Source organism: Denticeps clupeoides, chromosome 19 (genome assembly GCF_900700375.1).
Source record: "Denticeps clupeoides chromosome 19, fDenClu1.1, whole genome shotgun sequence".
In the NCBI taxonomy this organism is placed as follows: Eukaryota; Metazoa; Chordata; class Actinopteri; order Clupeiformes; family Denticipitidae; genus Denticeps; species Denticeps clupeoides.
In genome coordinates, this window is record NC_041725.1 from 1,172,189 (window position 1) to 1,291,152 (window position 118,964).

The 118,964-nt window shown below is 43.3% G+C and overlaps 5 protein-coding genes across 11 annotated transcripts in view; 3 read left to right on the forward strand and 2 right to left on the reverse strand.

Moving 5' to 3' along the window:
• The first annotated feature begins 48,006 nt into the window (after positions 1-48,006).
• ecel1 (endothelin converting enzyme-like 1) lies at positions 48,007-89,241 on the forward strand. Of its 6 annotated transcripts, XM_028962414.1 has the most exons (20): positions 48,152-48,286; positions 49,989-50,087; positions 50,165-50,695; positions 52,767-53,033; positions 54,639-54,707; positions 57,719-57,829; positions 57,929-58,021; positions 58,180-58,304; positions 76,796-77,018; positions 78,758-78,856; positions 81,469-81,543; positions 81,965-82,071; positions 82,678-82,736; positions 82,927-82,978; positions 86,055-86,122; positions 86,206-86,330; positions 86,666-86,731; positions 86,823-86,918; positions 87,388-87,464; positions 87,623-89,241. In XM_028962414.1, exons 3-20 carry the CDS (start codon positions 50,213-50,215, stop codon positions 87,720-87,722), a joined length of 2,295 nt encoding a protein of 764 aa, XP_028818247.1. In that variant the 5' UTR covers positions 48,152-48,286; positions 49,989-50,087; positions 50,165-50,212; the 3' UTR covers positions 87,723-89,241. The 6 variants fall into 6 exon arrangements, with proteins under 6 accessions (XP_028818244.1, XP_028818247.1, XP_028818243.1 ...); XM_028962411.1 differs by lacking the exon at positions 48,152-48,286 and adding an exon at positions 48,007-48,122 and having other exon boundaries at positions 49,989-50,695; XM_028962410.1 differs by having other exon boundaries at positions 49,989-50,695.
• A 249-nt stretch (positions 89,242-89,490) lies between these two features.
• On the reverse strand, positions 89,491-92,601 carry rnf228 (ring finger protein 228). The gene is made up of 2 exons (XM_028962342.1): positions 92,535-92,601; positions 89,491-92,455 (listed from the first exon to the last, which is right to left on the reverse strand). Exon 2 carries the CDS (start codon positions 92,446-92,448, stop codon positions 91,624-91,626), a length of 825 nt encoding a protein of 274 aa, XP_028818175.1. The 5' UTR covers positions 92,449-92,455; positions 92,535-92,601; the 3' UTR covers positions 89,491-91,623.
• sgpp2 (sphingosine-1-phosphate phosphatase 2) lies at positions 91,574-99,955 on the forward strand. 2 transcript variants are annotated; one of them, XM_028962341.1, is made up of 6 exons: positions 91,574-94,235; positions 94,955-94,975; positions 95,092-95,113; positions 95,803-95,982; positions 98,787-98,876; positions 99,152-99,955. In XM_028962341.1, the coding sequence occupies exons 1-6, from the start codon at positions 94,162-94,164 to the stop codon at positions 99,695-99,697; spliced, it is 933 nt and encodes a 310-aa protein (XP_028818174.1). In that variant the 5' UTR covers positions 91,574-94,161; the 3' UTR covers positions 99,698-99,955. The 2 variants fall into 2 exon arrangements, with proteins under 2 accessions (XP_028818174.1, XP_028818173.1); XM_028962340.1 differs by having other exon boundaries at positions 92,085-94,235; positions 94,955-95,113.
• A 517-nt stretch (positions 99,956-100,472) lies between these two features.
• farsb (phenylalanyl-tRNA synthetase subunit beta) lies at positions 100,473-109,339 on the reverse strand. Its single transcript, XM_028962339.1, has 17 exons — positions 109,223-109,339; positions 108,241-108,296; positions 107,925-108,079; positions 105,958-106,030; positions 105,753-105,868; positions 105,441-105,591; positions 105,071-105,179; positions 104,369-104,439; positions 104,203-104,264; positions 104,036-104,087; positions 103,893-103,954; positions 103,614-103,821; positions 103,422-103,502; positions 103,216-103,308; positions 102,999-103,116; positions 102,763-102,915; positions 100,473-100,839 (listed from the first exon to the last, which is right to left on the reverse strand). Exons 1-17 carry the CDS (start codon positions 109,278-109,280, stop codon positions 100,688-100,690), a joined length of 1,770 nt encoding a protein of 589 aa, XP_028818172.1. The 5' UTR covers positions 109,281-109,339; the 3' UTR covers positions 100,473-100,687.
• A 4,798-nt stretch (positions 109,340-114,137) lies between these two features.
• Positions 114,138-118,964, forward strand: part of chrd (chordin) — a 7,336-nt gene continuing 2,509 nt past the window's right edge. Inside the window, exons 1-13 of the mRNA XM_028962064.1 lie at positions 114,138-114,434; positions 114,597-114,700; positions 114,789-114,912; positions 115,299-115,436; positions 115,514-115,631; positions 115,717-115,804; positions 116,023-116,164; positions 116,267-116,404; positions 116,490-116,572; positions 117,022-117,169; positions 117,948-118,054; positions 118,227-118,512; positions 118,636-118,877. Coding sequence (XP_028817897.1) covers positions 114,293-114,434; positions 114,597-114,700; positions 114,789-114,912; positions 115,299-115,436; positions 115,514-115,631; positions 115,717-115,804; positions 116,023-116,164; positions 116,267-116,404; positions 116,490-116,572; positions 117,022-117,169; positions 117,948-118,054; positions 118,227-118,512; positions 118,636-118,877 — 1,860 coding nt within the window. The 5' untranslated portion in view covers positions 114,138-114,292. The remainder of the gene's footprint in view (positions 114,435-114,596; positions 114,701-114,788; positions 114,913-115,298; positions 115,437-115,513; positions 115,632-115,716; positions 115,805-116,022; positions 116,165-116,266; positions 116,405-116,489; positions 116,573-117,021; positions 117,170-117,947; positions 118,055-118,226; positions 118,513-118,635; positions 118,878-118,964) is intronic.

Sequence of the window (118,964 nt, forward strand, 5' to 3'; positions counted from 1 at the left end):
GTATCACTCTCTCACACTCTCATACTGAACACTGAAAGGTCAACAACATGTTCATCATTACAAAGATCTTTGTAAGGATCGGAAATTAAGAATTGTTGCTCTACATAAAGAAGTTTGCTAACACCCTGAGACTGAGCTGCAGCATTGTGTGCCATACAGCGGATTAACAGGACTGGTTCCACTCAGATCCTGTTTTGTTCACTTTGAACTGTGTCACCCTGAAAGTTCACTCAATGAAGTCCTTGGAATAAATGAAAATTAAATGGTATTTAATTCTAAATTGAGTGTTATACATTTCTGATTATAATTGCAGCTTGACTTAGATGGTTTGCTTGACTCACTCAGCAACTTAATATGAAGTCCCTTCTAGCTGGTCTACCACTATGTACCATCCGACCTCTACAACTAATACAAAATGCAGCAGCACGACTAATCTTCAACCTTCCCAAATTCTCCAACACCACCCCTCTGCTACGCTCCCTCCACTGGCTACCAGTAGCTGCACGCATCAGGTTCAAAATACTGATGCTGGCCTACAAAGCCAAACATGGAGTAGCACCATCCTACATCACAGCCCTTATTACACCTCGCACTGCACCTCGTATACTCCGAGCCTCCATCTCTGAAGGTAAAAGGAAGATACTCATCTAGACTCTTCTCCGTCTTGGCCCCTTGGTGGTGGAATGAACTTCCCCTCGAGGTCAGAACAGCTCAGTCACTGAGCACCTTCTAATGACAGTTCAAGACCTTCCTCTTTAAAGAATATTTAGATTAAATTGTAACTTTCTTGTTGTCGAACTTGTGTACAGAATCTACAACAGAGTGAATAAAAAGATGTATTCATAGTTGGGGTCCTAGTGAACCGGAATTGATCTCTTCATCGATGGTAACTTGTAAGCACGTTGTAAGTCGCTCTGGATAAGGGCGTCTGCCAAATGCCGTAAATGTAAATGTAATATTATGTGTAAAGGTGAAATAAACGAAGGGAAAGTGGAAATGAAAGTGAAGTGACTGTCATTGTGAAACACAGCACAGCACACGGTACACACAACGAAATGTGTTGTCTGCTATTAATCCATCACCCTTAGTGAACAGTGGGCAGCCATGAAAGGCGCTCAATGAGCAGTGTGTGGGGACTGCTTTGCTCAGTGGCACGTTGGTGTTTCGGGATTTGACAGGCCCGGACCGAACTCGGTCGGCTGCGCCAAAGACTGGCGACATAAGCACTAGGCTGTGGTGGTTTATGGTTATATTATAGCTTGCATACTTTTTTCTTAGGGGCAGGGGCAATAGAGCCTAGCAGTTAAGGAAGCGGCCCCATAATTAGAAGGTTGCTGGTTTGAATCCCAATACGGCAAGGTTTAAGGTCAACCTTATCCAGAGCGACTTACAATCAGTAGTTACAGGGACAGTCCCCCCCTGGAGCAGCTTGGGGTTAAGTGTCTTGCTTGGGACACAATGGTAGTCAGTGGGATTTGAACCTGGGTCTTCTGGTTCATAGGCGAGTGTGTCACCCACTAGGCTACTAGTACATCCCTACTACCACTGTGGTGTCACTGATCAAAGTACCGTTCCCACACACTGCTCCCCGGGCGCCTGTCATTGCTGCCCACTAAAGGTGATGGTTTAAAAGCAGAGCACACATTTTGTTGTGTGCACCGTGTCTGTGCTGCAGTTTTTCTTAATGACAATCACTTCACTTTCACATCACTTTGACTTATTTTTACTAGACTTATTCTGGTTTATTCTATATTATTTTCCGCTTTATTGTTTTTTTTGTTGTTGTTGTAACTATTACTTTAAATATGCACAGTCAAACAGTGGTTTAGGATGCATTTTCACTGCATGTTGTACTGCTATAGCTATCTATGAATGTGACAAAAAAAATCTTGAGTTCAACTGACAATTTTCTATATATCAAAGTATGACAAAGCACTCCTAAGTAGCAACCTCCACCATATAAAATCAGTAAATAACATCTTAACCCTGGAACAATTCATGGTCACAAATCTCTTACTGCTGAGACACGGGCCTACTAATCTGCAGAAAGAAGAAGCTTGTGCTAGTTGTGCATTCATCAGACAACATCACTCCTCCTCTCTTCTGCCGTCATGTCTCCATCTGGCACTCCTCTTTCACCCAGCCATCTACCCATCCCCCTTTTGCATACAACCTCAAGAATTATCAGTTTTTCAAGTGTAATTTTGTAGTTTGGATAGTGTGAAAATATACAATATGTTTTATCATGACATTAAATTCTGTGAAACTGGTGTCACTGAGCTGGCATGAAAATTACATATAGAGGAAGAAACTCTGTGTGAGAATCAAAACTGTGTGCTTGAACTAAGAGCAAGAGTCTGTTCTACTAATGAGACTGAATCTAATAAATCAAATATACATGTCTGTGTATGTGTTTGTATCTGTAATTTCCATCTGTTTGAGAGGAAACACTAATCACATTCTCTGTTTCTCAGATGCTCTCTCTCACTTCACACACTTTTCTCTGTTTACTTTTTCTTCTACATTTCCACCTTAACCCGCCTCATCTCTCCCTCTCTCTTCCCTTCTTCTACGGTGTAATTACCCTTTCTCCCTCTCTCTCTTTGATAAGATTGTTTTTCTCAGGTGAGCGCACCCTGTTCTCATCACCGTGGGAACAGGCAGCCTCTAAATTATGCTTTGCACTGGGCAGCTTGGACTAGAACTGCAGAAACACCAAAAGGCTTCCGGCTGCATGCAAAGAACCTGTTAATTGTCTCTGTTTATTTGTTCATTAGCAACAGTGAGTAATTAGCACTGCATGCACAAGTGTGAGAATGTTCTATACAATTCAGTGGTGCAGACATTAATACAGTCCTTCAAATGTTTGTATGATTACAGCACACGCATACAAAAGAGTTGACAATGCAGCAGCACATACTCTTAAGCTTGTCTCTTTTTGTGTATAGGGATTGTTTGTACTGATATAGTTTTTTGATAGATTATAAATGGTCATGGCTACAGTGTGTCAACATAGCCACATCAGGACCAAAACCAAACCAAACCTGCTTCTGTGTTCATTTATGTGTTCATTTATTGTGTGTGTGTGTGTGTGTGTGTGTGCTTAACTGTGAGGTGGTGCAGGAGAGATGGATAGCTGCTGACACTTTTATGACTCTGTGTTTGTACTTCTGGCCAAGCAGAAAATGGCACTGTCATATAAAACTCACCCAAGCAGAGAGAACGGAGGGAGGGTAGGAGAAAACAGAAGAAGGAGAGAGAGAGAGACTGAGTTTTAACAAAAGCCTTAATCAAAAATTAGTCCTTAATGCAGCATTAGATCAGTGAAGCTCAGAGGAGCCCACACTTTCACTGCTCTTTCTCTCATTATTTTTGACTCTTAACTCATTTCATTCGCTCTCTCTCACACTCACACAAGTGCACACATATTCACATGTCCAGTTGGATGTGCAGCATAAATCATCACACACACATGCATGTGGATGATAAATATAATTTAAGATAGGCTGGCTGGTGGTTAGTGACTTGGTCTCACACTCCATTGTGTGTGGAGATTTTGCATGCTATTCATGTGCTGGTGAGGGTCACACAATGGTGCAGCAGTTAGAATCAGTAAGATTCCGAACTGCGGAATGAGCAGTTACAGATAGTAAGTGAGTAATCTCCTGTTAACTCATTCATACAATCACAATCAGGTATCAGTCAGCACCACAGTCATCAATATGATGACTGTGATAATGGATGTACGAAAATAAGGAGACAACCAGACTGTACATTAAAGACCCCACAGTGTCATGCCAAGTGCCTGCTGCAGCTCAGACAATGTGTGTGCCTCCATTCGCCTGTTGCATATTTGGTTAGTTCCACCCCAGCCTTCTTTGAGTTTTACATTCTGACTGCACTCAGTTTTAGAAGTAAGGGCAGAAAAGAGAAAAATGAGAAAATGAGAAAAGAGAAATAAAAAGGCAGGAGATGAAAACAAAGCCTGCATCTAGATTGAAATCCGCTGAGGTGTGGCATTGATACAGATTACAGACAGAGAACAGTTTACCTGTGTGTGTGTGTGTGTGTGTGTGTGTGTGTGTGTGTGTGTGAGAGAGAGAGAGCACGAGAGAGAGTCTGATGAAGTGCATGTGTGTATGTGCGTGTGTGTGATCCATAAGAAAACAAGCACTTCATATGTCTCTGTGAGTCAGGATGTAGCGGCTCATTCTGACATATTTATGTTCGACTCACATATGGTAAAGCCATCAAGGAGAACAGCTCCAACCTACACACACATTTAACTGCTCAGGAGCCCAGAAATACTAGAGAGAGACATAGGGAGAAAAGAGTAAGATGCTAATTTTAAGGTGAAGTAGGATTCAGGGATGCATTAGAGCACAGGAAGTTTGTATGAACTTTTACCCAACCCCCACACCCCACCATATTTCCTCATTTTATATTGATGTAGTTTTATATGCAGGACTGATTGTTTACTGGTGGGTAAAGTTCTCAAAATCATTCAGATCACAGTCAAGAATCATCTTCCACTCACCAACACCACCCTGAACACTCTCTGGTGCCGTGATCTACATCTAGATCTATGCTCAAAGTCCTCTGGACACCCGCTGGGTGTACGCATACTTGAACAATATCCTCATCTATTCCAAGACCTTAGAAGAACATGTCTACTGTAAGCTTCCACCAGCGCTCAACCACGTTCCTATGTTTTACCACCTTGTCCAGGGTGTGACCATGGATCCCAAGAAGCTAGAAGAAGTAGCGTTGTGGCCCATACCCATGACTCCCCTTGGATGGCAGAGACCTGCTTAATGGACATCCTTCAATGGGGCCACTCCTCATGACTTACTGGTCATCCAGGCATAATAAGAATGCTGGCCTACATTCATCATTTGGTTGCCCAGCATCATAAAGTGACATGCGGGATTTTGTCCAGGCCTGCATTGTGTGTGTCAGTGCCAAAACTACTAATCTACCACCCTCTGTGGAGCTTCACCTGTTACTTGTGTCCACCCCGGTTGCACTGGACTTTAGGGGTCAAGGACACAAACTGCTTTTCCAAGGGCATTCACTTGGTGCCATTATCTGCATCTGAGCCACCAACAACTGACAATCTGTGAATCCCAACCTCTGTACGAGTTTGCAATTGTTCCCTTTGTTTAGTTTCCTGCACGGGTTGACATTCTTCTGTTGAGAAGCATTCATAGATTAAAAGCGAGATTCACCTCCTTCATTGTGTTTATAATTGGGTTTACCCGTCTTGTGACAAAGGGTCTTGTCTCCTGACACAATCCTAGGAGTCATAACAAGGCTGTGATATCTGGGACCAAGCTATCAGTCCTCAATGTTGCAAGGTTGTGCATCCATGGATCAAACATGGTTTTCCAGCAGGTCCCACAGATGCTTGATAGAGGCCAACAGAGGCTAAATAACAGAAAGAATGAATGGAAGATTCCAAGTATTCCCACCAAAACATTCCTCAAAGTCTCACAGGCTTATCTTATCCCCATAGTGCCCCATGCACCAAGAAAACTTGTTTTAGGAGCAGGTCACTTTCTTCCACTTTCCACTTTTGGTGGTGGAGATGGGTCAGCGTGGGCCCTCAATGGTTTTGACACCAATATTAAGCTTGTTTAACTCAATTTGGGCTGCTTCCAATACAACTTTAAAGACAAAATGTTCACTTGCTTTCATTAGATAATCAATGATATTCAATTATATAATCAATGATGTTCTAGCTGATTGGTATATATGGACACTAATAAACACCAACAGAAATTACACCTAGCACACACACACACACACACACACCTAGAAAGGGCTTTAGACGCTTCAAGAATCTGAGCTTTTGTTTGTACTTACTGTTATTGTGTGGGTGTGTGCGCAGCTTTGCATGTGTGTTAGGGTTGTTCAATGTGGTTTTCCAGATAAGCTCTTGCTTCTCTCACTGGAACTGTGGCTATGTGCCAGTCTCCAAAACAGTAGTTACACACACAGAAACACGAACAAACAGTCCAAACCTCAGACAAACATATCCCCCCAGACTCATACCCTGTTTCGTTCTGTCTCATTTTTGGGTGAGGCGAGAATCTTAATTGTTTAAATTTTTATTCTGGTGTTGTTCATCTTTTGCATGTTCTGTCAGAATGGTTTCACTTGTAATGATGTATTCAAGATTTTCAAAGGTCTTTTAAAACGTATTTTCTCCTATACTGTGGTTGTGGTTAGACTGTGGTTGAATCATTTTAACAAAATGCAAATGAATGTGAAGTGATTGTCATTGTGATACACAGCACATGTTGCACACAATGAAATGTCCTCTTTTAACCCATCACCTTTGGTGAGCAATGGGCAGCCATCTCGAAAAAAAAATCCTATCAAATAATTCATAAATTCTTGATGTGAAGAAATAGATACAAAAATAGTCATATCTTTTCTTTTTTCATGTCCTCTTTGATTGTGGGAAATTTTAATGACTCGCATTTCTTTTTAAAAACGTTTTTCATTTACATTTACATTTAAGGCATTTGGAAGACGCCCTTATCCAGAGAATGTGCATTCATGTTACCATTGATGAAGTGATCAATTCTGGTTCACTAGGACCCCAACTATGAATACAATTTTTTTATTCACTATGTTGTAGTTTCTATACATAAGTCAGACAATAGGAAGGTTACAAGTTAATCTAAACTGGGGGTGGTAGTAGCCTAGTGGGTAACACACTCGCCTATGAACCAGAAGACCCAGGTTCAAATCCCACTTACTACCATTGTGTCCCTGAGCAAGACACTTAACCCTGTCTCCAGGGGGGGACTGTAACTACTGATTGTAAATCGCTCTGGATAAGGGCGTCTGATAAATGAGGTATAAATGAGGCTGTGAGGTAGGATGGTGCTACTCCATGTTTGGCTTTGTAGGCCAGCATCAGTATTTTGAATCTGAAGCATGCAGCTACTGGGAGGGAACGTAGCAGTGGAGGGAACGTAGCAGTATGCAGCCATGTCTGTTTGAAATTCTAAGATGACTGATGACTGTTGCCTCATATTCCAGAGAAATGAATGAGGTAGGCAGCCAGGTACAGCTTTCTCTTTTGTTTTTAACTTCTGTTGTATTTGTGTGTGTTTTGGTCATTTCACCTTTTTCTGTTATTAAAGCATTATCTTTGTGATGTTGGTCATCTGTGTCCTTCAAGATATAGCATGACAGAATGCACAACCACAAAGAGACCACCGCAGAATAAGACCCCTCCCTTGTACCAGTAGTCCGCAAGTGGGAAGAGGTCAACCAGCAAGGAAGCAAGCAGACGTCACCACTGGGACAACCTCCACCAAAACGAGTATGAACTGTTAGAACGACACCTACCATGGGCAAAATATTGGGAGGATGAGCCACAAGAAGGCAACACCAGCAGAGAGAAAGACTGGGGGGCCCTAAAGAAAAGAAGTCCTCTGCTGGGGACGACCACTTCTCAGACCCTCAGGTTCAGGCAATGAGTTTTGTGCTTACCTCAAACCTGATTTTTTTGCTTCACGATTTCTGTTGTATTTGCATGTATTTTGGCCATCACACCTTTTTCATTTCAGTTATTAAAACTCACAAACTGACATGGCATGACACCCAATCAGATTTTTTTCACATTCCCTAGGATAGACAACAATGCACATCCAATTAAAGTAGGGTTAACATCTGGTTTTAGTTAATGTGTGTAATGAGTCTGAGATAATACAATGCCACTCAGATTGCACAACCATTTGAATTGAATCAGTTCAGTTAAATTCAGCCAGGCTTAAAACCCAGGTTATGCTTGTGTGCACACGCTAAATGCTTTCCTTCCACTTTTCCTGCATTCTGAGGTAGCTTAGTTCTCAGTTGAACTCCGCATTTAGACCTTCTTTATGAATAGAAAAGCATAAAGCGAGCAATCAGCACCTAGAGAAAGGGGTCATTTTAGTGGAGGAGGAGGAGATTTGCTTTTCCTTCTGGAGGTTTAGGCCTCTATTGCACATACTTCACATATTTTAAAGACTGCAATACAGACATGCACAGGTCATATTATGAACATCTGGAAGCAATAGGAGTTTTTGCTCTTTCTCTTGGACCTCACATATCAGTCTGATATGTTCCTTTTAACTTGCTTAGGTTGATTCAAATTCTAACTGCAAGTGACACCTGAGCAACTGAAATAATATGTAATTCTAAGTATATTTTGCTCTTTGCATCAGTTTTCTATACGGTTAATTAGAACTATTTTCTCTTAGGTTTCGTTCATCACAGTCAGATTGAAAAAAAATGTGGTAGGAAAAAAAGCTGAGAGGGAGGGAGAATGAGAGGGAGGGAGAACTCTTTAAGATCCATTAGGAAGGTTTTATAGGATGTCTGATGAAGTGAAGGTTGCTGGAAGGGTAACTGTGCTTTTAAACTGTAGTCTCTGGCCCATCACCAAACACACCCAGACACACAGATTTAAACACACATTTTCTCCCACACAGGTAAATTAAATCTGCTTACTCTAACTGACGTGTGCAGAACATGGATGCACTTCATAATAATTTAAATATCTGCTCTTTTGTTCATCTCTTTCTCTCACTCCCCTTTTGCATTTTCTCCGTTTCATGTATGCACACACACACACAAAAACACCATGTTCGAAAATGTTGTCCTTTACATTTTCCTTTTAAATAAACACAATTGGCCATATTTTTGCTATGCAGCTGCAACAGTCTTCCCTCCCACATCTCACCCTTTTGCACATAGCAGGAAGACTAAATAAAGAATACAGCATTATTCAAACATGCCTTGCACTGCACCTAATGCCAAGGCAAAAAACAGAGCCTGAAAAGTGTTTTAAGTTTCTATATTAATTGCCACAAATGTGACTGATTGGTTTGCAGATAAATTTGCATATATTGAATTGATTGCCTGGTGCTTGTTCCTTGCATGAAAACGTGAACTTTTTTTTTTAGGACAGCATACAACACAAAGCAAGGATCTCACAATTCAGTTTGGCATGACAATACTACTTTTAAGTGAATTGGAAGAGCCTCAAATTCATCCCATACATGCCTATGGTGTATGAATTTGGATTTGATTAGCAGTGCCATTGGATTTGTCAGTCACACAATCATTCTTTAATAAAAGGAACATTTTGTTACTCTTGACTCTTAGAATATTGTAAAGATCATCTGTGTTCATCTTTCCTGTGCAAAAGAGTGGATTTCCACAGATTTGCTGTTGTCCCCATTCTCTTGTGGTGGGGTAAGTCACTCGTTTGTGTTCCATGTGGGAGTGCGTGAGAATGTTTATAGAGCTGATGAATAGGACTAGGGGTTCTATTCATTCTTCAGTACTATTTAAGATACTAGATTGTGAAATGTGAGGTAGATCTGCTCATAATTCCTTACGAAAGTTGAGACCAGACTGGAAAACCATTCAGCCTGCTTTTAAATATTTGTGTGTGCGTGCGTGTGCACGTCACAGCAGCAGGTTAATGGTCACCAGGCAACCTGCTAAGAAAAAGAAACTCTCTCTCTCCTGGCCAGACACACACCACAGGGAAATCCATTTTATTCCCATTAACCACAGAGAGAGGGAGGGGGGAGTCTCTTCTCCAGACTAGCGGCTTGGAAAGTAAATATGCTGTGGAGGGAAACAGATACAGAGATGGAGTAAAACGAGAAGACATACTGGAAATGGCACATGAGTGAGCAGAAGTGAGTACATATAGGAGAAGAAACAGTTTCTTACACATGCACACACACACACACACACACACACAGAGAGAGCAGCTGAGAGAAAATGGGCAGAGTTATCTGTGTGAAAGAGGGGTCAGCCATTCATCCTGTCCTATTACTGTGGACACTGTTTCGAAATAGCCCAATAAATCAGTGTCACTCAAGAATACACAATACACTCATAGATACACACACACACATGGGTGTTTTTGTGTCGTTGTGAGTGGATAGGACCATGTAGCTACTGGACTAAAAGCATGTTGTTACTCAGTAAGAAAAATTATATGTCTGTAAATTAAATGTATGCTTCCCAGTAGAACAGACAATTGACACAGGTTAAAGGAACCTAAATTCTGGCATTGATCTTAAATAAAAAGTGTCTGTCAATTATGCTTTCCTTAAAAATCTATCATATTAGTAACAGTGGTGGCCTAGTGGTTAAGGAAGCGGCCCCATAATCAGAAGGTTGCCGGTTCGAATCCCGATCCGCCAAGGTGCCACTGAGGTGCCACTGAGCAAAGCACCGTCCCCACACACTGCTCCCCGGGCGCCTGTCATGGCTGCCCACTGCTCACTCAGGGTGATGGGTTAAATGCAGAGGACAAATTTCACTGTGTGCACCGTGTGCTGTGCTGCTGTGTATCACATGTGACAATCACTTCACTTTCACTTCACTGTATTAAAGGGGGATGGGGCTTATGTGTTTCTGTGTCTGCACTATTTTCAATGCATGACTTGAGTATCATTGTGTATCAGCGGGCTGGCAGCTGTCTGTGCAGTGATTGTGGTGGGGTTTGGTTGGGTTGCTGCTGCTTTCCACACCCTGTGGCAGATGATATGCTTTGAAGTCATGTGGTGCTTGACAAGTTGAGCTGAAGTTAAACCAAGGACTTCTGAGCAGGGGCGGGTCAAGAACTGGGTCAAGAAGATTGAAGAGAGGATGGAAGACTTGGAAGACCCAGAAGACTTGAAGAATTTATTCTTATCTTCAGCATTGGTCACAGCCTCAAGACTGGTTCTGGACCAATGGTGAGAGTTTGCATTTTGGAGCCAGGCCCATGTATTGTGGGAGGAAAAAAATATACATTTGTAAACAGAATACAATACATTTTATGTATACTTAAATAGACATAGGACAGTTGTATTTGTATGTAAGAAGGATGTATTTGTGACAGTCCTGTGTGTAGGAATATTCATTTACATTTAAGGCCTTTGGCAGACACCCTTATCCAGAGTGACTTGACTTACAACGTACTCTCATGTTACCATCATGTTCATGTTACCATCATTGAAGTTACCATCAATGAAGTGATATATTGTGAAGAAACTGAGATGGAGTTGAGGGGACCATCTGGTCACTTTCCTTATTAGTGGATGATGTGGGTCCCTGGGTTCTTTGATTTAGGGAAAGGTCTGAATAATCTTTGGCCATGGCTTCAGGATGGATAGGATGTCATTAAGGGTGGAGGTATTTTTTCGTTATCCTAATCAGCCCACCCTTCTGTGCCCTGTATGTGTCATGTCTTGTCATATTAAATCCCTGTCTGTTTCTTTGGAGTCATGCACTTGCATCATTTCTGCCTAAATCCCGACCCCAATACACTGCTACCTGTGTGCCTTTCATGACTGCCCACTGCTCACCAAGGGTGATGGGTTAAAAGCAGAGGACACATTTCGTTGTGTGCTGTGTCTTACTTCACTTCAATGTTTGTAAAACTAATTTTAAATGTGTGAACATCTGTTACATTGAAGACCGGGCACACTTGACAAAGGTTCCTAGAGTTCTGATTGCAGGCTACTCCCCCTTCATTCCCTGGACCTGCCCTGCCTTAGAATTTAGGCTTGCCTGCACCATTGCTATTGCTCGGTATTAAGTGTATGTGTCATGCCCATTGGGAGGGAGAGGAACGATGGACTCAGAGGGGGTGAAGGGATTTATTTGGAACAAACTTTATTTGGAATGGTAAACATAAAGGTGATCAACAAAGCAAAAGAACCAAGCCATCATGCCAAGTGCTGAAGGGGGTCTTCTTTGTCCATGGGATTGCCTATGTTAAGTAACCAGGCACAACCAATCCATCCTTACAACTGTAAGGATCTCTATTTATGCTGAAGGGCCCAAGGAAGGGAGTGTGATAACATACCAACAACCTGGAAGTGCGAGAGAAGTAACGTCAAGGACACTAGAGGATTTAAGAGGGAACCAGCGGCGACTCGTCAACTCTAGGGCCTGCCAAAGCTCATTGAGATACATTTTGTGAAAATTGTCCAAAAAAAATTGTTTTGGGCTATATAAGAAATAAACATTGTTGTGTTGATGTTGTTGACATGCAGACAGAGCCTAATACCGAGGGGAGTGAGAGCCGGCACAGACGTGACAGTATATAGTAGTCCCGTGTTATGACATTCGGGTGGTGTGATTGTGTGAGACGTGCCTTTCCTGTCCCCGTTTCCACAACCCCTGTCCGAAAGTAGAGCCCTATATGTTTTTTGTCCAGTATTTCCTCCTGCAGCACAGCACATGGTGCACACAACAAAATATGGTCTCTGCATTTAACCCATCACCTTTAGTGATGCCTGTCAGTGCCTGTCAGTGTCCGGGATTCAGACACAGTCTCAGTGTTTAAATCCAATCTCAAAACCTATCTGTTTTCTCTGGCTTTTTGCTAAAGTCCTAGACCCTCATTTCACTTGATTTTGACGCAGTGTCAATTATAAAGTCCAGTTTATCACAGAGTCCCCCTGTTAGACACAGACAAAGTTAAATTCACCAGTTAGGCTGTCCTAGTTAGGGCACCGGGCCACTGTAGCACCAATATACAATTATAACCACAGATTTCAGTATCGGTCGTACAGTGCAACCGTCTGCCGCTGCTTCTGTTTGTTTTTCTCCGAGACACGGAATCAAGCACCCAGACTACTGGCAGACCCCAGTGAAGAGACAAGCAGATACATCCTGGTTCCTGACAACTGCTTTACAAGGACAAAACATAAAACAAACCAGAGGGTCACCACAGCCACCACCACCATTACAACTACAGCTTCAGGGATCTTCAAATGGACCAGTAACATCATTACGGACACGTAATCTAGACCATGACACTGAATACATCCTGGACTTCTCCAACCCTACAACTGTAGGACTCATTATATCATATCCAACCCTGCACTGACACCATTTGCAGGCTCACTCTACCCTGGAAGGGGGTCCCTCTCTGTATCACTCCTTCCCAAGGTTTCTTCCTTTCTTTTTTTCTCTCTCCTAGAGTTTTTTTGTGTGGAGTTTTTCCTTGTGTGCAGAAGGGTCAAGTGTGGGGGGTGTCAACTGTAGGGCCTGTCAAAGCCCATTGAGACATACTGTATGTGATTTTGGGCTATATAAGAAATAAATGTTGTTGTTGTTGTTGTTGTTGTGAGCAGTGGGCAGCCATGAAAGGGGCCTTGGGAGTAGGGGTGGTGCTTTTCCTCTGTGGCACTTCAGTGGGACCTAGGCGGTTTAGTTATTCTGATTACGTGTCTATTTTCTTACCTACTTGGCCACCACTCCCCCTGAGGGCTGAGGTAAAGTAATTTTCTCTGATGAAGTTCCTTTCCAATTGTTTGGGGCATCTAGAAAAATGATTGTCCAGAGATCTTGTGGTAAACTTGTGGTCAATCCTCAAGAGGCGAGTGGACAAATAAAAACCCACAAATTCTGACAAACGCCATGAAGTGATTATGAAGGAATGGGTAGCCATCAGTCAGGATTTGGCCCAGAAGTTAATTGATAGAATGCCAGGGCCAATAGCAAAGGTCTTGAAAAATGTCCAACTCTGCAAATATTGTCTCTTTGCATAAATGTGATTAATTATCAATAAAAACCTTTGAGACTCATAAATAGTTTTTAAATGATTGTAATTATACTTCAATACACCACAAAAACAACTGACAAAAAGATCTAAAAACACTGAAGCCACAAACTTTGTGAAAGCAGTATTTGTCATTATCAAATATTTTGGCCACGACTGTATATACCTATTGTCATAGTAGTCAGTATTGTCGGCAGTCATGACAATATTAAATGCCTCACTGAGATAAATTATACAATTTAATGCAAACACGGATGACTGTATACAGACTTGGACTAAAACTACAGTCATGCCAGCAAGACTTATAGACTTGACAAACGGGACTCACGCACCCACGCAGGCATATACATTGACTGAGAAAGACAGGACCCGACGGACAAATAGATGTGACATGATGGCAGAGACTGGACCCAGCACACTGGAAAAGACCATAGTTTCTTGTTTGTGCAACAGTAGAAAGTGGAGTTTAAACCTGTGACTTTGTGACCTAGTGTCTTACTCACTAGGATACTACCACCCCCAAAACTGCTAATATAGTTTGATATTGTAAAATGCTGTTTAAATTTCTCTTGGACAAATCACAAACCCTTTTTTGTTTTTCCTTGTGTGCAGAAGGGTCAAGTGTGGGGGGTGTCAACTGTCGGGCTTGTCAAAGACCATTGAGACATACTGAATGTGATTATGGGTTGTATAAGAAATAAATGTTGTTGTTGTTGTTGTTCTGATAATTTGTCCACTTAATACCCCAAGAAATGCTCATCAAGACCACATCTCTCATGGCCTTCCAAGTAGTCAGATACTATGACTGCCAGAGGACATCCTGTCCATGCATAAATGGAATGATCGACAGCATGACTGCATGATTGACAACAGACTACAGGCATCCACAAGACTTACACTGCTCTGGGGTTGCTAACTCTGCAATGGATCAATAACTGTTTCAGGGAAGTTTGTATATTACCAGCACTGGTAGATATTTACCACTAGGGTGGTAGTAGCCTAGTGGGTAACACACTCGCCTATGAACCAGAAGACCTGGGTTCGAATCCCGCTTACTACCATTGTGTTCCTGAGCAAGACACTTAACCCTAAGTTGCTCCAGGGAGACTGTCCCTGTTAATACTGATTGTAAGTCGCTCTGGAAAAGGGCGTCTGATAAATGCTGTAAATGTAAATGTAAATGTACAGCATTTATCAGACGCCCTTATCCAGAGCGACTTACAATCAGTAGTTACAGGGACAGTCACCCCTGGAGCAACTTAGGGTTAAGTGTCTTGCTCAGGGACAAAATGGTAGTAAGTAGGGTTTGAACCTGGGTCTTCTGGTTCATAGGCGAGTGTGTTACCCACTAGGCTAGTAACACCCTATATAAGCACCCTATATAAGCAAGCTACAGTCCCATATGAAGCTTTACCTTGTGTAGACCATCATGTAGGTACTGTGTTGAGCCTATTAATACATATAGTTGAGACTTCAAGGCATGGGCTGGACACATATACCATGAAGAACCATTTTTGATTAATGCCCTTTGTGCATTACGTCAGCATTTCATTAACAGGTCTGTTACCTTTGCGAGGATTTACAATCCAGAGAACAGTGACTGCTGATGATGCTGAAGTCACAGATTCTCATTGTCTGCAAAATGTTAATGTCTCTCTCTCTCTGCTGTCATTGCTGTATTGTTTAATTCAGAATTCTTTGTTGCTGTCTCTTGGCATAATGACAGTGAAAACGTTGGCAAAGTAATTATACACTACAAAATAAACTCAAATGTGCCTTGCTTTTTCTATTTCTTTCTAACACTCATTTTCTTTCTCTCTCTTTAAACTTCTCTTGGTATCTTTGTAGCTGAGATATTTACAAAACATGATTATGTACCCAAATCTCAAATGTATTAACATATCTATGTGAATGAATACTGAGTCCATTTTAAGTTCTACAGGTGTTTTTTACAGGCTGGTGGTGGGATACTTCCATGACAGAATCCAACCACCCACCCTCCCCCTTCTTGCCTTTCTGTTCCTGTTTTTATTTTATCCCTCTCTCTGTCTAATTGACAGGTCATTGTGTTTGTGTTTTACTTTAATTGCCCTGTTTATGTGTGTGTGTGTGTGTGTGTGTGTGTGTGTCGGGGGGTGAATGAGTCTGAAAGAAAGCATGAGAGAGAAATCTGACAGCTGTGAGTTATTGTTCTGACTGCTGTCTCCCTCACTCTCTGTGTATGTGGTGATTATTTATGCACACTTTAAGCAGAGAGAAGCAATGCTGTGCAATTCAGTTGAAGTGGATCATTGAAATTGCAAATTTCTGCCTAGACACACATCCATCTATACACTAGCCAGACGCTGTTTGTCTCTCTAGCAGCAAGACACCAACTGGGCATAAGGCCAGCTGTTGTTGGGCGGGTTCTGGAGAGCAGTAAACCCATCACCATCACTCACTTTAGTGCAGCATCCTCTTGTCTGTGAATATTCATACCTAACATACAACAATACTCACTTGTTATGATGTTGTAGTAATAATAGATAAGGTACAAATGGCCACAGAGTAACAGCAATTCATTGACTGGGACAGGACTTTCAAATTACACATGCTCAAGCTTATTATGGTTGTAGACTTGTGTTCACCTGTCTAAGATTGTATAAAGCTCACCTGTTTGTGTCTGTCACTGTGCGAGTTCGGGGACGCATTTGCAGACAGTGGACAAGTTGAGGACACTAGACGAGCTGGGGAGGAGGACCAGCGGTGCTGGGCCGGGGAGAATGAGGCAGTAGGTGAGTTGGAACGGGAGTGTAACCGTGGACACAACGCAGCGTGGCAGGGAGGGAACTCTGGCTCCGTGAGGGGTAGTGGGGAAGGAGACGAGGGTAGGAAGCTGGACTGGAGACCGTCTGGGGTGACAGGAAGGTGGGGGGGAGATCATCTTAGCAAAAGGGGTAAGCAAACTCAAGATCAATGGCAGGTGAAGGTTGTGGTCACAAGGCAAATTTGGTCAGGCGATCGTAGTAACAAAAGGGGCAGGCAAAGATCGTGGTCAGGTAAAGGCAAAGGTCATGGTTACAAGTTAAAATCATTTGGTTGTGGGTAAGGAAGGCTAGCGTCTCTGGGAATAAATTCAACAAAGAGCTCTCAACTCTCACTTCCGTTTACAGGTCGCTGTTTCCCCGGCTGGTCTGGCGCTCTCTGGTGGGCTGGATGGGTATTGGCCGTGACAGTGTCTGTTCAACATCTGGTCATTGTTACTGGATGTCTTTCATGTCCTGTTGATCATGAATTAAACCCCTGTTTCATGACGTTGTGCGTATACGTCCTTCTTCATCATTCGTGCCATCAGCCATGATTCGAAATCAACTGCCTCGCCATGCCAAACCAGCATGACAGTAGATCTGAATAAATGAAATATTTTATTAAATACTTATTAAATACTGTAAAAATGAACAAAAACAATGGAAATGAATCAACCCATGGATGTTTGGATTTGGAGTCACATTCAAAATTAAAGTGGAAAAGCACACTACACGCTGATCCAACTTTGATGTAATGTCCTGAAAACAAGTCAAAATGAGGATCAGAAGTGTGTGTGGCCTGTATGACTGTTCTTCCAAGCCCCCCCTGAGCATGCTCCAGATGAAGTGGTGGTTGATCTCCTGAGGGATCTTGTCCCAGTCCTGGACTAAAGCATCCGCCAACTCCAGGACAGCCTGTTGTGCAACGTGGCATTGGTGGATCGAGTGAGTTGTGACAGTGAAGTGATTGTCATTGTGATACACTGCAGCTCAGCACGTGGTGCACACAACAAAATGTGTACTCTGCTTTTAACCCATCACCCTTGGTGAGCAGTGAGCAGCCATGAAAGGCACCCGGGGAGCAGTGTGTGGGGACAGTGCTTTGTTCAGTGGCACCTCAGCGGATCGAGATTCGAACCGGCAACCTTCCGATTACAGGGCCACCTCCTTAACCACTAGACCACCCCTAAGACATGATGTTACAGATATGCTCAGTTGGATTCAGGTCTGGGGAACGGTCAGGTCAGTCCATAACCTCAATGCCTTGCTGACACACTGCAGCCACATGAGGTCTAGCATTGTCTAGCATTATAAGGAACCCAGGGCCAACCACACCAGCATCATCACCTGTGCCCAATCCTGACAGCACATAAAAGCCGGAGATTTCCGGCCCTTCGGGAGCGACGACATTTTAGTGCACTTGTGTGAATGTGTGTATTTTAAGTTCTGGCAATCGCCACACGCCTGCGGGCTCGTTTATGTTCTTCCCGTGAGTTAAACTGTTTTCGGCCACCGAGCCGCATTATTTGTATTTATTGTTTATTTATAATAAACCCCCCACTTCCCAGCATGTCCCGCCTCTGCGCTTGTCTCCCCCCTCAGCTCGCGGTCGTGACAGAATGTCGTCGCTCTCAACAAAAGCGCAGAGGAAAGAAGCAGAGGAGAAGAAGCACCGCGAGGGACGCAGCCCGGGGCGATGAACTCGGACGCCAGGGAAGAGACGGTGGAGCGTTTTCTTCCCGATGAGCCACGGCGCGTGGTGCCGCGTGATGACGTCACCCTCGGGAGAATTCTCGAAACCCGGAAGAGACAACGTCAGCAGGTGAGTAGGCGGAGAGAAGACGATGGCGTCGACAGCAGCGAGGAAGTCACGTGGGCAGCGAGGATGCGACCCCCACGATCTTCGCCATGTCGAGCCAGGAACTCTGCGCTCTGCTGGCAAGGCTCCCCATGGACTGGGACGACACGGACGACGACGAGAGCACTGGAGATGTGAGTTGGGCTCCGCCCATCGTGCCCGTCCATGATCGGCCCTGATTTTTGTGTGCAAGTACGAGGGTCCGGGACCGCCATGTGGGACCACATCGGGGAGCCAGGCCGGGGGTCTGGGGCCGCCATGCAAGACCATGATGGGGAGCCAGCCCAAGGGTCCGGGGCCGCCACGCCTGACCACGCCGGGGAGCCAGCCTGAGGGACCGGGGCCGCCATGCCTGACCACACCGGGGAGCCAGCCCGAGGGACCGGGGCCGCCATGCCTGACCACGCCAGGGAGCCAGCCCGAGGGTCCGGGGCCGCCACGCCTGACCACGCCCGGGAGCCAGCCCGAGGGACCGCTTGCATTGATATGCCATCCTGGATGAGCTGCACCACCTGAGCCACTCTAGTGGGTTGTTGACTCTGTCTCATGCTACCACTAGAGTAAAAGCACAGCCAGCATTCAAAAGTTACCAAAACATCAGCCATCAACATCACCATCTGCAGAACCACTCCTTTATTGGGGAGGTCTTGCTAATTGCCTATAATTTCCTCTTGTTGTCTATTCCATTTGCACAACAGCATGTGAAATTGATTGTCAATCAGTGTTGCTTCCTAAGTGAACCGTTTGATTTCAAAGAAGTGTGATTGACTTGGAGTTACATTGTACACTGCTCAAAAAACAACACAATGTTCAATGATTAGCAAAAGTTAGTTTATACGCACTTAACAATCACGTAATACTAATGTTTTAGTAAAATAGGATGAAACAGGAATATATGAAATAGGAAAATAAAAATCACTGGTTGAATGTGAATGTCTAATGTTAGAATTAAAAATGCAAAATAAACAATGTTTAAATTATTCACTGCCATTGATATTATGGTCTTATAAAAGCCATAAATGTTGACCTGGGGAAGGGGTGTGACAGTGTGGCAGAAGGTTCTCTCCTTCCTTTACAGAGGTTAGTGTAAAATCACTGTAATAATAAGAAATACTCAGATTGGCTGGCCATAGGACATTGAAAGCATACTGATCACGTTTAATAATTTTTCTGAATCTATACACTGCCATAATGTAATGAACTAATCTCTGTAACCATAGTAACCTTCTGAAGTATTGGTCATGAACAGTGTATCAAGAGAATTTTATTTTCTTGGCAACTGATAAGCTTTTGAATGTGTTTTTTGTCAACAATAACACAAAGTCTCATGCTTTTTGAGATTAAGTTCCCATATGGTAATTTATTTTTAGCATATACATAGTGTTCCATTTAAATTAAATTTTTTTATTTTATTTTACACAATCTAAAATGGCTTTTTGGCATGTGGTTGTGCAGGTTTTACATTTACAGCATTTATCAGCTGTCCTTATCCAGAGCGACTTACAATCAGTAGTTACAGGGACAGTCCCCCCTGGAGACACTCAGGGTAAGTGTCTTGCTCAGGGACACAATGGTAGTAAGTGGGATTTGAACCTGGATATTCTGGTTCATAGGCGAGTGTGTTACCCACTAGGTTACTACCACCCAGGTTGTGCAAGAAGGAATAGTCATGCCAAATGGGCCTGCCAAATGAATATGGTTCAATAAATCAAGAAATAAAATGTAAAATTTCAATAAATAATTAATTAAAGTGCAACAGCAAAATTGACCTCTCATTTAAGGAGATATATCAAACTAATGCTTTCAATTTGCCTTTGCCTACCCCCTACCTCTCTTTATTTTTCACTCTGTCTGCTCTCACTCTCGCTTCTTTTATGTCTCTTTCCTTAATTCTTTCTAATTTCATTGCTTAATCATTTGTTTTTCTTATTTTTAGTTCAGAACATTTACCTTTTTCTTTACCCCATTACACCTCTTCCCCTATACCCCTCTCCCTTTCTCTCTCTCAGGATTGTTTCACAGGTTTAAATGTCAAATGAGATTGGAGTCCAAGAATGACTCCTGCACAAATTGCAGTTATTTGGATGGCATGCAGATTTAAGCTGTTTACTGTAGAGAGAACTAAGGGAGGCATGGCGCTAAAGGAGAAATGGAGAGAAGAAACAAGTAGTGGGGAGGGAGAGGTTAGAATTTGCTCCTGCATTCAAAAATAGAATCAGCAGGTGTGTGTTTTTGGTGTGTTTGAATTCTGTGTTACATTTTTGTCAACATCAGGAGGCCTTTCATCAGGAACACACATAGGGAGCATGGTCTTTATTTTAAAATATTTTCTCTGCCTAATTCTCTCTTTCTCTCACTCTATTGCACGCACATGCATGCACATGCACACACACACAAACACACACACACTGGTTACCATGGTCATTTCCTGGTTGGGGGTATAATGTGAAGCTGCTGGAGACGAGTAGCCAAGGGCCAACATCTCCTCCCAAGCACAGGACACCATGCCTAGGCACGTTGAGGTCAGTGCACACACACAATAACATAAAATATACACAATTTATACTACATATATATGTGCTCTACTATATAATAAATGTGTAACTACATTTAGGTGAAGATGTGTATCAAGAATTTTCTTTGCATAAATAAATATAAATGATACCAATTCAATGTGGGAATGGGTCACTATTAAGAAAGGCTCTGAGCCTCTTTATTTTTAAATATAGGTTTGTTTTTATTTTATAATAAGATCCAAGGAGCAGCTACTTGTCGGGAGGGCGCCGCCAGCCCCCTTTCCCCTGGCCAGTGATGGCTTCATGTTCTGCAAGGTCCCGATGTCCCTGATGGATTTTCTGGACAGTCGAGGACACCTGCCCCACAGTCCCATATCTGGTGGTGTTGAAGGTGAGAAGAGGTCATTCAGCGGGGCGAGCTGGAGACTGACTGGAGTGGAGGGCGCTTGTGGGCGGTGGACAAGGTGCCGGTACCACACGGGCCTGTAGCCATCGGCACAGGACTACTGCCACTCGTTTATCGTCAATGCCGAATCAGTCATCAGTCATTTTTCATTCGTCTCAGCTGTTCATCATCTCATTTAATCTTCCATGCATGTGCAAAAAGATTCAGTGTATGGACTTCCTTCCCCTCCTTTGTGGACTGCTTTGGCTGGCACTCCAGGAATCATGCCTAGGAGAGAGGGAGCTGTCATGATCCGGTCCAGAAGGGGTTACTCCGGGTCCAGGATCTGGACTAGAGTTTCATGTTCCTCCTTTCATGTTTCAAGAGTTGTGAGATGTCAGAATTTTCTGCAACTCCCAATGGGAATCTCCAATGTTCATGGACCATGAGATGTGCAATTTTCTGTTCAAATTTATAAATAGAATGTGTTTATATCTGTAACTTCCCGTTGCTCTTACACCCATCATGATGAAGTGTGGTAGTAGCCTAGTGGGTGGTAGTAGCCTAGTGGGAAACACACTCGCCTATGAACCAGAAGACCCGGGTTCGAATCCCACTTACTACCATTGTGTCCCTGAGCAAGACACTTAACCCTAAGTTGCTCCAGGGAGACTGTCCCTGTAACTCCTGATTGTAAGTCGCTCTGGATAAGGGCGCCTGATAAATGCTGTAAATGTAAATGTAAATGCTTCAAGAGGCTGCTCATGAAACATATGAAAACCCAGCTTTCCTCCACCCTGGACACACTGCTGTCCAAACCGCTCCATGGATGATGCCATCGCATCTGGTGGGTGAACCTCACCCACCTGGACAAATGAGATTATTGTTGACCAGCTCAATAGAGGGACTATTGAGAGCATTCTGACCAGCTGCATCACTTTCTGTTTGGGGAACTGCTCCGTATTGGACCGCAAGACCCTACAGGGATAGTGAGGAGAGCTGAGAGTCTCTTTTCCCTCCATAATGGACTTTTACAAAACATGCATCCGGAAAGCAACAAGCATTGTGAAGGTCTTTTTTATAGACTGAAGGTCTTTTAAATCGTAATATTATCGATCTGTAATGCACTGATTGGACAACAGAATTTGCACTCTTTTACTGTGCACATTTATTATTAATTTCACTAGTTTAGCAATGTCTGTCTCGTTGTTGTCTACATGTTATTTTGTTAAATGTTATTCTTGCACTGTTTGTGGCCCCTGTAACCCCTGTTTGCACTTTATGTAGCCCAGTTTGCCTGTCACACATGCTCTTTGTCAGTATGTAACTTTGAGTAAAGAATTCAGTATGTTAAAAATTCTCAGTTTAAATATTTGTTATGTTATTTGTGCTTTGTTATGAATACAATATTGCTTCATGTGATCTGAGAGTCTTTTAGCATTTTTATTTTTCACATTTAAAAACGTCTTAAGTTTTCCAGAATTCGGGTTCTACTTAAGCATGCTATCACTCTGTCCTACCCCCTTCAAAATAGTTTGCTGTTGTTGACCTCCAAAACCTTCCTAAACAAAACTAAATAGCTCAGAATTTTATCTGAGAAAATGAAGGCAATAGTAACTTCAGTGCAGCAGCCACCAAGCAAAACAATGACCTATGGTGTCACTGCATTGACCAATTCAAATAAAGGTACATTCTGCAGCATAGCAATCACTAAAACAAAAGTTTACTAGTTTACATGATGAAAAACTGGTAGAAGTAACATAATTTAAACAAGATGTAAGTAAATCTGTAGTAAGATGAAGCTTCAAGTAAGGCAAACAAGGTAATTTAGAGCAGCAGTGATTACAGCCGTCCAGCACTCTCTTCAGTAATGACAGACTATTAGCACAAGAGCAATAACAGAGTGCATGATTGTGTGAGTGCTTGGGAAAAAAGGGTGAGAAAAACATAGACAGATAGAGAATAACAAAGGAAGATAGAAAGCTAAAGGGATGGAGAAAGAGTGAGTGTGTGTGTGCACGTGTGTGTGATTGCATGTGTGTGTGTGTGTGATCTAATGCCCTCATTACAAGCTATTACACAGGGATCTCAAACACTGTGAAACCAGTCTCTTTATATTTTGTGGTTTGTAAGCTCTTCTTTTTGCCTTATCTCTTTTTTGAAATGCTCTGACTGACAGGGAACTGGCTGTCAACTTGACATAACTCTTTTTCTAAGACATGTTTTTTTCCCTTTCTTTAAAAAGCTTTGCCTTTTAAAAACAATTATGTGCATTTTATCTTGACCTCTTCAAACTCACACTGCAGCTAGGCTGAACAGGAAAACATCTTAGATGACATTTTCCATCAAAGAAAGTAAAAAAGGTGTTGGTTTTAAATCCATATTTTTCCTATGAAACTATAAAGTAGCCTAGTGGGTAACACATTTGCCTATGAACCAGAAGACTACAGAGTCACAGGTTCAAATCCCACTTACTACCATTGTGTCCCTGAGCAAGACACTTAATCCTAAGTTGCTCCAGGGGGACTGTCCCTGTAATTACTGATTGTAAGTCACTCTGGATAAGAGCATCTGATAAATGCCATAAATGTAAATGTAAATGTAAATATAAAGGATTTGAAGAATATTTGTATGTGTTCCTATTTTACTTTCCTATTCATCAGAGAAATACATAAGCATTATAAACATCTATCTATCTATCTATCTATGTATCTATCTATCTATCTATCTATCTATCTATCTATCTATCTATCTATCTATCTATCTATCTATCTATCTATTTATGTCTATATATCTCTATACTCAAAAACAACCCATCACAGATGTCTATCTTCCTCACTCTTTCTCTGTCATGCACCATTATTCCCCATAAAACTCTCTTTCTCTCTCTCTCTTTCTCTCACAGACACACACACACACACACACACACACACACACAGCTGTGCAGTCAGCAGGGCCACTGGCCCATGGTAATGACAGACTGGCTGATGGGCTGGAGGATGGAGGACCCTGGTGAGAGGAGAGAGGGAGGCAGAAGGCCAACCTAATACATAAACATCAAACAGGGTGTGTGTGTGTGTGTGTGTGTGTGTGTGCATATGCACTCATGATAGTGTCAGTGTGTTTGTGTGTAAATTATTTTGTTTTTATGTTTGTGTATTTTAGTGTCCCTGTTGCGTTCATCCATAAACATTGGCCCAGTACAACACTACACAACAGATCAGATTATTGACAGGTGTCATCAACAGGGGGAAAATACTACTTGAATTCCCTGTAGAGAGAGACACTGTTTGTGACAGAAAGAGTGTGTGTGTGCGACAGTATGAAATCATAGACATGTTGGTTGAATGACTCCACTTACAGGCTATGTGTTTGGTCTCATGCTGAATGTAGTTTTAAAGTTTGATTAGTTTCCATATTAACTTAATGCTCAATTGGGCTGAAAATGTTGAGTAGAAACAATACATTATCTAAATTCCAGGATGAGAGGACAAGACAGTGAAAAATGGATCAAGATCACAGCTATTCATTATGTGGATTCATAAGTAAAAATCAATAAAAAGAGATTTTAATCACTTAGCTTCATGTGGCATTCAATCAAACTCAATCATCCCTATCCACATGTGTGTGTGTGGGGGGGGGGGGGGGGTATTGTTACTGCATTAGTGCGTTCACTATGAATTGTTTCTGTATGTTTCAATTGACTTTATATTTGTCATCCAAAAATGTGTTTGTAAAAACTTATGTTGGAAACAGAGCAAAGACTTACATTGAGGTACAGGGTAAGGTTTGCATTCATATAATATATTTGTTACAGAATTACTACCATGAGCCCTCTTCAAATTGTGTGTGTGTGTGCATGTGTGTGCGCTGAAACAGTTCACTAGGCTTGTGTGGGTGTCATGGAAAATTGAGGTGCCAGTTTAAAATTGAGGCTTAATTAAAATGGGATAATGCAGTGAACCTCCTTACCATCACATACAGCCTTAATGCCATGGTCATTTTGTGTGTGTGCGCACTCCTAATTTTAAACAATGAGTAGCTCATAGCACCATCAATTCCACCCCCAATTCCTTTCAAGAAAATGAACTAACCTGACGGAGCTAACCTGAGCTAAACAATGAGCTAACCTGAGCTAAACAATGAGCTAACCTGACAGAAGGACAAGAGCACAGGTGACTGAAAGGAGATTCAGAAATATATATGATGTATAATTATATATATGTGTGTGCGTGTGTGTGTGTGTGTGTGTGTGTGTGTATATATATATATATATATATTTATGACAATCACTTCACTTTCATATATGTCCATATATTTTCTTCTAAACTGTGATTTCCTTTGTTTACACTGTATGGTCTGCTTGATCAGACTTATTAGCAACAGGAAGACTGGTGGTACGTTGGCCGTGACACAGCCCTCCCTCCTAGGCCTGGCACCTGAATGGCGGTCGATGAGGACTATTATGGTGGTCATACCCCTGGATTGTGGCAGTACGGTGACAAAATCCATGGAGACATGGGACCAGGAGCGATGGGGGCGAGGTTGAAGAAGGAGATGGCCTTGTGTGAGACACAGGTGGACTAAAAATGCGTGGACCGCCCCCTCCAGCCAGTGGCGCCATTCCTCCAGCGCCAATTTTATGGCCAGGAGATCCCTGTTTCCGACATTTTGCTCAGCAGGGTTTAGTCTTTGGGAAAAAAGGCACAGGGGTGTAATTTATTGTCTAGGGGGTTGCGATGAGACAGTACTGCTCCCACGCCTAGACTAGATGCGTCAACTTTGATGACGAAAGGGAGTTGGGGGTCTAAGTGGCGCAAGATGGGAAGAGCTGTTTAAGTCTGAGGAAAGCTTGCTGAGCCTGGGAATTGTTGTAGGTGATGGATGGTGGTTTGACGGGGTCCATGGCATTTCCTTGGGGACTGATGTGGAAGCCCAGGAGGGAAAGTTTGGATGCATGAGAAGTAAACTTTTTCAGTTTGATGAATAGGCAGTTTTGCAGGAGGCGCTGGAGGACCTTTCGGACATGGGAGATGTGTGCGTTGAGAGGTTCGGTGAGTAAATTAATATGTTGTCTCGGTAGACAAACACAAACCAGTCTAACATGTCTCTAAGCACATCATTTACTAGCACCTGGAAGAGCATGACCAAGCACTCTGGACTACCAAGTAGTGTCTGGACGGTGTTATAAAACTGGTTTTCCACTCATCTCCCTCCTGCATACAAACAAGGTGGTACGCATTTTGGAGGTCCGGCTTGGTGAAGACGGTGGCCCCTGGTGTTCAGGAGTGGGAGGGGGGAACCCGGTTCTTCTTGGTCACCGCATTTAGATTCCGGTAATCAATGCATGGATACAGTCCTTCTTCCCCACAGAAAAGAACGGGGCTGCGGCGGGAGAGGTGAAAGGATGGATTATACCACTAACTTGCGACGATGTGATGTACTCATCTATCGCCCTTCGTTCTTCCGCTCTCCCTTACGCTTCTGGGTTGCTGTCTCCCCGGCTGATCTTGCTCTCTCTGTTGGGCTGGAGGTGGTACGTTGGCCGTGACACAAACATTATGCCTACTCTAACTGTTAATCTGCTTGTTTCTAACCCTAAACAACACAACCGATGCACAAATATTGTCTAGGGGGTTGCCAGTGTGTATGGCATGCCATCAGTTGTCAGCTCAGCTCTGTTTCAGAGTATTGTGTAGGGGGTTGCTTATTCATGCCTCTGACTGAAAAAAAAAAAGTACACACCTATGTACACCAGTCAGCAGTAAAATTATGATTACTGACTAAGATATAGTTACTCTTCCGCAATCTGAAATGATCTCAGATCATTTCCTCATCGCTTTTAAAATATGTCTCAGACATATTAATAAACTCAATCCCCCTCGTTATAGAGACAAACGGATAATTACATCAAGTACGGCACAGAGGTTTATTAATACCTTACCAGATTTATCAACGCTGATAAACTCAGTCAGACCCCGCTGAACTTGACCAAGCGACCAAATGTCTAGAATTTACACTGCGTAGTACGTTAGATAAAGTCGCTCTCCTCAAAAGGAAGATAGTAAGAGATAAAAACTTAATTCCTTGGTATAATGATCACACGCGGTCGCTTAAGAAGACCACCCAGAAATTAGAACGTACATGTCATCGAAGTAAATTAAACATATTCAGAATAGCGTGGAAGGAGAGCCTACTTAACTATAAGAAGGCTCTTAGCGCGGCTTGATCAACGTATCTCTCCTCGTTAATAGACAAAAACAAAAAATAATCCCGGATTCCTGTTTAACACTATAGCCAAACTAACCAGGAATAAGACAGAAATGGGTACTACCACTCAATATCATCATAGTAGCGATGATTTAATGAACTTCTTTAATACTAAAATAGTCACAAATAGAGATAAGATTAAAAGCACAACAAATAGCTCCGTCGATATTTCTATGGAAAATAATATTCAAATAGCTGATCACCAATTAGAACGCTTCAACCTTATTAAAGAGCATGAATTAATTAAACTAATCTCGTCGTCAAATCAATGTACTTGCGCTTTGGATCCGATTCCAACAAGGTTCCTTAAGCAAATAGCACCTGATATTATAAATTCTATCCTCAAAATTGTTAACTCGTCGCTTAGCAGTCCTCGTCGTTCAAGGTAGCAGTCATTAGACCCCTGATTAAAAAGCCTGATCTTGATCGCAGTCAGCTTTCAAATTATAGACCGATATCCAACCTTCCGTTTATATCAAAAATCTTAGAAAAAGTTGTAGCCCAGCAGCTGAGCGCATTCCTAGACGGCAACAATATCCACAAAGTATATCAATCGGGATTTAGACCTCATCATAGCACTGAGACAGCGCTGGTTAAAGTGGTTAATGACCTGCTGTTGGCCTCTGATCAAGGACACATCTCGCTGCTCGTCCTGCTTGATCTGAGTGCAGCGTTTGACACTATCGATCATGCTATTCTCCTTGCCAGGTTAGAGAATGTTATTGGGATTAAGAGAACAGCCCTTGAATGGCTCAGATCATATCTGACCAACCAATATCAGTTTGTGGATATCAATGGTGTTTCATAGTAAAGTTTGGTGTTCCACAAGGTTCTGTCCTAGGTCTGTTACATTTTTCCCTATACATGTTACCTTTAGGTGACATAATCTGCAAACACGGTATTAGCTTTCATTGCTACGCTGACGACACAAAACTGTTTCTGTCAGCAATGCCAGATAAAAGCAGCAGCTGAACAAAATAGAGAATTAGACAGTGGATGCTCACCAACTTTCTCCTGTTAAACCCTGACCAGACAGAAGCTCTTGTACTTGGGTCTCAAGCAGCCAGACATAAGATGGCTGACTACACCATAATCCTGGATAGCCTTTCTTTTTCACCAAGTATTGAAGTAAAGGATCTGGGTGTCATCATTGATGAGTATCAGCATGAGTAAACTCCAGTTAGTACAGAATGCTGCAGCCAGAGTTCTAACTAGAACTAGGAAATTTGACCATATCACCCCAGTCTTACAATCACTGCACTGGTTACCCATCAAATTTAGGATTGACTACAAAATCCTACTTTTGACCTATAAAGCTCTAAATGGTCTCGCCCCGCAATACCTGAGTGAACTTTTAGTTCTTTACAACCCACCACGCCCCCTTCGATCAATGGGTGCAGGGTCACTAAAGGTACCAAAAGTACAGAAGGTCACAGCTGGAAGCAGAAGGTCCCAGAGTCCCCCTGTAAGACAAAGTTAAATTCACCCTAGTTAGGCTGTCCTAGTTAGGGTACCGGGCCACTGTAGTACCAATATACTACTATCACCACATATTTCAGTATTGGTCGTACAGTGCCACCGTCTGCCGCTTCTCTTTGTTTTCTCCGAGACACGGAATCAAGCGGCAGACTCCAGTGAAGAGACAAGCAGATAAATGCTGGTTCCTGACAACTGCTAAACGAGGACATAGCATGAAACAAACCAGAGGGCCACCACAGCCACCACCACCATTACAATTAACATCATTATGGACACATAATCTAGACCATGACACTGGACTACATTCTGGACTTCTCCAACCCTACAACTGTAGGACTTATTATTATATGGTACAAATCATCACCAGCCCTGCACTGACACCATTTGCAGGCTCACACTACCCTGGAATCACTCCTTCCCAAGGTTTCTCTGTATCACTCTCTGTATCACTTCTTCCCAAGCTTTCTTTCTTTTTTTTCTCTCTCCTAGAGTTTTTCCTTGTGTGCAGAAGGGTCAAGTGTGGGGGGTGTCAACTGTAGGGCTTGTCAAAGCCCATTGAGACATACTGTATGTGTACTATATAAGAAATATAAGTTGTTGTTACTTGTTACAGTTGCAGGTGGAATATTTAAATTTTTTGTCCTTGAATTTGATGTGCATGAAGTTGATGGATACAGTGAATGTGCTCTGGAATAACATTTGAACAGAAGATTTTAACAAATAATTCAATACTTCAATAAGCAGATATAATTGTTTAATATTTGTGTGTAGGTGTGTGAAGAAATGGGGGCTGCAGCTTTACTGACAAATTAAAATTATGTTTTCATTTCACAGTTCTTTATCCGGCCTGATAATAACATTTGCCACAGTGGTTTAGACAGAGAGAGACGAAATGTCCTTGTAGTAACACTCATCACACACATACTCAAACACTCTGGTAACCATCAGGTCGCTCTCACATATACTGGGAAAGAGAGAGATTTGCCTTTGTTTAATTCTCAGGGACCTTGGTCGAGACATGGCATTGTCTTAACTGATTAATGAGACAAGAACAGGCAACAGATTCAATTACAGCTGTTACATTCCCCTCAAGGGCCAGGAGCATGAACAAATAATGGTGAGATACAGCAGAAAAGTCACAGACAGCACAAAAACTCATATATTTTGTAAGCGCTTAATTTGAAGAAAATAATAAGCAAGCCCAACAATAGGCAGAGGAAAATTAAGCTTCATCTACTGGGGGTTGTCTTGGCTGTGCGACAGCAAACAGGCCCGTCCGCTTAAATTGACTTGTTGGAAAAACTGCAAAAAAAAAGCATGAGGGTTCCCTGGATGATTCCCATGGGAGAGCACCCTTGTTTAGAATTAAGCCATAAATTAATCAGGAAAACAAACCACCACACTGCAGTGTTACTGTTTAACAAAAGTCATAAGAGTAAAAAGTGTTTGTCCATGGCTATGATCTATGAACAGCAATGTCACATGATGACTCCACACCAGGATGTTCTCTTGGAGAGACTTAACATCCACATGGGAGTAGATGGTGAGGGAAAAAGATAAGATAAGGATGTGTTAATATACACTCTAAAAACTGCTGGGTTAAAATCAACCCAATTTGGGTTATTTTGGTAACCCAGCGCTGGGTCAAAAAGGGACCAACCCAACGCTGGGTTATTTTGACCCAACAAGTTGGGTTACACGTTTAACCCAGCATGCTGGGTTGTGATTATTAACCCAACTATTAGTTAAAAATGACTACGCTGCTGGGTTGAATAGAACCCAAAATGGGTCAGAAATTTAATATAGAAACTTGTGATTAAAATTACTAAAATAAAAACAATTATACAGCAATACATATTTCAATAATGGAATTTTATTCATGACAAAACATGTAAAAAATGTGTCCATATGAATTTAAGACTTTTTTTTTCCATCTCCACCTCAACATTAAGACAATTTTTATGAAAATGTATCAAACTGTAGTCACAGTGTTTCTGGAATAAAGTCAGTAACAATGAATCAGATTGAAGCCAAATTAACTTTAGAAAAACACAATTTGACATGTAAATGTAATGAAAAAAAGTTTTCTTATCATGCATAAACTAAGATATAAGACTCATCTGTAAGAAACACACAACAAAGCAGGCATTAAGAACATCTATGCAGTAAGGATCAGATTGTCAAAACAAAATGAACAACTGCAAGCCTATTTGCTCTAATCACTGCAAAGTAATTGTACAACAATCAGGCATGAAGAGCTGTGCTATAAGCATAATTGTGTCTTACCCTGCTAGCTCATTCTTCAGCTTATGAACCTTTGGAGGAAGCTCACTTCTACCTTAATTTCACATTACCTGCTGAATGAAGGTAAACGTGTTTTCAAGCACTTTGGGTGCTGCAGATGAAGTGCGTAGGTTAAGCCAAACAAGAGGCACATTGCTTGAGGTAAGTTGGTGAGTGCTTCCCTTGCCCTCTCGGTTGATGCCCAGTCTTGAGGGGTTGAGTTATGGCAATGCTGGGCTTGCTGAACTGTTGTGCAAGAAACAAGTGCAAGAAACAAGACAAAAAGAGAATATTCAGGTTAACAGCAATTTGTCTACAATCAACTGTATAGAATTATCTAATATTATAGATTTTGTAATTCAATGTGATTTTATTTTAGGCACTGTAAACATTTTGTGTGTTTATATATATGCGTCTTTCATGTTGTGACAGTAGGTGGTATATTACACAATTTGATATTTGAATGGTACAAATGGAGAAAGGGTTTACTCACTGAACTGCTCTTGAAGAACATAGATGCATCATCTCCAAGAATTATTGGAAGTCCTCTCAGGACAAGGCATCTAATGGCTGTTGGCTCTGTGCTCTGCAAAGTGGTATAAAACACACTTGAATGTAGAACAAAGGAAATAAATCTTATATCAGTTTATTTGTCCATATAGAGAAATACCACAAGAGAACAGTTTATGTATTGAACTAACCATCAATACCATTATGAGAAGAAAAGAGAAATATCAACCCACCGTTGTGTTGTAGCAGGTGAGCTAATTGCTTTCCTATCTGACCTGTCTTCCTCTTGAAATTTTCATCAAAATTGGACACAACCCATCAAGAACACCAAAGAACTCTTCTTTAAAATTTCTACCAACAATCCTGTTAAACTCCAGGTAAACCTGAAAAATATAAAATATGCTCAGTTTTACAGCATTTATCAGACGCCCTTATCCAGAGCGACTTACAATCAGTAGTTACAGGGACAGTCCCCCTGGAGCAATTTAGGGTTAAGTGTCTTGCTCAGGGACACAATGGTAGTAAGTGGGATTCGAACCCTGTTCTTCTGGTTCATAGGCGAGTGTCTAACCCACTAGGCCACTACCACCCTACAGTTTTGATATTCAGGCAGAGTTATTTATAACACAAATAAACCTCTCTGAACATCATGTATGTAAAACAAATAAGAAAAAAACATTAAAGGACACATCCACAAACCTGGTTTTCAGTGAAAAGCACTGGCCAGCGTTGGATCATTTGGTTGATGTCAGGCTCATCCTTTACAACCTCCTCTCATCTAAGAACAAACATGATTCCTGATGCAAGCAAGGAAAGGGCTAAGTTCCTTCTTGCATAAGTTCCATGTTTTAGCTTGTAACTGTGCTCTTCTCGCAGATAGTACTTGCATTTCCAAAGCATTTTAAAGTGGCTTTAAACAAAACTAGTAGTGCAAAAAAGTAGTGCATAGTTGAAAGTGGGTGTTTACTTTTTCAAACCTACATTGAAATAATTTGAATTCTACAAAACTGTATGTAGAGAAGTAGAGAGCTACTCTAAAAACACATTGCTGCAAGTATCAAATGCTCACTGTTCCCTTAAGATGACCTCTAAGCCTAACCCTAACCCTATAGGGTTACAGTTGGTGAACTGAGGACTAAACATTTCTGTTGGCACTAACTACTGCTGCATTAATGATGGTGAGGGGAAGTTGGTGTCAGGATCCTGACGGTGCATCCTTAGACAAGATTGAAAGCCCTGGGGGCTGCCACTGGATGAGCAAAAGCACTTTCCTTGGTGCGGACAGTGGGGAGAGGTGCTGGGATTGAAAAGACGCAGGATGTTGCATTGGAGTGGCGGTGGTGGCGTGCTGTGAAGAATCATACATTGACTGTGCCATGGGTGTTGCAGGGAGCCGTTTGGGTTTGGCGTCAACAGCTCCTCTCTAGGCACCCTGTCATATGCTTTCTCTAAGCAAACATTCTGACCTTCTGTACTTATCAATCAACACCTTGAGAGCAAACATGGCATTTGTCACTGATCATCACCTCAACCCTTTTTTCCTATTTAATACTGTGGCTGATCAACTTTATCTCCCTGTTGTTAGTGCAACTCTGCATATCACCCTTTTTCTTGAAAAGCTCTGTCCCTCTGCTTAGGCCAATGGGATCCTTTTCTCCCTCCTTAGTTTTCAACCTTCCATAAAACATACCATATGCATGAGCTTCAGCCTTCGCTACTTGTTTCTTTGCCTGACAGATCATCTCCTGTCTACTATCTTCATCTCTCTGAATATCCCACTTCTTCTCCGTCAACCTCTTCTTCTGAATAATCTCCTGTTTTTCCTTACCATCAGGTTTCCTTGTCCTCTTTCTTCTGTCCAAACATCAACACCAAGCACTTTTTTAGCTGTCCATCTCATGTTATTGATGCTGTTAAATTATTCAGTTCTTTACATTTGATCATTATGGTATGCTTGGTATATTAAGAGATGTCATTTTGATGTAAATTACATTATGACAGCGCGCTGGTTCTGTGTGAGAAGAAAGGGATTTCACAATTCTTTTATCATCATTCTTGGATGCATAATAAAGGGAACAGCATAAATTCATGCAGGTGATTGCTGACCTGTGGGAAGATGTTTCGTCATGTTTAAGTGAATGTTATTTGTGTTATTGTGTTTAAACATTTACATGAGTGCATGTTTGAGAATGATGTAACAGTAAACATACAAATCTTACTCCGTCTCTCTCTTGTTCTTCATGCACAAGGTTTATCTGGGTTTTTAATTCAGAATCCTGTACAAGAGCATGACACCAATTCTGCAGAAGTTGTCCAACTCGGTGGCAACGTTTCCCTCCCACCAAGTGCCTGCTTTAACTCCTCCATGAACTCAAGGCTTCTGACCACTTGATCCTTGGTTCCACCTTTATTGTACTCTTCCTCTTGATTTCCAGGCTCATCCTACAACCACCATTCTATACTGTCTATATGCTCTCTCATCCATCTCACACCCCTACGAACTAATAACATTCACCAACCTAATTCAGCATTTTATACTTCACAAAGGAAATTGTCCGTTTTTCATCTCCAGAACACTCTTAACATACTCTTTTTTTCACAATAACATGTAAATTGGACATGTTATTGTGAAAAAAGACTATGTCCTGCCATTTTCTGCATGGTAGAAGAATCAGAAAGTTCCTCCAATATACCTGGCCCTGCTTCCCTTCCATCAGATCAGATACAATATATCAGCCTTTCTTCTCTCCATCATAGTAGTCAGACCTCTACCTTTACCAGTCATGCTGTTAACATTCAAAGTCCCTACTCTAACTTGTACTCTCCTACGCTTCATCCTCTCTTCCTTCCTCTGGACACACAACAACAACAACAACATTTATTTATTATATAGCCCAAAATCACATACAATATGTCTCAATGGGCTTACAGTTGACACCCCCCACACTTGACCCTTCTGCACACAAGGAAAAACTCCACAGAAAAAAACTCTAGGAGAGAGAGAGAAAAAAAAAAGGAAGAAACCTTGGGAAGGAGTGATACAGAGAGGGACCCCCTTCCAGGGTAGAGTGAGCCTGCAAATGGTGTCAGTGCAGGGCTGGTGATGATTTGTACAATATAATAATAACTCCTACAGTTGTAGGGTTGGAGACGTCCAGGATGTAGTCAGTGTCATGGTCTAGATTATGTGTCCATAATGATGCTACTGGTCCACTTGAAGATCCCTGAAGCTGTAGTTGTAACGGTGGTGGTGGCTGTGGTGACCCTCTGGTTCGTTTCATGCTATGTCCTCATTTAGCAGTTGTCAGGATCCAGGATTTATTTGCTGGGGTCTGCCACTGGGGTCTGCCAGTAGTCTGGGCACTTGATTCCATGTCTCGGAGAAAACAAACAGAAGCAGCGGCAGACGGTGGCACTGTACGACCGATACTGAAATATGTGGTGATAGTAGTATATTGGTGCTACAGTGGCCCGGTACCCTAACTAGGACAGCCTAAGTAGGGTGAATTTAACTTTGTCTGTGTCTAACAGGGGGACTCTGTGATAAACTGTGATAAATTTATAATTGACACTGTCAAAGTGAAGTGAAATGAGTGTCTAGGACTTTAACAAAACCCAGAGAAAACAGATTTAAACACTGAAACTGTGTCTGAGTCCGGGACACTGACAGGCAAGCCATTCCACAACTGCGGAGCTCTATAGGAGAAGGATCTGCTCCCAGCTGTGACCTTCTGTATTTTTGGTACCAGTAGTGACTCTGCACTCAATGGTCGAAGGGGGCGTGGTGGGTTGTAAAGAACTAAAAGTTCACTCATGACTAAAAGTTCACGTTGTTCTTCTGCCAACAGTAGTCCAAACCTTGTTGGCTAACAGTACTGATGGCAGTTGTTGTTAACCCGGGCCTCAACTGATCTAGTAGTATGGAAAATTATCTGGATGTCCACATCATTGACATGGTAAATGTTTTACACCAGATACCCTTCCTGATCTAAACCTCTCCATTTGGACCTGCTTGAAATATAACATGGGAATGTGCATCCCAAGTGGCTGTATTATGCAAAGTCAGAAGCAAAGTCAATTTAGTACAATTCAGGACAATGCAGGAGGAATGTGTTCATACCTTCTTGAGGCAGCATGCACAATAAGAAAGGGCCCAGCACTGAACACTGTGGAACTCTGAATTTCACTCTGTTTGCAGAATAATTTTTTAAAATCAAGTTATAGTCTATGGTGTCAAAAGCTACAGTACGTTCTAAATAACTAGCATAGTAATAAGGCTCTTGTCAGATGATGTGAGAAGTTCATTTAATACTTTCAATAGGGCTGTTTATGTACTATGGTTTTCTCTAATGTCATTTGTGTTATTAAAAAGAAAAAAAAAAAAAAAAAAAAGCACAGAGTTGTTGTGCTAACATTTTTTTCAAGACGTTTGGTTAGGAGGAATTAGAAGGTTAGGAATTGGTCTGTAATTTGATAAAACCCCAGGATTAAGGGTAGGTTTCTTTAGTAGTGGCTTTATAACAGCTGTTTTAGGAGATAAAGGAACATACAGTGCATCCAAAAACTAAATCACTTTTTTCACATTTTGTTATGCAACAGCCATATTCCAAAATTTATTTAATTATTTTCCCCCTCAGAATTCTACACACCATAATAATATTAGGGGAAAGTTGGACATGATTTGGAAAGGCACACACTTGTCTATAAGGTCCCAATGAGCACAGTGGTCTCCAAATGTCAAATTAATTGTCTGTATACCTTTGAAACAGGAATATCTTGAGGCACAAATCTAGGGAAGGTTACAGAAAAATGTCTGCTGCTTTGAAGGTCCCAATGAGCAAAGTGGTCTCCATCAACTGTATGTGGAAGAATTTCAAAACCACCAGGACTTTTCCTAAAGCTGGCCGGCCACCTTAACTGAGTGATTGGGGAGAAGGGCCTTAGTCAGGCAGTCAAAGTGAAATCAGTGAAAGTGAAGTGATTGTCATTGTGAAACACCGCAGCACAGCACACAGTGCACACAACGAAATGCTTTTAACCCATCACCCTTAGTGAAAGTGATTGTCATTGTGATACACAGCAGAGCACACACTGCACACAATGAAATGTGTCCTCTGCTTTTAACCCATCACCCTTAGTGAGCAGTGGGCAGCCATGACAGGTGCCCAGGGAGCAGTGTGTGTTGGGATCGTGCTTTGCTCAGTGGCACCTTGGCGGCTCGGGATTCGACCCGGCAACCTTCTGATTAAGGGGGTGCTTCCTTAACTGCAGAGGACACATTTCACCGTTTGCACCGTGTGCTGTGCATCACAATGACAATCACTTCTATTAAAAATCACTATTATTAAAAAAAAGACAAAACCTACTAAGACGAAACAGAGAAATTTAACAAGTATTTTATAAAAAAAGGCAAATAAATAAATAAGAAATGCATACTCAATGAATAACGACAAACAAAAACAAGAAATACAAACCCCAACAAGCAGGCAGACACAACAAGAAGTGAAGCAATCACGAAATGCTAGGAAGGCAGGCGGGGTGGATTTTATGGCAAGCGCAGCACAGAAAAAGGAAACTGAGGCCCCTTTTATTCTGGCTGTTCACAGCAGAAACAGGTGGGCTCAATTTGCAATCACCAGGCATCCTGCAACACAACACAGAATGGAAAGACACCAAACTGCGGCTTGCACAGAAGTCCAATAACGAAACACCACTCGAGTTCAGATCTGGTGGGCCATTTCTCACAATCACACCCCTCCAGGTCATGCTGTCGTTGCCCATGTGAGCATTGAAATCCCCCAGTAGGACAATTGGGGTCCCCAGTCAGAGAACGATATAGCACTCATCCCAGGGACTCCAAAAATGGTCTGTATTCTGAGCTGTTATTCGGCACAAACAACAGTCAGGACCCTTTCCCTAACCCGAAGGCACAAGGAAGCTACCCTCTCATCCCCCGGGGTAAACCCCAACAAACAGGCTGAGAGTCTAAGGGTTAATAAAAAGCCAACCCCAGCCCTCCGCCTCTCACCCGGAGCAACTCCAGCAAAGGAGAGTGTCCAACCTTTCTCAAGGACAATGCTATGTGTTGAGGTGAGTACGACTATATCTAGCCAGCACCGCTCAACCTCTTCCACAAGCTCCAGCTCCATGTCTCAATAGCCAGTTTCCTTGTCTGGGCATCGGACCGCCAAAGCTCAAAATGTTGCAAAAACAGCAACAAAGCCAAGGCTTCCTTCTCAATTGTACTGCAATTGAGTTGATGAGTCCTAGAAAAATAAAAAAAAGGGTCATCAAATCCAACAGTATCTTCCTGTAAGAGTACAGCACCCGCTCCAGTAGCACTTGCATCTACCTTCAGTATGAATGGAAGGTGAAAGTTTGGAGCAGCAAGAACTGGAATGTTCAAACGCCTTCTGGCAATCTTCAGACCAAACAAAGGCATTTTTTTTATGGAGCAGACTAGTCCGAGGCAACACAAAATCAGAGAAGTTTTTACAGAAGTTAAGGTTGTACCAAATCATCCCAAGGAATCTTAGCAGCGCTCGCTAAGTGAGAAATGGCTACTACTTTAACTGCAAGGGGGTGAATTTGTCCCTGACCAACATGTTTACCTAAGTAACTCACAGTTGCTTTAACAAACTCATTCTTCGCCAAGTTCAAGGTGAGATAAGCATTGCACAACCGATCAAACATGTGTTCAGACCAGGTAGACGAACATCAAGAATGACTACATCATCGAAGTAAGCTTCACAATTTGGCACACCTGCCAACACCGTAGTCATAAAACACTGAAAAGTTGCTAGTGCATTCTGCAACCCGAATGCCATTACTGAGTACTGCATTAAACTATCCGGTGTCACGAATGCAGAGACCTTAGGATCTTAACTAGGAGTTAGTGCCAACTGCCAGCAGCCTTTCAATAAATCTAGCTTACTGACAAAGATAGCTTAGCCCACAAGGTCAATGCAATCCTCCATACAAGGCAGTGGAAACGAGTCCAGTCATGTGACTGCATTTGTCAAGTACAGCGGCTTGTAGTATGGTGTTATTGGCTGTAATGTGTTTTGGTTTTACTGACTGATGCTCAATAATGGGTCCGGGACTAAATGAACACTAATAATAACCGGCTATGTTCCTACCAGGGACTGGTGTGTTTCATCAGCCTGGTTTTCAATGACTCTGATGGACTAATTGGTGGAGACTGGGTATTGGTCGTGGGTAGGTTAGAATGTCTTATAAATAGGGCCCACCTTATGTCGTGAGGGGGCGGAGAGAACGATGACGAAGAACCGGGACTCGTGACATCACCAGCGGTGCGGATGCCGACGACGCAACCAGAAGCCGGACCGTGACCGGCGCCGTAGTGGAGGGCGACAACGCGAGCTAAGTACCCCTCAAGGGACGTTGGAATTTCTGGTTGACGCGTTATTGTGTGTGGACCTGAACCATTCCATCTGTGTTTGTGTTGCAGCGGGATTGTCGTATAGCGACGGTGGCCGATGCCAGAAGGAAGCTTGGACAGAGTGGAACGGCGCCTACTCTTCTGTTGCGTTTCCATTCAGGCGACCTGGCCGGGAACTGGGCGGAGTTTGTTGCTGGGCATTCCGGAGGGCAACGTGGGCATGGAGCGCTTGGAGACCAACATGTGCACAATTCCGGTTTGACAATTTGTGTGACCATTTGTTTCGCGGGTTTGGGTAGACTAGTTTTTATACTGGTCGGGGGAGAGCTGGCCAGTATTGACTGTTTTTAAGATCCTGCCAGCGAAGGGGCTTGTGGTAGTGGACAATGACTACCTCCAGTCAGATTATGGCATCCTCGGGATGAATGTGATTATGCATTGTTGGGATTACGCACCCTGGTCTATAATTGACTGTTTTTAAGATCCTGCCAGCGAAGGGGCTTGTGGTAGTGGACAATGACTACCTCCAGTCAGATTATGGCATCCTCGGGATGAATGTGATTATGCATTGTTGGGATTACGCACCCTGGTCTGGCTACGTTCAAGTCTACATGTTCACGATGGGCTGGACAAGCATGGGAGAGGGCTTTCCACGTGTGCCCCATTTTCCAGGGAACTGCTCGTTTGCATCCCCAGGGACCAGTCCTCCTGCCCCCTGAGACCGAGATGATCGTGTGGGCTTGCGTGCCACGAGCGACTGGACACGCAAATTGTTGTGTGATGGTGGAAGATCTGGAAGGAGAGACAAGAGAGTGGAGGATCGGCCGGGCATTAGTGCAGATGGGGTCAGGCAGAATACCCCTCCGTGTTTGTAACCCACACCCCTACCCAGTAGAATTGCCAACTCTTAAAACCCTTGGCACAGGTCACACGCATAAATCAAACAGATATCCAGGGGCCCAGACAGTTGGTACTGCAGCAGTAAAGTGGAGGTCACTGTACGCCCGGTGAGTGTTGAAAGGGACTGCAATTATCACATTGGAGCACTTCAAGGGGACGGATTGACTACAGACCAACAGGAGCGACTGACTAATCTGCTTCAGTGGTGGACTTGTGTTTTTGCTGCCCATGAGGAGGACTGGCAGGACCAGTGCAGTGATGCACCAGATTCCAACAGCCCCTCCATTACGGGAACAGTACAGGCCAGTTCCCCCCAGTCTGTATCCTGAGCTCCGTGACCTGCTGCAAGGGATGTTGGCCAGTGGGATCGTTACAGAGAGTTCTAGTCCATGGGCAGCACTGGTGGTCCTAGTGAAAAAGAAAGATGGGACCTGGCGGTTTTGTGTGGACTACCGAAAGCTTAATACAGTCACCCATAAGGATGCATACCCGCTCCCTCGTAGCAAAAAATCCCTGACTGGACTGAAGAAGGCCACGTGGTACTCCACCCTGGACCTTGCCAGCGGCTATTGGCAAGTCGAAGTAGACCCGCGGGACAAAGAAAAGACCGCTTTTGTAACCCCAATGGGTCTCTACCAGTGGGATCGGATGCCCTTTGGACTTTGTAATGCACCTGCAACCTTCCACCGTCTAATGCAGAGGTACCTGGGGGAGAGAGTCAATGAGTTCCTTTTGATCTACCTTGAAGATGTGATCCTGTATTCCTCTGACATTGATAGTCATTTAACGCACCTGGAACAAGTTTTTGAACAGCTTCACCATCATGGGCTTAAGCTCCAGCCCCAAAAATGCCGGTTCTTCCAACAGAAGGTGAAGTACTTGGGCCACGTCGTGAGTTGAGAGGGGGTCGCGGTGGACCCAGAGAAGACTGCCGCAGTGCGGGAGTGGCCAGTTCCTACTACGGTGAGAGAAGTACGTTTCTTCCTGGGTTTTGTAGGTTATTACCGCCGCTTTGTCTTAGGCTTTTCAGAGATTGCACAACCCCTGAATAGCTTGCACCAAGGAACAGGGGGCAAGAAGACAGCAGCCGTATCCTGGACTTCGGCCTGTCAAGAGGCTTTTGATAGACTCAAAGATGGCCCTCCTCCAGACCCCGGTTCTGGCCTATGCGGATTTTAACATGCCCTTTCGGTTATATACGGATGCCAGCCTCCATGATCTTGGGGCCGTGCTTGCTCAGGTACAGGAAGGTAAGGAGAGAGTGATTGCATATGCGAGCCGTAGTCTACATCCAGCAGAGAGAAATGACAAGAATTAAAGCTCTTTCAAACTGGAGTTATTAGCATTAAAGTGGGCAGTCACTGAGAAATGTAAAGACTACCTCTGGGGGGCATCCTTTAAGGTCTATATGGATAACCGCCCCTTAACTCATCTTCAGACCTCCAACCTGGGGGTGACGGAACAGCGTTGGGTGGCCCAACTGGCCAACTACAACTTTGAACTCTGTTATAGGCCCGGGTCTGTAAACCAAAATGCAGATGCCCTATCCTGGGTTCCTGTTGGGGCCAGTAATAACCTGGTGGAAGCACATACCGTCTCGCCGCCCAGAGGTGGAGAAAGCAATCCGCCGGTGTATTGGGTAGCCCTTCAAGGGGCTAACCATGATCTTAGTGTGTTGCGCCGGTACGTCCACCGCGAGGTATACAGTCCCTTTCAGCGGTTGGCCAGAGGCTACTTAGAGAATGGGAACGCCTTAAAGTGTGTGATAGGATCGTAGTACGGGAGAGTCAGGACCCTGTGACTGGACAGATGTTGACACCAGTGGTGGTGCCAGGCACGAAAACCCGGGAAATCTGGGAATCCTATCATAGCGCCTTTGGTGCAGGGCAGGTGTACTGGGATGGCTTGGCTCGTGATTGTGGGAAGTGGCCAGCAGAGTGCCGGCAGTGCATACTGGGTAGAGGATTGGAGGTTAGGGCGCCCCTTCAGCCTGTGGTGAGTCATTATCCCTTTGAAATTTTGCCCATGGACTTTCTTTTGTTAGGCAGAGTGAATGACTCCCATATTGGTGATGACTGACATGTTTTCCAAGTATGCCGTAGCCGTCCCCACGAAGGATCAGACCGCGCAGACTACCGTGAAAGCGCTATGGAAGCATGTGATCCAACCATTTGGGTGTCCAGAACGAATCCTAACAGATCAAGGGGGTGCCTTTGAATCCGACCTCATGAGAGAACTGTGCCAAGTGTATGGTTGCACCAAGAGTCGCACCACTCCCTATCTTCCTCAAGGTAATGGAGCTTGTGAGCGGTTTAATCAGACCCTCCTGAGGCTATTAAATACTTTCAATTGCCCCACTTGTTGCAAGCCTATAATAATAATACCCCACATAGTTCAACAGGCCTAGCACCTTTTTACGTCCTGTATGGGAGACATGCTCGTCTACCAGTTGATATGGCCTTAGGCATCTCCTTACCACAGACACAGGGCTCATTGAACGACTGGGTGCAACAACATCAAAGACAGTTAGTAACAGCCTACCACCAGGTATGGAGACAGACACACCAGCGGCAAGAGTGGGACCGACGGCGTTATGATAGGAGGGCCAAAGCCCTCCCCTTGGTGCCGGGGGAACGGGTACTATGTAGGAACTTTAGGAGGCGGGCCTGGGGAAAATTAGGCCCCCACTGGGTCCCGAAGCCCTTTGTGGTCGTCTCCCAACTTAATCCTGGCCAGCCTGTTTATGTGATACGCCCAGAAGGTACAGAGGGACCCGTCTGTACAATCCACCGGAATTGGCCTGTGCTCCAACAGAGTTAATTTTGGGATTCCTCCCGACAGATTTGGGAATTAGTGGTCGGGACAACCACTGTAAAAAGGGGGAGGAGAAATGTCAAGTAAAGTGGCTTGTAGTATGGTGTTATTGGCTGCAATGTGTTTTTGGTTTTACTAATTGGTGGAGACTGGGTATTGGTCGTGGGTAGGTTGGTATGTCTTATAAATAGGGCCCACCTTACGTCGTGAGGGGGGCGGAGAGAACGGTGACGAGGAACCAGGACTCGTGACGTCACAGACGCCTGACCGTGACCGGCGGCGTAGTGGAGGGCGGAGCAGCCAGCGGCGCTACAGCCAGTAACCGACAACGCAAGCTAAGTACCCCTCAAGGGACGTTGGAGTTGTAATTTACGGTTGACGCGTTATTGTGTGTGGACCTGAACCATTCCATCTGGTGTGTTGCAGCAGGATTGTCGTATAGCGACGGTGGCTGACGGCAGAAGGAAACTTGGACAGAGTGGATCCTGGACTGCGTGATCCGGCGCAGCTGCGGAGTGGAGCGCTTGGAGACCGACGTGTGCCCAATTCCGGTTTGACAATTTGTGTTTCGCGGGTTTGGGTAGACTAGTTTTTGTACTGGTCGGGGCAGAGCCGACCAGTATTGACTGTTTTTAAGATCCTTTTCTTATTAAATAGATATTTTTATATAGTTATATGTTTAATGAATAATTAGGAATGTTGTGTGTATGGGGAGGTTAAGATAACCAGCCTGATTTGTCACTATACTGATTTTATTACCCACCCAACCCTCTTAAAATGTGAATTTGTGGTGCTTTTCTTGCGGTTTGTAAACGTGTGTTTGGTGTGATCTCCTATTTTGATTAATTGTGGGTTTGTACATGTGCTCTGAACTTTTGTCATGAATTGCTGTGTGTGCCGGGGAGGGTGGCATCAACCTTGCAGTACTAGTGAGGTGTAACAGTTCCTGGCAGTGTTATTCTCACACGCCCCCAACATGTGTCTTGTCTGGTTTATTTAAACAACAAATAAAGTGTATTGTTTAAATTGTACTTTGCGTGTTGCCTGTGTCTGAGGTGGACAAAGTGGGAGCATCAAGTAACCTTACGGTCACGACACATTCACCTTATGATAGTCAGTGCAGAACCAATAAGTACCATCTGGTTTAGGAACCAGAAATCTTGGACAGCTCCAGGCTCTAGAACTTGGCATGTTAACCCATGATCGGCAAGATCAGCTAATATCACACCCTTCTTTGTGGGATTGAGGTGGTATGCGTGCTGCATTATAGGAGCATGGTCACCCACGTCAATGTTGTGGCGCAGGACATTACAAGAAGATGGCACATCTGAAAACAAAGAGGGACTGAGACCAATTTTTTTTTTCTCACAAGCATGCTGATCAGGAAGATGTGAGAGAAATGAGTCCAGATTAGACATGATTTCAGGGCACAAATCACAGGAATATCTTGCAGAGTAAAGCTGTCCACCTCAGGACTCTAGCAAGGAGTCACCACAGGGGACACAGATGCAACCAGAACTTTCTCCACATCCCTGGTAACATAAGACTTGAGCATAATATGACACACTCTAGTTTTATGCCGTCTATCAGGCGTACAAACCACATCATCTCTTTCACTCAGTTTAGACACAACTTCATAAGAGCCAGAAAATCTTACTTGTAAAGCAGATCTCACAACAGGCAAGAGCACAAGCACTTTTCACCAGGCTGGAACTCCTGACTCGCAGCCTTACGGTCATAATGCCCCTTCATCTTTAACTGAGCTTTTGAAAAGCCTTGTGTGCACACTCACATGATCAATGCAGATGCTAACAAAATGCACTCAAATAATCAAGAATGTTACATGGATCTTTGCCCTGAGACCCCCCACTTCTCATGCAAAAGCTTCAATGGGCTCTGGATGGTGTGGCCAAAGATTACATCAGCAGGACTGAAGCCTAGTGACTCTTGGGGTGTTTCACGCACAGCAAATAACAGTAGTGGCAACCATCCCACTCTTTAGTGTCATCACAGTACATGCGGAACGTTGTCAGAAGACAAATTTCACTGTGTGCATCGTGTGCTGTGCTGCTGTGTATCACATGTGACAATCACTTCACTTTAACTTTAATTAATTGCTTAATGGACAACTGACTCAACGCTTCCTTAAAAAGGGATCATAGAAAGCTAGAGCCCTGATCTGTCTGTACTACCTTTGGCAGTCCAAATGTTAAAAAGAAATGGATCAGTGCTCATACCACAGGTTTAGCCTTGAGTGAACATAGTGGGACAGCATCAGGATAGGATAGCATGTTGCAGCACACTGTGACACCCCTGGGCCATCAGAGCAGGTGCCCATGCACCTGATTAGGAAGTCCCAATCCATTGCATCTGGCACCAGTTGTTTTGTCAGTCAGTTGTTGCACCTCCTCTCTCTGTACGCTGAATCATTCTTGTTAATGAGACCCACCATGGTCATGTCATCAGCAAACTTGATGTGGTTAGAGCTGTGCATCGCTACACAGTTTTTGGGTCAGCATTGGACTGAGCACACAGCCCTGAGGAGCTCCAGTGCTCAGTGTGGTGGTGCTGAACATGCTGCTCCCAATCTGGACAGACTAAGGTCTCTCACTCAGGAAGTCCAAGATCCAATTGCAGAGAGAGGTGTTCAGGCCCAGCAGGCTCAGCATCTCGACCAGGTGCTGAGGAATGATGGTGTTGAAAGCTGAACTGGAATCTTTGAACATCATATGCGCATGATTTGTCCTTATTGTCCAGGTGGGTGAGGGTCAGATGCAGGGTGGTGGTGATGCCATTGTCCATGTAGCGGTTCATAGGCGAATTGCAGTCAGTCCAGGGTGGAGGACAGCAGGGTCTTCATATGTTTCAACAGACTGGCTGTATCAATGATGTGATTGTATTGTTGTAATATTGATGTGATAGTGTGGACTCTTGTTTTGATATACGTAAGACAGGATTAAAGAGAAAAGTGATAGGTTAGGAGTCAGAAAATGCATGGTGGAACACAGTTTTTTGATTGTGCTTGCCATGTTTACTGGAAATAGGAAGAAAGTTGTGAAATGAGGGAACCTTCAAGATTCACTAAAGAACATATATTGAGACTAAATGCCAGATGTGTAAATACTGAAGATATTCAGTGTTTTTGTCAGGAAATTATGCAGAGAAAAAAGAAACACATAATTTTTTAATGGCGTGACTTGTTTCACACAATGTCAAAGCAACCAATTGAAAGGGATTTCAATAGAAGATATATAATGCTAAGTACACATGTAGTGTATGAGACTGGTAGTGGAAGGAAAAAAGGATTACCAGAGGCACTGTCCCTCAGGGGACAGGCGCACAGTAATGAATAGATTTCTCTCTCTCTCTCTCTCTCTCTATCAGTGTTGTAGCACTTTAATTGTGCAGAATAAAAATGACGAACCAGAACAGCAAGTCACAGCCAGGTTGGCTTTAATCGTCTTGTTCTTTAATTCCACCCAGAAAAGAGAGGGAGGAATATAGAGTGAGGGAGGAGTGGAAAAGGAAAAGGGGGAGCGACATTCAAATGACCTCTTTAATCAATTGGCAGCCAATAGTGTGAATTAGATCAGAACTCACAAACATGCACACAAGTACAATACACATATACAGAATTCCACAGAGTACTGTCTTGCATTGTTGTGTTGATCCATGTTAACAAACACACACCACCACACCAAACCATTTACTTTGTTTATATTGCTTTCTAGCTAATGCACATATGTTATTCATCTTGCGTTGTAGTCACAGATGTATTTTAATTATTTGTGTCAGTGATATGGATGTGGTTAATTGCTTTTCATTTAAATGATATTAGGCCAGTAAGTATCACTCCTTTAAATGACTCAACCTCCCAAAGCAGTACTCAACTGCTGGCCAAAACCATCAGAATAATAACTTTATTTTATTAAAACATGAAACATAAGTATTTCATCTTTTAAACAGCACATGCACATGTTCAGCTTCTATTAAAAAAACACCAGCAAGTTTCTAAAGATCTATTTGTTGTTCATATTATTGAGTCTTCGAGGTGTTGGAAATGGTTAAGATGCAGTGTGTATCGGTTTGTCAGTCTTGTGCCAAAGTGTGTCCAAAAGGCTTCAGGTCAGTGCTCATAAATTTTTATTTCCTCTGGAGGTCAAGAGCCTGGCTCTTAAACCAGTTTCATGCAGCTGAGGGAGCTGACCAGAGGAAACCTGGAGAAAAGATAAGAAGAGGACACAGCAAGGAAGAGGAGGAGAATGAAAAATTGAGTGCTGGGGGAAGCGGGCCGGTGTGATAACAGGGTGCACAAGTGATCCATGTCAGATGACATCACTCTGTCATCTGTAGAGAGTGGGAGGGAAGAGAAAGCGGGATTAGAAATAACATCAGAATATTAATAAGGGAGGACTGCACTTGAGCTCTGGCACAGAGCCACACGCCTTCCCCAACCCCTCCCCACTCTTTCTTTATTTCCTCTTCCCTCTGTCCATTTGCGCGTATGTACCCACCAGTCTATAAAACGCATCTATGCTCCACTCGAAGAACGGCCTGCAGGAGCGTCTGGTCGCAGACTGCGTGTCTCTGTCCCCTGTGGTGTGGCAGACGCAGCCGCACTGGGATAAATGGAAGTGGCACATGAGTCCACGCGCAGCTCGACAGGGGCGAATCGATATGCCACCTGCACCCTTTCTCGGCGCCTCCGCCGCTATCCCTCCCCCGTCGCTCGCTCCCTGGTGGGGTTTGGCAGGGTTCTGGCAGTGCAATTTCGCCAAGTGCTATGTCCTGTCTGACGGGCCACTCCATATAATGACACGACGCCCCCTCCCCCCCACACACATACCGGCTCTGCACGACACACACACCCCTTTAATGGAAGCGTTTCTGAATCAGCTCTGGAATACGAGTTAGTGGTTGAAATTTTCACTTTGATCTCTCTCCCTCTCTCCCGGCGAGCGCACTAACTTTTTCACTTTGGTACTTTCGGTCATTTCGGTTCAACATTTCAGTCGGTACCCAACCGGCCCAGGTGTGTTCAAATTCGACCACTTAAAGGCCTAATTTGCATAGTGTTATTTCATTTTTAACGGCCGAGGCTGATGGACCCTGATTATTTAGATTTGTCGTGATTCTGTGGCGAACTTGAAACGTTTGCCCACACTTTGAGGGAACAGCTGGGGTGGCGCTGTGTCACCCGCACTCACGCACACGCGCTCCAGTCGAGCTCGAGGAACAGCGGCGACACAGACCCGAGTGGAACGCAGCTCGTGGTGACCTCGTCTCTCTCTCTCTCTCTCTCTCTCCCGCCGCAGGACTGGAACGCCACTTGCCAGGGTGAGTTAGTGTCGCGCGCGCGCGCGCCCATCTCAACAAGTTTCCCAGTCAGCGCACAGGCGGCGGTAACGGATGCGCGTGCACGCGCTGCTGGCGACACCTGAGGCGACAGCGCAGCGAGGGTAGGAGGCGTCTGTAGAGGTGCTTTCATCGACCAGTTAAAGGTTTGTGGCCAGAGAAGTTTCTTCAGGGTGTCCTCGGGCGCGGAATTATGGGTGTGCCCGTTGAAAGGTGCTCTAGTGAGATTCTTTCCCGCTCAGGTCCGTGGCGCGTGTATTGACTGCGGCGCGCGTGGGTCGGTTGAGTTAGCAGCCCGTCTCTCGCGCCGAGATAGACACGCGGTGTCCCGGAGGAGTGCTGTGTGTGTTTGACAGAGCAGTTTAGTTTAATGCCTTGTAACAACTCCCTCTAAAGTATTTCACACATAACACGTGGCTGCATGCCGGGCTCGTGCTGTCGGCGTTAGATAAGAAATGTCACCGCGCGCTAGACCGGATCCGTCGGGGCGCGTGACACTTTGATTAGTGACGAATGAAACCCATTAGTATCGCGTGCGACTCCCGCGGTCCGCCCCGAGACATGGATTTGGCCAAAAGACCAGTAGGAGCCTGTAGACCATGTTCCATAATTTCTCTTGCTTTATAAGTAAAAAGGGTGTGTGTGTGTGTGTGTGTGTATGTTAGTATGTTGTGTTTGTTGTGTGTTGTGAAAATGTTGTATGGATAGAAATTGTCCTTAACACTATGCCCCAATGTGTGTGTGTGTGTGTGTGTGTGTGTGTGTGTGTGTGTGTGCACGCACGCCTACATTTACTTTTGATATTCCTGCGAATATATCAGAATATGAGTGTGTCTGATGTGACCTTTTGATGGGTGGAATTTGACTTTTTGGCTGGTGTATTCATTTGTGAGTTTTATTAATTCAGATGTGTTATGTAGTTTGCAATGAATGAGTAAAAAAATAACATTATTCATCTTCTTTAACATAGTTTACAGAAATACACACATTTTTTTTGGTATTCAGATTATTGCAGTATAATGTGTGTGTATGTTTGTATGTGTGTGAGAGAGAAAGACACAGAAACCGAGAGCAACCGAGAGTAAGGTGTGTGTGTGTGTGTGTGTGTGTGTGTGTGTGCAAAGAGAAACCATGAGATGAATGACTGCATGAATAGGAAATGACATTTACTTTAGTCCACTCTGCAGAATCAAACAGATATCTGGTGTGTTTCAGGGGAACATCATAGATGTGGTGAACACACAAACAGAAGCATATGGTTGTGCTGAATTGTGTGTATTTTAGTTTATTTTATTGGGAATAATATCATTGTATTATCTGATGTGTGTCTCTTATTGTCTCTAACGCTACAAACATTCACACAGAATTAATTCTCATATACCCATCTAACATGTCTTTACAAACAGATTGTGTCTGTAGAGTCCAGTTTATCTTGTTGTTGTGTTCAGAAGTTTCTATACATCATTTCAGGCAGCAGTGGTGCTTAAATCAGAAACTGAACATGAATTAATTGGGTAGAGGTTTGTGGTTAACTGACCAAATAGCAGATGAATTTCAGACTGAAGACATTTAGAAGGTTCAATATTAATAGAGGTATAGAAGTGGAAAGGTCACTGTGGGGGGTTGTGAACAGTTTGCCTCTCTTCTCTTGGATCGATCCATATTGGGAGTTAAAAGCCGCCTGTCTGCCAATTGAGGGCCTGTCAGAAATCAATCCAAACAACTTTAGGAAAGAGCAATGGAACAAAAGCAGAAAAGTAGGATGAAAAAGGAGTCTGTCATAAAAGACAGATCTTATCCACCAGCATCTAATCAGAAATTCCATCTTTTTTCATTCTCCCATCCCAGGCCTGTCATTCAGACAGAGAGAGGAGGAGGAAAAAGAGACGTGTGGGACCAGAGTTCCTGGCAACGCAGATCAATTCCTATGACGAAGTTTAAATTAATGTCTGTATTTGGATAAATCCACTTCCGTTGCCATGGAGAAGACATACTCTCTAACTGCGCACTATGATGAGTTTCAGGAAGTGAGATATGGTGGACGCTACAGCAGCAGCACTCTCAGCAATGGCATGAGCCTACATCTTGGAGGCTCTCTGGACCGCGGGATGAGCAGGGGGCAGGGCCGTAGACGAGAGCGGGGCCTGGCCTGTGGAACTGCAGTGCAGGTGGAGCCACGGTGGAGCCGACGGGAGGTCTGCCTCCTCTCTGGTCTGGTATTTGCTGCCGGAGTGTGTGTTATTCTTGGCTGCATGCTGACGCTCAAGTTCATTTCCACGGATAAAGGCGATGCCCAGTGCTCACAGGACTGTGCACAGCGGCGTTCACTGCTCCGCGCCTCACGCTTTGTCCAGGCCAACATTGACCCCACGGTACGACCCTGCCATGACTTCTACACTTTTGCCTGTGGTGGCTGGTTGCGTCGCCATGGGATACCAGAAGACAAGCTGAGCTACGGCATTATTACAGCAATCGGAGAACAGAACCAGCAGAAACTCCAGAGACTCTTGCTGCAGCCAGTGCAGAGACATGGACCCAACAGTGCAGATAGAAAGGTAATTCACATACACACATGTATGAGTGTACACTAAATTCTGTCTCCCGATCTGGCCAAAAATAAATACATTGATGAAAATTCATAAAAAGTCAAACATCTTTATCTCTGACAGATATTAGTGATGTACAGGTCCCATATATCACAGTAACTTCCTGATTCTGTCATAGCTCTAGTAAACCATCACCATGATGTTATTGTCTTTGTATTGACATACAAAGTATTGCAAGAGAGCAGTAAGCATTTCAAAGAACAAAAAACACTTTCTTAAATCTATTTTGACTTCCAGATTTGGTCTTTACTTTTCCTGTATGAAAAGGAATAAAAAGATCCAGACATCACACTTTTAGTTTTATTCTGTTCTTTAAGCTCTAATCCAATAATGGTTTCCATTTGCAGGCTTTCAATTATTAATGTATTTACAGAGGTCAACAATGTTTCTGAAATCATCTAGATTTTTATTGAGCTCTGCTTTTATGTAGTTCTATAATTTAATAGTGCTAGTGCTGGGAGGATTTAAAAAGCTTTAATCAATATTTTTAAGTGAAGTGCTTGTCATTGTGAAACACTGCAGTATAGTACATGATGCACACAATGACATGCATCTTCTGCTTTTAACCATCACCCTTAGTGAACAGTGTGCAACCATGAAGGGTACCCAGGGACCAGTGTGTGGGATTCAAAATGGCAACCTTCCAATTACAAGTCTGTTTCCTTAACCGCTAGGCTACCTAACTTCATATGTATTTATACCAAACATGACTGACATATTCACTGGGGAAAATACTCTAATGAATAATAACGAATAAAAATAAATTATTGTACAGAATATACAATATTAAATGAAAGACAGTTTCTATTTTGTGAGAGACAGGGATTTTTCTAATGCCATTGTAAAGAAAGTCTCAGAGGAGTTGTGCAGCTCCAGCCCAGGTGCATTCTTTGAACATTTTATGAGTAGAATCAGTTAAAGACACCTTTGGGAAGAATTGGTGAAGAAGATTGCCTTAATGGGATGGTAGTAGCCTAGTGGGTAACACACTCGCCTATGAACCAGAAGACCCAGGTTCAAATCCCACCTACTACCATTGTGTCCCTGAGCAAGACACTTAACCCGAAGTTGCTCCAGGGAGACTGTCCCCTGTAACTACTGATTTTAAGTCGCTCTGGATAAGGGCGTCTGATAAATGCTGTAAATGTAATTTGAATACACTGTGCATAATCTACAATATTTTTCTTTAATGTTCACACTGATTTGATTAGTACTGTTTTTCCTGCACAGTTGAATTTTTTTTTTGCAGTGTACCAAAGTGTCATATTTTATTCTTTAGGCAAATGTGAACTTGAAATTGAACAATATATTAACTGTAAAATTATTCTTTAACCCACTCTTTTTTAACAATTATAACACAAGCTTAATAAGTGCACATACCTTGGGACCACAGCTGCTACCAAACATGCAGATAAATTATCATGTTTTTGAAAAAACAACAACAGAAATTTACAGGGCCAAATCCTTTGCAGGACATACAATAGTTCCTGGAAAATATGCCCCTAAATGAAAGTTGCGGTACAAAAAGATTGTTTGAATTCTGCAAACTCCTGCATTTGTATTTGAGCTACCTAGTTTTATCGTCACACCAATAAAATACTATCATGAAATGTAGGAATGGGAATGTTATGACCCAGGAGGCTTTTATTCAATTATAAAATTATTCTTGATTTATCTCACACACATTTGATTAAAAATAGTCAATAAAAAACACTTTTTAAGTTTTCTAAAACTCATTTATCCGTCTAATTAGTTATTGTTACGATCTTAAGGTTATAGATTATGATTATAGGATTATGCACATTTTTAACATCAACTACAACATATCTTTCTGAAGTACAAAAGGTTGAATATGCTCAGGCAGCATATGCTCAGGCAGCAATATTATCCATAAAGGAACTGTTGGCACTAGCCTTATTGCAAAGTATTGCTTTTGAAGTTTGTGTTATGTATGCTACTGTGGTTGGGGACCACAGTTACTTCCTGCTCAAATTTACCTCACCTAATACTCCTGTCACAGGTTAAAGAGTTCTATCGCTCCTGCGTCAACATCAAAGAGATTGATCATCTGGGAGCGGGACCAATGCTCGAGGTTATTGAGAGCTGTGGTGGGTGGGACCTAGCTGCAGCACCGCCTGGAGGGGCAGGTTGGGAGAGTGGCTCTGTCCCAGTCAGGCCAGACTTCAATGAGATGCTCTTTCGGACCCAGGGGGTCTACAGCACAGCTGTCTTCTTTTCTCTCACGGTCAATGTGGATGACAAGAATTCTTCACGCAATGCCATCAGGGTGCGTTCAAGTGCTGAACTATTACTATGTGAAAGTGAAGTGATTGTCATTATGAAACACAGCTTAGCACACTGTGCACACAACAAAATGTGTCCTCTGCTTTTAACCCATCACCCTTAGTGAGCAGTGGGCAGCTATGAAAGGTGCCTGGGGAGCAGTGTGTGGGGACGGTACTTTTACTCAGTGGCAAGTTGGCGGATGGCGGCAACCTTTTGATTACGAGGCTGCTTCCTTAACCGCTAGGCCACCACTGCCCCACAGTGTGTTGGCATAAATATTCATTAAAATATGATCACAAAACAGATTATGACATGTACTGTATGAGCAGTGTTTCTGATATTTCCTTTAAAATCACAGAGGAAGAAGTCACGTTTTCAGTGACAAAAGTAATTAAATAATGCATGCTGACATTGCAATTGCTGCTCTGTCAGAGACCAAAAAATATGTTCCATGAATGGTAAGGCTCAAAGAGTTATGTTCAAAAGAAAATAATAATAAATCTCTCAGAATTTAAATGTAGGTAAAATGCCAAAATAGAAGCAGAATGAGAAACAGTGTCAGCAAGTGTGAGTACTTATAAATAGTGAAAAATGAAAAATTGAGTACATTTCTCTGCACGGCTCTTTTAAGCTCTATCACATTAAAACAGTTTCATTTGATTTTATTCACCGTAAATGCTCACTGTTTAGCTCCTTATATATGCATCTTCCTACATAGCAGTATATACTGTATTTCTACATATTTATTATAAAAAATAAAGCATTATGGCACCCAAACAGAAAATGTTGAGCTAGCAGGTTTATTTAGAAGATGTACAGTACAGGCCAAAAGTTTGGACACACCTTCTTTGGACATACCTTCTTATTGTGTTTTCTTAATTTTCATGACTATTTACATGGTAGATTCTTACTGAATGTCACGTCCATGCGGGAATGACGCGGCGGGTGAACGTAGAGGAGGACGAGGAACGAAGAATGAAGGACGCTTTCACCTGACATCACGGAACAGGGGTTTAATTGGTGAATCACAGGACAGGGGAGACATCCGAGACGAAGACACTGGTGAACATAGAACATAACTTCAAAGACCTGACAGCGGACAGAAACGAACAGGGCAGCTTTATACAATTAACACAGGTGAAAACGATTAGGGAACATTACACAGGACAACAATGAAACTCCGGTCCAGATCCTGATCCTGATCCGGACCGGAGTAACCCCCATTTCGGACCGGATCCTGACACTGAATGCATCAAAACTATTAATGAACAGATGTTCATGACAGAAATTATGTACTCAACAAAAAGTGGAGACCTGGCCTCCACAGTCACCGGACCTGAGCCCAATCAAGATGGTTTTGGGTGAGCTGGACCGCAGAGTGAAGGCAAAGAGGATGCACATAACTCCACATGTGTTCATTCATAGTTTTGATGCCATCAGTGAGAATCTACCAATGTAAATGGTCATAAAAATAAAGAAAAAACTAGAAGGTGTGTTTTTTTGGACTGTTCTGTATATTTAAATATATGTTTCTGTTTGTACATGCACCCAACATCTCCTGTTGAAATTTTTAAACAGATTAAATTTGTGTCTCTATGTGTTTCAGATTGATCAGGAGGGTCTGACATTACCTGAGAGGACTTTGTACCTGGGTCAGGATGAGGACAGTGTGAAGGTACATCATTAGAAATTTTTACTTTGATACAGGTCAGTTTGTAATACTTATATAATATCAACCAATACCAAATGAGAATGTACCATCTGCAGTGAGACCATACCAGTCACATCAGTCACTTTCCACCAGTCATAGCATGGCAGTTTCAAAGTCTTAATAAAAAAAGTCAAATTTTGTCAGTGCATGTGACAATTCTATACCAATTCATACCGGTATCAGACAGAACATAATACCTATTATTGGTCATCTATAACCAGTCATATTAAGCCAGTAAGAAGCAGCCATATTGAATCTATATTAAATAAGACATCTGTACCCAATAAGTCTGTACCCCAAATCAGTAATAAAGATCTGTCCTATCAGTACTGTCACAATGTGTCTATGCCAGTCACAATTAAACAGCCACCTCTTCACTTTCCCTTCCCATACCATTACAATTCACATTGTTCATAACAGTCTTTCCCCATATGCTTATTTCTCCCTTTATAATCCCTCTTTTTTCTCCATCTGTCGCTCAGTTTTCTGGGCTCCATCTGCCACACCATGCAGTGAAGTCCCCTGCAGATCCTTACAATAAAACCCACCATCCCTCAGGACCATTTCACAGCTGTGCTCTTGGCCTTAACTGATGATGTCATGACTGTCCTCTTGTCTTGTGATGACTGGGTCACAATGACTGTCCTTTGAGCTGTAATTGGTGATTTCCCAGGTGTGACATGGGAGTGTCTTTTTAAAGATGTGTGTGTGTACCAAATGTGTTTGTACAGTATATTATGATGTGTGTGAAAATGTGCTCTGATAGTGACAGGAAATCATTGAGCGGGTAAAATAAGTTTTGAACATGTCACCAATTTTCTAAATAAATATATAAAGGTGCCATTGACATGAAATACTCATAAGATGTCTATAACAACCCAGCTATTAAACCAGAGATGTCCATACATTATATTCTGTAACTAGAGAAACTAGACATGATCATTACTTGGGTATGTTTTTGGCCCATTCCTCTATACTAACAAATCAAATCCTGAAAGTTCCATGTGGCCCTTCTATAAACTCTGAGGTTTTGTTCTTTCCATAGATTTTCTATGGATTCTGGTCAGGAGATTGGCTTGACCATTCTAGCAGCTTTATTTTCTTTTTTAGGTTTTCCTTGGTTGTGCGTTTGGGATCAAATGTCCACCCTCATTTCATCCCCATTATCCTGGTACATGGCTGCAGATTTTTATGTATTGATACATTTTTCAATTCAGAAGTCCCATATCATGGTGTTCCATTATGTTTTTGGGATGATATGCCAGTGTGTGACAAATTATGGCATCCAAAGAGTTTGTTGAAACAATCGTACCTGGAATTTTTCCAGGTCTTTCTGAAGCTCTCCTTGGGTCGTGGACAACTCTTCTGATGATTCTTTTCACTCTCCATCTGAAATCTTGTGGGGAGCACCTGATTGTTGCTGGTTTATGGAGAATTATGCCCCCAACACTAATCAATGGAACATTGACCAATGGCATCAGTAACAATAAAGTTGCAAAGGTCTTGAGAGATCTTTTATACATCATGTCTCGTTATCCCGCTCACATGACGGGGAGCACTGCAGAAACATTCACATTTACAGCATTTATCAGATGCCCTTATCCAGAGCGACTTACAATCAGTAGTTACAGGGACAGTCCCCCCTGGAGACACTCAGGGTTAAGTTTCTTGCTCAGGGACACAATGGTAGTAAGTGGGATTTGAACCTGGGTCTTCTGGTTCATAGGCGAGTGTGTTACCCACTAGGCTACTACCAAGTGTCAACATCCGTGGATGGTAATTCACCAGCCTCCTTGCGCTTTCTCTGCACCGGTGTTTTCATTATCATGTACAGGTGCGCTGCATTGTCTTGCCTTGTTTTTGTGACATTTCATGTAGATGTGTAACACCTTGGTAATGAGACACCTTTTCAGTTTGGCCATCAGTTGGGGTTGAACCAGTTGTTATTAAGTGGCAAGATTACCTTTTAATTTCTGATAGATTGTCATGACATTCCATGTCTTTTTGAACCTTTCAATACTATTCAATACTTGTGTCATTCCATTTTATTACCCATAACTTAATATATGGACCTCTATGATTTGATTTCCAATCCATGTGTGGATTGGATTCTTTGTCAGTGACATCTGGTGTCAATAGCACCTTCAAAAATATATAAACTTACAGAACTGGTGATGTGTTCAATACTTATTTTACCCACTGTATGTATCAATTTTTAATTATACAGTGCTTCTTACAATGTACATTGACATCAAGTGTCTCACATTAGGCCAGTGCTCAAGGCAACCTAGTGAGCAGCCAATGGCGGCAGGAAAAACTCCCTGAAAAAGGAAGTAAACCCATCCTCCTCTGGTCAGCACTGGATTACCCTGGGGATAGACTGCTGGTCATTGGTCATCATATATAAACACACACACAATGCATAAAGAAAGAAAGACAGGCAGGAGGCCAACGACTGTATTAATACAATAAATTTAAAAAAATGCCAAAGACTGTATCAATAAAATCTAAGGGCAATATTTTCAAATTGGTGCAAATTATAGTGTTACTAAGTGTAGGGCTTGTTTGGAAGTGTCAGGTAAGGCATCCTCAGGATTTGTATTAATAAATAAAACAATCTTTAATGATGCATAGACTTATGTCAAATTGATGGGTGTGGGTTTAAGTCACACAGAATGAGTAAGTAGCATGCCTAAGCATTATCAATCATCATGCTGTTCCCATATAAACTTTGTGTTCTGGCTGATGGAAATAATTACATACTAAAAAGGGTAGTTAATTTCTCTTCTTCAAGATACATCACAATACATAAATCTTGAAGATTCCTTATCTTACAGTAGCTAACAAACCTCACGCTTAGCGCTAGTTTGAAAATAGTGCCATCAGCATCATTAGAGTTGTATAAGAAAGTCTTCCAAAAGTCTTCTTCCAGGGCATTAGTGTTTCACTGATCATGGATGTCCTTTTTTGACTAGATACTGACTGCATACAAGGCACTCATGGAGAGGCTCCTGAGCATGCTGGGAGCGCAAAATGCAACACAAAAATCACGTGAAATCCTGGACCTGGAGACTCGTCTGGCTAATGTGAGTATGCCTGCATGAGTGTGGGTGTGTGCATTTGCATTGGTAAAATATTGTAAGAAGGGAATTGTGTATATTTTGGGGGAATGATATCTTCTACAGATCACTGTGTCCGAGTTTGATGAGCAGAGGAAAGACATCAGCAGCATGTACAACCGTATAACCCTAAAACAATTGCAGCGGATGGCCCCAAGTGTAAGCCATAGTCTCACAATCAAAAATTTGAAATATGTATTCTGCTAATGTCCCACATTTCATGAAATATTTAGTAATTTCTTAAAGTTTAGACTGGTTAGAAAAAGAAAAATTACATTTGATTTAAACTCATATATAAATACTTTATTGTTATGTAGCTTCACTGGAAGAGGCTGTTGGATCGGATTTTTCAGGAAAATTTGTCAGAAGATGAGGAGATTGTTGTGTTGGCCACAGACTACCTGCAGAAAGTCTCAAGCATCATTAAAACCACATCCAAGAGGTGAGTGTGTGTGTTTGTTTGTGCATTAACCATGAATAAATATGGACATTATGGGATAAAGTCCCACACGATGTAGTGCAGAGAAACTGCATTTTTTAACAGATGTCTGAAATGAGGCTATAATGATAGTTAATGATGATCTGTCTCCGGAGCCCCTTCCCCTTTGACCTACACCTTGTTTATTCAGATAGCTGAGCACAAGAGCATCACCCAACCACAACACCCACCTTTCACTCTGTCAGTTTATTTTAATTACACATTGAAGCAAATCAAGCCCCTCTCAGTAGCTACATTCTTGCTATGCTATGATTTTACTACACAGCTACTTAGGAGTGTACTGACTTTTGGTTTGTTTCATGCTAAGTCATCGTTTAGCAGTTGGCAGGAATTTAACACTGTCTGTGTTTAACAGGGGGACTGTGTGATGAAGTGGACTTAATAACTGTTACTGTGTCTGGGACAGAAGGCCAGAGAAAACAGTGTTTTCAGTTTAGATTTAAACACTGAGTCTGGGTCCCGAACACTGACCGGCAAGTCGTTCCACAACTGTGGAGCTCTATAAGAGAAGGATATTCTCCCAGCTGTGACCTTCTGTACTTTGGGTACCAGTAATGACCTCACACCCTTTGATCGCAGGGGGCATGGCAGATCGCAAATAACTAAAAGTTCACTCAGGTATTGCGGGGCAAGACCATTTAGAGCTTTATAGGTGTCAGGTGAGCGAGTCAGGTGACTGCGAGGAAGAGCGAGGATTGGTTAGGACAGGAGATAAACAGGAAGTCCTGGCGCCTGCTCCTCGCTCAGACATCGTGTTTCATTCATGGTCCATGAGCTCTCACCTGTTTCCCGATCCCGTATCCAGTCCTCTCCATCTCCGGTACCGTGAGTTCCTCCTTCTCTTCAGCTTGCGAGCTACTGTTATCGGCCGGTTTATCGTAACGCCGTTTCCGGTGGGATTCCGCTTTTAGCGCTCGGGCGTTACAACAACAATCTTCCAATCTTCCCGCGGTTCTCTCCGCGTTTGGGTGTCAATCCCGCACGCTACAAGGGCGTATCCGATCTCTCACGATTGTCTGTGTGGTTACATGCCTGACAGGATGTCTGAGCCCGTAGTCGACCCATCGGAGTTTGAGCACGTGAATGTGGAAGTCACCTATTTACGTGGTATTATTGATGCACAAGCCACCACCATTAATACTCTCAAGGACTCCGTTTTGCAACTCTCCACCTCCATGACAGTGTTACAGCGCCAGCTCTCCGGCGCCACCGCCGGTCCTCGTATCGCTCTGCCAGATAAATGGAACGGGGTGGACGGATATGATTTTCGAGTGCTACTCCTCCCATTTTGAGACGTCTCGCGCCAAGGTGGCCCTCTTAACATCCCTCCTGTCCGGGCGTGCACAGGAGTGGGCGGCGGCCCTATACAACACCAAATCACCCATCTGCAACGATTATTTTCTCTTCTCCGAGGAACTCCGGAAGACTTTCGTCCCAGCCAGCGGCGAGAGGGCTCCGGATTCCCAGCTTCTCCATCTGCGTCAGGGGTCTTTCTCTGTCTGCCACTACGCTTCAGAGTTCCGAACCCTCTCAGCCAAACTCTCTTGGGGAGATGACGCTCTTCGCGCTCTCTTCATAGAGGGCCTGGCTGATCACATACAAGACGAGATGACTGGCAAGGAAGCTCCTCAAACCCTCGATGCGGCGGTGGATCTGGCTCTCCGTATAGATCAGCGGATTCTGACACGGCCTCCACCTGTTCAACGTTGGTCCCGACCACCTTCCACTCATATGCCGTCTCCTCCTCGTTTTTCATTTCCCGGCGCGGCCGCTAGCCCAGCGGCCGAGGAACCCATGCAGCTTGGACGACTGCCGCAGGGGGAATGAGACCGCCGCTGGAGAGAGGGCCTCTGCGCATACTGCGGCTCTTCGGAACATCGCCGTCCCCAGTGCCCTCTCCGTCCGGGAAACCGCGCAGCCAGGTAGGTGTCGGGGGAGCCCTGCCTGGCACGTCCACTCATGTCGTTAGTTCTCGTTTCATCTCACATCCACTTCCTGGTCATCTCGGCACCTTCATCACCTCTCATCCTGGGTTATCCATGGCTCCAGCTCCATGATCCACACATCCTCTGGTCTGAAAACTGCATCCTGGACTGGGGTCCTGCCTGCCGCCAGCGCTGTCTGCTTCCCAGGACAAGCACGTGCTCCAGAGAGTCCCCAGCCCCCCCGCCCGCCAACATCGAATCCATCCCTGCATCTTATCGTGACCTCGCTGAGGTCTTCAGCAAACAGCGAGCCTCCACCCTGCCTCCGCACCGTCCTTATGACGTCGCCATCGACCTCTTACCTGGGGCAGTGCTGCCTCGAGGTCGGCTGTTCTCTCTGTCCCCCCGCAGAGAACAGGGCGATGGAGGATTACATCGCGGAGGCCCTCCAACAGGGCTTCATCCGACCCTCCACCTCCCCTGCGGCCGCAGGTTTTTTTTTCGTTAAGAAGAAGGAGGGGGGCCTCCGCCCCTGCATTGACGTTGGTCCCGACCACCTTCCACTCATATGCCGTCTCCTCCTCCTGAACAAGGCCACAGTCAAGAACCGGCACCCGCTTCCTCTCCTCTCCACGGCATTGGATTCCCTCTCCCGGGCCTCCATCTTCACCAAGCTGGATCTGCGCAGCGCCTACAACCTCGTGCGCGTCCGGGAGGGGGATGAGTGGAAGACCGCCTTCATTACTCCGACAGGACACTGGGAGTACCTAGTGATGCCGTTCGGGTTGTGCAATGTGCCCGCCATGTTCCAGCATTTCATCAACGACGTCCTCCGGGACATGCTGGGCCGGTGGGTGTTTGCGTACCTGGACGACATTCTAGTGTACTCCCAGAATGAACAGGATCATGTCCTTCATGTGAGAGCCGTCTTGAAACGTCTGCTTGCCCACCAGCTGTACTGTAAACTGGAAAAGTGCGCCTTCCACCAGCGCTCCACCCCGTTTCTGGGTTATACCATCTCTACCCAGGGCGTGGCCATGGATCCCCAGATGGTCAAGGCTGTGACCAAGTGGCCCCAACCCACTAGTCTTAAGCAGCTGCAAAGCTTCCTGGGGTTCGCCAATTTCTATCGGCGTTTTATCCGGGGTTTCAGTTCAGTTGTAGCACCCCTGATGACTCTCACTAAACCAGCTCATCAACCCCGGCCATTTCTTCTTCCTCCAGAGGCACTTCGGGCCTTCCATCACCTCATCAGTCTCTTCACCTCTGCTCCTATTCTTCGCCACCCGGACCCGGCCGAGCAGTTCATTGTCAAGGTGGACGTGTCCGATGTGGGCGCGGGCGGTGTCCTCTCGCAACGTGGTCCAGACAGGAAGCTCCATCCGTGTTGATTCTTCTCCCATAAGTTCTCTCCAACTCAGCAGCGTTACGGGGTTGGGGACCGTGAGCTGCTGGCCATCAAATGGGCTCTGGAGGAGTGGAGGCACTGGCTCCAGGGCGCTGTTGAGCCATTCCTGATCTGGACCGACCACCAGAACCTGATCCACATCCGCTCAGCCAAACAGCTCAACCCCCGCCAGGCTCGTTGGGCTTTGTTTTTTGAATCTTTCGATTTCCAGCTGGCCTACCGTCCCGGATCCAAGAACACTAAGGCAGACGCCCTCTCCCGGCAATTTTCTTCGTCTGTCCCGGATCTGGACCCCATCATACCTGCCGAGTGGATCGTCGCGCCTCTTCGTTGGCCTCTGGAGGACTCCATCCGGCGTGCGCTGCCTGGGGAGCCGGCTCCTCCGGATACGCCACCTGGTCGTCTTTATGTTCCCTCCTGCTGCCGCCAAGAGGCTCTGCTTTGGGCCCACTCCTCTCCGCTCTCGGGGCATCCTGGTCCAGCCCGTACCCTTCGCCTCCTCCAGCGCGCTTTGTGGTGGCCCTCCATGCGGCGAGACGTCCGAGAATTCACCTCCGCTTGTGAGACCTGTGCTCGGTCGAAGTCTTCTCCCTCTCCTCTGGTTGGTGATCTGCGTCCTCTCCCGGCGCCCCTGGTCACATGTGGGATTGGACTTTGTCACATGGGTTGCATGCATGGGTTTCCGACAGATGTCGTCTCAGACAGGGGGCCCCAATTCGTCGCCGGATTCTGGAAAGCCTTCTGCCGTCTGATCGGTGCCACCCGCAGTCTCTCTTCTGGATACCATCCCCAGTCCAATGGTCAGGCTGAGCGGGCCAATCAGCAACTCGGCCGCTTCCTGCGCTGCTTTGTGTCCTTGCAGCCCCGTCTCTGGCCTCGGTTCCTGCTCTGGGCCGAGCTCTCCCACAACCTGCACTCTTCTTCTGCTATGGGCTTGTCTCCCTTTGAGGTCTGTTTCGGCTACTCACCGCCCCTCTTTGCTCACCAGGAAGCAGAGGTCGATGTTCTGGCGGCGCAGGACCTGGTTCGGCGGTGCCGCTCAGCCTGGATCAAGGCCCGGACTGCCATCACTCGAGCCAACTCTGACTACATCCGTCAGCACCGACGTCGGCACCGTCCGGGACGTTCCTTCCAGCCTGGTGATTGAGTTTGGCTCTCCACTCGTCACCTTCATCTGCACACCGATTCCAAGAAGCTGACGCCTCGCTTCGTCGGTGACCGCTCAAATCAACCCGGTGGCCTATCGGCTGTGCCTCCCCTCATCTCTCAAGGTCCACCCCATTTTCCACATCTCCCAGCTCAAGCCGTATGTCTCCTCCCCACTCGTTCCCCCCTCAGCCCCTCCGCCTGCTCCTCGGATCATCGATGGTGGTCCCGCCTTCACCGTCCGCCGGATCCTGGACTCTCGTCCTCGTGGCCGGGGCTTCCAGTATCTTGTGGACTGGGAGGGCTACGGCCCCGAGGAACGTTCCTGGGTTCCCTCCCGGTTCATCTTGGACCCGGACCTCATCTCGACCTTCCATCGCCGCCAGCCTTCTCGTCCGGGACCGTCAGGAGCCGGTCGTCGAGGGGGGGGTCCTGTCAGGTGAGCGAGTCAGGTGACTGCGAGGAAGAGCGAGGATTGGTTAGGACAGGAGATAAAAAGGAAGTCCTGGCGCCTGCTCCTCGCTCAGACATCGTGGTTCATTCATGGTCCATGAGCTCTCACCTGTTTCCCGATCCAGTCCTCTCCATCTCCGGTACCGTGAGTTCCTCCTTCTCTTCAGCTCGCGAGCTACTGTTATCGGCCGGTTTATCGTAACGCCGTTTCCCCGGTGGGATTCCGCTTTTAGCGCTCGGGCGTTACAACAACAATCGTGTGTGTCTTCCAACCTCCCGTGGTTCTCTCCGCGTTTGGGTCAATCCCGCACGCTACAAGGGCGTATCCGATCTCTCACGATTGTCTGTGTGGTTACACGCCTGACAATAGGTCAAAAGAAGAATTTTTTTATAGTCAATCCTAAATTCGATGGGTAGCCAGTGCAGTGATTGTAAGACCGGGGTGATGTGGTCAAATTTCCTTGTTCTGGTTAGAACTCTGGCTGCAGCATTCTGAACTAGCTAGAGTTCAGAACTCTTCTTTACTCTATGAAAACGAATCACCATTGATCTCCATAAACTGATACCTATCGGTCAGATATGATCTGAACCAGATAAGGGCTGTTCTCTTAATCCCAACAATATTCTATAATGTTTAATAGTGATCAATAGTGTCAAACGCTGCACTCAGGTCAAGCAGGACAGGCGAAATGTGGCCCTGATCAGAGGCCAAGTGGTCATTACCACTTTAACCAGCGCTGTCTCAGTGCTATGATGAGGTCTAAATCCCGATTGATATAGTTCATGGAAATTGATGCTGTCTATGTACACGCTCAGCTGCTGGGCTACGACTAAAAAATTAGATCAAATTATATAAAGACTATATCAGTCTATAATTCGAAAGCTGACTGCAATCAAGATCAGGCTTTTTAATCAGGGGTCTAATGACTGCTACCTTGAACGAACTTGGTATGTGGCCGGTGCTAAGTGAGGAGTTAATAATTTTAAGGATGGGATTTATAACATCGGGTTCTACTTGTTTAAGGAAACTTGTAGGAAGTGGATCCAGTGAGCAAGTACATTGATTTGACGACGAGATTAGTCTTTTTAAGAAGGTTGAAGTGGTAGTCTGCAATTTGAAGATTATTTTCCATAGTAATATTGACAGAGCTGTTTGGTGTGCTTTTATTCTTATCTCTATTTGTAGCAATTTTAGTATTAAAGAAATTCATAAAATCATCGCTACTATAATGATATTGAGTGGTAGTATCCGTTTCTGTCTTATTCCTGGTTAGCTTGGCTATAGTGTTAAACAGGAATCTTGGATTATTTTTATTTTTGCCTATTACCGAGGAGAGATACATCGATCGAGCCGAGCTAAGAGCCTTCCTATAGTTAAGGAGGCTCTCCTTCCATGCTATTCGGAATAGGTTCAATTTACTTTGACGCCATTTACGTTCTTATTTACGAGGCAGTCTTCTTAAGCGAGCGCGTTTGATCATTATACCAAGGTATTACATTTTTATCTCTTACTATCTTCCTTTTGAGGGGATTGACATTTTCTAATGTACTACACAGTGTTAATTCTAGACATTTGGTTCAGAGGGGTCTGTTGGTGAGTTGATCAGTGTGTGACCACCTTCATGAGTAGGTCATATTATATTTTGTTTAACTCCAACTGAGTCTAGTATAGACAGGAATGCGGTTCTTAGCGAGTCTTCTAATTTATCAAAGTGGATGTTAAAGACAATTAGGCCTTTATCCACATACAACCAGGTTGGAAACAAAGTCTGTAAATTCAATAAGAAACTCAGAGTAAGGTCCAGGGGGTCTATAAATATTAATCAATGGAATTCACTTTATTTTGCAAGACTACATGGGTTATGTTGGTATAGAGAATCTCAAAAGAGTTAAATCCATGTCCGGGTTTATGTGCAATACCGTGGCAATCATGATGCCACCTCCTCTTCCAATTAAGCGAGTACATATTAAGGTGTACATATCTGTACCCAGGAGGGCTAGACTCGTTTAATGCTACAAATTTAGTTTTAACCAAGTTTCGGTCAGGCACAGTACATCAAACTCCTGATCTGTAATAATTTAATTAACAATGAGTGTTTTAGGTGTGAGAGATCTCCTAAAACGTTGGCCAGTTATTAATAAAACCCACTTTATTTTTTGGTAATTTTTTATGTAGGGGAGCCTGCTACAGGTCTCATTGCTACGCCAAAACTGCGGTAATGGGCTAGAGCAGAATACTTTATCCGACGTCGTTTTAGCCAATTCAAGCATAAAATAAAATAATCTTTAGTTATTTCCAACTGGCGTAGCCGGATGTTGTTAGCACCAATGTGAATCATTATATTAGAATATCAATGGTTATTCTTTGCCAGCGCTTTTAAATTTGTACAGATGTCGGGCGCTCTGGATCCAGGAAAACACAAAATTTGATTCGCTGTTGCCGCTATCCTCACGTTTCTAACTCTGGAGTTGCTAATGACTAGAGCCAGTGGTTTGTGGGAATGAGTGGATGCCTTGCTGAGGGGGGAGAAGCGGTTCTGAACGTGAGCCAGTGAGTGGTGCCCAGGTGTCACCCTGGTGATTTGCGCAGAGCCGTCACCCAACTGCCCTGCTGTCTGGAGGGTACCGGCACTGGGGTAGAGACACTTACAGGCTGACTGGCCTGGTGCACATCCGGGTCTAGAAATTAGTCTACTAAAAGTTCTGATTCCCTAATTAAATATAAATTTCTAGCTCGGCTATTTTCTCTGTCATTTCAGCTAGTCTCCTACACTTTTAAAATCCTCACTACTGACGGAGTTCGACAAACTGTACATTTCACACACTGCACAGGGGATTACTGAGGAATTCATGATTAACTTGTTTACATGTTTGGAATTACTGATATACATGAATTGTCTTTCAAGTTGCTAACTAGTGCCATGTGCCTTCAATCAAGCATTACAGAACACATCATTCATTAAAGTGGCATGGGATGACGTAAATTATAGCTCCCTCACTGCTGTGGAACGCACTAGCTTGATAAGACTGAAAGAGGCATGTGGGAAATGGTAAACTGTTGACTGTGCAGCACTGGTAAAATCATAATCAGATGTTTGATGTAATTGCTCTAAACAAATTAGACATTATTCATAAAAGACATTGCATGGGGATGTAATTGATAAAAGTCCATTATAGACCAGACTCTAATGTTGTGTTCAATTGCATACAGTGTATTTTTCCATCTCCACATGACCAACAGAGACATATGTGCACATCTGTATAGGGATCTATTAGATTCTGTCTCCCATTCTTCTGTGTGTGTGTGTGAGTGTGTATGTGTATGCCAGTCAGTTCAAATGAATTCAACCCCCTCTCCTTTCTTTCTTTTCCAGAGAGCCTTGGTGTCATAGCTAATAATATATTACATTCCATAATGATAAGTTCATAATCTTTAACCTTAAAATCTCTATTATTAGAATTGTCATGCATACACTAAACCTTCTGGCCTTTGCACTGTTATCCCTTCTCCCAGGGATAGAGCAAGAGAATGTATTATTGTGTAGTTATCCTTTCTCGTCTCTTTCCTTCCTCTCTAACTCTGGGATGACAGTAATACAGTTATACATTAATATAAAATCCATGTAGTCATCCATTTATTACTGATAGCATTGTGATGTTGCTCAAGAAAAAAAATAAAATAAGATATAAAACAAGGGTTTTTCAGTCATTTATTTTGCATGTCACATCTGTTATACATCACTGTTTAATCAATCTGTTCATCATTCTTATAAGATATTGCAAGATTAGGCTCAAGATTGATGTGCTCATCTGGTGGAAATGACAAAGTCTATGTGGTTGTGCATCCGCACACATGCTGGTCAAGTGACATACTGCCCACAATGTATCTACAGTGTATGTGCTACCTTATATATGTGTTTGCAGCTGTGTGTGTGCCAGTGTGTGTGAGTGAGAGTGCGTGAGTTGAGTGAGGCAGTGTGATGAGCCACAACATTAAATACTGTGTATGACCATCTCCTGTCACCAGACCATCCTCGAAGTGTCAAGGCATAGATTTCTGAGAGTGTCATGTTGAATCAGCACGGATGATGTGATGATATTCAATGAGATAATCACTCCTCCTGTGAGTTGTTATAATTTTGTGGCTGACCATTATTGCGATATCCATATAATCTGTTTTTTAGCGACTCAACAAATACACTTTTCCCTGTTTGCTCACTAAATCCGTTTGTGCTAATTTGCTCTGTCAGTGAAGCATTCCTATTGTTTTTTCTTTTAATTTTCCTTTCTTTGATTTCCTCACCAAATATCTGTTTGATTGAGTGCTCATTTGAATATCTGACTAGTCTTTCATTTACATGGCTCACTGCTCACTGTAGGGGGGATCTTTGTGCACACACACACACACGCCGGAACACAGTTAAACACATTTGCTTTGGCGATGGCAATCACATGCACCCACTCACATGTAGACACTCAAAAACATGCTGTCACTCAAAAACATGCTGTCACAGACTGATACTCCCCAAAATGCTTCTTATTTCAAAGATGATGAATGAACTTTACTGTTCATCCACCAGTAATAACAACAGTCTTAGTGCTATTATAATGGTCTGCCACCCTTTCACTCTCCTCAGATGTTTTGTATTTTTTTCTTCCTTGGTTTTATTACTTTTTTTCTCTAATGGGAAAATGTCTACATTGGTGTACTTCCTCATTAGTGTAGTTGTGTTTCCATTTGCATTGATGAACTGGTTGTATCATTGTTTTCCACAGGGATCAGATTTTGCAGGAAGTGCATTTTTATTTTTATTTTAATGACATTCATTAGAAGAAATTATAATACATTTACCTAATGTTTGTTTATTCATTTCAGCCTTGTCCTTTATAAAGATTGTTTCTCTAACAGTAACCAGTCCCACCATCACTGTTCCCACGTTGACCAGACTAACAAGCTGCTAATGCTAACAAATTAGACGAAGGCATTTAAAAGAACTGTAATCATGCCCTTTCTATCACCATTGCCCATATGCAGCTGAACATTTTCTGCCCAAAGCAAAGTCAAGTGCTGGGAGAATGTCTTTCTTCTTTCTATGGTGTCTGATTTTCCATGTGTCATTGGAAAGTTTTTTTTAGGTGAGGTGCTCAGGGGTCAGGCCAACTTCTGTTGGTGTTAAAAAGGTGTGCAAGTAAATACTGACCACTGGTTTTGCATGGATAAACCTGCAAACATTCAGAATTCCTAACATCCACTGGCATTTATTGGTTTACAGTGCCAAGCAGCTGCATCCAAGCCTCACACCACTATACCCAGTGCCAAGCGTGGGATGGAGTGCTGTAAAGCACACTGCTACTGTACTGTGGAGCAGTGGAAACATTATATGGAGTAACAAATCAAACTTGTCTGTGGGGTGGGCAAGTCTGGGTTTGGCATGTAACAGGAGAAAATTTTACTTGGCTGACTGCATTGAGCCAACTGTGGCAAAAATGGAAAATTAGACAAGACTATAAATACAACTGAATTCATTTTATCATACAAATATTTTTAACTTGTTTCATGAAATGAGGCTATTATCAGCAACTGTTGTTTTTTTTGTTATCATTAAAACCAAACATGTTTTCTTGATACCATTAGTTATGCTCCCATGAGCACAAGGCATTTTCTCAAGATCTGTGCTTTGGTGAAATAATAAAATAAAAGTTGATTTCTTTAAACTAAAGTTTCTTTGAACAGACTTGCTGTTGCTAGATGCAAAATCATGGATGAGCAAAATGCAACACAACAACTAATGAAAAGGAATTATTCACGTTATTCTGTCAGTTGTAACAAAAAACTGAGAAATCACATGCGCTCAAGAATTTATAGCCTTTGCTCAATACTTTGTCAATACACCTTTGGCAGCAATTACAGTATCAAGTCTTTTTGATGACACAAGCTTGGCACACCTATCCTTGGCCAGTTTGGTGGTTTCCTCTGTGCAGCACCTCTCAAGCTCCATCAGGTTGAATCAAGCGTCGGTGCACAGCCATTTTAAGATCTCTCAAAGATGTTCAATCGGATTCAAGTCTGGGCTCTGGCTGGGCCACTCAAGGATAGGAGTTGTCCTGAAACCACTCCTTTGATATCTTGGCTGTGTGGTTAGGGTCGTTGTCCTGCTGAAAGATGAACTGTCACCCCAGTCTCAGTTGAAGAGTGCTCTGGAGCAGGTTTTCATCAAGGATGTCTCTGTACATTCCTGAAGTCATCTTTCCCTTTATCCTGACTAGTCTCCCAGTTTCTGCAGCTGAAAAACATCCCTACAGCATGATGCTGACACCACCATGCTTCAGTTTAGGGATGGTATTGGCCTGGTGATGAGCAGAGAATTTTGTTTCTCATTGTCTGAGAGTCCTTCAGGTACCTTTTGGCCATATGCTTTTTACAAAGGAGTGACTTCCATCTGTCCACTGTACCATATAGGCCTGATTGGTGAATTGCTGCAGAGATGGTTGTCCTTCTAGAACGTTTTCTACTGTCCACAAAGAACCTCTGGAGCTCTGACAGTTTAGGTGGCCGGACAGCTCTAGAAAGAGTCCTGGTGGTTTTGAAACTCTTCCACGTATGGTTGATGGAGGCCACTGTACTCATTGGGACCCAAGCAGCACAAATTTTCTGTAACCTTCTCCAGATTTGTGCCTAGAGACAATCCTGTCTCGGAGGTCTACAGACAATTATTTTGACTTCATGCTTGGTTTGTGCTCTGACATGAACTGTCAACTGTGTGCCTTTCCAAAGCAAAGTACTGTCTCCACTCACTGCTACCACTGCTCAACAACAACAACAACAACATTTATTTCTTATATAGCCCAAAATCACATACAGTATGTCTCAATGGGCTTTGACAAGCCCTACAGTTGACACCCCCACACTTGACCCAAGGAAAAACTCCACAGAAAAAAAAACTCTAGGAGAGAGAAAAAAAATGAAAGGAAGAAACCTTGGGAAGGAGTGATACAGAGAGGGACCCCCTTCCAGGGTAGAGTGAGCCTGCAAATGGTGTCAGTGCAGGACTGGTGATGATTTGTACCATATAATAATAAGTCCTACAGAAGTCCAGAATGTAGTCCAGTGTCATGGTCTAGATTACGTGTCCATAATGATGCTACTGGTCCACTTGAAGATCCCTGAAGCTGTAGTTGTAACGGTGGTGGTGGCTGTGGTGACCCTCAGAAGCAGCGGCAGACGGTGGCACTGTACGACCAATACTGAAATATGTGGTGATAGTAGTATATTGGTGCTACAGTGGCCCGGTACCCTAACTAGGACAGCCTAACTAGGGTGAATTTAACTTTGTCTGTGTCTAACAGGGGGACTCTGTGATAAACTGGACTTTATAATTGACACTGCGTCAAAGTGAAGAGAAATGAGTGTCTAGGACTTTAACAAAAAGCCAGAGAAAACTGATTTTTTGAGATCCAGTTTTGAGATTGGATTTAAACACTGAGACTGTGCCTGAGTCCCGGACACTGACAGGCAAGCCGTTCCACAACTGCGGTGCTCTATAGGAGAAGGATCTGCTTCCAGCTGTGACCTTCTGTACTTTTGGTACCAGTAATGACCCTGCACCCATTGATTGAAGGGGGCGTGGCGTGTCGTAAAGAACTAAAAGTTCACTCAGGTATTGCGGGGCGAGACCATTTAGAGCTTTATAGGTCAAAAGTAGGATTTTGTAGTCAATCCTAAATTTGATGGGTAACCAGTGCAGTGATTGTAAGACTGGGGTGATGTGGTCAAATTTCCTAGTTCTAGTTAGAACTCTGGCTGCAGCATTCTGTACTAACTGGAGTTTACTCATGCACCTACTAGAGCATCCAGACAGTAATGCATTGCAGTAATCTAACCTTGATGTAATAAATCAACTTTTCTGCATCATGCATTGAAATGATATTTCTGATTTTCGTAATATTTCTAAGGTGAAAGAATACTATCCTAATGACATTATGTACATGCAAATTGAATGAGAGACCTGCATCAATGATGACACCTAGATCCTTTACTTCAATACTTGGTGACATAGAAAGTCTATCCAGTGTTATGATGTAGTCAGCCAGCTTATGTCTGGCTGTTTGAGACCGAAGTACAAGAGCTTCTGTCTTGTCAGGGTTTAACAGGAGAAAGTTGGTGAGCATCCACTGTCTAATGTCCTTCAGACAATTCTCTATTTTGTTCAGCTGCCTTTGATCTGGCATTGCTGACAGATACAGCTGTGTGTTGTCAGCGTAGCAATGAAAGCTAATACCATGTTTGCGGATGACGTCACCTAAAGGACCTAGGACCTAGGACAGAACCTTGTAGAACACCAACTCTACTTTACTATGTGAAGACGAAATACCATTGATGTCCACAAACTGATATCGGTTGGTCAGATATGATCTGAACCATTCAAGGGCGGTTCCCTTAATCCCAATAACATTCTCTATCCTGGCAAGGAGAATAGTGTGATCGATAGTGTCAAATGCTGCACTCAGATCAAGCAGGACAAGCAGCGAGATGCGTCCCTGATCAGAGGCCAACAGCAGGTCATTAACCACTTTAACCAGCTCTGTCTCAGTGCAATGATGAGGTCTAAATCCCGATTGATATACTTGCTGGATATTGTTGCTGTCTAGGTATGCGCTCAGCTGCTGGGCTACGACTTTTTCTAAGATTTGTGATATAAACGGAAGGTTAGATATCGGTCTAAAATTTGAAAGCTGACTGCGATCAAGATCAGGCTTTTTAATCAGGGGTCTAATGACTGCTACCTTGAACAAACTTGGTACGTGGCCGGTGCTAAGTGACGAGTTAACAATTTTGAGGATAGAATTTATAATATCGGGTGCTACTTGCTTAAGGAACCTTGTTTGAATCGGATCCAAAGTGCAAGTACATTGATTTGATGACGAGATTAGTTTAATTAATTCATGTTCTTTAATAAGGTTGAAGCATTCTAATCGGTGGTCAGCTATTTGAATATTTGACACGCGAACCGGGACCAGAATGAGAGAGGCGTGTAGGAGGAGACGAGAGACCTCGGTGCGCCGGGACGCACAGAGGCAGGTAAGTTCCTCCGCGTTACTCTGCGAACGTGGGCGGCGCCAGCCGCAACACCATGCTGATGTTGTCGTTCGCGTTAAGGCACAAGGACAGGACAGAACGGGGCGACAGGAAGGAGATCAGGTTTCGGGATTACACACAAACTGGAACGAGCTTACTTGGCTTGAGGGGTGCTGAGCCGGGTCTGATGACGGGTGTCAATCAATGACTCCCCCCGACGGCCCTGAAGTGGAGGCGGTATGCTGGCGGTACTCAGTCACCAGAGAGGGGTCCAGGATGAAACGACTAGGGATCCAGGATCGTTCCTCAGGCCCATAGCCGGTCCAGTGTACCAGATACTGGACCCCCCGACCCCTGCGCCGAGAGGCAATAATGCATTCCACTGAGTACGCCGGTCCCCCGTCGACGATGCGTGGCGGTGGCGGATCTGGAGCCGGAGGATGAAGGGAGGATCGGACAAAGGGCTTAAGTTTACTGACATGGAAGACCGGATGGACACGGATGGCCGGAGGGAGTTGGAGACGGTATGTGAGGGGGTTGATCCGACTGAGGATCCGGAATGGCCCGATGAATCGAGGGGACAGTTTGTGTGACTCAGTCCTGAGACGTAGGTCTTGGGTCGACAGCCACACTCTCTGTCCCACTCGGAAGTGCAGTCGACGAGGGTGCCGGCGGTCGTGCTGGGTAGACATCCTTCGGGAGGCATCCAGGAGGGCCGACCGTGCCGATCTCCAGACCCTTCGGCAACCACGGATTAGCTGATGGACCGAGGGGACCCTGCCTGCGGGCACCTTGTGAGAGAAGAGTGTGGGTTGATATCCATGACAGATTTCAAAGGGGCTATGACCGGTGACGGAGGAGACTTGCAGGTTGTTGGCCAGCTCCGCCCAAAGGAGAAATCCGGGCCAGGTGCATTGATGTTCCGATGCAAAACACCGCAGGTATCGTCCCAGCTGTTGGTTGGCCCTCTCCACCTGGCCGTTGGTCTGGGGATGGTAGCCAGAGGAGAGGCTGCAGGTCGATCCAATAAGGCGACAGAACGCCTTCCACACAGCTGAGACGAATTGGGGTCCCCGATCGGAGACGATGTCTTGGGGGAACCCATGAAGGCGGACCACATGTTGTAGCACGAGGTCAGCGGTTGTGGCAGAGGATGGTAGGCCGGGCAGGGCGACCAAGTGGACCGCCTTGGAGAAGCGATCCACTATGGTCAGGATGGGGGTCATACCATTGTCTTCTGGAAGACCGGTGACGGAGTCCAAGGCGAGGTGGGACCAGGGGCGATGAGGAATGGGAAGAGGACGTAGGGGCCCAGCAGTCGGAGTATTTGGAGTCTTGGCCCGGGCACAGACGTCACAGGCATCCACATAGGCCTGTACGTCCCGCCGTACCGAGGGCCACCAGAATGCCCGGCGAATAAAAGAGAGGGTCCATTGGCGTTCTGGATGGCCGGAGAGCACGGAGGAATGGCACAACTGCAGTACATCGGGCCGGCAGGTCTTTGGGACATACACGCACCCGGGTGGGGTGTTGGTCGGGCCCAGGTCGGACACCTGGGCGGCCCGGACCTTGGTCTCAAGTGACCACCGGAGAGGGCCCAGGATGCAGTGAGGAGGAAGAATGGGTTCGGGGTCGGATGGTTGTGAGTCTGGGGTGTGTTGACGTGACACGGGTGCAATTTCCTGTCCGGACCGCGTTGAGAGAGGACAGCGCCAGCACCCACCTCTGACGCGTCCACTTCTACAACAAACGGGAGGGCAGGATGGGGGCGGTGGTGAACTGCAGACACAAGGATTTAAAAGCTTGAACGGCCTCCGGGGGTAGGTGGAACGGACGTGACGAAGGTTTGGTGAGAGCAGTTAGGGGTGCTGCGACCGTACTGTAGCCACGGATCAAGCGACGATAGAAATTTGCAAACCCAAGAAACCGTTGCAGTTGCTTCAGCGTCGTGGGTAGGGCTCCATGGCCACACCCTGGGACGAGATGGTAAAACCCAGGAACGTGGTGGAGCGCTGGTGGAAGGCGCATTTCTCCAGCTTACAGTACAGTCGGTGGGCGAGCAATCCCTTTAGTACTGCTCTCACATGTTGAATATGGGATTCCAGAGTGGGTGAGTAAATGAGTACGTCGTCCAGGTAGGCATACACCCACCGTCCCAGCATGTCCTGGAGAGTATCATTGATGAACTGCTGGAAGAGGGCGGGTGCATTGCATAGACTGAATGGAATGACTAGGGATTCAAAATGACCAGTGGGGGTGATGAAGGCGGTTTTCCACTCGTCGCCCTCCCGGATACGAATCAGGTTGTAGGCCGACCTAAGATCCAGCTTCGTAAAGTATTTGGCTCCCGAGAGGGCGTCAAGGGTAAAGGTGTTAGATTTTTGACTGTGATTTTATTGAGCCCACGATAGTCCACGCACGGTCGCAGGCCACCATCCTTCTTGGTCACAAAGAAGAACCCTGCCGCGGCCGGGGAGGTCGATGGGTGGATGGTGCCGTTTTGAAGCGCCTCTGCCACAAACCGCTCCATGGCCAATTGCTCTGCCTTCGAGAGGGAGTAGAGATGTCCTTTCGGGGGAGTGGTTCCCGGCAGCAGGTCAATGGCCATGTCGCCTGGCCGATGGGGAGGCAGCTGGGCAGCTTTGGCTGAACTGAAGACGGTGGCTAGGTCATGGTAACAGGAGGGGATGTTGTCTAACACTGGACGAGTCGGGATCTGGGTTCGTGGAGACAGACGGGGAGGGTTGTGGCAGAAGGCAATGGCGATGGCAGTGCGCTCCCCACTCCAACACCATGCCCGACGACCAGGAGAGATGGGGTTCATGTAGGGACAGCCAGGGGAACCCGAGGAGCAGTGGTGAGGTGATAATCTTTGTCACCAGAAACTCCACATGGGAGTCCAGCCGGAGTTGCAGAGGGACCGTACGGTCCTGAGGAGACCGGATGACCATCCACGGAGGTGACTGTGAGGGGATTGATGAGTAGTTCCAGGGGAATGCGATGAAATCGGACAAACGAATGGTCTATGAAGTTTCCAGCCGCCCCGGAATCCACAAAGGCGGTGGTGGAAATGACTCGCTGGTTCCACTCCAGGACGGCCGGAAGAGTGAGTCGGGAAGTCGGCGTCATCGGATGTGGAGGAATTGACTCAGCTGACCGTGCCGTACCGATCAGCTGGGACTCCCGTTTCCTGGCCGAATAGGGCAGGCCAGGCGGAGGTGTGAAGGGGAAGCACAGTACGCACACATAGTAGGAGTGACGGTGGGCTGAGGTGGTAATAGAGGCGGTCGGGGAGTCCGGTGCAGGGTTGGAGTGGTGGCCGCAGTTTTCGGGAGTGCCAGCAGGTGGCGATCAAGCGTTTTTGTTCGGCTCGGTCATTCTGACACGCGAACCGGGACCAGAATGAGAGAGGCGTGTAGGAGGAGATGAGAGACCTCGGTGCGGCGGGACGCACGGAGGCAGGTCAGTTCCTCCGCGTTACTCTGCGAACGAGGGCGGCGCGAGCCGCAACACCACACTGATGTTGTCGTTCGCGTTAAGGCACAAAGACAGGACAGGACAGAACGGGGCGACAGGAAGGAGATCAGGTTTCGGGATTACAGACAAACTGGAACGAGCTTACTTGGCTTGAGGGGTGCTGAGCCAGGTCTAACGACGGGTGTCAATCAATGACCGAGCAGCCGGCAGCTGCTCTCTCGTCAATTTATAGGGCACACGTTACCTCGTTTCCGTGTTGCTCCTAGTCACATGATGGAATCATGTGACAATATTATTTTCCATAGAAATATCGGCGGAGCTATTTGTTGTGCTTTTAATCTTATCTCTATTCATGACTATTTTAGTATTAAAGAAATTCATAAAATAATCATGCTTACTAAAGTGATGGGTTAAATGCAGAGGACACATTTCATTGTTTACACCATGTGCTGTGCTTGACAACAGCTTCACTTTCAATTAAGCTGCAGAAAGATCAAAAGGATGATCAGGGGAAACTTAAATTTACATCAGCTTAATTGTGAGTTTCATGGCAAAGGCTGTTTACATGTAATTTCTCCATTTTTAATATTTTTAATACATTTGAATTGAATCAACTTTGTAATAAAACTGTAACATAACAAATCCTGGGGGCAGTGGTGGCCTAGCAGTTAAGGAAGTGGCCCTGTAATCAGAAGGTTGTCTGTTTAAATCTCAATCCATCAAGGTGCCACCGAGGTGCCACTGAAAAAAGCACTGTCCCCACCACACAGGTAACTGATGTCTTGCCATTTGTTGGTACTTAGGGACACAATCTCTCACTCATTATCAGCATGATCCCTCATTTATCTAATTAAGAATGGAGGTCATAATATGCCAAGATGTTCCAGGTAAACAATGTATAAACAAACTGTTGCATAATTACATCTGAAAAACTTTTTTTCTCTTGCAGGGTGTTGCATAACTACATGTTGTGGCGTGTCGTTGCTGCTCTGAGTGAAAACTTGTCGACAGCATTTCGCAGCACAATTCATGAGTTTTCACGTGAAATTGATGGGACAGAGCAACAGCTGGAGCTTGGTCGCCTCTGCCTGTCTCAGGCCAACAAGCACTTCGGCATGGCCCTTGGTGCTCTGTTTGTCCAACAGCACTTCTCCTCCTACAGCAGGACAAAGGTCTGTCTATCTCAGAATACTGAAACCCTCATGGCATGAACAGAAAAGGGAACACTAATTAGCTATACTACAATTTATAGGATGGACTGAGCAGGTGAGCTGCTCTGAGTGTTTGTCTCATGACCAACTTTTGCACATGATTTCAAAATGTCAAGGAGACATTCTGAGCATTTCTGAACATCCTGGAACATAGGTGTTCTAAAAAAGCTTTATTGGATGTAAGAGGGCAGGGGAGCATGAAACCAACACCCATGAGTCATCAGTAAAAACACTGCCAGGAAAGGATAAATCCACAATGACAATGAAGAACCCAGAGATAATGCTGTGCGGCATCTCCTGATGCTGTTTGGCCTTATCACTTCTCAGAGATGAACTTCCTAAAGCGTGGCCAGTGACTACATGGCATAATTGCACAAATGCAGAACACTCTCAGTACTATAGAAAATCTTGTAAAATGCATGGACATCATTTTAAAAATAAATGTCTTTTTTCAAGCACAGAGAATTATGATCTGGCTACCTTGTAACATTTCCTGCTGCCTCTAGCTGTCTTCAAAACTGTGAAGTGAATATTCAATAAATTTTCAAGAAGTGTTGCACTTTCTAGATTTGTCATGCCATGTCCAAGGCTTCTGTTGTGCATTTCAATGTTGCGCGCTGTTTTTGCATGAACACTTGATTATACTTCCCATGGGGATGGTTGTGAGTTTACACAAAAGAGGTAGTGTCCTGAACAGAAATGGTGTTAGCCTAGGCTCGAACATGAGCATATTGAAATGATTGAGCAATGTTGATTAGCAGTGACTATTACGATTAAAGTCACTGGTAATCTAATTTAAACTAGTTGGCATTTGCAGTCAAGTTTAATGCAATATTCAACTACTTAGTCAAAGCAACATTTTGTTGGTTGTGTACAGTACAGGCCAAAAGTTTGGACACACCTTTTCATTCAATGTGTTTCTTTATTTTCATGACCATTTACATTGGTAGATTCTCACTGAAGGCATCAAAACTATGAATGAATACATGTGGAGTTATGTACTTAACCAAAAACGGTGAAATAACTGAAAACATTTTAGATTCTAGTTTCTTCAAAATAGCCACCCTTTGCTCTGATTACTGCTTTATGCACTCTTGGCATTATCTCGATGACCTTCAAGAGGTCGTCACCTGAAATGGTTTTCCAACAGTCTTGAAGGAGTTCCCAGAGGTGTTTAGCGCTTTTAGGCCCATTTGCCTTCACTCTGCGGTCCAGCTCACCCAACACCATCTCAATTGGGCTCAGGTCTGGTGACTGTGGAGGCCAGGTCTCCACTTTTTGTTAAGTACATAACTCCACATGTGTTCATTCATAGTTTGATGCCTTCAGTGAGAATCTACCATGTAAATAGTCATGAAAATAAAGAAAACATTGAATGAGAAGGTGTGCCCAAACCTTTGACCTGTACTTTATATATTAGGGCTTTTTTCAGCAAATTAATTTTAATTGTTAAGATTAATGCTTTCTGTAATTACTCACTTGCATTCAGTGTCCATAACCTCTGAATCCTATATGGATGTGGAAGCTAGAGCCCATCCCAGAATGTTGGGTGCACGGTGGGGACCCAGGACCTAGATTAGAAATTAATTCAGAATTTTTCTTTAAATGCTTGTGGCACAAACAACCCAACTTAAATCTGTCTGTGGGGGACAACCCCACCCTGAATAGTAATACAAAGCAGCATGTATGTTTGTGTGCAGGTGCAGGAGCTGGTTGTGAACATTAAACACGCTTTGGATCTCAGGTTGCAAGAGCTTGACTGGATGGATGATCAGACCAAGGAGGCAGCCAGGGCCAAGGTAAACACCACATAACAAATAGTACTACAAATTGATCACTGCCTATAACGTACAACAACCAGCTCTGCTGCTTCCATTTAAATACCATGAAATAAATAAATAAAAGCTGATCGTCGGGACCAAATTACACCAATCAGACAAAACGTCTGCAATCAGCTCTGCCTCCTGTGTGTGACAGCCTGCAAAATTTTAGTCTTCACCCAGATTGCAAAGTCCCTTATCTGGTGCATATCAAATTCAAGAAACACATTTCCAATTCTGAGAAGTGTCTCCCATGCCCTCCCTCTCCACTGAGCATAGTTTTAAACAACAATAATTCTGAAATAATATAATTAATAATACAATAGATACATAAAGCTGTCATTATTTTTTTTTATGTGATTGGTAAAAATGTGTATGATTATGTTAAATTCAATACTTATTTTGATTTGGTTTAAAACGACCAAAAAATATATCTCTTTTTCAGATATTATTATTTTACTATATATTTAAAAAAAAAAAAAAAAAAATTGAAATCCTAAACCCTAAATGAATGACTCTTTGCACTGTTTTCAGAAAGAAAACTAACACATGTCCAGAAACCTGACATATGCACACTAGGGGGTGTGCACATGTTGTCCCAAAGTTAATTATGTAAAGTTAATGGTGCATTCACTTAAAAAGAATCTTCACCGTGGATGTCTTGCTTTTAATTTAGACATGAGCTTTCAATTTAGATATGTGTCATAAGCTCGGTTTATTGTTTTTAGAAATTATGCATGTGAGACAAAGCACCTTCAAGAAATCAAGGAAATTGCTGTAGCTTTAATTTTGTTAAACGTTTGAAATTCTTATAAAAGGTTGTGTTACTGAAAATATTTCAGGAAACTAGTTGTACTAGTTTGCACAGGGCAGAAACTGATTTGGGGACAGAAGGCTTCAGGTGACTGAGGTGTGCAGCATAATATACCATACATATTGCATATCATCTTAATGTGGAGAATCTTGACTAAAGGCACACAAAACTATTAAAGCACAGTTCCATAAGCATGCACATAAATGAATAAAAAAATCAATCAATATGATCAAATGCATATTGTCCAGATTTACAGATAAAACGCTCACAACATGCATCAGACGTTGCTGTTTCTGTAGATTCCAAAAGAACCATGATGGTGCAGCAAAAAAAATGCTTTTTATGACTGAGGAGGCGCTGGATATTCTGGACAGCAGTTTGTCCTGTTGAATTTTTGTCTGATGTAGAGGATCTCTCGTATGCAGACGTTTAGGCAGACAATAGTCCTGGCATCCATAGGGTGAAACCACCCCTACACTCCAGTGTGTGTGCCCACTTCTATAACTGATTCAACAATATTGATAACGTTAATTTATTCCATTGATTATTGCTATTGTATATAGTTTATTTTCATACAACTGTAATATTTTTTATTTTAGGATTATTGTTATTTTTCTCATTTTTAATCAACAAATATTGTTCTTAGTTAGCCAGTTTATTTTGCATGTTGTTCTTTTGAACGGGGATATGGAATCACATATGATGTGATATTTTCAAAACGGTCCCAACCAAAACAGTTGTGATTAATTGGATTAAGTAAGTAAAAAAATTATTTATAGTTTGGTTCCTGAGAAATCACAAATGGCATATATGTTGTCCAAAATGTCACCAACATGCTCAAATTGATAGGTTGAAGTCTCCATTTGGAAATTTCTCTACTAATGCTCCCTGTTCTCTTTTATAGCAATATGTTTGATGCAGGTTTATTATTTAGTACTATGGGTTACTTGAGGAATATTACTTCTACAGCCTCTCTCAGATGGCCAAATCACTTATTTTTTCAATTTTCTTCAGTGATCCATCTTCATTTTCTCTGACCCAGTTGACATATATGCTTATTCCTACACCCTGGAGTAATTTCATGAGTGTTATTAAAATTATAAAATTATACTAATAGGCCATGCAGTTGCGGGGATATTCTCTGTTTAATTTAGGGTATGTCCGGTATGTATGGTTTATTATGTTGCTTTTATTGCAGATATCATATAGTCAGAAAAAGAGAATTACACTATTACATGTGACCCAGCAGCTGGTAAATATACTTGATTGCAAACTCAATCAAGGAACCATGATAATAATTTGTGCAAACAAGGCTGCATCAATAAAGAAAGGTCTTAAACTCCTTAAAGCCCAAGGGGCTTTTTTTCCAAAGGAAATGCCCCTGTAGATGCATGAACACTGTACAGTTTAGGGTATTTTATTTATAAATTATTGATAAATATCATTTTTTATTTAAAAGGTTCATTGTTATGCACGTTTATGTCTGATATTGCTGTGGAAGCTCATGGTATTTATTTTGAAACTGATTAGGTGCACACTGTACAGAGAAAATTATACATTTCTGATTTACTGATTTAAAACCGAGATCCTTGTGCTAACTGCAGACATTGATACTGCCTGATTTAAAGAACATGATTGATGTACATAATTCGTATACCATTATGGTGAGCCTTTTTACATTTATGGACCCTGGTATTGTTTTTCAGGAACATATAATTTACAGAATATCCTAGCCATTTAAAGGAGGCCTTTGTTGTCTTTGTTGTTTTTGTCTCAGTTGCAACACATGATGGTGATGACAGGCTATCCGGACTTCCTGCTGAAACCAGAGCTCATTGACCAGGAATATGGGGTGAGACACAAATCGGAATTTCTTACACATGCAGAAAGTGAATTCAACGCAAAAGTGAAATATTAAATTAGGACAATATACACAAATCGGCCACAACATTAAAAGTACTAATTGCTATGTACTATAACATGGTGTCTTGAATGATCTGACTTTTAACAATTTGTCCCTGGTAAAAGTCTCTCTGATCCTTACACCATCGTTTTTCAACACATCAATATTTGCTGCCTGGTATATCCAACCCTAATTGTGGCATTGTATAAAAATTATTATTCATGTTATTCACTTCAGTAGTCAGTGGTTTTCATGTTCAAGAAGAAAATAAATTCTTACTCGAATCTCACCTTAATTTAACTTTTTGCAAGGTGCGCACACCCGCACACTTTTATTTGTCATTTGTTAACTGCAATCTCTCTTTCCGAAGCAGTTTGATGTGAATGAGAAGACTTATTTTAAAAACATTCTGAACAGCATCAAGTACAACATCAAACTGTCAGTCAAGAAAATACATAAAGAGGTAGACAAGACCACGTAAGTCACCAACCCTCATCATGCGGCTTTCCTGTTGGTCCTATAGCTGTGAGATTTTAGCTGTGCTATTTTAGGTGATTCCATTTTATTTGGTGCAGGTTGTATGGAAAATAAGTGCACTTGTACATTAAGGTGAAGCACTGAACCAAGGAGATGATCACAAGATCACAAAAATATCAGATGGAAAATTCCCAGTTGGGAAATGAAGTGCAGGGCACTGGCAATGATTTGGATTAGGAATGGAGTGAGAATATGCCATGCTTATCTATTACAAGGGCTGCTGGGTTGATGCTGATGCTGGGGCAGCACCTTCAGTGGCATTTTGTTTCAACAAACAAAACACATGCCTTCAGCTAATAGTGTATTTTTAACAAGTCCATGGTATAAGTAGGATACCATGTGTAAAAGTATTTCAATGCAGACCTATGAATGTATTTTTTTTCCTGTAGAGGTTGAAACCTTACTTTTTGCTTTTTGATGCTTGTTCCCCAAAATCATAAACAAAATGTGCATGTGTTTGTGTGCGTTTATGTGTCCGGGTGTGTGATAATGTCAGAAAATGAGACCAACTGTATGTACAAATGCTGCTGGTTGTTTTGTCCACAGGTGGCTGCTGCCTCCTCAGGCATTGAATGCTTATTATTTACCCAACAAGAACCAGATGGGTGAGCCTCCCCCAATACATTTATACATACACTCACGTTCACATCCTTTGTCTTCTCTCTCTCACTACTGACCATTACTAGCATCTGCCTGAAAATGTAATTTTCGTCTGAAAAATCAATGCAAATGAGCAGTCATCATGATAAACATACCTTTTTCCACATACACCCCTCCCCCTTCCTTTTCATCCAGTCTTCCCAGCAGGAATACTACAGCCCACTCTGTATGATCCTGATTTCCCGCAGTGAGTATCTATGCATAAATTTGTAGGAAATTATCTTGGTATTTTTTTGTTCTTGTTCTGTAAAACTATAAACCATAGCTGAAGCCATAATAAGTAAAAATAAGTGAAAGTGAAGTGATTGTCATTGTGAAACACTGCCGCACAGTACACAAAGCACACAATGAAATGTGTCCTATACTTTTAACCCATTGGTGAGCATTGGGCAGCCATAACAAGATGTGGGGACGGTGCTTTTTCTCAGAGGCACCTCGGCAGATCGGGACTCGAACCGGCAGGCCACCACCCCCAAATTATTATAATAACTTGTTATTAATATTAGTCATGATAAATTTAATAGCTGGTAACCAAGGAGCATATAATAAAAGGTGGCTTCATCTCAGAATCAGATTACCACGTTTACTTACTCTGCTTGAGGTGCTTAATGGTTCGCATGTGTGCAATAGAAACAGTTTGACCCTCAACTGCATGTAAAGGGAAACAATAGGAACTTGCTGTGCTCTGCTCCCCCTTACTGGCAGCCGGTTGAACTGCTGGGATTTGTTGTAAGAAAATGCTTACAGCCAATGCAATTACAATGCAATGTTCACTTGTAGCTCACAAAGGCCAGTGGCATTTAGGTGTATACACAGAGAGAGAGAGAGAGAGAGAGAGAGAGGGTACCATGCAAAAAGATTTGGGGAAAAAACTAGGAATGCTTAGAAATTTTTTTATTGTATTTATTAATAGTTCATTTTTATCAATTAACAAAATGCAGTGAATGATCAGAAGGGAAATCTAAATTGCCTTGAGGATTCTTATAGGTATGCTTGCATATGTACCTGTAGGCTCCTCAGTCTTTTCAACCATGCAAATCTCAAGTCAGTTCTCCCTAAATTCCATCAACATGTGGACTTTGCGACGAGAGAGGATAACACACTGCATCTCGTATACACTAACGTCACAAGTGCATACCATCAGACCACATCACTGTTATGCTAATTCCAGCAGACAGACCGCTTGTCAGGTGCACAAAACCATCTCTGAAGCAGGTGAGAACCTGGCCGGCAGGAGACATTTCTGCACTTCAAAACTGTTTTGAATTCACTGCCTGGCAAATGTTTAGGGAGACTGCAACCAATGGTGACAACACCATCAACTTGGAGGAGTACACAACATCAGTCAACAGCTACATCAGCAAATGCCCTGATGCTCAAAGCTCAAGACTCCGCCTTCAGGAAGGGTGACAGACAAGGTGGCCCTAAGATCAACGAGGACCAAAGTGTCTCGAGCCATTAGAGCTGCAAAGCGTGCACATGTGCAGCCACTTCCAGGACAGTGGTGACACACGGCGCATGTGGCAGGGCATCCAGGCAGTCACAAACTACAGGACTAAAGCCTGTGACAGTGACCCCTCCCTACCAGATGCACTGAATAACTTCTACCCACGATTCGACACGAACGCTCCACCCCCACTCCACGGACGATGCATCTGCCACCACCTTGCATCTGAAACTCACCCACCTGGACAATAAGGACACATATGCAAGAATGCTAGTCATAAACTTCGGTACAGCATTCAACACCCTCATTCCTCAGCTGAGCCTGCTGGGCCTGGATCTTGGACTTCCTGACTGAGAGACCTCTGTCCGGATTGGGAACAGCATCTCCAGCACCACCACATTGAGCACTGGTCCAATGCTGTTCACCCTGCTGACCCCTGACTGCAGCGTTATACAGCTCCAACCACATCATCAAGTTCGCCGATGACACAACCGTGGTGAGTCTCATCAGCAAGAACGATGAGTCAGTGTGAAGAAAGGAGGTGCATCGACTGACTGACTGGTGTACGGTCAACAATCTGTTTCTGAATGTGGACAAAATGAAGGAGATGATTGTTGACTTCAGAAGACAACAGAGGCACCACTCTCCACAGAACATTGACTGTTCTTGTGTGGAGATCATCAAGAACACAAAGTTCATCTGTGTTCATCTAGAGGAGAACCTCTCCTGGAATCTCAACATCAGTTCAACAGCCAAGAAAGCCCAGTAGCATCACTACTTCCTGCGAAGGCTGAGGAAAGCCCATGTCCCACTCTGACCAGCTGCATGACTGTCTAGTTTGGGAACTGCACCATATCAAGACCCTACAGTGGATAGTGAGGACAGCTGAGAGTCTCTCTTTTCTCCATGATGGACATTTACCACACACGCTGCATCAGGAATGCCACTGACATTGTGAAGGACTCTACACACCCCTCACATGCACTCTTCTCCTTCCTACCATCTGGAAAAAGGTACCAAAGCATTCGGGCCCTCACTTCCAGACTCTTCAACAGCTTCATCCCACAAGCCATCAGACACCTGAACACTCACCCCTCTGGACTGACAGACTCACACACACACACTCGACTAGCTCTGTTATATTGTATGATTATCTGTCTGTAATATCATCTATTAATTCTGTTCCATTTTGATTATTTATCTTTAATATTATCTATTAAAAAATTGCACTGTTCCATTTTGCAAAGCAATATTTGCACAATTTGCAACTTTTTTGCACAATTATTATTCATTTCACCTGTTTAGCGCTGTCTGTCTCATTTTTGTCTACATATTTTTTTGTTAAATGTTATTCTTGCACTGCCTGTGTCCTCTGTTTGCACTTTATGTAGCCCAATTTGTCTGTGTCACACACGTTTGTCAGTATGTAACATTATTTCTTTTCACTATGTATTGTCTAACATGCATATAGCTGAAATGACAATAAAGCTCAACTTCAAGTTCAACTTCAACTTACTCTCTATTGTTACTGTAACGTTGAACAGAGGGATGCGTTGGGATGGTTTTGATGTCTGTGGGGATCAGGGTGAAGTGATGTTGAGGAAAAACTGAAATAAGTGAGAAAGTAATATGGGAAGAGAAGGACAGGTGATTGGTCCTACTATCTGAATTCCATGAATGTCATTACAGGTTCTTATGTTGGATTGTTATCTATTGACAATAAAACATTATAGCTTATATTGTTATGACTATTGATGATGACCACATTCTCAAAGGGCAATAAAACATGGTGTATTCTTGCTGTGATTTGTTCCAGGTCTTTGAACTATGGTGGAATTGGAGCCATTATTGGACATGAACTGACTCATGGATATGATGACTGGGGTGAGAAAATACTGGAATATTGTGGCAGTGTCTATTCATGCTTCTTACAGTAACAATGTAACCTCAGTTTTGTACCATGGCAGGGGGACAGTATGATCGCCATGGTAACCTTAAACAGTGGTGGACAGAAGCATCATACAGGAAGTTCCAGAAGAAAGCAGAATGCATCATCAAACTTTATGACAACTTCACTGTTTACAACCAAAGAGTATGTGCACACTACCAAAGAATGCACTAGTAGGGCACTAGTAGTTACATGTAGTTGCATTACAAATCTTTTTGTGTGTGTGTGTGCGCACACCTTCATTATGGCTAAATGATATTGCATTATATTGTATCTTGCATTTATATTTATATTTACAGAATTTAGCAGACACCCTTATCCATAGTGACTTATAATCAGTCTGTTAGGGTTAGATGTCTTGCTCTGGGACACTATGGTAGTAAGATAATAATCAGTCCCTCAGTTAAATAATTCATGTTGTAAATTATTTTATTGTACAAAGTAAACAGATTTTTCCCACATCCTATCTGTGTGTTTAGGTGAATGGTAGGCTGACTCTTGGCGAGAACATTGCTGATCTGGGTGGGCTCAAACTTGCCTACTATGTGAGTCACAATTGACCGAACAACCTGACTAACACATGCTGCATTTTAGTGATAGAGTTTTAAGCCTTTTTCCTTAAATGTACTCATGCAGGCATACCAGAAGTGGGTGGGGGATCATGGTCCAGAACGTCCACTACCAGGCCTCAAATACACTCATGAGCAGCTGCTATTCATTGCCTTTGCTCAGGTAATATAAGACACACACATCATTACAACACACACACACACACACACACACACACACATCATTAACATGCACACTGCACAACTATAATAATATAAGATGTGGCACAAATACAGTGACTAAGCACAATCCTGACAATATACAAAACAATGTATACAAATTATAGGTTGACAATCAACTGCATAATCAGCTCAAAGTGATGTAGTAATCTCAGAGCTGAATTCCAGATATCTAGTGTTCTTTATTGGCTGATAGCATTTCAGGGCTTAAAGGAGATGATCAGGTCCTTTGAAGGTGATGTTCATAATACAATGCTGAAGGCTGCAGTTTGGAGTAATGCAGATACTTTCATCTCATTTTCTATCACTGTCTCTACAATAAAATAAAAATTATATAATTAACCCAAAATTGCCCAGCATTAATTACATCATTACTGAATAATTTACATTTCTCTCTTCTCATCACATGACAGAATTGGTGCATGAAGAGGCGTTCCCAGTCTATATATCTGCAACTTTTGACAGATAAACATGCACCTGAGCACTGCAGGTAATTATATATAGGCATTTTTTCAATCTAAAACAGACACAGAAATCCACATGTTCACACATAAATATTTTAATAGTAATTTATTTTGGGTACTTAAATTATGTATAACAGTTTTTGTGTAACAACTCATTCATACAGTGTCTCTTTGGTTGTTTTAGGGTAATTGGAAGTGTGTCCCAGTTTGATGAATTTGGTCGTGTGTTCCACTGCCCTAAAGGGTCGCCAATGCATCCAGACAGCAAGTGCTCTGTTTGGTGACCTGTTACATTCAGACATAGTGACAATACCATCATAAATACACTTTCCAAACATTTTCATTTCTCTCATCCATTCTCACTATAATTTACATACATACACACATTCTTAAATTTGCTTAAACACACAGAAATACTTTATCATGATTAACAAAGTTCAAAGTAGGATGAAGATTTAAAAGGAGAGGTTCTTATTCAGAATTATTTATAACTCCTGTCCTTTCAATTCAGTACACATCCAAGTGTAGAACAATGTCCCATCTCCTCCATCAGTGGACTACACAATCTCCTTTCAAGCTGGACAATTTATACTCTCTTTGTTATACATCAAATGTGTAGCACAGTATCCTCCCTTTCTCTGCATTTCCCTACATACATTACAGAGCAACCCTCTCATGCTGCAGTATAGTGCCTGGAAAACAAGGTTAAATGTGTAACCAATGCACTGTAAAAAAAAAAAAAAAAAAAAAAAGGTGGGAAAACGTAAAAGTTTAAGGCAACCCACTGCAAAGCATTTTTAGGTTCTCTCAACTTTAGGCCTATACCACAACTACATGGGTGGGAAGTTGAGGGAACTTAAAATTGATTCCCATGTCTACTTTTTAAAGTAGCCAATATTTATTGTTATTTTTGAATGCCTAATATTTGACAATAATTTATTGATGCCCAGATCAGATGAGAACAGAAATGATAGCTATCTAGGGGCTTAAATAGAAAAATGTTTTGCTTTGTTACAACCCTCTTGTGAACATCCTGCATACATCATTTCTCTATAACACACATCAGAGCATTTCAAAACAAACCTAAAATGTGTGCATGATGTTAGTGATATGTTCATATGCCAGCAATGAAGTGCCATGTATTTTAGTTTTATTACCTCAAATATATCTGTATGTGCCATGTCATCAGATTTGAAAATTTCTACAGATATTTATTTTTTTAATGTTCTATTACACAAATGCAATTCTATTCTTTTTGATTAATTTTTTTATTAATTCCTGGCCTTCTCAGGTTACATTACATGATGTTTTTTTCCTTGTTTCCGGTGATTGTCTGTTGTCCTCTCTTGTCTCATGCTGGTAAAAGGAGCCTGCCTTCATCCTTTTTTTATTTACATGTGTGTTTAACAATGTCTTTGTGTAATTATGTCTGTGTATGATGATGTTTTGTGTTATTTATTGATACAAAACTGTAATGTTTTTTGTTGTTATTGTTATGAAGTGTGCATCAGTATGTTGGATGGAAGTGGATGAAAAAGAAAAGACCTTTACGGTAAAAAAAAAAGGTATATTGCCTGAGAAATTATCAGTAATATTAATTATTTTTAAGCTACATTCAGCTATCTAAAGTTAACTGTGTTGAGTGGATAATTGTCATAAATATTATATTTTGTATAATGACATACATATTTAGAAGACCAATAACTTTGTGTATGTATATAAAAGAAAGAAAGCATGCTTCACAGTGATGTTCAAAGTCTCTGCATATCTTATTGTTTTGAATACATTTATTGGTCGCTTTGATGATCAGTGTGTCTGAGTCTGTTGTATAAATAATGTGGACTGGGGGGTATAATATAAAAAGTGTGGTGGTAGTAGCCTAGTGGTTAACACACTTGCCTATGAACCAGAAGACCCAGGTTCAAATCCCACGTACTACCATTGTGTCCCTGAGCAAGACACTTAACCCTAAGTTGCTCCAGGGGGACTGTCCCTGTAACTACTGATTGTAAGTCGCTCTGGATAAGGGCGTCTGATAAATGCACCAATTCAGAATTTTCATTATAATTTATTTATAATGTATATGTATTCAGTAAGGTATGTGAGTATTACTCACTCAACAAATTTAACTGCTTAATCCCAGGGAAGCACTGTAGGGCATACACACACACCATTCACTCACACACTCACAACTATGGTAAATTTTTGAGTCACCAATTCAATTTGTGTGGATGTATGGAGAGCCCAGAGGAGACCCATGCCAACATGGGGAGAGCACACAAATTCCACCCATAGCCATGAACTAAATTCAAACTGACGACCTTGGAGGCGTCAGGTCACAGCTAACCACCATACCACTGTGTGGTCCTAAACTTCATTTATCAAGTTTTAACATGTCAAAATCGCCAAAATGTCAATGTAGCCTGATCCCCAGTGGGTTACAGGGGAATAACTCAGATCAAATACTCCTAAAATGAAGTGAGACATTTTCAAATTTGCCTTTATTACAGAACTGTATTATGTATGTAAACACATACATTCACACAATATCTGGGTGCAAATACAACGTAGTATACATTTTCCACAACAGCTTTCTAATCCCTATTAAACACATCTGCAGTATACATTTTACATTGGCTATCTGTGCAAGGTTCATACCCATCAGTGGGGGTGCGGCCGAGAGCTGCTCTCATAGGCACATATTATAATGGGGTGAGTTTATATGTGTTGTAATGGTGTCATTACTGTTTTATCAGCTTTACAGTAAATGTTTTTTATTCACTAGAGTAGTTAAGGTGTCCAGAGTGCAGTTTGTCTTGGGTCCAGAAGGTCATTCATCCCCAGAACACAAGACGCACAAAGCTGAACTATCAAATACAAATGTAGACAGAATAATGTATCTAGTGTATTGTCATTCTGACTTTACAAAGGCTACGATATTTGATGATGGTTTTCAACATACCCTTGTTCAACACAGTGCTGTGTTCAATTTGATCAGAGTTAAACACTGCAGTGCTTTTACTATTTACACTGATGTAGCTTAATTGAAAGTCATGTGAAAATTGAAACAGTGAAGGAAAGTGAAACAAGTGCAACCCTCCAAATACCTGTAGAATATGCTAACCTAAATGATCTTCAGCACAAAGCTGACTTGGACCCATGGAAATGTTTTCATTAATTTGGATTTATGTCCATGGGGCAATGTTAGGTCAGCCAAGTGTTTTGCATATATGGATTTACATATAAAATAAGAGTGACATCTACTGGAATGTTGCAGGAGTGTTTCTGCCATATCTGATGTCTGACGCAGGAGTCACGAAGTATTCTTCAGGCCTGTGGCTACAACACAGTCGGATTATTTCCATGCCGGGTTATTTTTATTGTTAGACAAATTTTAGCTAAAGGTATGATGTGTAAAAAAAACGCAGAGACAGAAAAGAAAGGAAATCTATCCTCCCTCTGGGTCAGCGCTGGTCCCAAGACTTTGGTCCTGTTTCAATTTTATGTGCGGGGCAAAGTTTACAACTGCCACTCTCCTTTTTTCAAAAAGGTAGCTGCCATCTTCACCAAACAACTTGGCAGAGTTAATGCACATTTCACCGTGGTGCCCTCACCTAAGCAACATGCCCGGCTTGGACAGGAGACTGAGCTCCTAATGAAGAGGAGCAGACCAATTTGGCATTAAGGGGCATCACGACATCTGAAAAAAAGGCACGGGGGAATTTTAAAATGTTTCATTAACTACTCTGTATAAAGGATTAAATGCATTTTAGCACTACACCAGAATCCTACAATGCAGCAGATGTATATTATCTGCATTTTAAATCAGCATTACCCTTCTACTGTAAAGTGATGTCTGCAATAAGACCTACGATTGAAGAAATGCAGACCTGAAAGCACTACGAACATCAGCAGCAGCAGCAGCAATGTTATTAACAGGTACAGATCCTCTCCTCTCCTGCTTTATCTGTGGTGGAAACATGGCCAGAGCACCATCAACAAGTACATGGTTATGAAAACTATGGTTGAATAAATATGTGTAAATGTCTTGTTAGATGACTGGTGCATAGATTCTGCATCTGGCAAGCTATTGTTACTCAGCATGTGGTTGAGGGGTTTGGTTTAGCGAATTGAGGAAGAGGGTGGTCTGTCTCTCATACACACACACACGCACGCACGCAGTTATTAGGCGTTTCTCCTGCTGGAAGTGCTGGTGGCCGATGCGCGCCGGGTCTCCTGCTCAGGTCTGTATTTGAGCCAGCAGATGAGCCACGTGACCACCACCGAGGACATCGCGAGGATGCTCGCGACGGACAGACAGATGGGTCCCGCGGGGGAAGGCGGCCCGCCGTGACTGTGGACGAGGATCAGGCCCATGAAGAGTAGCACGAGCATGGAGAGGAAGGAGAAGATGACGCACACGCAGCCCGTCGTGAGCGCCAGGCGCTTGCAGTCGTGGCAGCAGGTCTCTCCGCCGTAGCGCCCGCCGGCCGACGACACGGAGTCCCGCGACAGCGTGGTGGCCGCCGAGACCGTGCTGGACGGCGTGACGGTGGCCTGGCTGGCGCTGGCGGAGGTCGTGGCGGACGCGTCCTCGCGCCTGATGGCAACGAGCGCGGGGTGCAGCGGCGGGGGCGTGGCGGGGAGCGCGTCTTGGGGCAGGGGGTCTGAGTCGATGTAGACGGGGAAGTTCTCCGTGACCTTCGTGTTGTTGGGTAGGTTCCGGATCCTGTAGTCCGGCACGGGGGTCCGGTGTCTGCAGACCGGACACGTGACGCGCCAAGGCCGCTCCTCGCGCAGGTGCAGCGCGTGCAGACACTCCTGGCAGAAGGTGTGGAGACACTCGAGGATCTTCGGTGCGCGCCGATCCAGATCGAAGTAATTGTAGCAGATCTTGCATTCGTATTCCTCGTACGGTAACGGAAACTCCAGCGCCGATCCCGGAGAGCCGCGGGGAACCGGGCTGCTCGCTGCTGCTAAATCCGCCTCCGCCATGGCACCTCGCGTCATTCACATCCTTTCAAAACACAAGGCAGAGACGATGACACCGTCGATCCGGCCGAGGTCGAGTTCTTTTTCGACGCGTATTTCAGTACCTACAGACAGCAGCTGTGAGCTCATCCCGGATGCCTGTCCACCGCTGCTTCATCTAGCGAACCAGCCCGGCCGTTAAAGGGACCCGGTTCCAGTCCTCGAGGACGGACAGACCGCGAGGGTGAGGCTGGGAAAAGATGCAGGAGGGGAGGGGGTCGCAAGGCGCGCGCACAACGTCCCAGACAAAGAAGTGAAAAGCAGCCGCGGCGACACGAGCCCGAGTCAAATGACACGTGCCAAGATGCACCTCCACGTACATACAGATTTTCATTTCATAATTAAAATATGGAATATGCCTATACGAGTCGTTGCCTATAAAACGTCTGCACAGCCCTGTTATAATGGCAGGATTTGTGATTGAGAATAAAGTAAAAAAAATATTCTAAATGTTTCCCACCTATAATCTGTACAATTCGAACAAATCTAAGTGTGCACACCCGTAAACTAATACTTTGTGAGGCACCTTTTTATTTTAATTACTGCATTTCGTCACCAGCCATCATTGAAACGATGGACTCTGATTTGGCACATATAAATACTCTCCTACATTCTGCAGAATAGGGTTGCGAGACGGAAGAAAATCATCCAGGACCAGCTAAAGTCACCCGGATGTGGGAAAATGTGTAATGGTCTTATGAGACCAAGCACTGCCACAAAAAGTCTTTGCATCACCAAAAGAAAGCCAATCACATGCTGAAGCATTGTGGAACAACCTTGCTTTTCTTCATCTGAATTTTAAACATGTCCAAATACCACTCACTTTTCACCTTTCACCATGACACATCCAAATCAACCAAAGAATGGTCTGACCAGAAGAAAATGAAAAAGTGGGGGTGACCTGCAGAAGGCTGTGCATGAGAGATGCCCTCACAGTCTGAGCTTTTGCAAGGAAAGGTGGGCAGATATTCAGTCATCATGCTGATCGACTCCAAAACGAGAAGACTGGATGCTGTAAATCAAAAAGTGTTTAATCAAAGTGCTAATTTGAAGGGTGCACACACTTATGTAACCAGCATAGTTCCTCATTTTATGTTTCGTTTGTCTTCGTTATTTAGCTTTCTCAGGCGATGTGGCTCTGCTGGAGTTATTATATTTATTATAGGCTATGAAAGAAAACGAAAAGGGTATATCGTTTGAAGGATTCTGATGCTGTGTACCATTTTTACCTGTATGATTTTTTTATGCAACTTGGACACTTTATCCCACAAAAAAAGAATAATTAATTTAGTGAAAGCCGTTTGAGGACAACACCAAAACCAAATCCGGAAAAGATTTTTTTTTTAATGTTACAGTTGACGTTCCTGACATTGCAAGCTTAGTTGCTGGTTCTTGTGCTGAACTAAAACACGTGCTCAATAATTAGCAATCAGAAATGAATCTCGGGAAACAAAAAAATAAACAGGAAATACACTTCCCGAGCCGCGCGCACGCACGCGCGCGCGCGCACACACATCTGCACACCTGCGCGTTTTTTTACACACCTTTACCTGCCGAGGGAAGCGGAAGCGACCATGCGGGCCTTCGTCGCGTACCTGCACGGGTCCGAGCTGGTGGCGAGATTCCAGCGGAGTTGCGGGCTGTTTCCACGCGTGGACGGGAATAGCCTCGGCTGCGCTGGGGAACGGGACAATGCGGTGGGGCGGAGGAGAGGAGAAGTGGAGCGCAGCTGCAGCAGTCAGCACGGCGGATGCCGAGAAGAGGAGGTGAGGGGACTTTACAGTCCTTCTTATTCGGGGTACTTTTCTCGGGGTACATATCGGTCAGTTCTGCTGTTCCGTGTCTATTCCAGGGGTGTTAGTAGCCTAGTGGGTAACACAATCGCCTATGAACCAGAAGACCCAGGTTCAAATCCCACTTACTACCATTGTGTCCCTGACACTTAATCCTGAGTGTCTCCAGGGGGGGACTGTCCCTGTATCTACTGGTTGTAAGACGCTCTGGATAAAAGCGTCTAATAAATGCTGTAAATTTAAATGTCTATTCCACTCCATCATTCAGGGCGGCTTACCGACTGGCTTTTCAGGTTTCACTGGTTGTCATCTGGAACAGGCCATGAGCTGTAATTGGTGACACTTTCTTCTCCAAGCCAAGTCCAGGCTCAGTTACTTCTGTATTGAAAGCTTTATTTCCAAGACTAATCCAACTGTGGCCAGCATGATAATTACACTAGACTGACCAATCACCACACAGCAAGAGTTGGTGTAGATTTCCTTTTGACATTGGTGGGGACAGATGCAGCTTGTTTGATCTCGCACCTGTGCTAGATCCATCAAAATCATTGATGAGTACAATAAATCACTGGATATTGGATATGTAGTTCTACACCATTGTGGTGAAGGATGGCTTTTCTCTTAGTTTCACATAGGACCAATGACAGGAGGTTTCCCAAAAAGGATTTAATGTACAATCTATCTGTTCTCAGGCCTCAAATTCTGAATATGAGGTGAGGAACCGCCCTCTGCACTTCCTCTTCCTGGTGTCGGCAGCACTTGGAAGTGAAGTTTTCTACATCTCCTTTCTGCCCTGTATCCACTGGAACCTGGACCCTTTCCTGTGCAGACGCCTTGTCAACATGTGGGCAGTGAGTTCTTAAGTCCACCAGACTTTCATTCCCTATCTACCCAAACTACTATTCAAAGGAAATCGGACCTGAATATTCTCTGTGTGTGTTTTTGTGTGTAAGAGAGATAGAGAGTTCAGTTGAGGTTGTATGTCTGTGTGTGTGAGTGAGAGGTAGAAAGAGAGTGCAGTTGAGGTTATATGTGTGTGTATGTGTGTGTGTGTGTGTGTGTGTGTGTGTGTGTGTGTGTGTGTGTGTGTATGTTTGACAATTCTCAAGGCCAGAGGTTGTTAAGGCTTTATGATCCTGAGGTAGTTAGTGATTAAACATCTTCCTCTCTATAATTCTCTCTTCTGGCTGTATCTATGTATTCTATGTATGGCTGTATTCTGGTTGTATCTATTGTAATTCGAGTTGTATTTACTGCTCTCACACACGCAAGGGGATTCCCAACAATGTGGGAATAAAATTATTTCCCCATTCCCATATAGAATGTAAAGAAGTACAGCAACAGCTCACCAGCCTGTCTAGCCCCTTTTCTTAACACTTCTTTCCCAGAGCACATCGCATCATAAAAGACTGACACAAAGACACACCCCACATGAACACATTTTCATCTATTCTATTCTAATGTGTTTTGAAATAAGAAACCTCTCAGATTGCCATCCATGCCATCTTCCATCTTAATTTTTTCTCCTTTCACTCTTTAGGTGGTGATGTATGTTGGTCAGGTGTTGAAAGATGTTTTGAAACTGCCGCGCCCCCTAGCGCCACCTGTGGTAAAACTGGAAAAACGGGTGGATGCAGAATATGGCCTTCCCTCCACTCACGCCATGGCAGCTACGGCCCTCTCATTCACACTACTGCTGAGTGCACAAGAGAGAGTACAGGTCAGATTTTCTCTCAACACACACCACCAACGACTAAATATTTTCACTCATCATGTGAGTGCAGTGGTCTGCTTTATGAATTGTACACTCAAAGCAAATGGTCTTACTGTCCCATAAACACATGCATTTACTTGCCATAGAAAGCAGACCGGTCAGTGGCAATAGGCAGCATAGGAAAATGCTAAGGGCTCAAGCAATCCAGGGCACGCAACAAATGGAGGAAGAAAACAAATATTTCACTATTCTTAAAACTAGTTGGTATTAATGTGTCTTCCTATGAAAAGAACAACCCAACATGAATTTACCTGCTTAGCAAAGTAATTTTCATATGAAGCCACAATGCCACCTAATTAGCTTTAAAAAAACTCATGTTCATATTTTTTGGTATTTCAAATTTGCAATTGGTTTATTTGGAAGGGTTGTTGCTCAACAGTGTCTCCTTTGGGCTTAATGTTGAGTGATATTGAAAGTGATGACTGAGCTCATTCCTGAAAATTAATATTAATAAATTCTGATAAACTACACAAAAGGTATGCAGTATACATTCAGTATATTCAGTATGCAGTACACATTAAAGCACTGATATGTCCCTGGGACATCACCTTCACACATGTTGTTTTCTGACTAAATGCAATATTACAGTTGCAATCAAAATACACTACAAGGGATCCAAAATAGCCCAGAATATGGGATGTTTCAAACAATACACAACATCAGTCCCAAGATAGTGGTATATTATTGGCGAGCTCCCACCATATACTCGACTTATAAATATGCATGAATCATAATATAATGCTGTGGTAGATCTGCAAAATGGGCTGACGTAAAAACATTTGGATTTTTGGCCTAACAGAGGGCTTAGAAGGTTATCCTCCAGAGAACTTCTTCAGCAAGCGGCTACATTTACATTTTACATTTACAGCATTTATCAGATGCCCTTATCCAGAGCAACTTACAATCAGTAGTAACAGGGACAGTCTCCCTGGAGCAACTTAGGGTTAAGTGTCTTGCTCAGGGACACAGTGGTAGTACGTGGGACTCGAACCCGGGTCTTCTGGTTCATAGGCGAGTGTGTTACCCACTAGGCTACTACCACCCAAACATTTAGGCAACACATACATTTGAATGGGCTCGTCCGGCTACCACATATGCTAAAGTTAAAGTGAAGTGATTGTCACATGTGATACACAGCAGCACAGCACACACAGTGAAATTTGTCCTCTGCATTTAACCCATCACCCTGAGTGAGCAGTGGGCAGCCATGACAGGCACCCGGGGAGCAGTGTGTGGGGAGGGTGCTTTGCTCAGTGGCACCTCAGTGGCACCTTGGCGGATCGGGATTCGAACCGGCAACCTTCTGATTACGGGGCTTCTTCCTTAACCGCTAGGCCACTACTGCCCTAAACAGGATTTTCTGTCAGAAGTGGGAGGTTGCTGCAGGTGCTGCAGGTTGATGCTAAGAAGGGCAAATTCAAATGCCATCACAGCCTGGCCCCTAAGACAAATCCCAGCAGACCCCCAAGATAAGTCATTATCCATACTCATAATTACACTGGTTTTGTCCTATCAAAAAAGGATCAAGTGGATGTTGCGTTCTTGCAGGAAAGTTGACTGAAGGACATTGAAAATGTGAAGTTTCAAAGGGAGTTTACATCATGGAGTCGTGGAGTGACTATCCTGGTGAAAACTTCCCTACATTTTTAACTTATGTAGTTTATAAAGGACAAGAGGGGAACGTAAGTTATGCAATATGCAATTTTACAACTGGGGTTTAGTATTTAGGAGGTGATTTTAAGTCAGCTGAACCCATTATTGGACATTATTACAACGATCTCACCACTGGCACATTGGTTAAATACATTTGTGGGGACATTTGTGATACTAGGAGACCAGCCCTACATCATTCCTACTGTGGATAAATTCTATTATATATTCAGTGTCCTGTTCGGAATATCGTTATTTCAGTATTTTTAGTGTATAAATAAGCATTAGGTAGGGACTTTATACAGCCATAACAATGGAGAGTTCTCACCTTTCTTATTAAAGATGAGGAGTTTATCTCTTACTTTAACATAGAGCTAAGATATTAGCCCTGTTTAAGAGCTTCTATATTGTGGGAGACCACTAAGGCTTTTGTTGCAAAACAATCTAAACTGACCATTTTGGAAGCACAATATATTAAAAACCAAGAAATGACCATCCTAAAATAGAATACAGCTATCTGACCAACATTGGAAATGTTACTTACATATAAGGCAGAACAGAGAATTAAAAATAAAATTTTCTTTGGCTAAAATAAGACAAAATGCACACTTTTAGTCGACTGAAACTTGATTGGACTAAAATGAGTATGGAATGTGACTAAGAAAAAAAAAAAAAAAAAGACAGCTTTACGCAAAGACTGGACTAAAACTAAAATAAAAAAAGACCACCAAAAACAACTACAGTAGTCAGGACAGAACATTGCTGAACCTTGACATGACCAACTGCAGCAACCCCAGATCATGGCACCACTGCCACAGGCTTGTATGATACTAGATGGTATTAGACATGATGGCATAACTGACCAGTGGTTTTCTTAAGGCTACACAGCAGTTTAGTACCAATCACTATAGTTCTCTTCACATTTTGTTTGTGTGAGTTCAGCTTTTTTTAAAATTTTATTTATTTATTTATTTAACTTCACCAAACATTTCAGTGATCGCTGTTTTTGGAAGATTCTCTGTATCTGTCAACAGTCAACTCTGTATCTGTCATCTTTAAACAGATTTTTAATTATACGTATATGTCTTGCTGATATGTAGTTCCAGCTGGAGATGGGTGTATTCCTGGCTGTGCTCCTGTCAGCGTTGGTGTGTTTGAGTCGCTTGTACACCGGCATGCACTCAGCACTGGTGAGTCATTGAGTGTGTGAGGAGAACGAAGAATAGAAATTATTTATACAATGTACTGAATAACTTAGGTTCTCCGTCATAAATTACTTGGATAACTGTACCTGTATGCACAAAATATACTGTGTTCAGCCAGCTAATTACCATATTAGTCCATATTTGAAATACAGCCTGCAAATCTTCAGAACTACTTAAACTGTGTCTTGTATTGGTCTGGCTGACTCAGTAACAGTGTACTTGTACCAATGACAGGTTTAATTTGATTAATATTGTTTTAGGATGTGATCTGCGGCGCTGCAATCGCAGGGGTCATCACCATCTCATCTTATCCCCTGTGGCAAACCTTGGACCAACTGCAGTTGCACAGTCCCATCTCACCTGCAGTTGCATTATTGCTCCCCATCTTCCTTTGCTATAGGTACCCTGAGCTGGGCCACTACAGCACCACTCGGGGGGATACCACAGTCATCTTGGGAGCTGCGTCTGGCTGCTGGGTGGGCTACTGGCTGAATGAGCAATTTGGACTGACATTTGAGCCTTCTGGTCCCCTTCCAATGCCTATGTCTCCAGTGACAATAAATGCCTTTGTTCTGGGGGTGGGAAGGTTTATGGTGGGTCTCTCAGTCCTGTTGTGTACCCGGCAGACAGCACGCTGGACCAGCTTTGCAATCCTCTGCTGTTTCTATGGCGAATTGCAACACGATGCTAAGTTGAAGAGAAGGAAAGAGGTTGAGGTGCCATATTACTTCAGCACATACTTGACCATTGGCCTGATGAACACTGTACTTGTCAACAGACTCTTTGTTATATTAGGGCTATTGTGACCTCAGCTTAACTAAAAAAATTACTCAGGGATATGATTAAAAAACAAAAGAACAGGTACAATGTCAGTTCCAAACTGTTCCCCAGGAAGGCTAATGGGGGCTATCCAGGTCATGTTTCCACACACAGGAAAGCATTTTTATAGTCGATAAGAAGTACCTTCACAGCATGATCTTTACTGACAGTAGACGTACTGTATGTAACTTTTTGTTGTTTATTGTATTTCCATCCCAGAACTAAAGAAGGAATGTAAATTGTCAGAGTGAGTGGTTATAATAATTGTCTACATTACACCATCTTTTACCACGTATTGTCTCACAGACACTGGGCTCAGGACTCCAGCCTACCATAAGGTGTGTGCGCCCTTCACTCAATTTAGGATAGCAAATTCATGACTTTGGACAGTAGGAGGAAGCCCACAGCAACAAAAATTCCACACACAAAGCTGGAGCCCAGATTCAAACTCACAGCTCTGGAGGCTGGAGGCCACGACGCTAACGCCCATATCACTGTGCACAACTCGCTGACAATTAATTCTACCAAAATATCAGCCTTGCAACTGGCAGCTAAGATTTTACATAAAAAAGTAAATAAAAGTAAACATGATTGAGAAGTATTTAGTCCCACTAGTAAATAAGAGATGCACACAACAGTGAGATTTGGCCAATTCACAACGCACAATAATCTGCAGAATAAACCATCTGTACAAACATAAAATCCTAAAGACACTCCCTTATGAAACTATATGTGCACACACACACAATCAAGTACACCATGTTTATACAGAGGTGCAGTTTTATTTTTAAGTTGTAAAATTATTATGCAACTCACTTAACCAGCATCATTACTTTATCCAAATACTTTCAAAAAGTAAAATGCTTAATTAATACCTCCAGGATTTGGGTTTTGCACAAGGATTGAGAAATGGAATAACCAAGCAAGGTATTGGTGCTTAAAAAGGGAGGCAGACCTAGATGGCATTGCTGCCAACATCACAGGAATGGCTCAATGTCCAGATCAAGAGCAGAGCAGGGCATGGTTAGCTCAAAGCGGTTTATCACATCTGGGTGGAGGACCCCCAGGCATCCAACGCTTTTCCCATGAGAAATGATCTCTGCACAGCGGCCAGGGAAGAAGATGGAGTCTGTAAGAAATGGCAGAGGAAACATTTAGGCAACCAGGATTGTGAGTGACTTCTCAGTGAGTGCCTCGGCACTTGCATTACATAAATGTATGTTTCTCAGTTCTCAGTCAAAAGTTGACACACCATCTCATTCAATGTTTTTTCTTTATTTTCCACATTATAAATTAACGGACAACCTCCAAACTATGAAGGAACGCATAGATAACAAAATAACTAATAGTAATGTTTTACAGTTTAGATTCTTAGTAGCCACCTTTTGCTTTTATGACAGTTTTACACACTCGTGCCATTCTCTGTCAGCTTCATAAGGTATAGTTACCTGGAATGTCAAGAGTTAATTCCCTGCCTTCTTAATGTGTCTGAGACCATTAGCTGTGTTGTGCAGAGGTAGGTTTGGTACAAAGGTCTAAACATAAATTTATAGTCAACTGCATTTGTAAAGACACCTCAGAAACCTCACATTAACAGCAACTCAGATGAAAGCCCACATAAAGGGTCAGTGGTGGTCTACAGGTAAGGAAGCGGACTCTAAACTGAAAGGATATGGGTTAAAATTTTTAACTGCCCACTGAGATTCTCTTGATTAACGTACTGTCTCCATTGCTCCCTGGGCACCTTCCATGGTTGCCCACTGCTCACTAAGGGCAATGGGTTAAATGCAAAGGACACATTTTTGCATTTGCAGTGTATCACAATGACAAAAAAAAAAGTGAATGGTGAATCTGATCACAAGCCTGCACAGCTAATCCAAAAGGGATGTAAAAATTTCATCCCTGAAATGGTGCATTATTACTTCATAAACCTAGTGTCAGAATCACGCCTTGATGGTGAAATTGCTGCAAACAATTCACATCTACGAAAGAACCAGGTCTGAGTAGTCCAAATTAGAGATTTTCTTCCCACCCTGCTTTTGTGAAATGTAGAAAAGGTGAGAAGGTTTCCCACCATGAACCATGGACAAGGAGATGGAGGTACTTTGGAGGTACTTTCCTGGTGAGACTGTTGGTTATTTATTTAAAATCCAAGGCATACATGGCTACCACAGCATTCTGCAGTGATCAGATGACCTGGCCTCTATAATCAACCTAAACCCAGTTGAGATGTTTTGGGATTATTTGAACTGCAGTGTGAAGGAAAAGCAGCCAACAAGTGCTGAGAATGGGTGGTAGTAGCCTAGTGGGTAACACACTCGCCTATGAACCAAAAGACCCAGATTCAAATCCTGCTTACTACCATTGTGGCACCTTTCATGTTCAGAGCCCAAATGCTGTGGCAGCGCAGGCCGGCCAACCTGAATGTACCAGCAAGCTTTGCGCATGCTACAAGCACTAGACTCAGATGGAAAGGTAATGAGCAGGATGTAAATAGTTGAATTTTCCATTTTGAGATGTGTGTTACATGGCGGTTAAACATAGTTTAGTGTAGGTGTGCGGTAAGTTAAAACTGAAAAACTCTGATTCCAGTCAGAATGAGCGTTGTAAGTGTATTTTACTCGTCATTAACCATGTCATTATCAATGATAAGATGTGTCCAATCTTTTGACTGGTACTGTGTGGTACTAGAAAGAGATAAAAGTGAATGCAACATAGTCTCTTTAGCTGCAATAATTAATTGTCATGACAATTAATAAAAAATTTGATTTTACCACATAAGATCAAAATGTGGAACTGGAATTACTGGGAATGAATGCCTTCAAAAATCAATCCAGTTTCACTACTGCATGTGCAGAACATTTAACATTTAAATACTGAATATTGTTTTTCCAATTTATTAGAAAAACTGCTTTTTTTCGTGTGAGTATTTTAACATGTAATGAGGAAATGAGGAAGGAATGTTGCTAACCTGGTTTACTATCTAAAGTTAATCAGGCCAGCATTCTACAACACTGGTCTCAGAAAAAAAAAAAATTTAACTTGGCAATACCTGAAGCAGCCTGGATGTAGTAACCTTGGTCACGACTTGGCTTGACATCCAGTAGTTGCATGACCCTGTCCAGCAGGCCATGTATGACCTCAAATCCAGGAATCTTGTTATAGAAGACAGCACAAAGACGCCTGTTATTACGAGCCCCAACATCTGCAAGAGAGGAAAAAAGGCATGAAAACATGAAATATCACATAGATTTTTTACATAATTACTGTTCTCACACATACACATACCTGTAGTATCATCCTTTAAGACCACATCTGAAATCTCAAACAGCTTAAGAGGAAGGGGCAGCTTCCTGTTGGCCGCCAGAGTCTTCAGTAGCCCGGGCAACAGAGTGGTGCGTGCAACCTAAAAGACCAGCAGAATTACATTTCATCCATATATATGGATTTATAATATATTAAATCCATAAAGCACACTCTAATACACAGCATAGACTTGCCCCACCTGGAACTCTGCAGTTTTGGGGTTGCTGATATGCACTGCTCTGCTGTCACTGATTTTCTTCCCAAGCTTATCTGCAATGTCTTCCTGAGAGCACTAAAATCACAAAATCATAAATACAATTAAAAATAACCTGGGATAACCCCCCTTCCTATTTTCTTACCTGCTGATGACCTCGTTAGTTAGTATGAGTATGCAACTGATCTTACCAAAGCAAAGGTTAGGGCTTCCGTAAATCCAGCTGCTGCCAGCTCAAGTCGCAGCAACTCTGATAGCTTATTTAGAGGGAGCTGAAAAATACAATCATCATACCAGCACCTTAACATACATAAACATTGGATGTTTTCTTACCTGGATATTCAGTAGGTTTTAGCCATTAATTGATGGCGATTTATACTGACCTGATTGGCTATGGTGTAGGTTTTGGGCTTAGTGCGGGCAATGTTGTTGAAACCATAAGCCATGGCAGCATCCTCCATGATGTCACAAGCGTGGATGACATCAGAGCGCGTGGGTGGGATCTCAACCTCAATTTCATCAGCCTTGCCTGTAACCTCTGCCTTCAAGCACATACGGGTAAGGAGCCTGGCTAGGCTCTCTGCAGATTCCCTTAAAAAAAAAAAAAAATTATCCTACCAAACAACACAACCCCATAAATATGAGATTTTTGTTTTACTCACTTAATGCCCACTTTCTGGTTGATGGTATCACCAGAGATAAGTTCTTTCCTGTATGCCAAATCCTACCAAACACAGGAAGAGAGGACTATAAATACCAAAGGCTGCACTACTAAGGAATACAGATAAACAGTGAGCTCACTTACTGGATACAGACAGGTTGAACCATCAGGGCAAACAACTTCTACCTCTTCCACCCTGAGAGTGAGCGACAGGGAGAGTTAAAAAAGAGAGGGGGAGGGAAAAGTTGCTCTTGAAAGCATTCATGTCAGGAAATGTAACATGAACATTAATAAAGTCAGGGGCTTCTTACGTGAAAGGTTTAGCACAGTATTCACTGAACATGGTAACCATCATGTCCAATACAATTTTGGCCTGCAGAAATACAAATTTTGCCCACCATCAAAATTAGGCAGACAACAAACATAACATGCATGATGTGGGATATTTCCAAAATGTTGTTGCTGTTACATACTTACCTTTGTGAGGTCTGTTGCTGTACACTCAATGAAAACATTCTTTGTTTTCAGGGAGATTTTGGAATGGTCACCTATAGCAAACAGATAAAATTATGATTAATATATGGGCATCACACCTACAGGAACTTTAATGGAACCCCATTCTAAATCCCTAAGGCATCGATATTGAGTCCTCCCACTTTGTAGCAAATCAATTTCCAGATAACCTGCCAAATACTACTACATTTGAAGTGCATGCTAATTAAATATATGTGCCATAGTATACATTTTCTTGAAGGTCCAGTTTTTCTGTGCACCGCACAAGTGCAAAATAGAGCCCAGAGGGGGATTCCACCACATAGGAATCACAAACAAAAAGAGCCTTGTATGACGGGCTAGCGTTTACAACATTTCACAACACAGTTGTGTGGATAAAATATATGTATTTTTAATTGAGCTTTTGCCCATTTTGTATATTTACATTTACAGCATTTATCAGACACCCTTATCCAGAGCGACTTACAATCAGTAATTACAGGGACAGTCACCCTGGAGCAGCTTAGGGTTAAGTGTCTTGCTCAGGGACACAATGGTAGTAAGAAGGGTTTGAACCTGAGTCTTCTGGTTCATAGGCGAGTGTGTTACCCACTAGGCTATCACCACCCTATGTATATATAGAGACTATATGTCAGGGTGTGTGCCTTTGTTTACTGCATTTTTCACCATTGATAATTGGTGGCATGGATAGAACGACTCCATTGCTGTCATATATAATCGGATAGTGGGGTTCATCTTCAATGATGTGCAGGTAATGCCGAAGGTGACTGTCGTTCTGATAGAGAAAAAAAGCAGTATAGCTATTATAACATACAATGAACTCAAAATCATAATTTTTTTTCATTATTAGAACTATTGGGAAAATCTAATGATGCACACACAAATTCACCGTGAGGCACCACGAGGAATGATTACACATCAGTTACATTTATTAACAAATTTAGCAAATAAAGCAGTGTGACTTAAATTACTTAGAAAAAATTCTGCTCAGAGACTATCAGAGTGCATGGGCAATCTCAAAAAAAAAAAAATTCACCTTGTACAGCCTCATAAGCTCTGTAGCAGTGGATTCTTCCTTCTGGTTGAGTGGTTTGAAGCAGATGTCATCGGGTGCTTTAGCTGTATAGGTGAATGGACCAGAGATTGTGTCCAGGTCATGGGTTCCTATGGCAACCAGGGACCGTTTTCTAAGATAGGTAAATAAACTCAATTAAGTATGCAAAATAACAGGAAATGCCTTTTTTTTTTTTACATACAAGAACACAGGAAAGGTTGAGGCTGGATATTTTTGAGAGTGGTACATTAACATCTTCAGCAACAACACTGATACATAATGAGTGTTAAAGACCTGCAGATGTTCTGGTGCAGTTTTTCCTGTAGCTCAATAAAGCTGTCGTAGCGCTCTTGGGTAAAAGTGATGTTCCTCAGAACAGCAGCTACAGCATGAGGTCGGAGCACTGCTGTCTGTTCAGGCACAGACAGCCACAGCTAAGTTATTAAACCAACAAAGACAGGTATTATCAGTTTGATGTTGCTAAATCACACACACTTGCCTCCTGAGTGATGATGAACCTCTGTGGCTTTCCATCTGTAGCACCGACACGACGATAATATGGGGCCTCTATCCTACACAAACAAAATAATATAAATCCATATCTTGACTGTCAATCATGACATGAATATACAATCATATGTACACTACTCACAATACGTTAGAGATATTGTGAGAGATTTAGCGGGTGTCATATATTCTGTGTTTGTTTCACTTTTCACATTTTTGGAATAGGGAGGCAATTGTATTGGGGTGATGGAAAACACAAAATGAGGTGTGTATGTAATGGTCTCATTGTGTACAGGAGTGCCTTATATTGGGGCCAATACCAAGAGACAACCTTTCTCAATGTGACATCAATTTCAACATTCTGTGGGTATAAAAAGCTGGTATTGTCAATAATGAATTCCAAGTTTATCAATCAAACAGCCATGAACAAACGACATCATTTAATGGATGAGCATGGTCATGGTGCGCCTTGGGGTTGGTGGTAGGCAATCTGATGTTGCTTGTGAACCTGGTGTGTCTCAAAGTGTCATCAGCAGACTTGCATCAAGACAACAGAACTACTGGCAGAGTTCATGACAGACCCAGGAGTGGAGCCCCACAAGTGACAGACCACAATGATGACCAATACCTAAGGACCTATGAACTCAGACATCGTTATTAAAGGAGTTTGGTCTTTTACCGAACTACTGAGGTGCCTGACACGGGACGTGGCCTGGCTGACGCGCTTTATGTAACAATGCTATACTCTGTTCGTTCCGTTATATGCTACACAATTAAATGAACCTCGATGTCTAATACAAAAATGTCCATTTATTCCAAAGCACTTTGCAGATGTCACCAGTTAGCAGTTGGAGTTGGAGGTACAGCAAACAGTCCTGTAAGAGCTGGCGTAGCATTCGTGCAAGCGGTCAAAAAACCCTTTGCCCTTCCGGGTCAAACACCTACCAACAACATAGTTTGTGCTGCCTTTATACCTGAATACCTGCATGCGCCACCCTGTGTTCCACCTAGGATATTACAACCATTAACCTTGCAACATTTGGCAGCTACAATCGTTATTCAACTGCCAAACAGCTGCAGGCCCATTTATGAGATGCAAGGTGACCGTTGCACATGACTCCACTGACACCAAGACAACGCCTTGAACCTTTGCAGTGAGCACAAGACCATTTGACCTGGACAATGCAGCAGTGGTCTACCGTCCTGTTCACTGATCAGTGTCACTTCAGCGGTGCTGGAGAAGGCGAGGTGAGCGATACAATGAGGTCCATATGATCCTTGGTGGACGACATGCAACAGTCTGGGCAGGCATCACGTCTGGGACCAGTTGAAGCAGAGACTGAATGATTGTACCCCTCCCCCACGTGACCTGGCAAAAACTGCGTGTAGCACTTGTGAAAGAGTGGAACGTATTGCCTCACAACAACATCATGAGGCTAGTGAGGAGCCTGAGACATCGCTGTCAATCTGTCTTTGCGGCAAATTTTGGAAACAGACGCTACTGACTGTCAATTTTTGTTATTTGGGACTATCCCTGGTATTTTCTAAATTGTTGGTCTAATAAATATTAAACTAATGAAAATTGTTTCTTCTCATACATTATTAATAATATCAAAGGGAACTTTTACTTATTTTATTAAAATTCAAATAGGAAAAGCACTCATGTAAATAACAATATCCCAAACTTATTGTGAGTAGTCTATACACGCATGATCCAAAACTAAAGAAATGCTTTTATCCTTGCACCCAAGCAACTACATATACATTTACATTTACAGCATTTATCAGACGCCCTTATCCAGAGCGACTTAGTTACAGGGACAGTCTCCCTGGAGCAACTTGTCTGTCTCAGGGACACGATGGTAGTAAGTGGGATTCGAACCCGGGTCTTCTGGTTCATAGGCGAGTGTGTTACCCACTAGGCTACTACCACATATAACCTACACAACCAGATCTTACTTCTGTTTGAACACCTGCAGACCCCGAACAAGGCCCTCCAGACAGAGCAGGTCATATCTGTTGGCTGGGACATCAATCTTGTACAGCACCACATCAGATGCCCCAGCTGCTCGGACATCTCCCTGCTCTCGACTTATAATGTCCTTCTCTGATGTCTGCACAGAACAATAGCAAACATCTGCATTGGTTAATGCTGAATAATGACCGTATGCCACAAAAAAGATACTGAACACTACATAGATATCAATTTAATGGAGAACACTGAAACATTTAAACAGTTACCAAATGCACATGCAATACTGGAGACTCAACTTACAATCTCATCCAGTTCCAGTCCAAATTCAAAGCACAGTTCATCAAATTCTTCATCAGCTGAGGGGAGAAAGAGAAATCATAAGAAATTAAACCTATAAATGAAGTAGCACCATATACTCCTTATGGGAGCATAAGGATGAGTATCTAGTAACCTACCCCTTTTTATTTCCACATTTTCTATATATAGAAGATAAAAAAATTAAAAACAGAAATTATTTTGCCACCATCCTTTGGGTCAGTGACACGTTGAAAACCAAATAATGACAATAATAATAATAATAATATAATGCATAACCCACAAACTCACCCTGAAAGAAACCTCACACACAAAAAGCATGCCAATCAGTAGCTCTTTAAACTGAGCATCTCTTACATTTAAGCTTTAACATGAACATAAAAACAAGAACATAAAAAACACAAAAAGCTTTAAATTGAACATTTAACATGAACATGGTATATTTGTATATATTAATATATACCATGAGTTTAAATTTTGATATTTAAATATGAAGTGATAAAGAATTGCACCCTTCATAATACCTATATACCCATAATACCTAAACTATAGTTCACATTTAACCCCCGTCGCAGTGTGATTACGTCATCAAACACACTCTTTAGGCATAATCCCCAGCGCACAAAGTAGCTTTGCTGTAGTCTTACTATTACACCAACCGAAACAGCTCATTCATATATTTACGGATTTTAAATGCATGTTGTATTTTGAAATGACATAATTGCGCAAGTTTCAGATCCAAAACACAAGCACAAAAACAACAAACAATATATGCGATACGCATTAGGTGGCAATAAATATTTCGGCTGATTACGTGATTTTCTTTAGAATTTTCTTTAGTTTGAAGTTGGTCACACATGTGCTATTTGCTGACGTATGGGGTACACATGGGGACAAACTCCTCCTCGTCGTTTTTGCCCTAGTTATGGTTGTGAGTAGAATTTTGTTTTTTTTTAAATGGACTTACTGTATTTTTTCCCTAAAGCTTGGAATAGAAGATCTCTTTTAACGCTGACAGTCGGCATAGTTGGCCCTGTTCGAAGACTGTCCCGGCTCCGTGTGATGCGCTGACTCAATGAAAGGACCCCACTGACATGGTAGGTGGCCAGCGCAAAGCCTGACTCATAATGGAGGTTTAAAAATTATTTCTCAATTTTAGTTGTTAAATCAAATTGATAATTCAAGACAAGTTGGATCAAAAGGCACAATAATCTTAAAGGAATATAGAAAATAGACACATTTAAATCAAAGAAAGTAATTTAATCTTATGGTAAGCCTCTTTGAATTTGATATTTAAAAAAAACAATTCATTTACATTTACAGCATTTATCAAACGCCCTTATCCAGGTCGTTTTACAATCAGTAGTTACAGGGACAGTCCTCCTGGAGACACTTAGGGTTAAGTGTCTTGCTCAGGGACACAATGGTAGTAAGTGGGATTTTAACTTCTGGTTTATAAGCGAGTGTTTTACCCATCCACACAACAAACACACAAGTGGGGAAATTGGGAGAATCCTTAATTTACAGTAAATTGTTTTCCAAAAACACATTTATTGATCTTATAATGACTCTTATGAACAGGAGTACAAAGGTCATAGTACAAAATCTATTTATTAAATAATGAATGGCAACCCCGTTGAAGGATGGTAGTAGCCTAGTGTGTAACACACTTCAAGACACTTAACCCTGAGTGTCTCCAGGGGGACTGTCCCTGTAAGTAATGATTGTTAGTTGCTCTGGATAAGGGCGTCTGATAAATGCTGTAAATGTAAATTGAAGAAATATGTAACTGTCCACATTCTTGAATAGGCTGTATGAATGACATTCATCATTCATATAGCCTCACTAGCTGCTGATTGTGCATTGATGCTGTTTAGTTTAGACCCACGTGCCCTGCTGGAAGGTACAATAACGACCCAGTTGTAGTTTCCTAGCAGCAGTAGCCATTTCAATGTCATAAACTAGTGTGACCAGATGTCCTCTATCCCCCAAACATATCATATTTTGGGGTCTTGGAAACTGCGTTCGGCCGGGTTCTTATAATTGTTTGGGTTTTTAAGCTACCTAAACATTCATCATGTCATGGGCATCTTACATGCCAATCCACTTCCAAAGGGGTAACATACTCACCTATGAACCAGAAGATCACAAATTCAAAGGTTCAAACCCAACTTACTATCATTCTGTGCCCGGCTATTATTTGAATATCTCCAACACTGTATCATTTCATCAAAAGATTTAGCTAAAATTGCAAGGGACAAGGCCAAAAATCTATATTAGATGGCTCTGGTCTTTGGGACAATGTAAAATGAGCAAAATGTTTTCTGATCAATAGCCCAACTTCGTTATTTGCTATAATGGTAATTAAAACTATTCTGGATAATGCTTCCATGAAATTTGAATAAACCTTTTGCATATAATATTAGTTTTTCAGATTTTGTAAAAATGACCAGAATTTTATCCTGTCAAACCAAATACACAGATACGAAAATATTGCTGGTACAAGAAGCTTAGACGTAATGTCCCATGTAGCTAAAGGACTAACTGATTAAACACAAAGGCTAAAACTGAGCAGGGTTTGGGATAGAGAGCAATTTCTTTATGCACGGATACGCACAACTGAGCTCCTACCGCTATTAGAATTATTGTGCAGAAAGTAACTAATGTCGTATTCGCGGTCAACATGTTGAAAAATGTCGCAGTTGTAAGATCGAGGAAGGCAGACACGGTGTACTTGCGCTCTCTTGTGGTGGACATTGGAGACCGCGGCTGAATTGTGTGTAATGGCGCCCTCTTTTGGTGGACATTGGAGACCGCGGCTGAATTGTGTGTAATGGCGCCCTCTTTTGGTGGACATTGGAGACCGCGTCTGAATTGTGTGTAATGGCGCCCTCTTTTGGTGGACGCTGGAGACCGCGGCTGAATTGTGTGTAATTGAGCTCTCTTGGTGTGGGCATGTGAGAACGCAACATTCAGTGACAACATTCAATTTGTTGAATAAAGCCAATGTTCTCGTGTACTCAGAAAATGCTGTGTGTCAGACAGGCAGAAAAGTTGGTTGTCCAGGCCAAGACTAATGTAATTGGGTTAGTGTTATACACTGGCTGAAGTGATTGTGACTGAAGTGATTGTCACATGTGATACACAGCAGTCAAATTTGTCCTCTGCATTTATCCCATCACCCTGAGTGAGCAGTGGGCAGCCATGACAGGCGACCGGGGAGCAGTGTGTGGGGACGGTGCTTTGCTCAGTGGCACCTTGGCGGGTCGGGATTTGAACTGGCAACCTCCTGATTATGGGCCTCTTCCTTAACCACCAGGCCACCACTGCCCTGTGACTTTAATTAAAACTCTAATTAATCTGTCACACCAAAAATATTACACCTTTGATGTATTTCCAATGTATGGTGACGTAAGGTCATAATAACCATTAAAACTGGTGGAAGGCAGAAAAAAAGAAAACGTATTGAAATTGAATTAAATAAAACACACAGTTTCGTTTGTCCATACAGTAACTTCATTAAACAGTAAATTATCTGCTTTGAGGACAGAACAGATGGCTGTCTATATCTAAGACAAACTCATAAAACAGGTTCAACACTCATGAAAGAAACAGAGAGAAGGGAGGGTTGATGAGTGTTGCCTATTATCCAAGAGTGAAATAAGTAAAGTATATTTTTGTCTCTCATATAACCTACACTCTAGACACGTGGGCAATTAATCCACAGAAAATATCCATCAACACGTTTATTTTGAAAAAAATATATAAACACATACCCAGATGGCAAATCAACACTGAAACATGAGGTCGGGAGCAAGAAGCACCGAACATCGAAACAACAATGATTAAAAAACTCGAAGTAACCCTTTAGAGCCCATTTCATGTCTGAATCTGAGCAGCTGTCCCATTCCGAGAGGGTTTGAACCTGAGTCCAGTGATACACCAGCAACACATTTTGAAAAGCTCGTGTTAATTGACTGCGATATGACTGGGCGTGAACTCACTTGCTCCGTCACGCTGGTTTCGCTGCTATTCGCCTGCCTTACATCTGACACGACAGCGACATCAGGTAGCATCCCGATGGTGGACAGAGAAGATGGTCATTCACTTCATATGTTATTCAGTCGATGGTATATTTATTTATGTTTGAAAATGTGTATATATATATATATATAATCATGCAATACACAAACGCGCATAATTGGGCTTGGAGTTTTGCACCAAACTGTCGATTGAGCTCTCGCGCCTCCGTAATGAATCGCTCTCTGTCAGGCAGAATAAAGGGTTCGGTTATCACCTCGTGATTAAGTACAAACACGCCATCATCGAGGCCCATTCGCACGTGCGTGAGGTCGGGCGGATGCACCCCGGGTGCGATACCCCCTTCTAATTTGGCATCTGCATAAAGAATTAAGACCTGTCCTGAGCGCGCATGTCGGAGCAGATTCATGGCGTTTCAAATCGACCTTTTTCGCATTTACCTGAAAGGTTAATTATAGTGATGGAGTTGCCAATAAATATATTCAATTCTAACAGGTCCCATGAACCTCACTCCTTGTTCGAACTGCTGGACAACTTTTAAAAAGCTACTAAAATCCACCAATCAATCCTGCTAATTACGTTTACCATGCCATAGTTTTTGCATGAACCCAGTGTGTGTATGAGTTAAAATTCTGTTATAATAGACCTAACTATGTGTGTTGTAATATATGTTTGTAGATTAATAAGTTCAGTGACGCAGTTCCCGCCTTTCCACAAGAACTGGTTTCCCGCTTTCATCGGCTCTACGTGGTTCCCTTTCTGCCCAGATTCACTTTATGGTCGCCTTCCTTTATTATTTAATGCGTTATTATTCCCATTGAGAGCGCGTGTTTTGCATGTGCATGGCGGGAAGGATGGCGGGGGGCCGCGCGCTGTTTCCGGAGATATATGACCGCCGTCCGCGATTCGGCCCAACGGGGGTCATTTGCTGGTTTTATTATTTTGTTATCTTATTATGGTTCAGGTCGGAGAAAGGAAAATACAAAGCAGTACACAGTAAAAGAAAAACTGCCAGTAGTCTAATTAACATTGTTCTTATTAATATTATTATAATTACTACTATAATTAGTAGCGTCATTATAATTTAACAAGACCTATTGTTGAGAGCAAAAAATAAATATATGTAGAAAATCGTCCATCCAAGTAACAATTCCCCCGAAAAGCAGTGAGTCTTGCAGGCGTGCAGGTATTTGCGGGGTTAAAATGGGGGTAAAAGGGGGGAGACCAGTTAGCTTTGCCTCTGGTTTTGGTGTAATCGGAAGCAGGGGGTTCGCAGTAGAAGTCGATGGGAAGCTGAAACCGTGGCATACGAGATCCATTTTGCTTATTGGACGTGAAAAGTACTCCGGCCTTTGTTGCTAATCACGGCAGGATGTTGGGGCTCAGCGTCAGACACCTGCTTTACAGCGGAAATATTTCATGTATGAAGAAAGCGTGTGTGCAGAGTGCCACACACACGCACACATACTATACATACACAATATGTCTTTATATATCCTATATATATATGTATATATGCGCGCTAGGTTACGTGGTTACCAGGAAAAATGTTCCTTGTTCGAGACATTTGTGAAATGCGAGCTTGTGGAAGCAGTAACAGTTGCAATAGTGTGTGTGTTTGTGTGTGTGTGTGTGTGTGAGAGAGAGAGAAACAGACGGTAAAGTTTGCAGGGCTGCTTTGTGTAATTATGAACAGTTATATTCCCGCCTGTTAAATCGCTTCGACTCCGACTCTCTCTCTCTTTCCCAACAGGTGAAGCAGTCGAGGTCACCACCACCCCCCTCCACCCCCCACTTCCTTCCCCTGACACCCCCTCCCGAGTCCGCGCGTTATAAAGCGGCACGCCGTTAGGAAGCAGGACGCGCTTCTCCCGGCTCTTCCCTCGTGTCGTTTGTCTGTCCTTGTCGCGTCTCCCGCACATTAGTCCCCGGGACGCCGGAACGAGGTCCGGGAATCTGCTGGCGTATACTGCGGGGCGTGACGTGACGCGACGGGATGGAGACTGCGCGCGCGCTCCTGCTCTGCTGGGCGACGAGCTGCGCGTGGCCGGCGGTGGCGGCGGCGACGTCGCGCCTCAAGTCGCCCGCGCTGCCCATCCTGTCCGAGCGAGAGCCGCTGCCGTCTAAAGGAGTGTCGGGTGAGTGTGAGATCCTGCCTGCTGTACTGCACATCAAAGTTCATTTTTTGAGATGAACATGCAGGATAATCGCTTTTTAGGTTTGATATCTGATGTTTCATCCTGTTGTGGTTTGCATCGGTGCGTTTTTGTGATAATAATGAACACTTTGCTCTGCTGCAGGATGCTCTTTTGGTGGGAGGTTTTATTCCCTCCAGGACACATGGCATCCAGACCTGGGGGAGCCATTTGGTATCATGCACTGTGTCAAGTGTATCTGTGAACCGGTAAGTGTAGGAATATATGCACGCTAACACTAATATTACAGTTTGTTATAAAATTGTCTGATTTTTGTCCTGTGTGTGTGTGTTGTAGCAGCGGAGCAAGCGTAAGGTGTATGGAAAGGTGAGCTGTAAGAATATTAAGCAGGACTGTCCAGAGCCCAACTGTGACGACCCAGTCCTGCAGCCTGGTCACTGCTGCAAATCCTGTCCAAATGGTAATATACACAAACGCACACACACACACACACACACACACACACACAGACAGACAGAGCAGGGTGCTATGTGCCTGATGATGCAATGGAAAGAGAACCCCCTTCTCAAAATGTATTTATGTTCCTATGGGAAAATAAATGTTTGCACATGTGTGTGTGTTTCTGTCGAAAAGAGGGAATGAAAACGAATGAAAGAGAAAGAAGGACCACATAAGAATAAATTAATAAATGGAAACAGTTTTATAGCTGCTGTGAATGGGTGATATAAGTCATATTAGAATATATTGAAAACACAAATGTGTTTTAAAGTGCTTTATTAAACATTGTGTCTTAAACATTTACTCCACTAACCGTGACAACTTTTGTGTGTGTTTTTTTGTGTTCAGGTGAGTCGGACAGACAGCCAATGGAGACTCTGTTTGATGGGTATGAGTACTTCCAGGAGAAGGAGGGTGATCTGCAGAAATCTTACAATGACCGCTCATACCTGAGCTCAGAGGACATGACTCCTGGGGAGAGGACAGGTGAGGCAGAACCGCTGAGCCCAAACCACCTCTGTGTGTGTGTGTGTGTGTGTGTTTTAATGAATCTTTCTGTACAGATTTTGTGGCGCTGCTAACTGGACTTCAGGACTCTTGGATGCCCACTTCCAGTGGTGTGGCTCGTGCCCGGTTTACCTTAACCAGAACCAGTCTGTCATTCTCCATTACATCTCAGAGGTACAAACTCCAAACCTTTCTGATGGCATTCAGATAAATAAATAACAATGAGTATTAATGAAGGTGAATTAATCTCTCCCTGCAGGATGGGTCAGCCTAGTAAGGTTGTCTTGATTAACTCTGATGGAAGCACAGTTTTTGAGTACAGAGTTCCCCGGACGGACACTGACGTGGTGAGACTAGTTTTTCCTTTTTGTTTAATGGTATAGTCATGGAATTGGGAATACATCACTGGTCAGGGGGAGGAACAGTAGAGAAACATACAAACATGCTGGCCATGGGATAAATACACTATAGATACAGTTTTCATAGAAACATCCCAAATAGCCTGTTTTTATATATATCTGGTGCATGGGAGGAGGCTTAAATTCTTCTTGTTTTGTAATTGCAGATCTGTGGTGTGTGGAAGAACATGCTTAAATCACACATACAGCAAGTGCAGGCAGAGCAGATTCGTGTTTCTTTGGTGACTGCCAGTGGCAGGAGAGAGGAGATCCAAGGGAAGATCATCAAACACAGAGCTCTGTTTGCAGGTGAGTTTCCGAGAGTGTGTAAGGAACTGGAGCAATACATTTTTAGTTTAAGTCACCTGAACCCCGACATAATGTCTGAACGCAGTATTTTGCATTCTTCAGAGACATTCAGTGCCACACTAACATCAGATAAAGAGCATGCCGGGATGGGTGGTATCGCAATGCTGACGCTCAGCGATACTGAGAACAACCTGCACTTCATTCTCATCCTTCAGGGCCTCATCAAACCAACTCACACAGGTGAGTGGGTACACACACTTTTGCAAAGTGAAAGCCGCTTGCCTTATTGTCATACACTCAGTTCTGTGGATTTTTCTTGTTTCAGGATTTCCTCTGGTGCCCATTCATGTACGTCTGCAGTACAGGCATCACCTATTGCGGGAGATGAGGGCCAACATTACTTCATATGTGAGTGCGCACACATACAAACACACACACACACACTCAAACTTACTTATGAACATACAGGAACTGGTTACGCACAAAACACAGAAAGTGACATGGCAAAGAGAGTACAGCAGAGGGACTGGGCCCACTTCACACACATGTCAGCAGTTAGTGGTGTAGTGGAGAGAGAAAGGGGGTTGTAAGGAGAGAAAGAGACAGACAGACAAGGAGGGAGGGCGGGAGTCTGTTTTTAATCTGTTGGGAATTCCTTGAATCAGAAAAAGGATGCTCTTCTTCCTTCTTCCTAAAGCTGTCTCTCACACACACTTGACCTGACTTCCTCCCCCTTCCCAAGTCTATACGATGGCAGAATGTTTATTGGTTTGAGGGTGAATGTGTGTGAATTCCAGGCTTTCCTGTTTAGCTGTCAGTTCCTGACACTGTGTATTTCTGTGTGGGTGGGTGTGTAGGATCCAGACTTTGCTGAGGTTTTCACCGATCTGAACAGTCGAGAGCTCTTCTGGTTGTCTCGTGGACAGCTGCAGATTGCCGTGGAGACTGAGGGCAATGACCCCAATCAAATCTCTGGGTTCATCACTGGCAGGAAGTCATGTGACAGTAAGTGCAATTAAACAATCGGAAAGTCAGACACACCACACAGTGAAGCAATATTGCTGACACCCACACCCCCACAACTTATTTCAGCCCAGTTTTTTACAGGGGCACGAACACATTCATACTGAAGCAACACACACTATGTATGTGGATGCTCACACACTCTCCCTGGCGCTGCCAAGGTCGCAGTCTGCTGGCCCCGTGTGAGAGTTGTTGTTCCAGCACCATGATTAACAGCTTGACGTTATGTGTGAAGAATTCCAACCCAAATGCTCCTTCCTTCCCCTCTTTTCTCCGTCTCACGCTCTCATTCCCTTCTGTTTGCTTCATGTGCTCTTTCATTCTTTTCTGATCAACTCTACCTTTTCGTCATTTCGTTATTCTTGCTGTTATTTTTTCTGTTTCATGGTGCTCTTGACCTGTTACTTCCTGTGTTTGTGCACGTATGTGTATGTGAGCAAAAGGAAGAGATGTCATTGCCTGAGTAAGAGAAGAATGTGAAGAAAAAAAAGACAGCATTGCCTCATTTTGCATGCAAGCCCACAGACGCAGGATTAATGCTTTATGTAGAACTAAACTCAGGGTTTAATTTAAATATCTGTCCTGTTCTCATTCTCTCTTTATTGATGTTAAATATTTTGAAGCGCTGGCATGAGAGGTCAGTGGTGAAAGTAGTGCTAGTAAAATGGTTCATACTTGTCAGCATTAAGTATGGAACTGTTTTGCAGTTCTATGTGTCAGCAAAACATTTTTTAAACCAACACTCTTTCCCCACCCTCAGCTCTGCAGAGTGTTATGTCCAGCAGTGAAGCCTTGACTCCAGGCAAAACTGGTGCAGTAGGATCTGCCATCTTGCATCTCCACGACAACGGCACTCTTCATTACCAGGTAATTCGATTGCCTGTGTCCTTAAATACCGCTGCCATCCAGCAGACAAGCAGAAATACTGTAGTAAAGTTTATTTGATCTGGTTAGGTCTTGTGTTTGTTGCTGTATGTGGAGTGTGTGAAAGTCATGAAACATGACTGATGGTGTTAGCCACCCATTGTGTGTGGTGCAGGTTCAGGTGGCAGGCGTGGCCAGCAAGGTGATTGGTGTGACCATAGAGCAGAAGCCACAACGGCGGAGCAAACGGAGTGTTCTGTATGACCTCACTGACGCCTTCTCACCATCACTGGGCGGGGGCCATGCCCAGGGCATCCTTGGGCGGGTGGAGGCCCGGCACATTCACATGTTGCTTCAGAATGAGCTCTTCATTAACACAGTCACAGCCACGCATCCAGATGGAGAGCTCAGAGGCCAGATCCATTCCCTCCTGTACGGTGGCCTGGACGCTCGCAGGCATGGTGAGAAGTCCAGCAACATACCAGCATACATCACATGCTTTAGCTGTTATAGATGTATCATTCAGCCATGGGTTGCTGTGAAGGTTGCTGCTATAAAATGTATACAATTCTTTGCCTCAATAGAGATGCCGTTCCTCTTGGCCGGTCAGTTTGTGTCTCCACCGGTGTGGACGAGCGCAGCCGGCCATGCCTGGGTGTCTGTGGATGAGCAGTGCCACCTGCATTACGAGATTGTTGTCAATGGCCTCAGCAAGAGTGACGATCTCACAATAAATGCCCATCTTCATGGACTGGCAGAGATTGTCGACATGGATGATTCAAGCACCAATCACAAGCGGCTGTTGACTGGATTCTATGGTTCACAGGTAGGAGCACATAGCCAGACATATATAATTGAGCAAATCACAAAAAATAGCGCCAGTTATTCATCTTCATTAAACAATCAATCTGTC

Bases quoted from the DNA above. Each gene is read 5' to 3' on its own strand.
- rnf228 (XM_028962342.1), bottom strand. From the start codon at position 92,448: ATGACGCGAGGTGCCATGGCGGAGGCGGATTTAGCAGCAGCGAGCAGC.
- ecel1 (XM_028962411.1), top strand. From the start codon at position 50,120: ATGGAGAAGACATACTCTCTAACTGCGCACTATGATGAGTTTCAGGAA. The intron at 53,034-54,638 runs GTGCGTTCAAGT...TATGTGTTTCAG, and splicing joins CTTCACGCAATGCCATCAGG to ATTGATCAGGAGGGTCTGAC. The intron at 86,732-86,822 runs GTGAGTCACAAT...GTACTCATGCAG, and splicing joins GGCTCAAACTTGCCTACTAT to GCATACCAGAAGTGGGTGGG.
- farsb (XM_028962339.1), bottom strand. From the start codon at position 109,280: ATGCCGACTGTCAGCGTTAAAAGAGATCTTCTATTCCAAGCTTTAGGG. The intron at 105,869-105,957 runs GCAAGTGTGTGT...GTGCCTGAACAG, and splicing joins GGTTCATCATCACTCAGGAG to ACAGCAGTGCTCCGACCTCA. The intron at 103,955-104,035 runs GTAAGTGAGCTC...TGTGTTTGGTAG, and splicing joins GTTCAACCTGTCTGTATCCA to GATTTGGCATACAGGAAAGA.
- sgpp2 (XM_028962340.1), top strand. From the start codon at position 94,044: ATGCGGGCCTTCGTCGCGTACCTGCACGGGTCCGAGCTGGTGGCGAGA. The intron at 94,236-94,954 runs GTGAGGGGACTT...ATCTGTTCTCAG, and splicing joins GCGGATGCCGAGAAGAGGAG to GCCTCAAATTCTGAATATGA. The intron at 95,114-95,802 runs GTGAGTTCTTAA...TTCACTCTTTAG, and splicing joins GCCTTGTCAACATGTGGGCA to GTGGTGATGTATGTTGGTCA.